This window comes from Melopsittacus undulatus, chromosome 5, assembly GCF_012275295.1.
Source record: "Melopsittacus undulatus isolate bMelUnd1 chromosome 5, bMelUnd1.mat.Z, whole genome shotgun sequence".
NCBI lineage: Eukaryota > Metazoa > Chordata > Aves > Psittaciformes > Psittaculidae > Melopsittacus > Melopsittacus undulatus.
The window spans coordinates 21,682,456-21,803,637 of NC_047531.1; the positions used below are offsets into that span (position 1 = coordinate 21,682,456).

Genomic DNA, 121,182 nt, shown 5'->3' on the forward strand with positions numbered 1-121,182 from the left:
TCCTCCTTTGCTGCCGTTACCTCCCTGGAGTACGGAAAGCTTCATTTGCTCCAGGTCAGTAAGCATGCGGAAGGCAGGGACAAGGAGGGGGATATTTCAGCTGGGACCTGCTGAACAGGACAGCTGCTCCAGCTATTCCCCATCCCCTTCCCATACAGACACAAAAGTGGGAATAAGCTGGGGAATAAGCACACTAGTTTTATCTTTTTCACCTGAATGGTCAATAGATCCATTTCAGCTTCAGATCCTTGGAGCTACTTGTGTCCTGTGTTCCACACACATCCAAGCCAAGAGCTCAGCCCCATGCTGGTCTGTGCATCAATCGGAGCTGAAAGTGATCTTTCTCCTGCAAATTCTTAAGACACCCCCCCCCAGATCATGCAATAAAATCAGTCTCAACACACTAAAGTCTAAAATTAAAGTTTATTTCAGTTTTAGAAAGAAACAGGAAAATACATACAGGAGTATCATAGTTACATAAGTGACAATGTGTTGTTTCTTTTCCACGTGTAGTTCCCACTATTGCCCAGCACTTTGAGATAACTTGATATATTTCTCAGCACCTTTTATATGTTTGACAATACACACAGAAAAACAGCTTCCAGTGGAAATCTAGGCAGTGTTAGTCACCTTCAGACATAGACTTTTAAATTTGGTTCAGTATTCAGTACAGGAAAGAGACATGAACACAACCCTGGCCAGCAGCATGCTGGTGGACAATTCACTCAGAGCAGGCAGCTGTCCTCTGGATATGTAAGCCAAGGCTGCCTGACTGAGCAGTGCTTGACAGCTCATGTGCTGTGCAGGTTATCTGCTGGTCCCATGGGCAGTATGCGACTAGAGCAACAGTTTACTTTGCAGATGCAGCTCCAAGTGCTGAAGGAACTTTGTCTGATCAAGGGAAACAGGACTGCACTTTGCTGCACACACAATCAAAAAATATGGACCACTGGTTGACAAAGCATACAAAGAGTGGAGTACTCAGCTAGTACATTATCTGTATGGAATGCAGCTTATCTAGCCAGTATGAATACTTCATTAATAGTTGGGTTTTTTTTAGGTAATGGTCATATTAATTTACCTGGCTCAGTTTGAAAGATTAAATGCTTTTTGCCATTAGTTCAACACCTTTTCCACTTAATGAGTCTGTAATTCCCATGCAGAAGGCAGCACTTTTAGCACAGGTGATTGCGCCTGACGTTCGGCCTGTGTGAGCGCTTTGCTGGGCTGGGACTAAGGCCGTCAGCTCCTTGCATGACTGAGCACTGGAGTGATGTTAAAAGAAAAGCAGCAACAACAACAGTCAACTCACCATGCCTGACTCTGGACTCTGAATTTACGTACTCACACTGAGAAGTCAGTCTCCCTGCATGTTCAGTAGGGCAGGGAAACTCATCCTTTCCTCTTTTAACCAGTAACATATGGTAACATACCAGTAACCAGGAACATAGAAACCAGTTTCTCTACTTCAGGATTACGCTCAGATGCCCCTCGGTAGAATGTATTTACTCCACCTGACATTCTTGTTCAGACAAATGCGTCAGATGGTGAAATTACCGTGTCCTAGACCTAGCTAACCAGTGTTTGTTCTCAATGCAAATACTGATAAGGAAAATAAATGCCTTCAACAGAAAGGGTGGTTAAAATATTTTATTCTTTATATCATAGAACATACTGCTGTTTACTTTAAATCACTTTGGAGTAAAGGCACACATTGTTAAAAATACTTCAGATTTACATCACATGTACAAATGCATAAAACAAATGTACATGTCACCAAACGAATACAATATGGCTTTATAGGGTTGAGGAGGGGCTGGGACAATTCAACATGTATTTAAATTTTACAGAATGCTGTTAAGACTGAAAGGACTGACTAGAACAGAAAAGAATGGACCTGAACCACTGATCATGTTACATAAAGAGTACAGAACATTGAATATACAACACTGAGCATTTGTGTATGGATTCATAGGATTGTTAGCTCTGCAAATTCATCAGGCTTTCCAGTGCCATTGAGTAAATCCTGCATGCACATGATCTGCCAGTTTGCAAATGCAGGAAGGTAAACTGCAAATTCTCCATCCACTAACAGGTTCCTTGAAGAATCTGCTGATATGCTTTGTAAAAAAAGAGTAAAACAATCGACTTAAGGTATTAACTGAAGAAAATGACTGAGTAATGAACAGACGACTTACAGGGTGATTACTTCTGGCTAAAAAGCATAAAACATTAAGTCTGCAAGAATGCTCTGCGACAATCATTCAGCATTAGTCCCACCCAAGTTTAAGGCTCATACCTAAAATTTACCTTAATTTGTTTTTGTTTGTGTAAAATTACCTGAGCACAGAAATCCAAGATCTACAGAGCTTTTAAAATACCTGCAGATACCTTAAAATGCTGTAGATAACTTAAAGCAAAACATCAATATATTGAATTTTACCAGCTAGAAAGTCTCAAAAAGAAAAGCAACCAACAAAACAATATTTTGGTATGTCTAGTCTCTTCAATTTACAATACTGAATCCAGCAGGATTCGGCTAAATAATACAGTTTAAATAAGCTAATCTAAAGGAACAGAGTGTCCTGTAAACATCTGACACAAACCACATTGCATTATGATGGTGTGGCTATACCTTCTCTATGCAGGAGAAAAACAACCCAAGTGGTGGTGGTAATGAGGGGTGCAATCTAAAGGCAACGTTCCTGTTCTTCAGTAAGGCTTGTAAAAAATTGGAGCAGTGTACGTATGACAGCCTGTACAGTTCTGAAATTGTTTGAAAGCTCTCAAGTTTAAAAAAGCCTAAATGTTTGAAGTATAAAACACACATTGAGAAGACGTCCTTCTAAGTTATGTGTAAAAGTGTCTGGCACCAGAAACGATCACTAGGTATTATTATACCCAAGGGAAAAAAAGCAAAGAATCACTCAAGACAAGTGTCCCTGAACTTAGGAGCAGATGCAGCTGATTAGGTTACTTTGTGTCATTCTGTTCCTCTGGAAAAGAAGCCATGAACACTCCTTAAGCTGTACTACATCATCAGTAATATATATTATATATACAATAGGCATATATATAATATATATATTTGCGTACATATTTCTTCAATCTGGAATCATGTGGTTTCATGCAACACACCAGGAATCAAACCTACTCATTAGATCATAGCTGGTGTAATTTTAGTATCAAATATTTTATTATACAGTGATTCAGCGTTGCCCAATCTGAGTCATCCATGACTAGGATCCTCATCTCACTCTTCTTTCAGTCCAGTTCACATCTGTTGCCTGTCACCCTTTTTCAGCCACTTTCTTCTTACAGTTCCTCCACTTGATGTTCAATGATGAGACCTTATTTCTGTCAGCTTCTGAAGACAGTTCTGTGCTGCTGGCATCGAGAGAATAAACTGCACTGTCCTTTGACCTATTCGATAGCAGCCATATCCCATCAGTCCAAAAACTGTTGCTTTTATGACAAATTTGAAAATCTTATTTGAAGCTGATGGAGGAGGCACACTGAAGCAAAAGATATAAAATAGTGTTAACATCTGTGTAGCTGGAAACAACAGGCATTTTCCAACCAAAACAAGGATCTTTTCTCCCCTTCCCCCTTATAGTGCATGAAGCTTTCAGGTAACAGACATGTCATGAACAAACAACATTCTTTCACGTTCAAGGGACACACCTTAACTAAACAACAACAAAAACAATAATAAAGCCTTTTCCACTTACATACAATGCCACTCTTCATGGCTATGGACTTTAACTTGCCTATCACCCTATCAAAGTAACTAAGAAACATAAAGACTTCTTGAAGAATACTAGAAGTTAGTATTGTTTGTCAAACTATATATTACTATACATACCATAGGCATATATTACTATGCTTATCTCCGTACAGAGATAAAAGTCAGAAGACATTTAGGACACAGCCCAAGTCCAACACCTGTACAGTCAATTCACTGTCATTCAGCACAGTAGAGGAAAACAGTTTTGATATTCTGGATAACACGTGTCAGGACTTGGTCAGGTTTGTGTAGCCAGAGGGGTAGGACTGGAGCCAGGCTGGCCCCTTCGTAATTAAGAAGGTGTTTCAGAAAGATGCACCCTGGATGCCAGGCAGGCTTCCCAGCCCAGCTGCAGGCTCCTAACATGAGCACTCTGGGGCTTTGCAGGGGATGGTATGGACAAACCAGAGAGGTTTTGAATGAAGCTGTCTCCAGTCTGGCAGGTTTAGCTGGCTTTGAGATCTTCATAGAACCACCTCTTCTCTGCAGTGGCCACATGGAACGAGGAGGGCAGAGGACAACAGACACACCAGGTCTATCCCACCCTCAAACAGTCTTACTAACTTGTGTACCAAGTGAATAGCTAATACCACTTACAAAATAAAGCTGTCTTTGCAAGCACAGCCACATACACAAGTAGCCCTGCACCTTTACTAACAAGCTCTGCGGTAGCTCCACTGGCCCTGCACCCAAAAGCATGCCTACAGTACAATTCAGATAACCCTCTCGCAGGTGACAGAGGACTCTGTGTGTCACTTTGAAACAGCCACAAGTTCTCATTTATCTAGAAAATGTTTCTAATGTACTCAGAAGCAACCAGGTACAACAGTGCAAAAGCACAGACACACTCAAATCTGGTTAGATGCACTGATACTAGAATAGAACTAGACACAGTTTAGATCTATGTGCTTGAAGTAAGGCAAAGGTGCTCCTGGTGAGATTTTCAGATTCAAGGAAATGCACAGGAAGAGTTTCAAAAAGGCACACACACACTGAACAGAAGATGGGGTAAAGAGATGCCTTTACATCTTCTTTTCTGCTTCTCTATCCTTTGTCAGTTAGAGCTCCTCAGTGCAACTAAAAATCAATTTGTAGCAACCTGAAACAAACAGCAGCCTCTGCTCAGGGTCAGGTTTAATGCACGAACCTTAAAAAGTGAAAGTCGTTGAAATGTGTGTATTTCTATACAGACAATCTCCAAGGTCACTGCAACTCATACAACCTAACTAAATACCTGTTGAAGTATGAAAAACTTCTCACTTAAGAGAGGTGACAACCACTAACACACAAAAAGCCCTGCAACTCTGCTCTGCAACTGCAGTGCAACAGCACAAGGGGTAAAAAAGTTTAATGAGAAATGAGCCTCAAGTATAGTAATCATAAGAATATAATTTGCTTCACATTATTTTAGAAAGTCAAGCTAATGCAATATTACTGTCTTATGAAAGGTATCGGTAACCCTTCCACTTAGCTATGGCACTGGCACGGTAAAGACAATCACGTCAAAGAGCTTAAACTTTGATGGAAAAGACCCTCTCTGTAACCCTGAAAACGTAGTCTGGCTTGGGGCTATTTAGAATCATACAATACTTAGGGTTGGAAAGGACCTTCAGATCATTTAGTTCCATCCCCCCTGCCATGGGCAGGGACACCTCACACTAAACCATAGCACCCAAGGCTTCATCCAACCTGGCCTTGAACACCGCCAGGGATGGAGCATTCACAACTTCTTTGAACAATCCATTCCAGTACCTCACCACCCTAACAGTAAAGAATGTCTTCCTTATATCCAGTCTAAACCTCTGCTGTTTAAGTTTTAACCCATTACCCCTTGTTCCTATCACTACAGTCCTTAATGAAGAGTCCCTCTCCAGCATCCTTGTAGGCCCCCTTCAGACACTAGAAGGCTGCTATGAGGTCTCCATGCAGCCTTCTCTTCTCCAGGCTGAACAGCCCCAACTTTCTCAGCCTGTCTTCATATGGGAGGTGCTCCAGTCCCCTGATCATCCTCATGGACCAACTCTGGACTTGTTACAACAGTTCCATGTCCTTTTTATGTTGAGGACACCAGAACTGCACACAATACTCCAAGTGAGGTCTCTGTAACGTCAGTAATGCAACCAACATTAGCCATACAACTATATGGATTTGGGCAACCTCATTTTACAGGTTATTTGCAAGGGAATATGGACATCTAGTTCATGACTCCAGGCAAGGCTGTCTTAAAAGAGACTTACAAATGGTTAGGCAGGGCTTCTGTACATTGCATTATTGGATCCAGACACCAAAAATCTGTCTAAATTGTATTTTAATGCCTAACTGCACCAGTTAGGTGGGGCACAGCCATTTCTCTTTTTCAGAGATTCTGAAGAGATGAATGAGGCACTTGCATAAACACAGTAAACCACTGTGGTTAAGATAGGGTGCCAATATTTGAAAGGCTCTATCATCCTGAACCACTGCAACCATCACTACCAGATTGTATTATAATCCTTCCTACATTTCTAAAGTCCCGATCTTAGTGGCTTTATAGGATACACAGTCTGAACATTTTGGTTCTCCAATTCCTTCTTTTTAAAAGTACATGCATCTATTTTAATAGGTACTTTGAAGCAGAGTTCACCAGATACGTCACTTAAATCAGCCTATATTCAGGTATACACATTAGAACATATTATTACTTTATACATATATATATGTATATATATATATATACACATATATATATATATATATAGTTAAAAATAGGCTATGAGCAACTGTGAGAGTAAGCTTGTCAGAGCCAGCAGTGTCCTGACACAACAAAAGCTTTGAATACTACAAATACTATATATATATGTATACACACATAATTTGTATAATACTATACAAAAGCTAGACTGGAAGCCTAGTTCTGTTTTCACCATCTGCTACAGCCCTCATCTGAATTCTTGATTTAAAAGACTGAAATGCGAATCAATGCATTTTCTTTATAGACAAGGGCATCTTCATCTCCATTTCCCCTGATAGCCAACTATTTAGTTTTTCCCCTTGGATATTTTCTTTTCCTTTCCAGTAAGTACAATCAGTGAGCTGACAGGGCAGGGGTGACAGCAGTGATGCTTCTTCAAGCTGTGCGAAAGAACTAAAAAAACCCCTAAACAAACCAATTACTGCTGTCTTTCAGCAAGAGAACCTGTTGTGTCAACACATAGGAAATGATGACTGTTACCTCATTATTTCCTGGATGTTTAAGTCAGAGTTCCAGTTCTTTTCAATTCCAGGTACATGACCCATCCCAACAACACCAACTACAACAGCTGGGATGTATTTTCTAGGTTCACCTGAGAAAGAGAGATGGAGAGAAAAGATTAATAAAAGAACTAATTCCTAGTTATAAATAAATAGGTATGTGTGAGATTACAAAACTCAATTCTTCAAGTGGTAGGGACTAGATATTAAAACTCTGTTACGTACTAGAGGTAAACGCTCATCCTACCTACTGCCTCTTAGTTTAAGTCTGAAAAAAAGAATGAGTCAGGACAGTTTCTGGATTTTCAGGACGTACCAGTTTCAGTAAATAGACCCTGCCAGGGCTCACACTCCAGCCTCAGGGCAGGACAGTCAGCACATGCAAGCCAACTTAGTTTCTTTCCTTCTCTGTGCAGGTCATGTTTCTGTATTGCCTATCAGGAACAGCCCTGGGCTTTGCTGTCTGCTGAACAGAGAGCTTTCTCCACCACTTTGGGCAGTGGCATCTGGCACATATCCAAACTGTGACAAGACCTGGGCTAACAAGGAACAATCGAACAACACTTGAGCCTACACCTGCCGCTGTTAGTAGACCAAACCCGGCCTCAGCACGTAACAGCAAACCCCATCCATTTGTGTGCAGCAGTTAGCCAGTCACTATATGACCACTGTAACACCTGCCAGCTGTCACCCTCACCTCCCATCTACCATCCAAATTCCACAACACCCAGTGGAAGTTAAAATGTTGCTCCTGACAGCTCCTGACAGCTGTGGGATTACCCCCAATGAAAAAAATCGTACTGGGTCACAATAAAAATAATTAACAGAAAACTTTCTAAATAATAGTAACCAAGCTGCTTTCCTATGAGGAAAGTTAAACATAAATATAATACATAAATATATAATGTAAGTTCCACTGTCTTGCTTTAGGTACCCACTCTTGATTTTTCCAGAATAACAAAAAATTAAAAGCAGCCCTCTCAAAATGAAACAAAACTGCACTGAGAACACCAAAACCATTACATACATTTTCAAAATAATTTATTTGGACTTGCATCTTTTCAGCCTGTTTTAGGGTTGCTCTAAATCAGAGCTGCAACTACAGAGGCAGAGCACAGTATGTCAGCTCAATGGGCTATCCAAAGCACACCACATCTATTTCAACCTCACCCATGTGTTCTTGTCTGCTTCTGGGCAGGACTCAGCAATGCTCAGCATCCTGTCCGAGATTTAGTCCTTAGAGAAACTTTCATCCCCCGCTCAGAATATGTTGTGTGGAGTAAAGACAGAATGAAAAACTAAATGTGCAAGTTACATTTCCAAGCTCTTTGGAAGAGGTCCCCCAGGCAAATAGTCAGACAAAAGCTAGAAACCAATCAGACCTAGTTTAGGAATATATGTATATATATATCTATATATACATATAAGGAATATATAAGTATATTTGAGTCCTGCAAATCGTGTCCAGGAATTTCCCCTTATTACATCCTTACAATAGTAAATGATTTGGACAATTGTGGTGACGTCATATTTCTGCTCCTTTGAATTGTGGGCATCTTAATTATATAATTTGCCTTTTTGTTTTTTCTCCCTTTTTTGCCTCTTGTAAGCATGAACACATAGAACAGATTGCATGTATATAATATAAATGCACAACTTCTAAACAAAACTGTCTGGTATTGTCTCTTGTTAACTAAGTACAATGACTATCAATCAGGTAGTCGCTCACATTGTTGACTTTTATGGTCCCATCTTGTATTTTAAGTCCTTCATAACATATACAAACCCATTCCAATTTCATAGGCATTCACTACACACATTCAGTGTTCCAGAGACAGCTTTTAAGAAGGCAGATTTAAGGGAGGAAAGGAATCAAAGAGCAATTCCTCTTGTGACTCATGACCAGCCAGGACCAACAATAAATTTTCAGCCTGTTCTTTGGACCATCTGAACACATCTGTGTCTCAGTTGTACCACCTGAGCTAAAAGGATATAGTGTATATTTAGACAAACTTTATGAAGGCAGCACTGAGATAATATTAGGCATGGGAAATGCAAGAACACAAGTGCAATCCCCTTGCTATTTTTTCAGCCGCAAGATAGTGCCAGAGGTCTGCACTGAAGCGATGACAAAGAGTATCTTCTTGAGACAGTAAATAAGAGGTTACTTGTACCTCAGTATATTTATATACAGAAAGGGCATGCAGATCACATGTGGCAGCAAAATACTTCCAAAGGTTAGATAAATGAAACATTGCATTTCTTGCTGAAACATGCAGAGTAACATGTTTTGTTATCATTGCCACATCATCAGGGTTCCTAACAGCCCAATTTATAATAGGCAAAGTATGAAGACGTCTGAAGTTAGAGTTAAGTAAGAAATGAGTTCCTGAGCAGCTAGCAATGAATTTGACAATGAATTTGGTGAGATAACAGGATGGCAGTGAGGTGGACATAAGTCTGGACTGTCCCATTTTGTGCTGTAATACCAGATGCCTGCCAGGCTAATTAGTATTTTCCAGTTTTATTTAAATAGCATAGTGAGAAAGGCATCATAATTTGGAGTCATTGCTCTAGGTGGCTGCAACAGCTGAGTAACATCCCTCTTTAATTTGTTTAAGCACTGTAATCTTACATGACATGTGGCACACATGAACAGAACATCCCAGATTACCCAAGAGCTGAAAACACTAGTACACAAAGAACGCTTTGCTGGTTATAACATGTGCTTTAAAACAATTACTTTCTGAAGCTCGAGGTAGTTCTATCTGCTTTGCTGCTTGCTTCAGCATGTAGGTCAAGTAAATATCTCGTTCTGAGACAATCGTTCGATGAAGATCAGGGAATTCTCCAATCATTTCTGCCATCATCTGCTCCAGTAAATCCTTCTGTTTGCATTTCTCCACATCATCTTTACTGAAAGAAAGGTAAGTTTTCTCAGTATCTGTTACATTTTTGGAGCCCAATAAAGACAAACCAATGAGTCAAAACAGTTGGGTATTTATACACATCATTCACCTAAACCCATTCTCCACAGTTCTCCTCTAACCAGTTCTTTTCTCCAAAAACAAAGCAGTCTTCATAAACTTGTAGAACTAGATACCTAACAATGCCTCTACAGTGAGGGAGAGAGGTCACTTGCCTCTAGGCAGTTCATCTGGATTTTCACCCTTCCCAGTTTAAAAGCTGACAACTCAACTGAGCAAAGCACCAGGGCTTCAAAGGACACTGTTATCATGATGCCTCACTTTCAGTGTATATTAGTAAGCTTAGAAGAGCCAACACAGAACTCTCTGGAGGAAGAAGATCTCATCTCTGAACACACAAAAGCTGTATTTAAGGAGCATAAAGAAGCACAGCCTAAGGCAGTCTGAGGGGATGGAAAGAGTTCTACAGGTTCCAAGTGTCAATCACAGGTCTTTAGCAAGGAAGTCAAAGTTGTAAATCAATTACCTGAACAGAAGAATAGGAAACAGGCAGAAAATAAATAAAAGCTGCAGGAACAAATGTAATGAGCTTTTGTATTTTTTATAGGTGCTGTTAACATTCTGTTTGCACCCACAGCTGTAGTACAGTCATAGTTTGTGGCAACAGAATCATCTGGTTTCGCATCTCTTGTCTACTGAAGAATGATGCTGAATGTGCTTTCTTTAGTTTCCAAGATCAAAAGAACACTACAAATGTCAACAGGGCAACAAAAAAAAAATGACACTGAATTATTACTCCAGTTTCCATACAATCTCATGTTGATGGCTGGGTGCACAATACCTACCCCCAGTAACTTCCCAATTATAACCACTTTTTCTTTTCAACCTCTACCCACGTTACTTGTAAAAATCAACGTAGCAGATCAACCAATTGTATGGCAACAACTGAGATTATGGCCAAACTTCAGTGGGAAGCTAGTGTGCATGTACTATAATTATCTTGATATTCCAGTTGAAAACCAAAATGTTCTTAGGATGGATAAAAGAATGGGAGAAGCTACAGAGAAATATATCCTTCAATGCCCCAACAAAAGTCTGCAAACAGTTTCATGCTGGTATTAAACTAATAAGAAAACTTACTTTTTGAGCATGAGCTGTAGTTATGGCCTGGAAGAGAGTCAAACTCATTTTACAGATTATTGTAAAAGCAAATATTTAAAGGAAATGACAACTAAGTACAGACAAACAGCAGGTTTGATTGATACAACTACAGCTTGAGCCCTGGACCAATTTTAAAAGCCTATAAAAAATGCCGTATTTCCTGAGTAGAGCAAAGTTGAAGTCACAGGGCACGACAGAGGCACAGAGATTCAGAGGATACACTTCTGGCAAGCCTCCCACCACTGCGAGTCTGGTAGGCGCAGACTGAATTTAGAACAGCCGTGCATATGCTCTCGCCCAGTTCAAGTAAGTTACACACACCTGCTTGTGGAAGGAAGAAGCACACTTAGTGTAGGGATGTCTCTAAAGGGCAGGGAAACCAAACTAAGAAAGAGAAGAGGTGTCTGGGAAATACTATTGTAAGGCAAATGTTCCTAACAATATGCCTTTATAAAGGCAATAATCACTACCAGTCCACATGTTGTTCATAAATGTAAACATTTTCTCTTGCTCCAAACATATGCTCAGGCAGCAGATTCAGTTCCCACGCTGCCCTGATCTACATCAATTAGCACAACAGGCCCAAACCCCTTGGAAATCTTAAGGAGGTATAAATCAACATACCAAGGCCCTACTCTCTTCTATTTACAATATTCACACACAGTAGTGGGAAGGATTATTTTCAGCATAGAAATAAATAAAAATAAATAAATTCATAAAAGCTTAAAAAAGCTTTTTCTGAAGCACATTAGGAATTCTCCAGCACTAAATCCTTCACTTTACCTGGCAGTAATGTATCAAAAAGCAATTAAAGAAAGAGCTGGAAGGGCACCAGAAAGCCAGCTTTCTTTTCAGAAAATGTGGTTTATTCCAGGGTAATTTGTATATTTATCCTTCTCATTAACTTCAAGTTTAATTGCAGCAGGCTGAGTACCAAAGACTTCCAGCTTGTACTGAAGTCAAACTGAATTCACCACAACATACATATGGGATGCTTATTCATACCTGATTGGGTCAGACAAGAAGCAAAGGCCCCAGGCAAGCTTGACTTTTTGCCAGAAAGAAAGTGCAGCAATTGCTCTCTTAAATGTAACAGGGATGGGCCGGTCTCCAAGATGGAATTTACAGAAAGGGACTTTACTGGCCTGAAAAAGAAGATACAAATTAAGAGAATGTTTGTTTTATTGTTCTATACAAGGTAACTTAAAATAAATGGCAAGTAATATCATATTTCAACATCCAAAACATGTTTTGGTTTTGCAGTGAAGTTTCTAAAATACTGCTTCATAGCTACAAGATGCAGTAGATATTACAGTAACAACATTAAGTTGGAATGCCACCCTCTTTAGGTTACTTTCACCTAAGCATAAAGCTTCTGCTTATGACCAAAGCTAAACAGAAGGGGCTCAGTATCTGTCTGAGTCTGAATAAAGTCATAAAAGCAAAATGACTACAGTTTTTGTTACCTAGGATGTCAGGATCAGTAACCTAGCAGTTTCTCATGGTAAAATATATTTAAGAAGGAGCTTATGAAACAAGAACTGATGTCAGATACCACACAACAACATGAGGTGAGACTTCACTGTAGCCCAGACTGACAAATTTTAGCACAGCATAGAATTTATAGAAAGCTCTTCCCTATATATGTTGTTTAAAAACATCAAGCAACCACTTCAGAACAGGACAGAGCTAATATAGATATATTTTTTCTTTCCCACTTAGATGTTTCACTGTGGCCTGGAATGCTCAGGAAACTAAGCCTTGAAATAGTTCTCTTTTTGTTACAGATAAACTAACCAAATAATTTCAGATTCGTTAACAGCTATGTTATCTCTACTAACATGTAGTTTAAAAAATAGCAAGATCAAGTATGCAAGGTGGATACATAGAGGGGAAATAGTGCCTCAGGATCCCGTCAAAAAACCACCAGAGTAGCTGTGATACACAGCAGAAGTCCAGCTATTTACTTCCCAGTACCAGAGCTGGCAGTACATTAAAGGGAATGTTAACAGATCAGATGTGACTAGCAGTCGAGTCACATATTTCATTTCCCTAACGATCTTTCTAGATGAATGTGTTAGATTGCATTAATGCTTTAGTGTTGGTTTTCACAACCTGAAACCCTGACACCACCAAGTAGGGTCAGGAACCATATCCAGAATTCAAAACCAGTTATTTAGTAGGAACAAGAAGCAATAAATTATTAATAAAATAGAAACAAATGCCACCAGAAATACCATCAGGAAAACCCCTTATCATATGAAGCCTTTGTGGAGTTTCTTTCATGCCACTTCAGGCTACAAACATCTGTACTTTCAAGTACACTTTGAAGCTGAAGCCAATTCTTAGACCTTCATAGGCTTCAGCACAAGTGTGGCCAGAGTGCTCCTTTCCAGTGACTAAAAACTGGTTTGATTTAGTTCAACTCTGGGGGCAAAAGGCCAGTACCTTGACCTCAGAAAAACCATTTCAAGTTCGCACCTCTTTGAAAGCCTCCCTGAATTCTCCTCCTGGGGCCATTCCCAGCTGTTCTGTGATGTGAGCAGAGACCTTCAGAAGCAGCATTTGCATCAATCCAGACATGACTCCATTCTGGCAGAAGGAGAAAAAAATATTATAAGTTAAAAAAAGAAATTAACAAGCTGTGTGGATTTCTAAGAAGAATACACTGCTCACAGTCATGAAAAATCCATACTAATTATCTTAGTGAAGAAGCAGCACTGAAGCTGTCTTTTGGAGCCAATTCACTGATCAGTACCAGCTCTTGTATCAATCTGTCAGTTGTGAAGTAGCTTTTCACTTCAGTGTGGCCAAGGTATTCACACTTTCAACAAAAATGCATGGCAGAGTTAAGAAAATAAAGGAGGACAGGCAGGCTTACTTCAGTCTATATTTACTTCACCTTCCTGAAGAAAGCATTAGCATAACTGAAAGGTGAAACAGCCCATACTGTGCATGTAACTGTTCTTGATCCATCTAGTTACAAAAAAACCCACCCCAAACACAGGAGTATATTGCACTGGCTGTAGAGTGAATGCCATGTTCTAGAGATACTGAAAGGGAAATAGCTAATAGTCTAATCATAAACACTTCCACAACCCTGGGAAAAACTAGGCTGAGGACCAGTTAGGTTAACTGATGCAGAAACAGAATATCGCATTGTGCAAGAAACAGCAGTGTATGACTTCAGCACATAACACCTTTGCAAAGGCCTCACGATCCCAAGTGTGACTCACTCCCAACAAGCAGACTGAAGGCCCCTTCTTGCAGTCTATAACTTTCTGAACAAAGATCTAAAATAAGGATTCTTCTTTCTAAAAAGAAAAAGAAACCTCAAATATACTTATGCAGAATTTCCCTTCCCTATCCTTTTACAAAGAAAAAAAAAAATCCATTCACAGCTGTTCCTTGTGTCCAGCTCTGGCTGTCCTCAACCTGTTATTTTTACAACTAAGGCTCAGTGGGTGAGTGTTACCTGTCCCAGAGTGAAACCTGTATCTTAGTTACGCATCTCCTTCAATTTAGCATCAGCCCATGCCACTAACAGTAGAAGGCATTGCCCCTTCCCTCACCAAAGGCTCATTTCGTGCTGTAGCACAAGCTTCACATAACCAAAGATGAGGTTACACAGGATAGCCTACATTAATATAACTGCTTGAAGTTATCAGAGGAAGGTCCTGGTCTCCATTCATTGTATTTAGGGTCATGCTCAAATGACCCACCTTGTGCCACATCTGATACTTGTGTGACCTCTCCAAAGGCTGTAGGCAGTTTCTACAATTAAATGGACTGAAGAGCCACAGAGGACCAGAGCTGGCAAAAGAGAGCCTGTTTTCAAAACCAGTTGATTATCTGTTTTGTCATGCTATAAACTAGAAAGAATAGCAGAAAAACAGGGAACAGGGGAGAGATGAGGAAGAAAGGGCAGTGAGATAAAGGGTTTTCAGCATCCTTGAGATACAGTTCCAAAGCCTGGAGGACAAAGGTTTCCACAAGTTCAGAAAAGATGCCCACAAAGAAAACTGGGATAATGCAGCCTTCGGTTATTTGCTGGCTGCTCTCCCCTTCAGGATTTATGTATTTGAAGTTTCATTTCTACACAGTGAGAGAAAGATTCATGCTGCTGGCTAACAGAGGAATGCATCTTTGAAGTGTGTCCCAGTTATCTGTGCTCAATCTGCATGGATCTCAGTGCCTGCCGTATTTGCTCAGCATCAAAGACATAAAAGGTGACAAGCAGCCTATGCAGAAACCAGTAACAACCGGCCAGCCAGATACAGTCCGGGGATAAAGAGCAAAATGTACAAAAACCAACAGGAGCAAAACAATAAACAAGATTTTTACTGATATCAGATTATTCCATGTCAGATAAAGGAAAGGTGGTTACAAAAGAACATTAAATCTCAGTGGCTGGCAATAATTTCACAAGCTAGATGCAACAGCCATAAACCAAAGCAATGCACAACTAAGAAAAAACTTAACTACACAGGCAGAGGGATACAGAGCTATCAGTACACAAGAGAGAGAATGTGAAATACCAGTTTTATCAGCCCAGTGTTCAATAGCAGTCAGAAGGCAAGAACAAAAGAGGGATTACCAATAAAGAAACAAAATAAAAATCTCAGTATCAATGGGCTGCTGTACAACCTTTAGTGAACAGCTGCCTTGAAAACAAGATACCTGAACTAGAAAACACACAAAGAAATACCAAACATATGAGATTAAACATATTAAATATTCATGAGGCTTGGGAAAAGATGTCTGAGGAAGACACAATCTATCAGACACCATGACTAGCACAGAGTGAAAAGGACAGGAAGAGAGAGGAATACCCAGGCGAAGTACAACTGCAGGTTCTAATGCCTTTCATCTGTTATTGGCAGCTGCCAGAAGCCTTCTGAAGCAGACTCAGCACAGAAATGCTTATACTACCTATGGGAACACAGCCAAGGAAGGAGGCCTTGGGGCTACTCTTTAACTGTATAACACGTCATAGATCCAGCACTAACTGCACAACTGTGGGCAGAAACAAACTGTCCTCTGGATTTCTTTTAAAAGCCCTAATTCCCCTGGACACAGTCCTATGCAAACACAGCCTTGCCACCTGGAGCCTGAACTGGTTTTCTACTGCTTCAAGTGCACTGGAGGTTTGACTTTAAAGTGCAAGTGAAGTAACAAGTGACAGCAACCTGCTCCTGCACACATGAATGTACCAGTCATCTACTGATTCACACCATATCCATCTTACTAAATAAGACAATTCTGCAGGTTATTTAAACAAAGAAGGCTGTATTACACTGTGCAGATTGAGACCTTTTTAACTGGCCAGAAGCATTAAAAAAGTTACATACAATATGACAAATTCCTGCACAGGTAACTTCAGCCTAAAAGAGTAGGTTAAAAAAATGAGGTTAAGCTAAGATTTTGCTGCCACCAGGCCACTTTCTCTTCTGCCCCAGAACAAAGTTTCTCAACTCCTTCTATGTCAGGACTAGCAATCACACAGCCACAGAGGGACACAATGCAGCTAAAATGCAAGCCCTGTTCAGACTAACATGGGGCTGTGGTATGGCCACTGAAGGGACAATGGAAACAGTAAGACAGGGGAGAAGATAACACAAAAACTGTCTCACCAGTTTGGTTACTCTGTATATTCAGGTAATCCACATTTGTGCCAGATAGCAGCCTGCACTGTGTTGCTTTGCATAATGGAAAGCAAACAGGTAGTTCTCTGCAAACAACTGTAAGGGTTTTGAAATTCAAGGAGGGTCTGGAGGAAGAAGGCTGTTTTAACTTGCAACATTTGCTTGGTAAGCTGTGAGTACCAGTGACCCATTGTGAGTGCATAATAGTCTCATGTTAATATTCTGCTCAGTTTCCAGCTTCAATTAAGACCGATGAAATGCAATTTTACTGCTTAAGTCACAGCTTTCCTCATTTGATACTCAAGGATGAAAGCTGCAAGTAATTTTGACTTTTGGTGTAGCTTTTGGGCCCAAATGCATATTTCAATGAGAAGACAACTGAAACATGAGTAAGCAACCTACCAGCTGGCTTGATTTTTACCAGATACTATCATTTAACATGAGACAGTTGGACTCTTTCCTGGTTCTCCGTATATAACCCATACTGCTACTGAATCAAAGCAGTACAGTTGGGTTGAGACTATAGATGGAGAAATATATTATTTAAAAGATGCAATGACCAAATTTTATTATTTGCATTATATATGGTAACAAAAGTTAATCTTAAGCTGTAACAACAGGAAGGATCTTTGTGTTATTCTCTGGCTTTGAAGCCAACACAGTCTAAAGCCTACAGTACGCACAGAAGATCACTTCAAACCCTAGCAGGAAGTGATAATTACAAAGCTGCCAACACAAATTTACGCCACAAAGTCTGCTGTTTGATTTTCATTGTCCTTTTGCTTTTAACAAAGAAGCACAGCAAAAACTGTTGCATTTAGCTTTGATATTAAAAAAAGGCTTCTGCGCCTGTTGATGAGGTCAGAAGATTCCCAGCTATGCTGCTCTGGTCATTGTGAGCATTCATTCTTTTGGCTACATGCATCGCAACAATTCATCTTACCCAAAATAAACAGATGCAGTAATTCATGCAATATGCAAGTGTTTTGCAATGTCCTTTCCTTTAACAGGACATAAAGGAAACAGGAAAGACACATTACTGCCTGTGAGTCAGAGAGCCTGCATTAAGACACTACACATAGTAGACTATCCCCCAGCCACTATAAGTGCTACTGCATGGATGCAGATGATACTCTTTATGAGGGGTGCAATCCTACAAATTCCCCAATTACATCAATAAAACAATTCCAATATATAATTACCATACAGCCGAATAACAATCTATTAATCTGTTCGTTCAGCCGGACACTTCTACCTCTCTTTACTGTCGATCACATACTGCCATTCTAATCAAATGTCCTGTCATTTTTAAGTCACCCTTGCGCTGTTTCACTGTGCCTAGCTTAAAATTACTTAAATACAAGCTAACTAAGTGAAACTGAAAAAATGCAGGACACTTGTTTTGCACACACATCCCAGATGGCACCAAACTGCCAGGGTAGCTTATAATAAGAACAGAATCCCACTTTCAGCCCAGATTTTTCAGAAGCCTCCCTCAAGGACTACTATCAATTAGAAACTACCCCCAGAAGACAAGTGGATGAGAATTAAAAAGAACAACACACTAGGATGACAAAGGAAAGCAGCTAAACAGATCACAACAGACAATACTAAAATTAAGTGATCCCTAAACAGCTGTGATACAGATGGAGAATGTAAGAATAATAATACTTAATATATTAGCAGAGCATTACAATTATGAAATTAGACTTGCATCCTGCAAACGGAGCAGCTGTTAAACCCAGGAGGATTCCTGATGGGGTCAACAACTGTCCAAACCACCCCACTGTGGCACAGAAGCCCTCAATATTCCTCCTGAAAAGAAAAATGCTAAACCTAACTTTGCCACTGTAATGGTACTCTCACCTAGGTCAGCAGTATTAGGTTTCCAGCTAATGGTAACACTGGTTTTGGTTGCAGCTTGACAAATTACTCTTAACAGAAACCATTAGCTCTCTCTTTAGGACTCATACCTGCTTTATAGCTTGTTGAAGTTTTTCCAGATTTATTTCTTTGGCTTCTTTTAGTAATGTCTTCTCATCCATCTTTAACATCGAAACTCTGTACTGGCACAGTTCCACCACAACTACATCAGGCTGCACGTCTTGTATTGTCTGAAAAAGATGAATTTATTTACACTAGTTTAGGAAGGATTAAAAGAATTGCGGCCAATATCAATACTTCCGTGAGAAAAGGGACTTAATAAAAAGCACATTCCAGTAATCATTTTCAATGAAAAGAACAGTGAAGGAGTAAATAAGAGTTCTCCAAATAACTATGTACTGAGATATATTTATGGGGGATAACAGTGAAATGCTTTATATTCTGGATGCTTTGGGACAGCCAGGGGTAAAATACATTATGCAGGGGAGGAGAGAAAAAAACCTTGATGTTAAACATTTTACATTCACGAAATTCCTTTGACCATACTCTGCAATTATTTGCGATTTGAGTTAGAATAAGCTTTGTAAGAACTAGGGTTAATGATTCCGGCCCCAGATTCCTCCCCCTCTAGCTCCTGGAAAATAAAGCCACTCTAGACTGCAGACTTTGCATGAGGTAGAGTATGAAATAGTTCCTACTTTCACTAGAGCTTCAGAACTATTTGCATCTTGAGAATGGAATCCAAATTTGTGATGGCATGGTTTTACAGCTTAGTATTACACACCCAACCAGAGAAAAGCTGTAAACTGCAGTCTGTGTGCTAGGCTTTGCATTTTCTCACAGCATGTCCCCATCACAGCAAGTATACAACAACCACAGTATGCACTGTCAAAGTGATGTGATGCTGTACTGCGACAGGCAATGTAAATTCCCTAGCTAGACTTCTACTTCTAACACTGGCACTGTAACTGCATTATTTAAGGACAAATAAAAATATTTGAGACAGGAAAGCAATGTATTGCATCAAAAAAATTAAGATAATGTGTCTGCCTCCTAGCAGCTAATAAGAGAGAACAGAGTCTGGATGTTACAGCTCAGAACCAAGTCAAAGCTGGACTGCCTTCTACCTAATGCTAAATTGACAACATTATAAACATCCTGCCAAAGGGCTCCCACCTAGTATTTACCTTCACTACATCCTTTTTGCTGCTGTCACTAAAGTGGGCTGTTCCAACCACATATACTTTAGAACCATCCTCAGCGTCAAGCTCAGTCACAGTGCTTGGTAAAGTAGGCTTTTTCTGTCTCTTCTTAATCTTCATCTCGAGGAGAATTTTAAATGCATCTGCATCAGCTATAAACGTACAGAAAAGCAGAAAAGAAAAGCACACTTGACTATAAAGTGCAAGTAAGTAAAACAGAAAAAAAATGTCACCACTAAACAGCAGAGCAGAGCTAAAAGGCCATTGATTTACCACTGTAATCTTACATTCAATTCTGAGGCTACATCATTGAGAGTGCCACCACTGGAGAGGCTGCCTCCAAGCATGGGTCTCAGTCCAGGTTTCCTACCCTGTGGACACTGGGACAGGTTGTCCACGCAGTTCAGTAAGGGAAAGAGAGAAGCTGTGTGGCAGGTGAGGTGGACAGAGAAGCAAAGAATACTTAGAAAAAGTATACACTAAATTGAAGAAAAAAAAAAAGAAAAAAGAGCATTTTTTAAATTCTAGAACAAAAGCATTCCCTTTTGGGATTTTATCTGTATAAAATAGCAATACAAGTACACTGGTGTGAATGTGCTGGTAAAGTCACCTGCACATATTGGCACGTATAGGATACCTACAGTACCAGTCTTAGCCTTTTCTGTGATTAACACACCATGGATCAGTATACAATTGAAAATTAAACCTTAAGAGGTATTCAGGTCAGGAAACCAATAATTCTTCCCTGCTTTCAACAATGAACTATTTACAACAGAATAGCACAACAGGAGTTTAGCCCATTTATGTCTAGCTTGCCATGGCAAATAGGAAGAGCTATCAGGTCCATTACAATTGCTTGTTAAATGCCAGAAAGCCTCATTAACTGAGATAGAAAAGCTTCAGTTCTACATCAGTGGGAAATACAGTAACTTTGAGTAAATCATCTTTAAGCTGTAATGAATCTTGGGGAGAAAAAAAAAAAAAAGCCATCAAGAGTTTTGTTCCAACCAACTCTCTCTCTCTGGCAAGCTGCTGCACAAGTTAGCAGAGGTCTCAAGTAGTCCAGAAGCCTGGAATAAGATCATAATCCCAGGGAAAAAAATAAAGGTTAGTGAACAGTTTGAAGGCAGGATGTCAAAGATGCACATAAATTACAGCCTCCTACCATACACTCATTTAATGCATCAGGTTTAACTGTGTGGCTCTGGCCCCAGATCTGTCCCACAAATACTCATCTCAAGATTTCATGTCAAAACCAACACAAACCCAAACAAAAACCACAAAACAGAAGCCACCCTCCAACACCCTTCTTAGTTAGCATTTTAGTAGGCTACTACTTCATCATCAATAACCAAGAACATGGTGTATTACAGTCAGTATAGTCTGACCTAAGACCATGTTCCTAAGGAAGGGTTGGGGAAAACATGGTAAAAGCAAGAAGAGGTAGAGCTTTTGCATTTGTAGCTCTCAGTCACATAATCATAAAAGTAGCCATAGCAGCTCAAACAAAATCTACCTAAGCAAATATCCTCCCCCCACAGTGGTCAAAAGTAGACACCTAAGGAAGAATGTAAGTAATGGAAGTGTGCACAACACCTTCTCCAAATACCCTCCTAGCCTAAGGCCATTTATAGCTCAGATTCTGCCAGTTGAAAGGGGTTTCTATGTATTCAGTAACCCTTAAAGGATTTAATCTCTATTAATTTTCAGGGCTTCACCTCATGCATATATTCAGAACTGGACTGAATAATGTTTCAAAACTGCTGTATCAGTGCAGTACCAGATGTTATCATTTAAGGACATAATCAAGGAAAACATTCTCAGGAGCAGCTATGGGTTTTATTAAACCAACTTCCATATCTGGAGTAAAAAGCAACATAAAAAATTAATCTGCTTCTCTAGGTCTGAATGGTTTTCCCATAGCTTTAAGTCAAGGCTCTGTTTGCTCCCATGATTGTTATTTCTGAAAGCTGCAGTCCTTAGGGATTATTGAGCAACTTCAACATTACAGCTATGTTGCTGTTACCAACTAATTCACCCGAAGGTGGTTCAGAGCTTATTATTTGCCAGAAAGCACAATCTAAATGTTCCTATTGTTTATAATGAGCACCATGTTCATTAACATAACAGTGTATCACAAAACATAAAGCAAATCTTAAGAACCTTTTGGGTTTTCTCCTCCAGAGAAAGGACTGTCATTATCTGATCCCTACCACTAAAAGGTAAGGACTGATACTCTTTCTGAGCTTCACAAGACAGTTTTGGCTGGAATAATACTTCTATTCCTGCAGGCTTGGGTTTCATATCAAAATATTATCATGCTAGCAAGGGGAAAGTATTCCACTTGGAACAAGTTATTCAACATCACAACACTAAATGCCAGAATTTTTAAGCAAATACATACTTACACATCTCTGCCTTAGAGAGCAAAAACTGAGCTTAAAACAATAGCCAAATAGATCTAAATCACAAACCATTTACTTTCTTTTGAGAGCATGGGAGCAGCAAACTGGCAATCGATATGTCACTGCTCTTTCCAAATTTGGCTTATGCAACTGGGCTTTTCCACAAATCAAGAACAGATTAAGTCAGATATGACCTCATTCACATCTCCCTTGTGTGCCAACAACCACATCCTTATTAGGGAAGGAAAAGGCATGGACGTTTAGCTTAATAAACTTCAAATGTGATACACCCTCCCCAGTCAAACCAGAAACATACTGATATTCTGCGATACACTTGCTGTTTCCTTTGGGCCATCTTCTGGTGCATCAGAGGAAGACATTGGATCTGCAGCAGCCTGTATGAAACAAATTCAAAAAGAGGCTGGGAATTATAATGAAATGCTTTAATACATCTTTCCCCTTGTGAGTTTGCTCAATTTGAACCTACATATAATATTCAAGCACGTAAATAATTTAAGCAGTGTGAACAGTTCAAAACATCTGTGGTTTTACAACTGTTTTTCTCCTAGCTGGGTAAGTGTGAGAAATAACATATTAAAAACTATTACATGGCTATTTTAGAAGATAATATTTATACCCGGCATGGCATTAAAAAACAAAATCTGATTCTAGAATAAAAAGAAGGAGTTTATCTCTAACACTGCTACAGTAGTATATTTCTGTGTTGGAAGCCAAAATGTGCACTGATTATTATAACACCATTGCCATTTATAAGATGGCATACTTGACTCAACTACCAGTAAGCATTAGTCTGCCAGGAGACTGACAAAGTTAATCAGTTCTCACAAGAATACACACATCCATTCTAGGAGAGTCTGCTCGAGTATTTTATTCTCTGGAATACCCACAATACACACACCCAACATAAAGTTAATGGGTATGTTGGCTTTACATACATCAGAAATCAAAGCCAAAACAATGCAAAGCATCTGCCTAGTTTTGCTCTCTAAAGTGCTGGAAAGTAATTGAAAAGATTCCCAAGGACTGACTTGGGATTAATATTAAATATTATCACTAGAAGTACACGAGGCAGGTCTTTGGCTAACAAAATCTTTCTTATTTTTAACTAACAGGCAGGCTTTAAAACCCATGCATAGAACTCAAACAGTCCCAGTCATTCAGCCTATGTCATCCATGTCAAAAAGGCAGAATTAATGCAGAAGAGTTAAGAATCAGGGAAAGCTCAACTCTAAACTGTCTTTAGGCAGCTATATTAATTCAAAGTTGAATTAGGATGATCATTGGGAGAATCAGGAATTCTTGAGCAACATTAAGTCAAAAAGTTAGACAGGATGTGAATCCACCATCGTTCAAGTGCTTTCCAAATGAAAGTCAGCATTAATGAGTCAGCAAGCAAGCAGCCAAGCTTTCCTGAAGTATGTCAGATTTTGAGCTAGAATGACTAGTTTATTTACTTTTTACTTAACCTGGTGAGATTTAAAACAGGACCGTACAAAGCACATCCAACTGTTAAAAGCTTTCAATAAGAGTAATTAATTTCTTCTTGCATTCCATTACACCAAACAGTAACTTTCAGATAATAAATCCTGGTGTCTTACCTTGGCCCCACTGAAGGTAAGGCAAAACTTACCACACATTTCACGGAGTTAAGACCAAAAAGCACAACAGTTTTACAGTGCAAAGTTTAAAACATTCACAGTCACATATTACCCATTCACTACAACACAGAAGTCTGTTCAGTGACAACTGCAAACTGCAATTATACTGCAAGTTGCAATTACATTCACAAATATAATTTAACACCAGCTCAGCTTTTGATCACAACATATGGCTTGACTTTACTGCTTGCATACGTAACTCTAGTCACAAAAATATTTTGGAAAAATGTATCCATCTGTAACATATGGAATTAATCCTGTCACTTATGCCGGCTTTGTCATCACAACAACATCGCAGTGGGAAAAGCACTAAGCACCACATTAAGTCTGCTGTTCCTTTCTTCATTTTTTAATTAACAGGACACAGGAACCAGCATTCTTTTGGCTCATAAGGAAACATTCCTGAGCTTTACCACAACAAGGTTTTGAAATACATGGATGTGAAAGGAGAAAAGGAAAAACCTAAATGTGGCAAAAAAAAATAGTGCTTTAGCCCCCCACCCCATTTTAAAAGGGGTCATACACGGGTGGTCTCAGCCCTCAGACTTCACAGACTCTCCCTGAGGATGAGTGGAAGAACCTGGCTGATTGAGAGTCTCAACCTTCCCTGCAATTGTATTGTAAAACAAACTTCAGCGCCAAGCCCTACCTCAGGCTGTTGCTCCTCTTGTATCCCTGCAGTGTAGGCTTATTTTCACCAATCACACAAGAACTGCAAGAAGTAAACGGAATGGAAGAGGATTACAAATTTATGTTATAACTCAGAATATTTGTTTAAGAACTGTAAGGAATGGGGAGAGAAGCAGTAGTGTTTTTACAACCTTAATAAAAGTTGAAGTAATAAAAGCAGCAAACTGAAGATGCAAAAATGCCACCTTGTCAACTCTGCTGCTGTTAACCACCCCACCCCCAAGAATAGGATATAATTAGCCCGTCTCAACCCAGTTCTTGAGTTGGCTCTAAATCAAGAGCACAGTCCTGGTGTCACACACACTGAGAGTCTCTTGACAAACAAGGGTGGATTTCATGGGAACTCAGAATTTGTGCTTTTGCTGTCTCAGATTCTACAAAAATGCCTTTTTCCTCCAGATCGCTCATAAGTAATTGAAGATACAAGATGGCTGCCAAAAAGGTTTCAGCAACAGCAAAAAACTTGCTCTACTACGTCAATAGCTCTGTCTTGTCCAAACAAACCACAGCAAGACAAGTTTTTGGCAAATTTTCGGAATCATCCACATTTACAGGATTTCACTGCTACAAGGAATAGGAGAGCAGTTGCAGTCTTTATACACAACTAGAGCCACACACATTGTTATTTGATCTGCATCATGTTATTATGTACATATTTATAAATATACCAGGGTCAGAACATCAGCAAGATTATGACTGTGTGAAAGACCCTGGGAAGTGTGATTTCAAACACTTCATGGTTTCCATCTCTCAGTTTTAAGAGACCTTCTTCCACCCATATTGTCCAGAAGTTCTCGCTGAAGGTGGCAGAGTGCTGTGATTTGACTTTGATGGTACTCCAAGGGGACTGCACAGGACACTGAACACACAACTTTGTGCTCAGTCTTCTTATTCTCACTGCTAACCCACTAAAAGTGAAGCACTCCAAGAAAGCACTGCTTCTTCACTACAGTCCTTTGGCTCACCTCCTTCTGACCCATTTCACAGCACATGTGAGGTCTGCTTGATTTTATTAGGCTGGAGATCAATCCTGACCACATTTGCTTCCTTCCTTCAAGGAGAGGAGGGACAACTCAGGCTCCTTGCATCCTTGGATGCAAGGATCCTTGGATGCAACTCAGGCGCCTTGCATCCAAGAGAGGCTGGAGGCAAGTTGTCTGGGTGCTGGCATAGTTCAGCACATGATGGCAAAAGCTCCAATTTTCCCAAATGCAACACTGCATCCTGGCTTATAGCCTTTGTTTTCAAGTGAGTTGTTTTGCTTTCTAGCTTTGCTTAAAATACACTTCTATAAAAAGAACGTTTGCATGGGAAGTGTGAAAGTATGAAGGGACTTCAGCAATTCATGCCTTGAAGTTGTCCACTACTAGTGATCAGCCAGTGAACTGGAGATCACAGCTGCAGGCTGGGCAAGAAAAACATGGAGTGGACAAAAGTGTGGCTTCTGTGGGCTCCTTGGACCAAAATCCCCCTAAAACCCAACAGAGCCCCCTGACCTGAGCAAACATCAGCTACAGACGCAGCTCCCAAGCTGCAAGGTAAATACCTTGTTAAAACAAGAACACACCGCAAACAGTCCAAGAGATTCAGCAACAAAATATTTAGTCAAAAACAGGCAACAAAAGTACTCTATGGTTTTGCTACAATGCATAATTCAAAACCAGGACCCTGTCTTCCGCTTTCTGAGGGTCAAGTCAAGGAACTTGGATGTGTGAGTAAGCTGAAATGGCAGATGAAGCTGAACTCCTCTATTCTGCTTCAGTGTTTCCAGGTTTTACATGTGGTGTGGACAGCTCTAAATAAGTACAGCAGAAGGGATCCCTTGCTCTGAGACCTGCAACCTGAATGCGACCTGGCAGCTCACTAACACCTCAGCCAGCCTGACCAGGAGCTGTCTAGTGGCACTGTGTGCTTAAGTGAACCCAGCACCTGTTTTCATTCTGTCCTGCCTCTGACAACCTGGCTTAACTATTTGTTGACTTGTGCAGTAAGCCAGCCTGCAGAGCAGATTCAGGTTAAAAAATAACCTTACCAAGGCATTACAAGCTCAGACAACCAAACTGCTGAAGGAACAACTGCAGCAGCAAAACTGAAGGGACAGGATAAAGTGGAGATGCTGATTGGCTAATGCCGGCCTCTGAGAAAATATTTGTCTGACTACAGCATCAGTCAGGGGTATGCCAGTACCCTGATGCTGAGCTCTGGGCTTGGTTCTCAAATGTTTTATGTGCAAAATACCAGTGTTTTTTCTGACAGTACATCAGCTGGCCCTAAATACAAACCAAAGTTGTAAGCTTGCTGAAGGCCTGCTGGGGTTTGAAAACATGTCTCTTATCTTTGGGAATGCTTAGCTATGGGAATGCTCTTAAAAATAGCTAACTGCAAGTTTCAGTTAAAGGATAGACTTCTACACAGACGCACCAAGTGATTTCTTTTCCACCAAGTGACATTTTAGAAAATCTCATCCCGTTCTCAGTAAATGATGTTTCTGATATTGGAGCAAGACAGTTCTTCAGTGAAGTTTACTCATGCTGACTTGTTTCTGGATTTAATCCCAACCTCTTTGAACATGCCCAGGAATTCCAGTTATTCAGTTAACATTAAGAAAATCTTACAACTGGTTGCCAACAGCAAACAAACTCAGCTGAACAACTGTCATTAAAAGCTGCATGTGTTCAACCTCTTGTTTAGTGTGAGTGATAAAAATCACAAAACACACACGTCAACAGAGTAAAGACAAGGCTGGCTGCTCAGCTGGCCAGCATCTTCATCAGCAACATATGATAAAGTATATACATCCTGGGAACTAGCCAAATATCTTGGACTCCAAGAAGATCAAGCTCATCCATGTGGAAAAGTCACCATCCTGTACATCTGTGTATTCACAGAAGAACCACATCCCATGATACACAATATAGTAATCCTGAAACTTCTGATGGAGGACTGACTGTGACTTGCTGTTATACAGATAAGGAACTGAAGCATAAGAATCTGTACGTACTTCCTCTCACTGCATCCAACAGTAAGAAAAGGTGCTGATCTAGATCAATTCCTGACAAGCATCAAGGCAACTTGAATCACGGCGTTTCCAATTATGTTAGAGCTTGTTTTTTTTCAACCTTGCATTTATTTATTTAAATAAATAAGTTCAGCTTCCTAAAGAAATGAGACAAGGTAACAAGGCAGAGCTTCTTTGCCTGTGCTTGCTGAACCTTAGGTGAATTTTAAACAAACTTGGCAGGGAGATGAGAGTCTCTGTCATTCAGAGATGAAATGCAGAGCACTGCAAAGATTATTGAAGATTACAGGGGGTGGTACACGTGCATGTGAAAAAGAGAAGGTCAGCAGAACCTGCCAGGGAACAGAAGGAAATTCAACTCCTAGTTGTAGAGCCATTGGCAAAAGAAGCTGTTCAGACAATTACTGTGTTCCATTATACATATACCGCAATATCTCATAACCTCAAGTTCTACTTAAGATGGAACTTGGCCCAAACATGCGAAACAAATCAAATCCCTCTCCTCCAGCTACATCAAAGGCATGCAAGAGGCCCTCAGGAGATAAATCACATACTGAAAATCTCAGCTATGACAGTGCATTTCTTTCAGGCAAACTGGGAGATGCAGCTTTCTAAGCCCTCATAAAGAGCAGAGATTAGAAAGTATTTCTGTTCTCTTATCTGCCAGGAGACTGTCTTGATCTGGAGTTCACTCTGCCTGCCCAGAGTGCTGCCAAGAAAATTCCTGGAGCTAGAAGAAACAAGGAGTCTGACCTGGCTCCTTATGGTCCAGCAAGAGCAGGTTCTGAACTTTCTTGAAAGGACTCCTCGATGACCGAATAGCAATTCAGTCCCCAATTCAATCATCTTTTTCCCCATCAAGTGGAATACTCGTTCTTGCTTCATCTCTGCTAAGGGAGCGTGCCATTTACTGGGTGATTAGAAACTGTTCTTTATGTATACACATATGAACAAATGAAGCCCTTTCCCCAGCTCTCAAGATACCTAGGCAACCAAACAGGAATTTTTGAGACCACCCAATGAACTGCAAGCCCGAAATTTAGCCATTATTCATCTCACTGATATTCACCTATTTCCTTTCAAGGTCTTCTTGTCCTGACAGCACATGCAAGACAACCATTCACACCAACAACAGCACTATGGAAAACGGGCTATATTTTTCTCCTACACTTCGGGATTATTCTCTTCCTCTCAACACAAGTTTAGAAAGGAACACACAGGTAAGTGTAAAACCTTCTAGCAATGCTTCCCCTACACAGTGGCTGACAAAAGCAGTGCAAGAAAAACCTCCCTGCTATGCTATTTGACATCAGTCCTCCAGCTTTTCTTATGCAAAACAGCTTCTGCAGAGCTTCCTCTTTGGGTGAAATCTTCTCACAAACTACTGGCTCACTTTTCACACTGGGTAGTCTTAGCTGACCAAAGTGTTTCAGTTCTAGCTGCATATTTAGGCACCTGAAACTCTGAGCTTGCCATCTTGAAGAGGCAAGAGGCACGCTCACAAGTCAGGGGTTCTAGCAAGGCAAGTTACAGGCACTAGAACACAAGCTACCATTAAAGAACAAATGTCCTTTCTTGTTTTATTTCAACTAGGTGGTTCAGTGAGAAAATCCAAGCACACCACAGTGGGTAGATAGGTATCCTCCTACAGCATGGCTGAACTTCTTCCTTTATTATCTTGTTTGAACTTGCCTCCTTCAGTGATTCAGTTGAATCAATAGCAAAAAAGCTCTCATGCCATACCTATCAGAGTCAGCTACTCTTTAAAAAGACTTTTATTGAATGTTTTCTTCCTTCTGAGCTATACAGAAATTTAGAAGCAGCACTTACTATCTTTAACATGTTGACACTGCAAGAGAGAAATAAAGTTCTACTAATTGCTCAGTATCTTCTACGCACTGCACACACATCAGAATAACCAGTAAGAAGCTAGTTTCACCTCTTATTGAAACAGTTAAGTCAACAGTTTCTATGCTTGACCCCTCCCTCCGATCTGAGTGTATGTATTACTGCTTTCCACAGTTACAACACTCACAAGCATTGAAGAAGGTATCAACAACTGTCAGTACTCAGAGTATTAACCATGCAGCCTCTGAGATAGGTTTGTAAATACTTCCCTCTTTCACAAATAAGGAACTGAGGCAAATGAATACTTCAATACATCTAGAAACCTGATAGATACCTGTGGTATCTAAACAAATAGAAGGCTGCTGGAGCTTTCAAAGCATTTAAATTTTGCAATGTGCACTGTCTTTTGTTTTTAATCATTGGCCCTTTGGAAGATCTTTCCATACCTCCTTCCCCAGGACAGCACTTCCTCAAAGCACATGCCAACATACCTCACCCTTGTTCCTTTAGAGTCACTGTGGGAAAGACAAGAGATAGGCTGAGGACTGAATCTGATTCAAGGGCTCCAGCTATCAAGTGGGTGTTCTCCTGTGAGAACACAGCACAGCTCACACAGGTCATGCCACAACTGAACCAGAACTGACCCGTGCTGGCTGTAAGCCAGAGACACACAAACAGCTATTTTGTGAAAACCTCCTGACCCAGCAGTCCAACACCACCATCGCTGGCCAGAATACAGCCTCGGTCTGCTCAGCATGAGATGCAGCAATAAACATTTACTTACACCTACATGCACTAAATGTGTCATGCTCCTTTAATCCTCTAAACCTGCAGTTTCTCTAGCAATGGTTATTCAGTTCAGCTGGCACAGCATCAGCACATGTCATATTAATGCCACTACCAATTAACAGGACTTACTTTATGTAAACAGAAGAGGCATATTAGTACTTCGAAAAATTAAAACACACAACTTTTCTCCCACTGAAAAATCATTGTATTCTTTACCCATTGTCTGGAATACCTAACAAAGTACCTTCCATACCTACCATTTAATCTCCAAGAAGGTAAAAATCAAATCAACAGATACTCACTTAAGTCTCAGCACTGCCCTCAGCAATGGAAGCAGAGTACTTAAGGTTGATGAGGCTTCTTCCATGCTTCTGCACAGAAACCTTACAAATGTTTACAAACAGACCACCACCAGCTCCAAATGGTGTCTCTCCTTTGCTGATAGACTGCTCATACTCTGAAGGATGCATCAGCTGAAACCTGCCAATTAATGCAGCAGCCACAAATTGAAAAACTGGAATCTATTTCAAAACCATCACCAAGGTGACCTACTCTACATATTGCACGTATCTCTTCGACACAACCCACGCCTTTCAAACTTAACTGAGCAACTGGTTCTGTGATCACAGATAGTTGTAAGATTGTGTCTGTGGTTTCTCATGACTCAGAAGTTCATAAACTCCAAAACACATATTTCTTTTTTCTTTACCCTGTGAGCATCAGCAAGATGTTCCTGAAACACAAACTGTGCTGATGTATGCAGCCTAAACCCAGGGACCTACACTCTGTAGCCAACATCCATTTGCATACTTTGGAAGTTAAAAAAGTTAAAAAAGTCACAGACAACTAAATTAATTTGGAACATAAGAATATCTGGCCTGTGACAATGACGCACTGAGAACACATTTACCTTTGTCACTGGAACACAAGAAGGCACTCTCATATATGTATGGTTTTTAGGCATTATTGCTATTACGTTGACTAGGGATACTAAAAGAAATGAGTAAGCATGAGGTGAATCAGGATGCTAACGCACAGCAGAACTGAGAACAAAAAACAGGCTAAATCCTTACTGTTTTAAGAGGCTGTAAAGAGGTTGCTAAAATTAGAAACATGGGACAGAAAGACCAAAGTGACATCACCTAAAGTCAGGCTAGCTACTCGGAAATTCACTCTGGTTTAGAACCTACATACCTACCCAAGCCACATTCCTGTTTTATTTCAACATGACTCATCTGAATTCAGAGATGATTTGGAACCAAAATACTTTTATAACTCTCCTGCAATCAGGAGTTTGGGGTAAGATATCCACTCAGCACATCTCTCTCCAGGCCATTAAAAGATATGAACCAAGTGATACTTCGGATGCTGGGTAACCCTCTGCAAAACACTCCTAAGTAGAGCAACAGCAAAAGAGCACACAGCTGCTGCATGCACAGCTTCTATGGAGTTCTGCAAGATTTGCTATTCTCTGTTCACTACCTACAAGCAGACAGCAAAAGAGATGAGTAGAGAAGTTCCACCATGGACAATTACTGGCTTGTAAAATATCTGACTGTGGTCCACAGTAATGCTGCAGAACTCCATATACATGATTATTCCATGCATAGAATCATAGAATAGTTAGGATTGGAAAGGACCTCAAGATCATCTAGTTCCAACCCCCCTGCCATGGGCAGGGACACCTCACACTAAAACATATCACTCAAGGCTTCATCCAGCCTGGTCTTGAACACTGCCAGGGATGGAGCATTCACTACCTCCCTGGGCAACCCATTCCAGTACCTCACCACCCTCACAGTAAAGAATTTCTTCCTTATATCCAGTCTAAACCTCTGCTGTTTAAGTTTCAACCTATTACCCCTTGTCCTATCACTACAGTCCCTAACGAATAGTCCCTCCCCAGCATCCCTGTAGGCCCCCTTCAGATACTGGAAGACTGCTATGAGGTCTCCACGCAGCCTTCTCTTCTCCAGGCTGAACAGCCCCAACTTTCTCAGCCTGTCTTCATACGGGAGGTGCTCCAGTCCCCTGATCATCCTTGTGGCCCTCCTCTGGACTTGTTGCAACAGTTCCATGTCCTTTTTATGTTGAGGACACCAGAACTGCACACAATACTCCAAGTGAGGTCTCACGAGAGCAGAGTAGAGGGGCAGGATCACCTCCTTTGACCTGCTGGTCACGCTCCTCTTGATGCAGCCCAGGATACGGTTGGCTTTCTGGGCTGTGAATACACACTGAAGCTGGCTCATGTTCATTTTCTCATTGACTAACACCCCCAAGTCCTTCTCCACAGGACTACCATGAATTTCCTTTTTGCCCAACCTGTAGCTGTGCCTGGGATTGCTCCCACCCAGGTGTAGGACCTTGCGATCGTAAAACATTGTTATACTACATGGGTGCACTTGCTAGCAGCAGGCAAAGACACACAGCTCTGATGTGGCAAGCACTTGAAGAAAGAGGGTCACATTTCAAGACAAAGCTAACAGAAACAAAGCTCCAGGAAAGCAAGCCAATTCCACCCTTTGGGCCCACAGGCACAGGAGCCACTGGTTAACACTGATCATTCAGTACTACAGACACACACCAACCAGGAAAGTTGTCCTGCATGCTACTGCATCCAGCTGCACCACTCATTTAATGTATAGAACACCCTGCACCTGACAAACTCAGTAGTTTTAAAAAAAATATATTCCTCTCAAAAGTTCATCCCTATTTCCATTCCTGTCGGCTGCCCTCCAAAGAAATGAGAAAACCCCTCAACAACTCCTTATCCTGGTTCCTCACACAGGCCTTCTTCATCAGTTTACCCTGTAACTACCTGTCTTACCATCCTTCCAAAGGATGGCTCCCAGTTGTGCAACACACCAGATATGTGTCCTACCCGGGCAGGACCAGGAACCAGATGTACTGCACAGGTGACTGAAGACCTTCAACTTTCACACTGCTGCTAAGCTGCGGTGCACTCTTGCTCCCTCCTGCAAACGTTCACACCCTTCCTGCACAGAGACACAGCCCTCAACACATGCACCCAATGTTGCCTGTCCTTACAGACAAGGTTATTTTGCAGACAGCCTGCAGGGATTAACCACATGAAAACATGAACCCCTGGAGCTCCAGTGTAGTCTATCCTCCAGCTTGGTACGCAGTGTCATCAGGACACTTAAATACTGTGTGTGGACATGCAAAGCCTCTGCATCCCAATCAAACTGCATAGCATATCAGCTAAAGGCAGGAGGGGGTTAGGAAGGAGGAAGGAGGCAGGAGGAGAAACAGCCCCTCTAGCTACCTTTACTACTTTTTAAAGAAAATGAGGTGGAAAGGAGGAGAGCTGGTCACTGAGTACATGCATGTGTTCATACAAATCTATCAATTGCAGTTTAATATTAAAGTTATATGCCCCAACTCATTTTGGAGGCAGGAAAAAACTTAGGAGTTTCTATGTTCAAATGCAAAACCACAGTATTAACTAACATGTTTGTAGCATCTCAAATTTGAATGGCCTTTTACAAAAACCTTCTGTAATTGAAGGCCTCACCTCAGAAATTACTCACACTGGAAACTTATTTGCGAATATTTATCTAGCAACAACTGTTACCAACAGAATATAATGCTACTAATTGTAAATCGTTTACGACAGGTAAGCGATGCTGCTAACCAGCCTGGTCACTCCCTGGCAGCACAAGGAGAGCTGTAGAATCCCTCCTTCCTCCTGACCCTGCCTAGCAACTGATACTGAAAGTATCACGGATACTGAAGTGATACAGGATCACTTCAGACAGCTGTAGTTACACACCACTCCCATTAAATCTGGAGCACACTCATCGCTGGTCTGCTTTCATTTTCTAAGACTGCTCCAAATCTCTTTCCTCATATTTTCCCAGTAGCAAATACAGAAAAAGAAGATGCTTTCTGAAAAGTACTCTTTAAAAAAAAGCAACTGGATGACTCTCCCACAAGTAAGATGCCAACACCACTGTGTTTTACTCGCAAGCTGTGGTGCCAGCAGAAGCAATGTTTCACCATATTTTGCCATATGGAAGAAAGAATGCACTGAAAAACATGCATAACTCTCCTAGCACTGAATAAGCAATATCTCAGTCTATGGTTAACACACAGGAGTGCCAGACACTGCAACGGCCGACAAATTTACCATCAGCAACTCAAGTTACTGAAACCTGAAAGTCTAACAAAAGCCACAAACAGGGCACAAACCAGAGCCACAGCTGTAACCCAGTACCTAATAAATTAAATGTACTTGTGGTTTACCTCTGCTGCACAAGATCTGTTCCCTGCTAAAATACAGCAGGGAAACCTTTGAAATCTGTTTGGTTTAGGGATTTTTTTCTTTACTCTGTTAGGTTTACAAGAAGGAATACATGCATAATTGAGCTGAGCAGTAGGTTTAGCTGATACACATCTCTACAAAATGGAGATGTGAGGCCACTCCCGGCACCTTTGATATTCCTTAGGACAACTACTGACACCACACATGTAAAACAGCATTTAACTTTTTAAAGCACATCCTCTTGCGTTTTCAGCCCAGCAGCAACCACTCAGCAGCTGCAGGTTTCTGCAAAGTCTGACCAAATAAAAACACTTTCTTCCTGAAAGCTACCAAAAACCCCCACTTTCTTTGTGTGCATACGCGCATACACGATCATCAGTATGTGTACCCCCCTCAAGAGCCCAGCACAAGTTATGGGACACGAGATCTTTTTGAGACCTGGGTTACTCAGAACTGTGTTCGAATCAAAACCCTGGTTTCACAGTTTGTTGCACGTGATGCACAACGCGGCGTCTGAAGAGTCACAAGTGTTTAGAGACCAAGAAAAGAAGTGAGGAAAAACTACTTTTCTCTCCTTCCGCTCACCATCGCAACCAACCCCCGCTCCAACCCCCCACCACCGCCAACACACAGCACTGCGCTATGCCCGCGCCCCGCTGCCGCCTCCAGCACCCCCGGAGCCAGGAACCGGCCCTAACGCAGGGAGCGGAAAGCGCGGACGCTGCTGTAACCGCACACGGGGCCGCATCCCGACGGACGCGCTTCCCAGTGCCGTGCTCTCTCGGAGCAGGCGGGCCGGCAGCGCCAGCCTCCGCGCAGGGCTCCGGCGGGGAAGGGACGGGCAGCGGCCTCCGGCCTCCCCTTCCCTGATGGTTCGAGGATTTACGCCTCAGCCTCCCCACTGCGAGACCGAGGAAGAGCTCGCCCCGGCCCGGAGAGGCCCCTCAGCCACACCGCCCGCAGGTTCACCGGCGGGGCAGCACCGGACCGGCCGCGGCCGCCCTGCCCCACGGGCGCTGTGGGGCGCCGACCGCAGCGCTCCCGGTTCGCCTGCCGCAGGCGCAAGGCCCAGGGAGCGCGTCGAGCGGCGAGAGCGGGCGGCCCCAGCCCGGGTCCCGGCCGCCTTCCGCCCGAAGGGGCGCTGCCTGGCGGCACCTCCAAACCGGATACCTGGAAGGGCGGGGGGGCTGGGGAGAGGGCATACGCCAAGGGAAGGCGGCAAGGGGGAACGTAGCGCCGCTCACAGTACACCCCTCCCGCGGGTCTCTGGGCACGGGGAGAAATGCAACAGTCCCCCTGCCACACACACTCGCCCGCACAGGGGCTTGGCCCCACCATGGCACCGCCAAGGCTCCCCGGCCCGGCAGGAAGCGGGCACCGCGGCAGGCTTTTCCCCCACCTCCCCTCGCTCACTTACCGTGCTCGGTGGCGGAGGCGCTGCGGAAGAAGGCGTCGGCAGCGCCACAGACCTCCGGCAGCCGGGCTCGCTAGCCGGACAACATGCTGCACTAGTCATTCACGGACGGGGCGGGACCGGCGCCGCTGGGCAGCCTGGGCCTTGTAGTCCCCTGCCGCCACGAGGCCCGGAAGCGGCGATGGGTAGCGGGCGCAGCGGACTACGGCTCCCAGGGCGCACGGGCAGGCGCATGGGCCGCGGGGCCCGGCAGCCGCGGAATCCTGCTTGTCTCCTCCCTGCCCTACCCCCGCTTGGCTGCCTTGCGCCGCCGAGTGCGCCGCGTTAGAGGGTGGGAGCTGTGTGTCCTGGTGTCTGTGCCTGCCTGTGGGGTCAGCCGGCTCTGTGCAGTGAAGGGGTCGGCCGGGGTTTGCTGGTCTCTCTGCGGGAGCCCCAGACGAGACAGGCTCGGCGGGGGCCGCGAGGGTGCTGGCAGCGGGTGCCGAGCCCCTTCAGCCGCTCTCCGGAGCCTCTGGCGGGGAGTCGAGCCGCATTCCCTCTGAGGCTGCCGCTCCTAGCCCGGCCGAAGCAGTCCTGCTCTGCTTACCACTGCTGTGCTGTCTGTTCTCTTTGCTCTTGAGCTGGATAATAGTTAATGTTTCACCCATGAAACCGGAGAGATAGGTGTTGCACCACCTGCTTAAACACAAGGGGCATTTGATGATACTTCCTATTACTAGGCTGACACGTATTTTATTGGTCAAGAAAACTTTCTTCAAGAAAGGTTTGTCAATAGTTTATTATAGCTACTGATCATTTTCTGAAATTGTCTCCTTCCCTTTGCCTGTTCCTCTGTTCTGTTTCTGATAGGTCACAGTTCAGTGGCAGTGTGGCTAAAGCACCCATTCAATCTGAGCTCACGTTTATTACCTAAATAGAGTTTCATTAGAACAGATTTGAGGGCATGTTTTCTGTTCTTTTCTTACTGTCTCTGGCTGTACTTCGTATTGGGATGTACTTCAGGATTGGGAAGTATGTGGTATGTAGAAATCAAGTACGGACATGTTGAGACAGTCGGGAATTTTACTTCCCATTTTGGGTAATAATAGTTTCAACTTGCTATAAAAGCACAAAGTAGGCGAAGATGTATGAACATCCAGAATACATGTAATCAAGTAAAGGTATAAGCTATGCAGACCTTCCCAGGAAAAAAGCCATCTAGTGTCTGATAGATAAGGAAGAAAATGTCAATTTTGGCATTTTAACCTAGTGCTTTACACTGATTTCAAATACGTTTTGTTTCTCCACAGCTGATGGGTGAAGGCCACTGATGAAGATGGGACACTGCACTGGACAAGAGAAAGTTGGTTATGTTTCTTGGGGGTTGCACCACACGGCTTTTCTGTCATCTGGGGACATTCCCACTCCAAATGCTGGTTTCCAGATTGTTGTGGTTTAAGCTCAGCCAGCAACCCAGAACCGTGCAGCCGCTTGCTCACTCCTCCCTTTCCTCCCCCTGCTCCTGGAGGGATGGGGAGGAGAATCGAAAGAATGTAACTCCCACGGTTGAGATAAGAACAGCCCAGTAACTAAGGTATAACACAAACCATTGCTGCTGCCACCAATAATAGTAATGGTAAGGGAAATAACAAGGGAAGAGAATACAACACCTCACCACCTGCCAACCGATACCCAGCCTGACCTGAGCAGTAATTTAGTCCTTCCAGGTAACTGCCCCCAGTTTATATAGGGGGCATGATGTGCTGTGGTATGGAATACCTCTTTGGTTAGTTTGGGTCAGGTGTCCTGTCTCTGCTTCCTTCTGGCTTCCCCTCCTCCCTGGCAGAGCATGAGACTCATAAAGTCCTTGGTCAGAGTAAACATTACTGAGCAGCAACTAAAAACATCGGTGTTATCAGCTCTGTTCCCACGGTGAAAGTAACAAACACAGCACTGCACCAGCTACTAAGAAGGAGAAAAATGACTGCTATTGCTGAACCCAGGACACAGATGCAGCTGCTCTTCACTGACCACAGCTGCTTGCTTCTGAGTCTGTTTCTAATCCCTCCTCTTCTAGACATAGGTTTTTCCTGGCAGTGGATCTGCTGTGGAGCTGTAGTGTAGCAGGTGGCAGGTATTACATTGTGTAGCAGCATGTGTTGAGGTCCTGCTGCTCAGCAACCCCGATTTTAGGTCGCAGCAGTGTCCCTTACACAGCGGTCATGTTTTATTTTTGCTTAATCAGATTTGCTCAACTATTGGTGTGTGCCAGGCTCAAGCCCTGGTTATTTGTAGTGTAACATGTTTGGTTCAAGCTGTGCATCCTGAGTGTCAGTTTAGCATTTCTGGAGCTGCAGCTCCTCCTGCTACACCATCACTGGTGTATTGTGCAAACCTTATGAGCCCTTTGATGGACTACAGACGTGTTCCCAAGCTTCCCACTGTTTCAGCTGCAAAGGTTCAATGATCTTTGGTCAGAGCTTGGAAGCACTGCCTTAGCCTGCAGGGAAGACCTCACTTGATGTGATCTGATATAATTGGCAAGCCCTCTGCTTGTGGGAATACTGTGAACTTTGCTAGCCTGTTTTCCCTTTAGCTCATGATGCTGCACTTTGATTATGTCAGCAGCTGGATTACTTCAGGCAGTGTTTCTTTTGCTGGCTCAGCGAGAGCTGCAGTGGTTGAACATGCCTTTACAAGGACCAAGGTAAGATGCACGTTTCTACTGACAAGTAACAGTATGGCTGGAGGTTCTGACTGTGCTGCTTCAGCCTGATCTGTGGTACACAATACTTAGGAAAGTGGAGAGGGAGCACTGAAATGAGAGGAAGTTAATCAAACTGCAAAGACCCTGGCATTTCCATGCCTGCTGGTCTCAGGGGTGCAGGGTCTCTCCCCCCTTCTTTTCTTCTCTCCCTCCCTCCTGCCCTCATCCTTCCACCCCTTCCTCTCTCTCCCCTCTCTCTTGACAAGTTATTTTTACATCACGTTTCTCAGGAACTGATAGCAGTGATGGTGATATTAGCTAGAGTTGCTTAATTGTCCTCAGCAATCTCTGGTTTGTAGAAAACAGAGATGCAGCATGACATTTGGGTTGGTCCCTGAATAGATTGCCAGAGAAGTCACCAGGCTGCTTCCGGGACAGGCATATGTCTGTCTTTGCCACACTATGTTCTTAAGAACTTGCAATCACAAATGATTCACCACTACCACCCAAACCCACCCTACCATTTAAACCCATGTGTTAGGAAGGCTGTTCAAGTGTCCAACCTGAACTAGTGTTTGCTCGCATCCAAGCCCAATAGCTTGTGCCTTACTCACTGCAGGTCTGGAGGACTGCCTTCTCCCTCTGCCTTTTGTAGCAGCCTTCACCTCTTTAAACACTGTCATGTCTCCCGTTGCTTTCTTTAGACTAGTGAGTGGTAAGGTTTCTCCACAAGTCCCAGCCTCTGGCCTGTGGAGGTGGGTGCTGGTCACAGGACCCTTTCCCACCACCTCTGTTTCAAGCACAGGAGGTGCAGGGTGGTGGGGTGGCCGCTGCTGTTTGCTCTGCAGGGATCTGGATAAGCGAGCTGTGTGGAACACAGGCCAGGAAGCAAACTTAGCGGCCTTTGGTGACCCTTGCTTCATGACTGTTGAGTAATCCTGCCTTCAGGAAGCAGGTGCCGTATTTGTGTTCATGGTACCTTGCTTATTTCAGAGATTTCCCTGTGAATTATAACGGACAAGATATTAAAAATGCTTATTTGATCACAGAAGGGATTCTGCCCCTCCCTCACAAACCAGAGCTGTCTCCCGAGGGCCGCAGCCTCCGGAGCGAGGGGTGCTGGGCAGGCAGCCATGGGGCTCAAGCGAGCGGCGGGCAGGGCGCTGCGCGGGGCTGCGGCGCCCTCTGGCGGCCTCCCTACGTTAGCGTCCTTCGGGGCTTCCGCGGGCGGCAGCGTGGGACCCTCCCAAACCTTCGTGTCTCTTTTGTGACGTGATTTTCGGAGGCATCATCCATATCGGACGGCCAATGAGAAGCAGAAAGAACATGAGGATTGATTAATAGCTCCGCAGAACGTATGTGACTGGCTTCCCTGGAAGAAAGGAAGGTTTATGTCATTTCAATCTCACTCACTGTATGTTTGTTATCATTCAGAAAAAACATCTGCAGGCCAGCCCTGGTGATATACTTCACTCCCTAAGGTCGAGAGCATGGAATATATGAATAACATCATCTAAACTGCATGCAAAGTGCTGAGAGGGAAATATAAGTGCAATTTTGCTGTGACCAGAGGGGATATGGCCTTCCTATTCCTCATGCAGAGGTGGCCAGGGAAGGGCAGGGATTGCAGTATCCAGGCTGCCAGCCAGCCCCAGTGCCCTGCATGGGATCCGAGTATCTGCTTTTGAAGGCTACGACCCACAACAGTGCTCCTTCAACACTGGTTTGCTGAGTGAGCTGCGGGATGTGGCTTGAACTGGCTTCAACAAAGCTGATTTGGTACATCAGAAGAACCAAACCACACACTGCTCTACCTCGACTGCCTCTGGACTTTACAATTTACCCTTAAAACTCACATGATGCTTGCGGCCTGTCTGTCACGAGTGGTTACTGTTAAGGGAAGCTCATGATTGTGAGCAAGGCTTTGGTGCTCCAGCCCCAGCTCTGGTTGCCCTGCTGGAGGCAGTAGTGTGGTTGCAGGCAGGCTGCAGCCTGCAGGGAGGATGTGGATCAGGATGCTGCTCATGGCAGAGGAGGTGGAGGGCTACAGTCCCCTTGTTCTTTCTTTGCATTGTCCTCTTCCTCTCCCCCTTTCCATTACATTCACAGCTGGCCTGCACAGCACAACTCTGTGCACTGTAGAGGTACTGTGCTCCAAGTAGCTGTGAGTGACAGCCTGGGTAGCAGGAGCTGTGTCAGCATAGGGGTGTTTTGGGGATCATTTGGGAGTCGTGCAGAGTGAACAATGTGACATTGAGATGGATGTGAGTGACACACTCTGGGTTTTCCTTGTCCAAGGAGAAGGATCACCCAGGAAGCAAGTCAGAGCTAGGCAAGACTGGAAAAGAAGGCAAACCAGAGATGTGCCCCTGTGAGGAAGCCTAGGATTGTGCAAGGTAATCTTTCTGTTCACTGGAGAAAACCAGAAGTCCTGCAAAAGAGCCTAACACCCATAGGCTTTGAAAGACAGGGAGAGACAACTGAGCTATTTATTCCTACACAACAACAATTAAACCACACAGTGCTGTCTTCAACTAATAACGGGCTGGATTAGAACTACAGAGCAGAAAAGTCTGGGCTAAACCCAGTTTGCAACCCTTAATGCACTCAGATTTGAAAGCTGTATGGTCTTATGGGAGGCTTTGGGTGTAATCCCTGTAAATAAATAAACAAATGAATTGAAGATAAAGGCTGGATTACAAAGCACTGAAAATCATTGCTGATGCCAATGTGAGATGTGGATGCAAGGAATAAAGGATAGTTCCAGAATCTTAGTTTAAGGGTGTATTGGAAACCCTGGTTTAGCAATGGGACTTTTCTGTTAAATTTCCTCCCTTCTCACGAGTCTTGGGGCATACATAAGAACTAATAGCTTGTCCTACACAAATTGAGCTGGGGATTGAAAGAGCAGAGTGCAGCCTGCTTTCCACTGACTCCCTGGGGGATCACTCAAAGCAAACAGTAAATTGATTTGGAGTAGGTGCTGCAGTGGCTTCCCCACATGGCCATATGGGAATTATTCAAAGTGTTGTGATCAGCCTGACTGCTCATCAACTCTCCCGTTTGCATGAGCTCTAAGACTCCTTATATGTGCATGTGTTCATTTAAGGACAAGTCTTGCACATCTGAAGTCCCTGGCAAAGTTCTGTCATACTTTAGTGGCTACAGGACCTAGCTCCAGGAGCTTGCTGTGAGTGGGCTAAGGCCAGAGACCATCATTAACATGGTTAATATTGTTAACATTGTATTTCCTTCAATTGTGTCATTTGATTAAAAACATCAAGCCTGACATAGGATTGCAATGTCTTTATTACTATTAGCTAGAAATACTCTGATTCACAAATCCCAGCTCTTTTTGCAGTTTTGGGGATATTTTAGATCGGAAAAGTGCTTAACTCATGAAAGGTCCCTTCATAATGCCTTTCTCCTGAAAATAAGTTGCTGATAAAATCATTAGGCCACCTTAATGCTAGCTTGGTTTGTGTATGTGTTTCAGTAATGAATAGTTGTATGATGCAGAATCAGAACCTAAAATCCAAAGTTGTACCTGTTTCAGATCAGAATATTCAATTACCTCGCATGGATTTGAGTCAGAATGTCGGTTCCTGTGCCTGTGTCCTCTGATAGACCTTGAAATGAGGAGATGCAAACTCCAAGAAATAAAACTTGATCAAATCTTCTGCAGAAAATCCTGGGGCATATACCTCAGGATAAGAGTGAGGAGAAGGAAATAGATGCAATCAAGAAAGAGAAATGCTCCTTACTGCTTTGTCGAGCTGAAGTGTGGAACAGGGGGGTCATGAGCATACATTTGATGACCTGAACACAGGAATTTCACCTTTAGCCAAATGTTTTCCGAGAAAGTGAAGAACTTAATGGGGAAACAAGGGCAACAAGTTTGAAATGGACTTTTAGGGAAAAAAAGGTGAAAACTACCCTATGACCACAACAGACAGCTTCTTTCCACCTGCACGTGGACTTGTGGTCCTGGTAGAGTGGTTTAAAGACTTTAGTGCCCCTGAGGAACTTGTAAAGGTTTATGCAAATCCATGCTATCAGGCATGACAGTGGCCTGGAAGCATTCTTATAATCTGTCCCTCCATCTCTGATGAGAATCTAGGAACTAACAGTAATGACTTCCTAAACCGCTTGCTGAAGGGATAACTTTGTTCTGCAACAAAATTCCTCTATCTGTAAATCTGAGCAGTTCCCAGCCAGGTTACTGCCTAAATTTGCTGCTCTTCTTAGGAAAACAAAACAAAACTACAACATTATAGATGTTTATGATACTTACGACTTGAGCATCATACAAAATAAATTGGTTTAAAGCAGTGTTGGCAGATGGCACACTGAAGTTATCAAACATGTTTTCTAGGTGTTGTAATAGGCATATTGACCTTTTTTGTGTAGTTAATTTTACCATCAGCAGAAGACCCTGAAATAATACTACTTAGCTGTGAAAGAAGTAGGTGAGGCACACTAAGGTCTTGGCAAGCCTACAGATGGTAAATATCAGTACTGAGAGCTTTACTTGTGATAAATGTCCCGGGGACATGTCTCAGAACTGTCATTACAAGGCAGAACCATTTGTGATACAAAATATTTATAAACAATTATAAATGTGACTTAGCCCAATTTAAGTCATAGAATCATAGAATGATCTGGGGTGGAAGGGATCTTAGAGATCGTCTAGTTCCTACCCTGTGCCATGGGCAGGGACACCTCCCATTAGATCAGGTTACTCAAAGTCCTATCCAGCCTGGCCTTGAACACTTCCAGGGATGAGGCACCCACAGCTTCTCTGGGCAACCTGTGCCAGTGTCTCTCCACCCTCACAGTAAAGAATGTCTTCTTTATACCTAATCTAAATCTCTCCTCTTTCAGTTTAAAGCCATTCCCCCTTTTCCTGACACTGCATGCCTTTTTAAAAAGTCTCTTGTAAAAAATGTCCTTGTAAAAAACCCAGGAACTTATTTTCACACATGTGGAGATCCCTTACCAAAAGTGAAGTTCTTCACAAGCAAATTTATCTTGGGGATGGTAATAATGGCCAGCATTGTGTTAGAGAGCTGTGATTTGCTAGCTAAATCTGCTTTTCCTGTAAGTACTTTAAAGAATTAAGAAGGTTAAAGGGGTGGGTTACCTGGTTGTCTGAACTCCTGACACAGCTCCATTCCATTTCCTTATATCCTACTGCTGGTCACCAGAGAAGGGAGATTAGCATCTCTCACTCCACTGCACCACTTAAGGAAGCTGTAGATTGTGATGGGGTCCTCCCCCAGCCTTCTCTTCTCTAAGCTGAACAAACCAAGTGACTCAGCTGCTCCTCTTGTCTTGCCCTCAAAACATTCCACCAGCTTGTTCTCCCTCCTCTGCCCACACTCTAATAGCCTGACATCCTTGTTGTATTGAGGAACCCAAACTGCACACAGTACTTGAGGTGGGGCAGCACGAGTGCTGTGTAGAGTGGGATGATCACCTCCCTCGACTGACCAGCTATGCTGTGCTTGATGCACCCCAGGACACGGTTGGCTCTTTTGCTGCCAGGGCACACTGTTGACTCATATTCAACTTGCTGTCAACCCAAACCCACAGATTTCTTTCTGCAGGGCTGCTTTCCAGCCTCTCATTCCCCAGTTTGTAGGTATAACCAGGATTACCCTGTGCTGGATGGAGAAATTTACACTTGATCTTGTTCTGGTTAAATTTTATACAGTTGGTGACTGCCCAGCTCTCTGGTCTATCTAGATGTCTCTGTAAGTGAATCTCTACCCTTAAGGGAGTCCACACTCCTCCTTATTTAGCGTCATCAGCAAACTTAATGTACATATGATTCCTGCATCCAAATAATTTATAAAAACATTAAAGAGTATTGGCCCTAAAACTGAGCACTAGGGAATGCCACTGGCTGCCAGCTGGATGTAACCCCATTTGCTATAACTCTTTGAGCCTAACCCATCAGCCAGTTGTTCACCCAACATATTATGGACTTGTCTAGTTGTGTGCTGGACATTCTGACAGAATGATAATGTGAGAGACAGTATCAAAAGCTTTGATATAACAAAAAACCCCTGAAATATCTACAATTAGATGGGTGACCATGTCATAAAGGGAAATTAATCCAGTTAAGCAGGACTTTCCCCTCTCAAACCCATGAAGACCAATAACCTTAAAAGTTCATGAAAATTGTCTCAAAAACCCCGCAAAACCCAAACAATCAAAAAAGGAAAGTAGTCATCAGCCCTTTCTATAAGGAATTCCAGGACAACTGTTTGTAATTCTCATGTTTACTATCATGCTTATTAATGCTAGATTGCATTCAGGCAAGCTGTACAATTTAATGAGTAGTGCAACAGGCTTTTTTTTCAAAGAAAATCATGGTAAGAATGTTTAAGGTTTCAACATCACAGGAGAGCTAAACAAGATTCTTCATATCTGAGAGTGTCAGAGAAGACAGGCAGGCTGACAAATTATTGCCCTGATTAAGGTTATGCCAGTGTGATGTGCTGCTTGCACACAGACTGTTTTCTTTAAGTAAGTCTTTCCTGACCTCTATATATACTCTCTCTCTCTATATATATATATACAACCTCTCCATATATATATTTTGTTATACTCTATAGCAGGCAGGATTGATGCTTGCTTGAGGATGGGACACTATATGAGCAATTCAAGGAAGCTGTAAAGGTCCATGGATCTGGACCCCAAGGCTCGGAAAATCTGCTGGTGCTCTAATGTTGTTGTATTATAGAAATGCCCTAACTGTTCCCCTCAGCAAGGACACAGGTTTCATTGACCCCAGGGTAACAGTCTGTGCCCCATGGTGTTCTTTAACCAGTCCACAGAGAGTGTGTGGTCACCTTGCCTTCCACCTCTGATGGCATTATCTGTCAAAACCTGGCAACACGGCAGAGATAAAGAAGATACATGTGCAGGTGTGAATTAGCTGGTGCATGTGAAATACCTCCCTCTTTATTGGACCTTAATTTTCTGTTAGATGCTTCAGCTGTGGCACCTGTCCATAGGGTTTCCCAATTCCTGACCCAGGGACCCAGAAAGCATGAAGTTTGCTTGTAACCAAATATTTCTTCTCCCCACTAACCTTGCACCACTTATAGGTATTTGTTGATACATACGTGTTACAGGCAACATATTGATCACCTCTGTGTAACAGCTGTGAACACCATCATTTTAATATAATCAGCAATGGCAGATGTTCATTCTATAAAGCTACACTTACAATATCAGTAAAAAGTCTGCTGTCCATTGATTAACATGTCAAAATAATACTAAACGGTGTACTGTGGTCTGTCGTATCCATCCACAGAGGAATGGTTTTCTCACTAAGCCCAGCATCAACATTTGTGAACCAGAAGCCTCTACTGTTGTGGTAAAATTAGACAGAGGTGGTTGTGCTGTGCTATGTTACTCTCTCATTTACCCTGATCTAGTTTCAGATTGGCTAGTCCATGATTAGTATGATGGCATTTGTTTGAGGTATGATAGGAAAAGAAGTGGTTTCAAAGAAGCAAGGTCTTTAATTTTTAAACCAGCAAAGGTGATACAAAATTACACCAACCAAGTGAAAAAGATTAGATTTTTGCTACAGCAGATCTTGGAAATCTCCCTCATACATAGAAATCCATATTGACAAGTGTAGGCAAGTGTTATATGAATGACTTGCTAAAGTACACTCAGCTGCTGTTAGTATGCAAATTACATAGATCTCAATATGTGAAATACTTAATACCCTCGGCTTTTAACACAAGTAGAAAATTAGTATTTCTAGTAATATATTCAAATATTTTAAAGATCAAGCATAAAATTTGGCAATGTTTAACCTTGTCTTGTCTTCCCATTCCTCCCTGAAATGAAAAGCCTATGAATTTATGAATTCCTCTGACATGGTATATTGGCAGTCTTTCCTGCCTATCTAGCTTTTATGCTATTTTGATATACTAGTGTTCAAACATATGTAATGTTCAGCACATAATAATTTTTCCATGGGCTAACTGGAAAGTGCATTGAGTTTTCCTTAGAGACTTGCTTGAGGCGTGGATCATATTATCCTCTGTAGCTATAGGGAAGCTACAGCTAAAAATAAATGTTGTGCTTTATTTTAAGGTTAAAAAATACATTACAAGTAAATCATTAATCCAAAGGAGCTCTGACTGTTGCTATTTATAGTAAAGTAACTGATCTATAATAGAGATTGTACACCCAAGTTCCTAAAATAAACTCAGTGTGAAAAAAATAGTACTTGTGATAATGCTGTTGTGAAGTACATTACAAGACACAGCAGGTTGAGTTCTGCCTTAGGATTGTACTTGCTGCAGGCAAAGACATCTCCTGCTCAGCTATGCAAGCTGATGGGAATTCCATCCCAATGCCACTCTGATCTGCTCAGGCTCCATCCCTCAGTCTCACTGATAGAGGTGACACAGTTTACCCAATATTTCCTCTTGGGTCAAGGGTTTGCAAAGGGACCACAAGTAGGAGGGATTCCATGATGTAAATAATTTTTCCTGAAGTGACTTGCAGCTGGAAAGTGAGCTGTGTTATGAAATGTTAAGACTTTCACATCCCAGAGTTAATGGAAAGATTAAGGGGAAATTCTCTCTTCCCCCAAGGTCATCTTCTTTTTCCATCCAGCCTGGGCTTGCACCATACCCATGTTGCAGAGCTCTGAGAGAGTGTAGAACTATGACTTCTGTTCCATTTGATTCAATTTAAAGATATCATTCAGTTTTACATAAAAATAATATGGATCAGTTGAATTTTGGTAACTTTCCTTACATTGAATAGCTGCTTTTCCTAGTAACAGTTCTATTGAATTCAATGCAATTGAATTTATGGTGTAAGAGGTCACTGAACATGACAAAGCATCACAAAACCAGACTTTAATATAAGAAAGCTTTTTGTTTTGTATTTACAAGGATCCCACCCAATAGGCATCATGCCCATGTGAGGAGCTCTTAAGAAAAACTCCAGAGAAGAAAACCCAATAATAAGTAGTTATAACATCAAAAGTACACATCAAAAGGTATAACATCAGCAGGACATTATGGTGGCATCACAGGAGTTCTGGTTTCCCCCAAAGTAAGTAAATTGAGGTACTTTGGCAGCTATAGTAGTTCTCCATGTGTCATGACATGAAAATCTCATTCAGGTGTCTAAGGAAAGCACACTTGTGAATGCTAAAGTAATGCTGCTTTTTTTGAAGCTACTCTTGCTACCCATATTTTCACAGTAAAGCTCCTAACGACCTGGTCTTGCTTTCTGTGCCGGTGTTGCCACTGGTTCTTGTAGCCAGAGCTACCTTAAATAGCTGTGAACTGGGGATCACAAAAGGACTCAGTTTCCTTGAGAAACTATGAAGAATCGATCCCTGAATTGTTTATCTCTCTGTATGGACTGATTGGAAAGAGTCACTTCAGAATTCCAAGTGTAAACTCCGGCAAAAAGTCCCACAGAAAGTGGAGCTGGAAAACTATATGGTGTATGAACATCATCATACCTCTGCCAGGGAAGAGATGTAACACCTCAGGAACACCCAAACTGAAACAGTAAGAAAGGGAAATTCATGCTTCAAGCAGACTGCTTTTCCTTTCCAAATAGTATTACAAAGCACTATCTAATTAGCTATCTTCTATCACACACATATCCTTCACAGGCCCTGTTTGGCAGGCTCTTTCCTGACTCTAAGCACTAGTTTTCTCTGAGATATATTGGTTTGCACTTCAATCTCACTGTATTTGCTGCCTATGTCTGTAAGCACTCTTTAATAATTGGTATTGCTGCTCTTACTAGTGGGTTAGGCACTTCTGAATCCTCACTTCTTATGGTGACACTTTGCTTTCTAAAAAGACATGTAAAAGAATAGCACTTTCATCAAATTGTCAATCCACATATTGCAAGCAGTATCATGAACATTTATTCACTAGTATGATTTCATGAGTGTCTGTAACAGCTTTCATACTAAGATGCAAACATATTTTATGACTCTGCCAATGTCTGAAAAATCAAGCTAGTCTATTTCCAGACACTGAAGCTGTTTCATTGTTTGTAGCTTCCTGTACACTCAAGGAGCTCAATCCTACTTTCTCTACTTACCCAAACAGTTCCAGTGGCACAGCTTATGAGAATGGGCAGAATTTGTCCCTGTAAACCTATTTCACCCTGGTTTAAAAGATCACAAATGCTGGCATCATCCGTCGTCTTCCAACACTGAATGCTTAACATGATGTTTGGAGGAAGTTCAGTACTTAACTATGAGTGAAACCAGTAGTTATTACATGCCAAATACTTCACAACAGAACCAACAGATCCTAAAGTATTTCTATGGAGATACTTTTAGATTTCTGCACCCTTAGCACCATCCTTCATCTCTGACACATGCTGGAGGAACTTGGCTGACAACAGAGCTGCCCATGTGCCCTGTATTTTGCCTACTCCTAGCAGGCGTAATTCATCTCAAGTTACCTGTACAAGCCTGTTCTAAAGCTATTTCACCTAGCTGCTTTCAGTGGCAGGAAAAGCAAGGGTAACAGAAAACACCACTTACTGGTATTCATTTTGGTGTTCTTTATTGGTGTTGAAGCTAAATGTGACTTCAAATTTGAGACAGTATCCGGAGAGTATTCAGAGGTTTGTGCTGCAAAAACGGGCAGTAGCCCCTCATAGGCACTGCCCAGTGTGGCTAGTCCAGCCCTTCTCAGCTGACTGCAATTCAAGACCCAGTTCTGATACCATTAGCTCCAAAAAACTATGAGAAAGCATACAGAGGTAAGAAACCTCTGCTGCAAAATGGCACCAGGTAGTTTTGAGGTGTGGGTAGTTACCAGTTCAAAAATTCAAAAGGAAAAAACACTGCTATGAAAGGGATAAAATCTAAGAAAACCAGCAGGTTGGAAGACGGAGCAATGATCAGCACATTCCAAGGACAGGAAGTTTAAACCTGGGCTGCGGTAGAAGTTAATTTCGAGCTTTCAGCATGCAGAATCTTTTCATCTGAGGCTGCCCAGTGCTGCGGACAGTGGGAACCGCCAGTCCACGCGCATTCACCCTTTTGCTACACCCCAGACTTCAGAAGGGAGCGCTAAGGAATGTGTGTGTGTATGCTTCTCCCTCCGGGTATCGCTGGATACACACTAGAGTAAGACGGAGGCTCGCTTAAAAGAGGACGGCACGGGGAGAGGGGAGGGGACCCCCGTCCAGGCCCGTTCCATCCCTTCTGGCCGCCCCGTCCCGCCCCGCCGGGCCCCGCACCGCGGACAAGCGGAGCCGCCGGGGCCGCGCCCCCGCGCCGGGCACTGAAAAGGGGCGGCCGGGGCGGCACAGCGGAGCCACTGGCACCGGTCGCCGGGGGGGAGGCAGCTGCCGGCTCCGCACCGAGGGAGAGTTCGAGCACCACCCGCCAAGGAGCCCTCTCCTCTATCAACCTCGGGGAACAGCGGCACAGACGGCCGCTGGACCCCCTCACCGCCCCAGGGCACCATGACCTTGCTCAAGCTGTCCCTCATGGCCTTCAGCATCGTCTTCTGGGCAGCGGGGCTGGCCATGTTTATCATCGGCCTCTGGGCCACTGTGTTTCTGGGGAGCTACCTGGAGCTCTCAGCCAACAGCAGTCCCAGTGCCCCTGCCATCCTCTTGGCCACCGGCGCTGTTGTCATCATCTGGGGCTTCCTGGGCTGCTTCGGTGCTGCCACGGAGCACCGGGGGCTCCTGCGTGCCTACATCGCCTTCCTGACCACTGTGATGGCAGCCGGGCTGGCGGCGGGGCTCTCGGCACTCCTCTACCGCCAGAACATTGCGCAGGGATTCCAGGAAGGACTGCACCAGGCCCTGCTCACCTACGGGAAGGACGAGGGGATGGCGGATGCCCTGGATGCTTTGCAGCGCTCCTTGTCCTGCTGCGGTGTGCAGAGCTACTGGGACTGGCTCACCACACCCTGGGGGCTGGAGCAGAACGGCTCCGTGCCCTTCAGCTGCTGCCAGGCCCGCCAGGGCTGCCACCGCAGCCCTCCTGACACACGCGGGCTGCACCACGACGGGTGCTTCCCCAAGGTGTTGGCCTTCGTCAGCAGCAATATGTTCTGTATTGCCACGGCTGCCCTGGGGCTGGCGCTGCTGCAGCTCCTAGGCATCGTGCTGGCTTGCCTGCTGGCTGCCCGTATCCCTGCCCGCCTGATGGGCATCGCCACCCTGCCCTGAGATCCCCTCGGTCCTGCCTCTTATCCCCTCTGGCTCCCTTCTTTCCCACTGACCTCGGTGTACCCCAATGGGAAAATCGTCTGTGTTTCCCACTTCCAACTGACCTTCCTCCTCCAGACTCCATTCCTCCTCTGGAGCCTGTGTCAAGTGCATCCATGCTATAGGCATCTCACAGTCCCTTGGAGATGGGCAGCAGGTCCCCACTGCCCCTCCCCGGAGTCTCTGGACTGCTTCTGCAGGGAGGGGTGAGAGCATGAACGGACATCACCCCCTGGAACAGCAGGAACACCTGAGTCAAAGCTGACCAGTCTTCTAGCTGATACAAAACATCCCGAGGCACTGAAGTGGGGACCAGGAAAGGAGGAAAGAGGAGGGGGTCTGGGAATACGAGAGAGGTGTCTCTCAGCATTATACCACGTGAGTGTTCTGCTGAGACTGGAAAATGTTGTAACTGGAAAATGGTGTCACTGGGAAACTGCTGGAGCACACAGGGTCTGCTCTGGGGACACCCACGTAGCCATGCCAGCAGCTGCCATTGGGGGCTGCTTGAGAGACTGCCCAGTGGCGTGCACCCCACCGCCAAAATTTGTCCTACCTCTGCTGTGTTCAAGCTGTCCGGCTGCCACGGGTGCTTTTCCTGCTGTGCTGTTTCCAATGCTGATCTCCATCTGAAGATGGAGCTGCAGCTCCAAGTGCAGCTCCCTCCTTCAGTACATGCTTGTACTCGTAGCCAGGGCATTGCCGGCTATGTCTTTGTGATGCTAAGAGCTTAAACCTGGGTCCCCAGCATACAAGAGGATGGCAAAAGTTGCATGATCAGACCTGACTAGGGGTGGCAAGAGGGGGGAAGGGTGCATTGTCCTTCAGAAGTTTCTTTGGGGCTTTTGCTGTGAACTTCAGAATGAGTGGAATGGACTTTCTGTTTTTGAAGCCATGTCTCTACAACCAGAGTGTAAACAGAGGACCTCAGGACTTGCTCTGTTGCCTGTGGTGTCTGCAGGTCAGGCAGCACTGCAAATCTACAGGATTTTGGGTTTCCCAGCAGTTCTGACTGGCATTTGGAGCTTTAGGAAAAGCGAGCCCTGCACTTTAGAGGGTCTTGAACTTTCACAGCTTCACCTCTGCTTCTTCCCACTTCTTTAATACCTGTGAAGGGGACTTGTATGTGTTTCTCTGCCTCACAGCACAAAGACATGCTGAACACTCCCCTCACCCACCAAACTGGAAAGAACAGAGAACCACAAAGGAACCCCAGGGTGTGGTGTCTTTTAGGAGCATGGCTAGCAAAGCTGTGGAGGATGCTCAAATGCCAACAACAGGAGCAGGACAGCAGATCTTCAGTGAAGAAGATGGCTGATACAGATGGTGAGCAGAGTAACTGTGGGGGAAAGGTGAAGCTCTCACGCCTGGGCAATGAATGCATGAGGTGAGGGGTGAGGAAAGCTTGGTTCATTTCCTTCCTTGCTTGCCTTTACTACCTTTCACTACATGTCTTTTTCTCTTCCTCCCACTGAAGAGCAAGTGCTTGGCTGCAAGGATGAGCTAGGCAGAGCCTTTGTCCCACTGTTCCTGCTCACTCTGGGAGATGGAGCTGGCCTTGCTGTGCCCACTCACCCTGGTGAGGCAGGCAATAGGACAGCAAATCCATTGCTGCCTCTTCATGGGGAGAGCCAGATCAAACGCAGATCTGACTCTCCTCCTGCTGTTTAAATAATCCCAGTTTCTCTACCTAAGAGAACCCTGATTTGGTATTTCTGTTCTTTCTCCCTGCTGAAAATAAGCTTCTAGAATTTTGCTTGACAATGTCTCTGGGGGTGAAACCAGGGCAAAATGTGTATTCACTTAGAAAGATTGCTATCCTTGCTGCTTTAAATGGTTTATACCATTTAAAAATAGCTGGAAATGCTACTGCTTCCCTGTCTTCTGTGATAATGAAGCCCTTTTTGGGTTTTTTATTTTCCCACCGGTCTTCTTTTTTGGGAGAGGGGTGGCTCAATCCTACAGTGAATTTGTTCCACCTGCAGGATTGTAACTATTTCTGACCTGGGGATATTGCTGCAATAACAGGGGGCTAATAACAGCCCCTGACTTGTTGGACTGCCCTCATAAAGGTACAGTGTTCCTGCAGAGCACAGCAGGCTTGTCAAGGGAACATAAAGAGAATTTCCTTAACTTACATTAACTATTGCTCAAGCTTGAGGGTACTTGGGAACGTAGAGAAAAACCAAACCAAACTAATGTGAATAGGTGTTTCCATGGAAAGAGATGTTATACTCCCCAGAGATGCAAAATGGTCTAAAGTCTAAATGAAGTTTTAGTTGAAGGCTGCTGAATTGGAATGCTATTTATAAGCAAAAATCTACAAGAATCAGTAGGGAGTATCCAGTACTCGCTTATGGAAATAATTCCCTTGGGGTCAGTGCTCTCAACCAAAGCTCACAAGATCAAAAGTGTAAAAAGGGAATCCGTGTTTTCCTTTTTGGAGAGTGATTCTAGCCCGTGCGGATGGAGCTTATGATTCTGGAAGGACAGTTATGTTGTGCTTGGCTGTTAGCTGTGGCTTTATCTTAACTGTCCCTTTTTTCAGGTATCGTGTTTTTCATGTGGCTGTGTAATTATGATAATCATGTTCCAGTTGGAGAGTGCAATGTGAATGGGCTTCTCAGTCATTTGACTGTTCATCTGCACAAGTGTTCTCTGGAAGTGTGCTGGGAATCTCTTTTTGTGGAGAAAACAGCGCTTCATTTTTTAGTGCTGATGTTTATGGTTCATTGTTTCACATCATGTAGTTTTTTATTTTTGTTAGTAAATGTCCCTGTACTTGCACCCCTTTTTTTTTTAGTTATAAACTAGCGGAATTCCTGTTACGTTCTGGAAATCAATGTCGTGGGGCAGAAAGACTATTTTGTATGGGAAATGGTACTTCATAAATAAAGCTTAGCAAGTGCTATGAGCAAACCAGGTCACTGTTTGAAATCCAATTCACTATTTGCATTTCTGCATGTCTCCACATGGTTTGACTAAGTGTAAGTGAAGTGAAGTGTATACTGAAGTGTAAAGACAATAAAGCATATTGTGTTTTTTTGTATTGAGAAGATACATTAAAGAAGTAATAAAAGAGCTATTGTGGAGTGTTTTGGGAAGGGACATGGAGTTGCACTGTTTATTATAATGGTGTTCTTTACTGGAATCAATAAACTCTGAAAAGCTATGAGAATATGGCATTGCTCTTTTTTTGCTCCACCGATTACAAAAATTATTTCCTATCCTGATGCTGATTACTTCATGTGACACATAGATGCTGTTGAAACACATTAAACCAAAAACCTTGTGTAGATACTCACTTCAGTGGATTTGTTGTGTTTTTAAGTTGCTGGGAATACCAAAATAGGAATGATAAGAGTAAGTTTTAAGTGTACCAGTGCACATTTGTATGGTGGCCAGGCTTGAATCTCAGGACACCATCTTAATGTAATGAATTATTCAAAATGTAAACCATCATGCTGCACTCTTGGCCTGCGCTCACTGAAATAGAATGAACTGTGGCAGTGACCATGTAAATGTTAAGTATACTTATATCACTGAAGTCTTCATGGACTAGCTGTTTTAATTGAATGTTTATTGCCCAGTGCCTAGAATAATCTTTAATAACATTAACTTTTGTAGATGTAGGGGAGAAATTTCATTCTTTGATAAATAATTCCCAGATTAGCAGACTCTCAGTAGCTGTTTCACTTGTCTTGAATTCTTTGTGCTTAGTGATTAAATTTTAATTTAACTTGAAATATTACCTAATTCAATGTTAATTTAGTTCTGGGTGGTCAGAATGGCTGCAACATGTAACACTGGGCAGCACCATCTACGCTTTGCTGGAATATGTGTTTGTTTTCTGTCATCATCTTCAGTATGAAGTCACTCATCAAAATGGTATGATTTCATAAAAGCTGATCCCTTCTATTACAAAAAGCTAATCTCAATTTTAATATGCTGGTTATTTAATCAATTAAAAATCATATCAAATTAAGCATAGGAGCAAGCTGTGTTGCAGTTGTAGAAACAATAGAGCTGTTGTTTGGACAAACAGATTTAGAATTACCAGGGTGGTAAGAACAGATCCTTGTTTCGTAACAAGACCCTTGTTTTATAATGTTGAACTAGAATGCCAAGAATATAACCCTTTCAAACCTCAGAAGTGTGTTGTTTTGTTCCACATCAGTTATTTACTGTACTTTTGTGTAGCTGAACTTCACATCACATAACCAGAACTAAGAAAGGCCTTTATAACGGATCATACATTTTTAGACAAGAGATGGCTTTCCTGGGGTCAGAAAACTTAAACAGTAGCAGTAAAATTACATAAATCACACAAGAAAGAATTTTGATGACTGCCTTGCTGACTTTCACTGGTAGCAGCTGATATTATATAAAGCCCTTGACAAGAAGAATACTCATCTGTTATTTCCACACATAATAGGAGTAAAGATGCCCTTTTTCACAAATCCAGCAGACTACAGGAGATTTTGATAAATAGATAATATGGGAACAGAGCTGAAATTCAGTGTTTAAAATATTTTGTGTGGCAATAAAAAAAGGCATGTCCATAAAAAGTTTTGGGCAGTCAAGTTAAGAAGCCTTATCACAGTCTTGCTCTAAAGGACCACAAAGTATTTGTCAGAAACATATAAGTACACAGCTAAGAGAGTCTGAGACATTTAATCTCAAATACCTGTAGCCCTGAAGATAGCACATGTCATCAGGAAGGTGGCACTGGTTTTCATACCATATTTGTTTGAGGTGTGCTGTTGTCAGCATGGAACAGGGGTACTCCTATCTTTAAAAGAGCTCTGTAGTTTCTGAAAGTATCTGTAAGCATCAGGGGAGAACCTGTAAAGATGTTCTGTGTCCAGTGCTTCCCCTTCATCCAGCCACGCATCTCTACCTGAGGGAGTTTATCAAAGCCACCATCATGTCCCCATAACCCCCATAACACCCCAGATTCTGTCTCAAATAGTTAAATAAAATATTTGTTTGTGGGAAGAGACATTTTTTCTTTTACTAGGAAAGCAGACACTTGTTCATTTATTTTTCAGATAGTTCACATTGCTTTATTTTGTCCCCATACTGTTTCTTGGGCTTTTTGGTCCAGTGTAGGGGCATGAAGGAAGAGCTTCAGACAGAAGTACAGCTAAAAGAATGGTGAAGGCAGAGGCTATGAAACTGCAAAGGAGGAGAAAACAGTGGTAAATTCTGCACTGCCACAAAGAAACTTTTCTGAGCAGAGTTTCAGCATTGTCGTGGTTTAAACCAAGTCCCCCAACTCCCGGAGAGTTAGGAAGGAAAATCCAAAGAATGTAGCCCCCACGGATTGAGATAAGAACGGTTTAATAGCTAAGGTATAACACAAATCACTACTGCCATTACTACTACAAATAATAATGATACAGCAAATAACAAGCGAAAAGAATACAACACCCCACCAGCCACTGACCCATAACTCACTCCACCCTGCCCGGCCGAGCACCGCGTGCTCCCTCCTCCATTTTCCTCCAGAGCTCCACCCCTCTAGCTCTCTCTCCCAGTTGCATCCTGGGCATCACGTGCTATGGTATGGAATACCTCATTGGCTAGCCTGGGTCAGGTGTCCTGTCTCTCCTTCCTCCCGGCCTCCCCTCCTCCCCGGCAGAGCACGTGCTCAGAAAAGGCCCTGAACAAAAACACCGTCAAAACATGCTCACTATCAAGCAACTGTTCCCAGCCCAGAAGTCAAAACACAGCACTGCACCAGCTACAAGAAGGAGAAAAAATGACTGCTACTGCTCAACCCATGACAAGCATGAACTGTGAAAAGGATTTAACTGTAGGTGAATGCCTTTTGCCATTAGCCTTCCGATACATGTAGTGTTTGCTTTTCAGTTCCACCATTTACTTTGTGCAACTTGAAAAGGTAACAAGTCACATCATACCCTTGAATTTTAACCTTTTCAGGATGATATTATGGGAAGACATGTGAAGCAAACCACAGCTTAGTGGTAGGATCTTCTGTGGTTCTTCTTCATTTCCTTCAGTGCCAGAGGATGACCATCTTTGTAAAGTGAGAAATTCGCATCAGTATGTTAACTGGTCATGCACCCATTACCCTTCGAAGTGGTAAAAATAAATGCTTCTTCCCAAACTGATTTGATTGAGAACCGTATACATTTCAATCTATTCAATAGACCACTGCAGTTTGCTGAGGAGGATCACAATTTAGCCTTGTTTTCTTGTGCCCTCTACTGTCCTGATGTACTTTCTGGGCCAGTAAAATTAAAATATGAAAGGATGTAGTGTCCCCTGTTGTCAAAGAGAACACAAATACACATGCATTTTTCAGTAACTCTGTATTTATTGGTCAGATATGTGGATTTGCTTGCGGATGAGCCAATGACATTAAAAAAAGGAGCTATCTAAAGAACATATTGTTCTATCCTTGACATTAGCTTTCATTTGCAATGAACACTCAGTACTGTCTATTGTAGAGAGGAAATATTTTGTTAATTATCTTAATCCATGTAATAGAATTTACTAGAGAATCTTATCTGGGCCATAGGATTAAAATGAAACATTATTTCAAATGCTCTAATTCTATAAAGATTTCTCTCTTCTGCTGGAAGTGATTTCTGTGAAGCCTCACTTCTCCTGTTCACTCATTCTGCAAATGTCTGGTGTCACCCATAGGCTGGTTCCACACTATCAGGTACTTCCTGGAGAAAGCAGAGGTAGAATTCAGGTCTCTCTTCCAGATAGGCTCCCAGAAAATGAGCTTCATGGTTTGAAAGCAGAACTGAGACATACGCCTGGTTAACACAGCTCTCCTAACAAGTAGAAATGGAGATGTGAGTGCTGTTTTGAAGCCAGCTTTCTAATATCTGGTGTATACGCCATGTGTCCAGTGTGTCAGGGATATTCTCCTTTGTTTCCATTCTGTATAATGTTCCTTATCTGCTTATGACTTCAAGTTTATTTATTGCTCCATTTTTGGCTCTAGACACTTTTCATCCTGTTCTTTTCCTTTTGCAGAAGGCTCAGCAGCAGTGTTGAAACACCATCCTGTCCCTGCAAGTTGATCCAGTAAGATTTCTCCAGTGCTTCCTACATATTTCACCCTTTCAAAAAAAAGAGAGAACAATTTTTTCACTGAATTTTTACTGTGCAATGTCTTGTTTGCTTCAAATATAATATGAAGCACAGATTAATCTTTGTGTCCACAGAGACATCTAGCATATAAAAAGCACTGCTTGCCTTTAAGCTATTTATTTTTCTGAGTTTGCTCAATGGTATCATCTAAGCATTACTAATGTAATTCCCCTGATGCTGCTTCCTCTCCAGCTTTTAATTATGACATTGTGGTACAATCAGCAGGCTGCTGGTCAGCTCCTTAGCTGTTACATTTTTGTGAACTGCATTTCTTTTGTCCTTCACCCTGGCTTTTATCATATTGATTATTTCTAGCTCCTATTGACATGTTTTCAGGACACACTGTTCTGCTTCAAATGAGATTTAAAAAGCATTTGACACCCTAAATGTCAGATCACGTATTTCATATTTAACTTGATTCATGTTTAACTTATTACAGTACTGAGTCCTGGGACTCTTTTCCAGAGCTGGTTGGCACAAAGCTGGAAGCCACTGGAAACTTTCTTAGGAGAAAATTTTTATACTGCAAAAGTAGGGTCCTTAGGCGCTTTTCATTTATAGCCCTATTGATGGAGACCTACATACATGAGCATAGAAAGTATAACTGCAACCTGTACAACAGTGTGTGCACATAATCCATGCATCATTTGCCCAAGGCCCAGCCATTAGTTGTTAAGACGGCTGGCAGAAATAGATACCACCTTCCAGAGTTTCAAACCAGCTCTGCCCTTTTTCCACAGTAGGGCAGACACTGGACACTGAATGGTTCCACCAAGGATGGTGCCAGTTCAGATTAAAACACGAGGAGCCAGCATCAGCCACTGTTGCTTTGTAGGTTTTCTGAGGGCACTCATCCTCCCATGGCCATGTGAACCAGCTCAATGCAGTGAAGGCTGTGTGGTCAGGGCAGCTGGCACTAACCCATAAAATACCAGCCCACAGACAGTTTGTGGTGTGCTCTGTTATCAGTGGTTTGTGCGTTGCTGATTGCAGAAAGGTCAGACACTGCTTAATGAAACCATGAAGCCCAAAGCCCAAGTGAACGTGTGAACTTGGGTATGGCAACAGAAGATAGCATTGCTGCTGATATGTGTGCCTACACTGTGTGCTGTGGAAATCTTTGTGAGCTCTGTGCATTCCTTGATCAGACAGCAGTATCTCTGTAGCATTTACTGCCTGGCTCCATTAAGGTGCCTGCTTCTGATCAGGATGTAGACTGTGACTGAAAGGAGATTGTAGCCAAGTGGCTATCAGTCTCTTCTCCCAGGTAACAAGTGACAAGACAAGGGAAAATGGACTCAGGTTGTGCTAGGGGAGATTTAAATTGGATATTAGCAAAGTTTTCTTCAACAAGAATTGGAACAGGCTGCCCAGGGAGGTGGTGGAGTCACCATCCCTGGAGGTATTTAAAAGACATGTAGCTGTGGCCCTTAGGGCCGTGGTTTATTGGTGGACTTGGAAGTACTGGGTTACTGGTTGGACTCAATGATCTTAAGGGTCTTTTCCAACCTAAATGATTCTATGAGGATGTAGGAAGTTGAACATGACACACGTCATTTCCTGTGATGCTGACTCTAAGCTTATGATAGCAGATGTCAACCTGATTGGCTGGTATGTCTAAAAGCAGGCAGCTGTGATATAATGTAGGGGCAGGAGAAGAAGGAAAGAAAAGGAAAAGGAGAAGCACCCTTTACTTACTGTATCACTGCAGGTGCTGGTCAAATCAAAGTGCTCTCTTTTCAGTCATTCTTCCTAATTCAGTCAGTGCAGTGCAGTGCTACTGAACTGTACATAGTGGTAACAGGGAAAGTTGTTTACATTTGTCCTGATGTGGAGCAATTGCGCTGGACAGACAGCTTCTGTGAAGAACTCATTCCCATGTGCTGGACATCAAAGAGTAAGCAGACCTCAGTGTCCATCCCACCACATCTGCCCCAAAGCAGCTGATTTATGGAAGGCTCGTGGGAGCAGTATTGTCCAGGCAATCTTACATCTTTTTGTGCTTTATTTTTATAGTCTGTATAAACAGATACTTCCATATGGAGTGAGTCAATGCACTGTTAGCTGTGCTGTGCTGGCAGTGATTGTAGCTGATGAAGAGGCGGTTTGCTGAGGTGGGTGAGCATATATTCAGAAATAAGGAGCTAATGGGAAATGGAAATGTCAGCTGAGGATATTAATGCACCCAAATGCATACACTAGGAATGAGGAAAAAACAAATCATTCTCCTTGGAGTCACTTTTGAAGTCCACTGCTCCAGAAGACTGTCCCATTTTTGGCTTTGCAGAAAAGGACTTGGCAGTCATGGAGGATTTGATGAGTAAGAGTCACCAGGGCGCTCTTGCAGCAAAGGTGGTCAGCTACTTTCCCTGCTGTATTAAAACATTAGGCAGCATGACCAGAGCAAAGATTAATTCTCTGTCCCTGGCTCTCATGAGGTTGCATCTGTCCAGTTTTGGACAAGAAACAGTCACCAGCTGGAACTCATCTGGTAGAGGGCCACCAAGCTTGTTTGGGAGCTGGAGGCCATGATATGTGAAGAGAGGGTAAGTGAGCTGGGTTTGTTCAGCCTGGGAAAGAAAAGGCCTGGCGGGGAATCAAATTGCAGTCTTCATCTGTTTCATGGCATGATCTTAGGATGTCCAATATGCCGTTCTCTGGGTATCAGAGCTGCCTACATCTGCAGACCCTGCACTCTGGTGTTTAATCACACAGAGTTCACTTGTAGGACCTGAGACACAGGACCAGAGACTTTAGGTCTGAGGTAAAACTGAGGGGCAAGAACAGCTGTTACATGAGCAAACACAGTGTGTAGGATATTGCCACTGGGCAGTCACTGCATTGCACCTCCAGATAAATCCTGGCAATCTATCTTTACTTGCAAGGAAGATGGATTCTTAATTTCAGTCCCACTATGACACAGACAAGAAACAGTGATTTTTTTTTTTCACTACCTTATCCAGCCATTTCAGGACAACTCAGTTAATATTTATGGTTGGAGATTTTGTACATCATTCATCATCTCCTATTCTTATTCTCAGGCTGGGCTGACTGATCTGAAGCTGTGTTGAGTGGAGGCACTCAGGATGAAGTGGTATGAGTTCCTATTGTGCAATTGTCCTTCCCTCACCCATTCTTGAGGAAGTTTTCCACTTAGGAAAGAAGAGTCATGGCATAGCCAAGAGCAGAGACCCAGAGGAAGCCAGGACAGACACCCCAGCTGGTGACCTATGGCTCAGCGGAGCACCATGTAACTCCCAGCCGGGGTTGTGAAGCATCCCGGCAGGTCTGTCCAGCTGGGGTAGAACACACACTAGTGTGGCTAGCCATGCTCCTAGTTGCAGTGATGGCTCCCACAGAGCTAACCAAAGCATCTCTGCAGGCCACTGTTGGCGTTTACTCACTGTGGTTACTAGCTTGGATGAGCCTGTACTCATTGTGTACACCAGTCAAACCGCTGGTTCATAGAAGGATTGAATGAAACCTCTTGAAAAATATAACCAAATGTTAAACAATACTCACTGAGTAGTAACAGATGTGATTAGGCCAGTCAAGTGCTCTTGAGGCTTTGCCTTGGCATGCAGCAGCTTCTGGACTAGGATATGGCTAAGCAGTCCTGCAGTTTTATTTTCTGTATCATGAGAATGTGTCACACAGCCTGAAGGGGTCAGGGTAAATGCCAGTTACAAATATGTTACCAATTCTAACACAATAAGGAAACTTCATCTTGAAAACATGCTAATAGGGCTTTTTTGCACATTTCTTCTACACATTGTTTACAGTAAGCTTCAGTACTGTACTTCATGGTATTGTACTTACTGAACATCATGTCTTGAGAGAATAGCTGTGTACTTTTATTCATGTGGGCACATTTTAGAAAGCAGGAGAGCACAAGTATCACCTCAGAAGGTTCCCTGGGCACCTCTGCTGAAGAACACTGCCTGCTGGGCAATGGTGTCTTTTGGAAATAGGGATATTACAGACACAGCAGGCATGTTTCCTTTCAGTGGAATCCTTTGTGCAGCAGTGGGCTGCAAACACATTGAGGGAGTAATATTATTGTTGAACACTGACCTGAAGCTTGACCCTGTGAGAGCAAGTGTTGCTCTGCAGAGCTTCATACCTTTCATGTGTACATTTGTGTACATGTACAAAATAGAAGGCAGAGATGCAGTCGCCTTTGCTCACATGTTCAGTGCTAGGCACTTCAGATAGCTGTCATGGGCACATGCCCATGTCTCATGTAGACTCCAGCTGTTGTGGACTATAAAGAAGATGCTGAGAATGCAAGAGGGAATGGTTTGGCTGTTCTGGGCCACAGATCTCCCTGTGATGAAAAGGTTGCTGAAAACCAGTTTTTCTGGTAGACTTGTTCTCATTGATGACATGTCATCTGATACAATGCTTGAAAATTTGGGATGCTCAAAAATGAAACCAGCTCAGAGTACAAGGCACCATATTCCTAATTTCTTTACTGCCTGACAGTGGCCTCCTGCATTCACTGACCATGAGTAAAGCTAAACTGTGAAATCCAGTTAGCACCTTTTAGGTAGGAAAGAAGAAGCAGGAGAAGATAAATACTTTAGCTCACTATTTAAGATTCAGAACAAACAGAGCAATTCAATAGGTTAGTGGAAGATGATTATAGAATGCTAGAGAAAACATCATTATTGTGTAACTTAAGTTTATCTTATGAATGCCCAGACTGTTTTCATAATGCCCTTATGTAATGATTTCCTGGTTTGTTGCTTGCATTTTAAGCAAACCTCTGCATTTAAAACATGCAATTACCAGCTTCAAAATACATTTTTCACATAAGTAGGGCACATACTTACGTAAAGGGCAGACAAAAAGCCAGTTGTTCACCTCACTGCCAGGCATCTGATTGGTGGGCACATGTATCTTATGTGGTTTTAAAGCTGACTATAAGAAAATGTTTGCACTTTGAGATGACAGGTATGTCACTGCTATTAATGACATTGCTGGCAATGAGAACCTTACTACAGTTTCACATTGAGCTGTTTTTTCCTTCCCCTGCAAATCTCATCTTGTACCCTGTGGTGATACTATGAATATAGCTGAAGGCTCAAAGTACCAAGCAGGTGTGATTGATAGGTTGAAGAAATCACTGCTGCTTGGCAACACTGCTTGATTAAAATCATGCATGGGCACGTTTTGATAGAGGGACATTTTCACACAATAAGAAAAAGGTCAGCACTTGACATGAATTTTTTGCTTGATGCAAACCTCGGTCATCTCCTGCAGATTTTGTATTTGAAAAGCAATTCTTGTCTCCCTTTTTGAAGACCATCAGGCTGGGTAATTTTTGGTCACCCAGTGACTGCACAACCTTTGGTAGTTATCAAATGGGCTGTTACACTTTGATGCTGTTATACTGGTTTTCTGAAAATGTATTTATTAGTACTACTAAAAAGACAGAAAGGCCTGTACAGCTGTAGGCACTCCAGCAGGTTTTCAACAATGTAATGGATATAGTGAAATTCAAAAAGTAGTGGATATCAAGTTGATTTTCAGTGGGCAGATAAAGCATCTGGATACCATACCATATCCTTTGGGTGCTCTAGGAAGCCCCTCCAAAGCTCTGTATAACAGAAGAAGACACTAACTGTCTTGTATAGACCCTTGCTCAGTGCATCACCAAATCTAGATGGTTTCAGACTCAGAGGGTAGCAGACCTGTATGGTTCTAAGATCTCACAGTGAACACTCTTGGACTCTATACGAAAGGGGAAGTACCAGAGGAGTGACTCTGTGACCACAGCTGTGGAAAGAGGTGATTCCTCACAGGCTGGTGCCTTCTCACAAAGATCTGGATGACCCAAATCCTTGCCAAGGCCTAGGCAGCAGCCAGATCCTGCAGTGCTGTTGTCCGGTGCTCCCTATAAGCTGCCCTAATCACTGATGCTATACTATATATATATATACACTATATCAGTTCCTTAAATATTTGAAGATATAGCACAGCTGTAGAATTATTTTCATTCCTTGTTTTGTATTTTGTTCTCTGATGTGAAAAAAAATCCAACAACCAACCCCAAACCACCACCACTTTTCTGTTTCATTGCACCCAAGTTAGGCTTTTCCTGCTCATGTACTTTTACTTCAGGTATTTCTTCCACCTAAAGATGAATATCCTTTTGCTGTTGCTAGAACTTTCCAGGGTGATCAATCATTGGGAAACTTGAGCTGTCCTGAGGGAATGCCAGAAAATGTTCTTTAATTTCATGGGTCACTTACACTCATGTTCAGGCAGATACGATCCAATACCCATCATTTGAGAGACTGACCTTGCCCATCAGAAAATATACAAGTAAAAATGTTCAATCCCTCTTGCAGCCAGAGACATAGAGACCTGAGGGAGAGACTGGCTCAGCAGTAACCAATGTGTTTGCTGCACGCTGTGGATGCATCCTGCACATGGGCTGAGCTGCTGGCTGTGCTCGGTTACCTTACCTGAAGCTACATATGCCAGTTGTGAAACCGCTCTCCTGGCACGTTGGTGTAAATTTGGTTTATACAAAGTCAATATTCTCCAAAAAAAAGGGTTTACTTTTGACTGATTCAACAAATTCTGCCTAGAAAAAGCTGTTTGACTTGCCTGGGAACTGCTGGGGTCCCTCACTATCTGTAAACGTACTGACTCAGATAATGTATGGACACACTGAAATGCCTGAGTAAGCACTGGCTTGGGCTGCTGTGGTCAAGTAGGGATCCCTGGAGCCACACAGAGATGGGCTCAGGCCTAAGAACACCCCAACCGCCAGCTGCAGTTACCCTGCCTCAGTGCCTTCATTGTGACTGCCCACATCTATCATTCCTGGCCCTTCCACAGAGCTGGTCTTGTCCATCTGTTCCACATCATTCACTCCCATGCCATGATGGGCATTCTCTGCTGCCTTCAGTCCTGTAAGCATTCCCTTGGGACTTAAAAAGAGGTGCCCTATTAGCCTTCAATGCCAGGTAATTTTCACTAGGTATAATTACAGCCTGACTTCTCTCCATTTCTCCTGAAAACTTGCTTTGAAATTGGCTGTCACTGCTTCTTATTAGAAAAGCCATTTCACCTCACTCGGGGTGATGGCACTTCAGAAATGAGTATAGTGATTTCTAAATGCAGCTTGAAAATGCTTTCAGCTGAAGGTTACTCTGGTTTGGGGCTTTTTTTCTCAGACAGAATGCAGTAAAATTGTTAGTTAACAAAGGAGATAGGAATTGGAGCTTTATGTGTACACACTGGAGAGGGGGCTGGCTGATGAAGGGAAAGGTAAAGTAATTCCTTCTTCTTTGAACACTGACCTTTCCTCTGGCAAGGTAAATCCAATTACAATAACTGCACTGATTTCATCGCAGTACTACCAGGAGCACTCTAAATCCATAAAACAAATTAGCATAAACACAAAGCACACACTATGGGTATATGGAAAACTGTTCCAAGTTCTTTCTGTGCAATATTAACATGTTATTTATCAAAGCTGTGAGTGATGAATGTTTTTAGCTATATGTGACTTATGACACTGAAAGAATAAACATTGCTGCTTACTGCTAGGAGCATGTCTCTTTGCACAGGGTTTAGCAAAAGAAGAATTTCTACTCCCTGTCCATCACTGAGACTAATTCAGATCCTATTACACAAGCTTTGTGGAAGCATATTTATTTTCTCTACTGTTCTCATCTGCAGCTGTGATAGTTTTGGATTTAATGTTGCAATTTAAAAAATTAAATTTCTTCCTGACAAACTAATTATAAACCTCTTGATAGACAAAATTGTACAACATGTGCAAAGACGTGTGAGCACATTGAATGATAACACATGGCTAATAACAAAAAATGGGTATATATGAAAGAAATTCAGATAAATGACTGTCTGCAATTCACTTGCAAGTCCAGTGTTGTGATTAACTCTTAATAAGAAGTTACACAAAAGATGATTTTAGCTTTAAGCTGTTAAAAATGTATTTGTGGATTCCTAAGTCTACTTTCAGGCAAGGCTTGAATTCAGTTGCTGTCGCTGGATGAATGTATAATTAATGCAATATGCAATTAAGGTATTAACTGGTTAATTGTTCTTAAAGTTCATTTAGGAAGCCTGTTATGGATGGTAGTTACCAGAATAATGGCTGAGATTGTTACAAATACTTGTATTAAATGCTAAAATCACTCATAATCAATTTAGTGGATTATAATACTCTATCACCCCTAATGATATTAGCAATGGATTCTGAGGGAATATTAACCAACAAAACTAGACGTTTATGAGTCTGTTCAAAACTGGTTAAATCATGTATGAAATGTCAGCTTTTGGATTATCAGAGGGAATCAAAAGTGGCTCCTTTCTGAATCTTCCATTTCCATCTCGGCCTATGACTGTGATCGAAGGCTATTCTGAAGTCAATGGAGACGTTTCTATGCGTGTACTGAAGGTAGTTCCTGTCGACACTATTAAAGTCTCCTGGGAAGAGGGGGAGGGTGGGAGGCACTGGCATCAGCTAGTTAGAAGCGCTTGTTATGTGCTGCATGGAAATGCTGTTACCTGTACTCACCACATGCACAGAGCTTTGGTCAGTCAGCCTCTGCTTGAGCAGACCCGTCAGGCTCCTGCCAGGCAGCAAGTGAATATTGAACAGCACCTTACAGCTCAGTACAATTCATACTGCAGATCCTCAGCCTGCTCTCTGCTGTAGAAAGGTATCAGACTTACTGGCTAGAAATCCTTCTTATTGCAAGGTTCTTAATGATCAGGGCAGTTTTGACAATAAAGCAGAACTGATGCTGAGAGAACAAACCTGCTCCACAGCACTGGACTATTGATAAGTAAATAATGCAAATAATTTAGATTATGAAAGATGTCCTGTGCCTGTTGTGTCTGAATAAAGCAGTTTATATTAAATTCCATGTGGATTTCTGTGGGCTGGGGTTAGTGGTTCCATTATGCCACCAAGGTACAGGCTTCAGCCAACCAGATTTGCGCACTCGACAGGGAGGACATTTGCTGCCTCTGATGTGCTGAAGACAAGCGATCCCATCCTGCCTGCCCAGGAGGATTCACGCCTGGCAAGATAGCAGGAACAGCCCAAGTGGCTGTAAAATAAATAGTCCAGGCTAATGTGGAGGCAAGTTAACTCCATTTAATTTGTAAAATTTTGTCTTTGAATACTCCAATTAAAAGAAAAGGATTTAATATATCAACACAAGGGCAGGTACATGGTAACATTTCAGAAGGCAATTAAAGGAGTATCAAGAGGAAGATATTTTAACAGAAACATTTGGAGGTAATGTATCATCGGAATAACAGTGCTGCTAAATATTAGCAATCATTTCCCCAGGAGTAAGGGATAATTGGACCTGCATATACACATTACCTAGTGCGCAGACAAAGTCGCTTAGCTGGTTGCCAGCCTGCTAACAGAATCAGTGTTACCTTGTTCATACATTTGCTGCTTGATTAACATTCTGGGGGAAGAAAATGGAGATGATACTATAAAGTCCTCAGTTTGCATTCAGGTATAGCAAACTCTCTGCTATAAAATCTGTATGTATCAGACATCCATGCCAAATAAGTCTTGTCAGTGCTCCTCAGGACCTGAATGCTTTGGGTCTTTATTTCAGCAGAGGAAACATCATTAAGGCCAGCTCTTTGTATAGTCATTTATTACTCTGAACCTGATAGATTGCTCAGCACAATCATAGCTTATTTAGACACATTTGGTATCACTTATCACATCAGCTTTGGCTTCCTAAGCAAAATCAACAAATGGATATTTAAAATTTCAACACTGCAATGGAGGCATTAGTGTTCCTGTCTCTAAGGAGTTGCCTAATGGAGTCAGCTCCCCAGAATACAAGAAGCTGGTGGAGAAGACTAGGACATTGATTTAGGAGGTGTTAGGTACTCTGGGGTAACAAGTCTTGTATATGTGCCCATCTGATGGTAAAGCAAAGCTTGCTCTTATTTAGAATGGGGGATTTATTTAACATTTAGCATGGGGCAAGAGTAAGTATATGCATAGTTGCCACACCGACATAGTTAATACACCATAAATCCATAGTTTAATTCTACTTCATGGTAGCTGAATGTTACCACATTCAAGGGGCAAAGTTAAACATCATGATGGCTCACGCATAATCCTTCCCTCTGGGAAGAATTCACCTTGCACATGAGCTGATAAATTCCACTGATTTTGGCTTTCCAGATCCAGCACTCAGCATTAGCACCTGCTGGCCCTCCCTATTTTCTTATTGCTGGTAGGGGAAATAGCTCCGCAGCCTCTTCTGTGCCCACTGTGCCCACTGTGGTAGTGTGCTGCACCGGGTGGGTGCTCAGGGAGGTCAAGAGATCCCTCCTATGCAGGAGCAGTACCACAGTGGTGGGCTTGGGGCTTCTTGGCTGGAGCTGCCATTGTGTTGCTGGTCTATGACAGCAGCTCCCAAGGGCTGCCCAGACGGTAGGTAGTAACATGTAATAAATGAGTGAGTTATCTCATCAGAAGTCTCCTACCTTGATTTTGCACATGAAACATGTCATCAAGTATCCTGCAATTTGCTGCTAGCCCAAACAAGAAACATTAAAAAAAACCCTAGTGATTTATGCATCTTAATTAACTACACAACTTACAAAACTCAATTGTACAACCTAAAACTTGCCAAAATTAGATAATCTTTTATGGATTTCGTTTTCCATGCTTAGGGTAAAAATCAAAAAGCAAATTCCCATTTGTAGTGAAAATGACATTCCTATTTTAATAAGTATTTGCTGAGGAAGTCAGCACAATATAAAACCATAAAGTTTTAATTAAAACTGTTTAAAGCCCAGGGCCAGAACCTCCAGAGGAGACACTTGGTCTGCTGGGAAAAAGAGCAGTGTGCTTGCAGAGGGCATTTCATAGGCCAGCCCATATATTCCCCTAATGTTTCCCAGAGATTCAGGGGAACATAAACCTGCAGTTAGATGGTAAAACAGAAAACAAGACAAAGAAATTGCTCTTTCTTCAGGTCCAAGTGTCTCTTTCCAAGACTGGTTTTGGGTCTGCCCTTGGTTCCCATCCTGTGGTTACTTTAATATGAGCCTTTGTTTAAACAAAAGAACTTACGGCAGGAGACCAGGCCTTCCCAGCACTTGAGTAGAAACTGATGATTTAGAGCAAATTAGGTAATGGCAGGCCAAGACAGCAACTCTTATAAGTAAAGACAGGCTTGCAGAGAAACACTTTGCTGCTGTGGGACATTCTGACAATTCAGTGGAAAAAAAATTACACAGGCTTCTGCAAAGACCTCATAGCAGCCTTCCAGCATCTGAAGGGGGCCTATAAGGATGCTGGGGAGGAACTCTTCATTAGAGACTGTAGTGATGGAACAAGGAGAAATGGGTTAAAACTTACACAGGGGAAGTTTAGATTGGATAGAAGGAAGAAGTTCTTTACTGTGAGGTTGGGGAGGCACTGGAATGGGTTGCCCAGGGAAGTGGTGAATGCTCCATCCCTGGCAGTGTTCAAGAACAGGTTGGACAGAGCCTTGGGTGACATGGTTTAGTGTGAGGTGTCCCTGTCCATGGCAGGGGGGTTGGAACTAGATGATCTTAAAGTCCTTTCCAACCCTAACTATTCTATGGTTCTGTGATTCTTTAAGATCCTGGAATATAGAATACATATCTGCACATATCTTTCATTGATGGCTTTTCCCAGGCTGATGGCCTGTTTCCAGAGCTGAGAGTCTCTTGGTTTCATGTGGGCTGCAAGTTTTCATAAGAGCAGCCGGGCTGCTCGGGTGCCTGGAGACAGGCATCTGCAGGATGGGACAGACCTTAGTGTGTTGGATGCTGTTCCTTTGCAACCACCGCCTCCCTAGCTGAAAGGTTATATACATTGTCCCAGCTCTCTCAGCTTTTACTTGTAAGAGAGGTGCTCAGTACCTCCATCATCTTTGTGGTCCTTCACTCAATGTCTTTTTCTTGGGCATTACAATATCCTCTGCCATTGCCTTGGAGTTATTGTCATAATACTTAGAGCTTCTCCGAGAAGCTCCTTTGACTCATCTGCTGCTCTTCTAGTCATGTGAAGTACCCCTTGGCTTCACTGGACACCTGGTTCCTAGGCTCTAAGCTTTGCTGTTTCGGACTCTTTCTTCCTTATACCTGGTCTGAATCTACCCTCTTTTAGCTTAAAATCATTACCCCTGTCCTGTCACTACAGGTCTATCTCCATTATTCTTGTAAGCCTCCTCTAACATTGATAGGCTTAAATAATAAGCTCTCCCTGGAGCCTTCTCTTCTCCAGGCTATTAATTTCTTCTATATATCTCATCACTCCTTTATACTGTTTACGCCTTTCCAATAGCACGATAAATCTGTCAATGTGAAATCACCAGGACACAGAGGACAAATAGTACAGAGTTTTCTTAGCCCCCATTGTGACACATCCTGTTTCCAAGTTTGCATAGAAGAACACATCCATCACTTTGCAAAAGAGGTTCCTGGACTGCTCTCAGAGGCTCTTCAACTCAGCAACAAAACTACCCCCTTCTGCTGTGCGCCCCAGGGCCTGGGCACAGGCTTGTTATCCCAGAGCAGTAACTGTGGTAAACTGCCGGGGCTCTATTGACATGGTACAAAAGCTCTAAGAGCAAAACTCAGCATAACCTTCAAAGCATGTAATTTCTCTTTACAGCAGGCATCTGCAGTGAAGAATATGGAGTGGTTTCTGTCTCCTTTCATGCAGGATGTCAGATTTTGCCTGTGAATCATGCATTCCTCTTCCAGGGATTTGCTGTAATCTGTGCACTCCCTGGATGCGTTTTTGGAAAGCGAGGCTGGTGAGTGCTATGAGCCCCGGGATTATAAAGCAAAATATTTCTAGTTAACCAAAAGAGTCAGTAAATTCTTTGCCCTCAAGCCTAGCAGGAGGCCCAACAACTTCTTCTTTCAGCTTAAACTGGCTCTGACTCCTGGCAAATTCATTCTGTGGAAAAACAGCAAGTCAATAAAGCCTTGGGTCAAAAGCATCAATAGCCACTGAGGACAACAGGATTGGTGGGCCAGCATTCCCTTGATTCTGACCTGCAGGGCCCCGAGACCCTCGTTGGTGTTGCTGAGTCATTCATAAATTTTTCTGTTTGTACAATGCTGCAAAATCAGCTTAGAAACACTCCGAAGCTTCTCAGAGAACAGCAAAAGCTGACAGTTTGTTGCCTGTAAATAATGTACATAGAATGTTTTCCCATTAGTTACAGTCTGTTTACTGATGGAGTGGAATATTCCTCATTAAAAGCCAGAAAATATTGGAAGGTACCTGAAAAATAATTGTCCTGTTTCAAACTCCCATTGCGCTCCATGGCATGCATTTTAGCAGAATGATTTTAATAAGAAAACCCATTGTTTCTTTAAAGCAAAACATTCCTTTGTCAGCATTCCACAATGTTTCTGGAATAATAATAATAATAATAACAACAATAATAATAATAGTCTGTTTTCAGCTAGGATCAGAATTCAAAGAGCTTTCCTGCAGCACCCAACACCATCCTCACTTGCTTATGCTGGCAGGTAGGGTAGTCCCCTACCTATGGCATGTTCTCTACATAGATAATTTAGACACAGCCCCAGTAGCTTTGGGACAAATTGTTTCCCTTCCCTGTGCTTCAGTGTCTGCAACCATAAGCTTGGGGTCACAACACTGGTGAGCTCTTCTAAGAGCTTCTTGAACCCTCTGACTGAAAGGTTAAAGCTGGGTTTTCATTACTGCTATTAGTACTCTTCTAGGACTGTGATATGAGGGGAAGAATTCTCCCCTATGCAGCACTAGGTCAAGTGTGTTTAAGGCTGTCTTCAGTTTTCACTTGTTTTGGAGCCTCCGCTCGTGTTCTCAAACTTAGTTTTTCATCAGTGCTCCCTCTGATGCAAGTCTGAAAAGGCAGTGACAAGCTTTCTTAAAGCTAGAGATGAAATACTCTCAGTGCAGCACTTCTTTCTTACAGATATAGATCCTGCGAGCACCATCCCTGCTGTACTCTTAACGGTCAGATAACCTGCTTGCTGGTAACCAGGAACAAGTGAGAGGAGCCCCAGCTCTGCTTTTCTTGCCTCAGTGTCCAACACTGGCTTTGTACCTCCAGTTTTGGATGTGCAAAAGAGCTGTCAGCTACATAAACCGCATCCCCAGCACAAATTCTGTCCTCTGTTTTTGTGCCAAGGATTCATAGGATGCACTCTACAGAAAAAGGCTCCAGTATCAGGGGTTGACTCACTGTCAATATCAAAATATAACCCACCCAGCACACCTAACTCTGCAGGGAACAGAGCATCCTCAGCAGCGTTCTGAGCACCAGAAAACCCTGGTGGAGGCAGAAAGATGCATAACATGTTGCTGGGTTGGGCCTACTGCATGACAATGGGAAATTAAAAGAAATGACTAAATATGTCTTGTTTACAAAACGAAATAGAGATTAATATTTCTATGCAACAGATATGTGCTTACATGTGATATAGATAGAATTTGTAGGTATACAGTTGGTATATATAAATCTGTGTGTGTGTGTATGTGGACATTTACTCAGTACAGCTAAAAGTTAGCAACATCAGTACTAAAAAGCATTGCCCTTAAAAAACCCTCACAGAAGCACTTCTCTAGCTGGCTGTGAGACAGAAATGGCTGATCTCCTGCTGGGTTTGGACAGCCTAAATTTAACTCAAAAGATGCTTCTGACAGGCTTGTCTCTCCTGTTTGGTTGTCAACTGTACTCTGAATAAGAGTACCCTGAAGAAAGAGGGTTCTGTGTTCTCTCAACATGTGGTCCTTTTCCCAGTGAAGCAAATGGGAAAGCAGCTTTGGAGACTATGAATCATCTAATCTGTCAAGCTGAAACCATTAGGCAGAAACAAGGCAGATGGAGATGCTAGTGCAATTCAGGCTAAAGAGACATTTAAAAATGAGGCTGTGTCTCATTCTGTCTCATCTTTGATCATTCAGTTTAGGTAAATTCCTCTCAGTGGGTAGGCCACTAACATTTCGCTTTCAGTTCGGCAAGGTGGCGTTTGCTATGTGCCTGCATCAGTTACCTACTCCAGCCAAGACTAAGCTGCAGTCACTGCTTGCATGGTGAGTGAAATACCGCGTCTGAGCCACCATCCTGCCCTTAGGAAGCAGTTAACCTGTTAACATGCAGAACTGGGTGCCTGACATCTGCAGCCTTCGCCTTGTGAAAGGGTGGTGCAATGGTCCTGTAACACAACAGGTAAAGGCGAGTTAAAGTGTGTATTCTCTGAGTTTAACTTGCCCAGGGATGAGGAAAACTACATGAGGAAAGCTTTCCTTTCTTTCTGTACATTGGTCCAGTCAAGTCTACTGATTTTGACAAAGGCACCAACAGATCCTAAATCAGTTAACCAGCCATATCACACAATGGTGCATCCAGACAGACTTGAGTCCTGCTCTTGAATGAACAGGGATGATGTGTACCATAGTGGGCAGCCCTTCCTAGGAAACAGCACCTTCATTAGTTCTGTACATATTCCTGCCTGAGAAGCCAGACCTGCTTTTTCCACATAATGAAAACCCCTCTAAAAATTGAATGCTGCTATTTTCAACGTATTACACAGTTTGGATCCTTAATTTTTAGACATAGTGTGCTGTGCCCAACATTGGTATGTATGTATATTGGTATATCATTTTAGCTCAGAACTGTGTGGTTGACATAGTGCTCAATGTGTGATACCAAGTGAACAGCAAACAGGCCACCCCAAGGATTTCCCCTTGCATTTGTAACATTGTCAGTTGAGCTGCTGCACTCGGGAAGAACTTCATCCTGCTGCCTTCTGGCAATTGAAAATACAGTGGCATAAGATCGTTACATCTCTTTAAATATGGCCTCAGGGTCCTTTTCTTTCACCCTGCTTTTACTAACAGGTTTCTGATTTTCTTAAGGTGATTTTCTGTACTTTTTCTAATTATTTATTGTTTGTTTTTTTTTTTTAACAAGTACTGAACTATTAATTTGCCCAAAAAAATAATTCTAACTACAGCATACATCTAAATGAATAGGATGCAGCAGGGCATTTGGCTCACCTCTGAAGTCGTCACAAGTCATTGCTGTCAGGTGTCTCTCGATGGATGGCAGTTTCCCAGTAGGTGAGGCAGAGACCTTGCCTGCAGTCCATCACTGGTGACCTCCACTCCCAGGCTGCCTAGCTGCAGAAAGCTTCCTCCTGTGCCTGGGGCAGAATGAGGCCCTGGCTACACAGGCACAGAGCTGTTATTTAAAGCCACCTCAGTTTGTCAGTCACGCAGGCAATGGTGCCAGACACCCTGCAGCTTGTGCTCAGGGGGGTTGGCAGGGGGGTTAGCAGAGGGGTGACCAACCTACGGCCCTGGAGCCACAGGCAGTGCATGAGCTGTTCAGATCTTTGCTCATCTCATGCTGTCTCATGCAGACAGCTCTGGTGCAGGCTGTTGGGGGACATCGATGTCCCCCGAGCAGGAAGGAGACAAGCCAGCAGGAGCGGTTCAGCCATCACTGCCCAGCTGCCGTGGACCAAGCTCCATGTCCTCCATCAGCTCCATGCCATCCTGCACCAAGACATTAGCAACCTGTTACAGCCAGGTCCTTCAGATGTCCCCGGTGCCCCACCCCAGCTGCAGTACCTGTCCTCTGGCTTGCTGCCTTTGTGGTATTTGTCTGTTCAGGCCAAAAGAGAGGGAATAAGTGAAGTAATGCAGGGGGGAATGGTGGCTTTGCCTATCCCACCTACTGCTTATAGTAAAATCCCACTTGCACATAACTAAGCTAAGAAGTAGTACACATTAAACTATTCAGAATAACAGGTATTTATTTTCAGTGCTATTTTCATTAAATATTGGTATATTATATCCATGTCTGAGGTAATAAATTAAAAATAAATTGAAGGTTTCAGTCCCTTATTTGCGCTGCATATTTTTTCTACCATTATACATAGTTTTGAAGCAAACACACATAGTCCATAATTCTGAATGCAGCTAGGAATATTATTTTAACACAGTCACTTTTTGTTTCACTATAATTTTGCTGAGAACAATTATTGCATGATGCACTTTTAATAGATGTTTTAGTTATCTTAGAGTTTTCTATTAAATCACACATACCGTAGTTATAGGAAGATGGGCATGAAGATGTGCTTTGAGCCAAGGACGGCAAATATTGAATCAGAGTAATAGCACATACTGCAGGGTTATTTTCTGCCTGCACTAGAGCCCAGATCCAGCAAAGACATTTCAGTGTGTGCTTAGCTTTAGATGGATGAGTTGTTTCACTGCCATCCATGGCCTTAAGTGTTTGCTGAATCAAGGACTAGCCAAGTCTGCAGATCTGAATTCATACACTTCTTTACCTGTGTGTTATTTGAAAACAGTCTTGCTGGTTTCATATTTTGTAAGACATTTTGTAATCACCTTTCCTTACAAAATACAGCCTTTTGTCATTGTTTTTTTGTATCAATGAAGCACCCGTGAAAGTTTCTAACCTGGTTCATAAATAGACTAAGAAAAAATAAGCAGCTACAATGATTTGCTTCTAAGTATTTTGTTAAAATCAACACCTGGTTTGAAAAGTTATTAAAGTAATTCTTCCTATGGTAAAATATATTTAAAAAAATAAACTCTTCATTTCATCATCTTCCATCAAACATATAAGCTAGGTAAAGGGCAGAGCACACCTCAGGTGTTTTCATTTATACATGCAAGAGATCGAGTCTATCAATCTGTCTGCACTTAAATGCTGGTGGTAGTAAGGCCCTTTCAGCTAGGTCTCCATCAAGCCCAACAGCAGTGAGCTAAAGAAAGAAACAAAAATTTTGTTTGCATATAACATTTCATAATCCTGAATCAAAAAGAAAATCCTCTCTGCTTAGAAAGAAACTCGTATTTAACTGCTGCCATCAAAACAGTATAACCTCACCTCCAAGTTTTAACTTTAGTCAGTGATTCTAAACACAAAGAATTTAAACACTCACTAAAATTACTGTAGTATTCCATCAGACTCTTAATGTTCATAAATTGTGCTAAACCCCATTTAAATCAGGAAGCTATATTTTAGAGCTAACGGTTATCTTGGTGTTAAAGGTCTGTTTCCACCAGATTTTCTTTATCCTATTTTGCAAATGACTGACAGTGCTCATGATGTGAACCTGGAAAACCTTCTGGTGTTATTACCAAAAGCTACAGTCTGTGTGAAAACTCTCCATGCTCATGCAGTGAATTGCATCGTTGGGGGACCATGGTCCGCACTGCAGTGGTCTTGGCCCTGGCACTGAGGGCAGAGCTGTGCAGCCCATGGTCCTCAGTACTCCACTGAGCTCACAATTGCCATTGGTTCATCAAATGTTGCCAACCTTATCTGCTTTGGGGTAGGGATGGAGAGAATTTCCCCGGTGTCAGTTGGTGAGTGAATACCATTGTCTATTATGTTTGAAACTTCCTCCTCGTGATCCTCGTACAGCGTGTTGATGTGCAGCAAAGGGTGGGCTGGGTTGCAGTTCAGTGCAGGAGTTGGCTCTGCCTTGACTTGGTTCAAAGTCATACTCGATGCAGCAGCGGTGGTGGCTATATGGTTGTGGACAAAAGCCCCAGCAGCAGGCACAGTTCTGCATGTTTCAGATGAGTATAGGATCTCTTTTGCAGGATGAGGGGTGTCTAAAAGAAAACAAAATGGACAGTTAAAAAACAGGTTATCTCTTTCACCCTTCCAGTCCATTAGAGAGGAGTGTTCTGAACCAGTAAAAGTCTTTGGCAGTTTTGCCACTGATTTCAGTGGGAGCAGGAGTGGATCCCAAAATTAATGTTTCTGGGACCCTTCGAGAAATCCAACAAGACTGAGTCAAAACAATGGGGTTGGAAACTCCGGGAAATAGGACAAACAACAAATGGGTTTTGTAAATCTCGCTCTTTTTTATGCATGCTCATGCTTCCTTATGTGAATGGTATTTTCATAAAATGAACAAAAAACAACTGAAAAGTGTTTTTATTCTCCTCTACAGTCTGGCAGGTGTTTCAGGTTATAAATGTTATGATTTAATGTTTTGATAAATGACTGTTGAAATCCACAAGATAGAATACAAAACCACTGATCTTTTCAATGGGAAAAACTAGTGGTTACACACTGTAAGCCACTTGTCTTTAGAAAGAACTTTGTAATTTGGCATTAACTGATGTCGCTTTCCAGAAATCATGAGTCTGCCTTACCTGATGGACTGCAATATGGGTCTAACTCAAAAGCAAAGCTGAAAACTTTTAATGGGAATGGGGAGTAACAGAGCCCCAAAACTGCAGTAATTATATTTTGCCCTTAGAATATTCAAGCACTAATTTAGATGAAAAGTAATTGAGTCCAGAAAACCCCAGTAGTTTTGGGGAGTTGTAATCAGAGCAGGTGACTGGATAAGGAATGCTGGAGAATAGCTCACATGCACATTGGGAACTTGGAGGGTTCTAAGGAGTGTAGGGATTTGGAAGTGACAGAAACTTTTATACCTCAAATCACTTCTTTGATGGGCAGTGGGGTGACGGTAGCTGTCAGTCTGTCGGAGCCCAGAGGGAGGTCTTAGCTTGTAATGAGATGAGAGCCATTGCTTTAAGTACATACAAATCCTTCTATAACTTCAACTGTATAATGCTTCTTTCTTATGTCAGTAGCTTGCAAAAATAAACAAGATTATCTATCTATCTATCTATCTATCTATCTATCTATCTATCTATCATCTCTATCTACCTACCTACCTACCCACCTGTCTATCAGTTTATCTACTGGTCTATCACTTTTCTTAATGCTCACATGGCTTTCCTCATCACTCAAGTGTCTAACGATTACTGATATATTGGAAACACTCCTTTATGGTAAGAAAGGGACAGGATTTTCAAGACACATGGAGGAAATTGAGGCATACAAACAGCATCTCCTGTGAGACCATATAGGAAGGCAATGGTAGAATTCCTGAATCCCTGACCAGCATTCACACTTCAGACCATCCATCCTCCGGCTCACATGAGACAAAGGACAATTTAAAACATCTCTTGTGTGAAGAACAGTAACAATGAACTGAGTTGTGATTTCCCACGTGACAATCATATGTCAACCCCTAGGAACTGGTAGTTAAAGAGATTTTTTTTCTACAGGCAGCTTAAACTGCCATTAGCACAGTTCGTCACACACTCCTAAGTGTCTATTCCTGGTCAGAGTACTGGTCATCTACCATGGCAGTTTCCACACAACTTGAAAATAAGGCATGTTTGAAACATGCCGGGTGCTGGTGGAGCAGGAATGTCATCATGGAGGCCAAACTTTCCTCCTTTCCTTGGCAAGGCATGACCACATTGTGAGAATCTGCTTACATTTGAAAAATTATCTGCTGTTTCTGGCTCTAGCCCTAATAATCTTTATCCTTCATATAGCTGTTCAAGAGAGAAAACCTCTAGCTCTAAGGCCTGCAAGCCCTAATATTATTAGCTATCCAAAAATCTAGCAAGATAGGTCAAACAGTTCAGATAAACTTTTTGTTCCTGAAGATCACTATGCAAACTATAGTCTATGGAGGTGGTACGGGCATTACAGCATACTGTACCTTTGAGAGAGGAGGTAACGTGTACTACGACATTTTCTTCCTGGTTTAAAAATCCACTCTCTTGGCTTTTGGATGTAGGCATTGAGGGGATGGCTTGAATCTCTGGCTTGGGTTTTTTGCTACTGAGTATATATGGATGAACATCCAAGGAAAAGTGCCGTGTGTGTTTTTTTTCACTGCTTGTGCTTGGCATGGCATTAGGCTCGGTTTTATGAGTGGATGATTGCTGTGAGGTTTTTGCAGCAGACTCTAACAAAGGAGCTATAAGGCTGTCTGTTGCTGTTTTTCTCCGCACAGGCTTCGGCTTTTCAGGTTTATGGTTTTCAATTTTCATAATGGCTAACTGTTCCTTGAATGGCTGAGGAAGAGGATTGGTAGTTGGGATCCATTTCATCTTCTTCCTTGGCCTCTTAATGATGAGCTGCTCATTAGCATCAATGTCTGCTGGATCAATGCTTGGGTCTATCGTTTGGATCCCTGAATCACGCATGGTTGGGGTGGCATCATGATTGGACTGGGCCAATGCTGCAAGCAGCTGGCGTACCACATTGTCATACATCAGATCACTTTCATTTGTAATAAAATCCAGACGGTTCAATGATTTTATGTGGTCCCGATTTTCATTGCAAAACATGGCCAAAATGTTGATATCACAAAACTGGGACTTCTGCCACTGTTTCTTGGTCTTTATTCCAACTTTGTTCAGTTTATCAAATATGAAGTTAGACTTGCGAAATATGAAGAGGTGAATTAAGTTGATAAGGATTATCAAGTTCATGAAGCAGAGGAGAACGATATCTACACCAGCAATAATTCGCTGGAGCTGGACAGATGGCAGTTTGCAGTTCACTCTGATGTGCAATTTGGAGCTGCTCGTTTTATCTGGAGGCTCTCCTAGTGCACATGTAAATTCATTTTGCTTCTGTGTAGCATAGTAGGTGGATAAATATGTAATTGGTATGATACTTAAGAAGATGATGAACAAATGTCTCGCAAGATAAAGCTTAGCCAAGAAGTTGCTTCGTCCTCTTCTTTCCAGGTATTTCTCAAACAAGTTCTGTTCAGGGCTTTTTTCCTTCTCTGCGTTCTCAATGATTTCCCTCTTCTCTCTCTCTGTGATCCCTGGGCCTTTGGACTGAATCTGTTTCTCTATTTTTGGTGCCCGCCCTTCAGCTGCACGGTGGTAGCAGTTATCAATCTCCTGAAGCAAAAAATTAAGCTCTGAAGTCAGTCGGGTAGAGGCCAGAAATTCCCAGCCCAGAGCTGGAATGTACATTATCCCAGCAAAAGCCAGCAGTGCATAAGGTAGGAACTTATGCTCAAACAAGGAGGGCCAGTGGCTGGCATCAACTCCTGGCAAGGCATCTTTTAATTCTGTCCAACAATATCCTCTGGCATACAAGGCTTGATCGCGGGTGAAGTTGTGTGGTGTATAACAGTATATTGGCTCCTCTGTATAACAGAGAGAAAAGTCACTGCTGTGCATTTAACCTACAAAAGGAGCTCTGGAAAATAAACATTTTGAATTACATCAATTTTATTTTACTGCATCTTTACATGACCGATAAGCCCTCCATGCCTATTAGATAGCTCAGCCTGCATGTCTTCACAAACCCCCAGGCAAAACTATTTACCTGGTAATTTTAGGATGAACCCGAGCTATAAATGTCAGCAAGAAATACATATTCTGGTTTAATTACATCTCTGAGAACAATATCCTAAGCAACCATGACTCAAACTATGTGAAGCTGAAGAACAGATATCCACTACAGAGTAGCTGAGGATATTATGTGCAAATGCTGAAAGACTCATCCAGGTGAAATTTAAGGTTCATCCCAGCTAAATATTCTTCTAAATAGAAAAAAGTTAGATGTAGCTGAAGGCAATGTTCTTAATCCTCACTAACAAAGTCTACTCATTGCATATGGTAGAAAAAAATGAAACTTAAAGACATGCAAGCATTTAGTCAACTGTAGCCTTCCCAGCTACCACTCTTGAATTCGAGTGTGACTGACCAGGACAGAATCTGAAATGTTAACTGTATTTATCACTATGAAAATTTGTTTCTGCATTTGAAACTGTAACATTGTTTTTTACAGAGTGTGCACTTAAATGGTGGAACTTGATATCATACAGTATTATGGAAGAAACAAATACTGTGGATCAAGAAAGCAACCAGACAAGTAGAATAGAAAGTACAGCAAGGATTATTAAATACACAGATAGTGATGCAATATTTCTCTCAGGACATGTTGAAGCCTAGAGCTGCTGGAGGGTGGAAGGGTTTATCAAAGGAAGTAACACCATATGCATGTCTATTTTAACACTCCTTCCTAATCATTTGCTTTTTGCTATCATCAGAACCAGGATATTGGTCTAAAAGGGCTTTTGTCTTGACTGAGTAGATAAATTATGTTCTAATACAATTACATTTTTCTAGCAATATAAGAAATTAACATAGAAAAACTTATGAAAGCTAGAACAGTATTAATTGCCCAAAGAACAACGACCATTATCAAATCACCCTCTTCAAAGAGAAGGACAGTATTTTCATGTTCTGGCATGTAGAACAAAGGGATTATATTTTACAGCGTTGTGATATACCTTAAAAAAACTTCCTAAAATGAGACCCTAGGAAGAAGGCATGCTCTCTTGAATTGAGAGCTAGTCAAGAATGCTAAGTTTGCTCCAGTTCTACAGTTTGGACCAAGATCAAGAACAGCTCAAAATAGATCAAGAACAGAACTGTGGTACTGTTTCCTTAATAACACAAACCATGAAGAGAAGTAATAAAAAATTATGTTGTTTGATAACAATAAATAATTAAAAAACTAATAGGCACGCAAAACTGCCCAGTCCTTTGGCTTAACAGAGGACTCCTTACTTGATCAACTACTTCTCTAATGCAAGGAAATCAAAAGCATTTCCTAGTTCTTTGGCAAACTGTTGAAGTGTAAACCTCTTCTGGGACCTGCAGAGATCTACATGCTGAGGACTGCACTTTTTTCTTTTTATTGAAAGTGATTCAGTGAGGATTCTTTTCTAAAAATACAACCAATTTAAGCAGAGTCGGTAGAACAGATGATACTACCCAAGACAGCATGTGCAGTGAGTCAGCCCTGCAATTTCTTTAAAATCACTTTTCATGACTACTTTGAAATGATCTAACTCCAATCTCAGAGGAGAGCTTAAAGCACTCTAGTGTTAAAGTTTAGGTTATTTCTGTGTGTTTACAGCCATGTGTTACAAGATAAATGCTCACTGACTCTTGGGTTTGCTAATTCCATGCACTCCTGACCAGATCCATGAAAGGATACATACAAAAAATTAAACTTCTACTATCAAAAAGCTACTGTATGATTCCCCAGGAGACAAAGTAGATTCCTATATGAAAATGGTCCCATGGGGGAGGGTGGGGGGAAAAGGCAGAGTGGCATGTTTCTCATAAGCAGAAATATTTTGAACCAGGTGCCCCTAAGTTCAGTAGAACCTGCAAATATGAAACCTAGTTTCCTGTGACATACACGTGTTCCTTTCTCCTAGTTCACAACACCATGAATGCTTGGGAAGACAGCAACAAGTATTCATACAATTAATCCATAAGGATTATTTCTGGATTCAGGTATCAGTTGCTACTATTGAATGAAGTGTAAATAGTTCTCTTCAGTTCTTTTCACTGCGACCTGAAAGCTGACTTCTGACAAAATTGCACATATATAACAACAATCAAATATATATTTATTTTTATAAATTACAAAAGGAAGGAAACCAAAATGTCTTAAGATTTACATTTACGTTAGACAGATCACTTGGAGACTAACTCTACACTCTTATCCATTGCCACTGCTTCAGTGAAAAAAGACTGAAGAGCTTTGCAGCTTGAGTTTAGACTGAATAGCTTCATTAGAGACTACTTCAAAAATGAGACTGCCCAGCAAAGTAGAGAAAGCAGCTGAAATTTTGCATGGATTTGTTTGCTTTTCCTCTCTTAAATGTTTTTATCTATTCCCATTGTTTGGTAAGTTGTGAGAGATCTCTAATTTATTGGGATGGATGAACATAGTGTCCCATTCTTATTCAATGTTATGTTCTTGGTGCTAGTCTAGTATTTTCTTTGCATATTTATTAAATTGACATGATTTTCATGATATGCGATGTAAATCTCAAGACCCTTCAGATGAAACTCAATCCTCTGAAGTCAGTGGGACTTCTGATAACTGATTGAAGTGTGGGCATGGAGTTACAACGCAGTTTTATTCAAATGGTATTTCTAACATGTTTGAGCCATACTCATGGTCAGTGTATGCCACTAATGTTGGTAAAGTTATTCCTACAGGAGATTTAGCTTAAGCTTCTCAGCATACGACTTCACTCACAAAGCATAGCATCAGCTTTAGGAAGCTCATGCATCTAGGAAATGGTCCAAGACCATGGAGAAGACAGGAAATGTTCTTTTTGCCTAATTTTTAATAGACTAAGTACCCCATGCTAATGCTGTGAAGAAATAATTACTACATTGGAAAAAGTCTTTGATGTTAATATATTATAAAGTTATATATAATGTTATAAAGTATATTATACTTTATCTTATACTGACTTGAGTATAAAGACGCATACTAAGAAGCTTAGCTTCCCCTTTTTCAATACTATTAGATGATCACAGGAGCACTGCATTAGAAGTTTTCAACAGCTGTACATAAATACATTTTATCCTGCTCATCTATGCATATTAGTAGCTTTTAGAAGTCCACAAAACTATTCTCATAGGTAAGGTATGAGAGAGATCTCATTGAATTTTTTGGACATGCAAAGAAGATTAAGTAATCAATACAGAATTACTTAGTTGAATCACCATATAATTGATTGTGTTATGCCACTTGAAAAATTAAAATCCCTTGTCAGCTAAGTTTTTTCACATGCTCCATTCTGTACCATCTCATCCCATCAGTTTAAGCACTACTTAAATGGAGAAAAAGTACTTGCAGGAGGTACTGTGGTATAAAAGGCATACTTTAGGGGAATTAAAGAGTGCATGGTTGTGAGATGATAGCCAAGGTAGAGAGATAGAGAAAGGAAGGGGTTGTGCTGAAAAAACTCTTCAGAAAGAATCCAGATGGTATGGAATGAAGGAATGAAGGCAAAGCATGGAAGCTAGAAGCTGCAGTCTGCTGCCTTTTAGCAAAGGCTCCAAGAAATGCTTGTGGGCTTTCTCCAGGCACAGGCTCCCATTTCTACTGTTCCCAGTCCAAGGTCAGCCACCTCCTTTCAGTGGTTCCACAGTCTCTATATACTTCAGTATCCATTCACCTTGCACTCTTCAAGAGGCCCTGAACTGAAAATGATTTCTCAGGATGCAAGTGCTAGGCATGAAAATACATTAGGTAAAAAAAAATCTCTTGCTTAACTTAACATGAGGTACAGCACTGCTAAGTTCTGAAATTCCTCAAGCAAGGGGCTGGAGAGCTGCGGCTTGAGGTTGGAACCCCTGTGAACTTTCCCACTACAAAAGTGAATCTCAGATGTGGAAATGGAGTTACCAATGGAAAAACATGGTAACTGCTGTTCTAGGCCATTCCCTGAAATTATCTCCAATACAGACTCAGGGAAACACTGGAAGGAACCTCAGAAGTTACTGATTCACACATCAGAGCTCAAAGCAGGGCCACGATTATGTTCAGACCAGCTTATTAGGGCTTTGTCAGTCTGCAAACCTCCAAATATGGGGATTATACAAGCTGTGCAACATTCTCCAATGCTTGATTGTCCTCAAGGCGAACTTTTCTTTAGGTCATGTCTAGCGAGCATGGCTGATTCATACAAGTGTGATTTTTTACACTATTGAGAAACAGACATCTCCAAAACCAAACGCAATGGCTGGTTGCACTCCGAACATGTTAGGTAAAGTATGGCTAGAAGGCTATCATCGAAGCACAAGTGGCTAGAGCTCAGGCCTCAGTATTTCATCTCAGTCGAAGGAAGAGGTATCATCAGCACAGTTCACCAAGGAGGTGTGTGTTTTGCCTATCTATACATATAAAAAAGCTTTGAAAAAGAAAAAGGGAGCTGATGTTCAGTACACAGAAATGAGACCCTTAAGAATACACTGTGAAGCTGTAGATATGTATCACTCCATTATCTCTGCGAAGTAAAGTTTTAACAAGTCTTCCTGGGAAAATGAGTGAATTGCCCCTCCAAAAATAAAGGTAAAAATGCCAATCTCTTAGTATTCAACACTGCAAAAATTAGACCTGCTCCTAAAAGGACTTAAGTGACTTCATGCATTGGGCAGTTTCTTTAAAGGCAATGCGATTTCTTACACTGCATAAAATTTGGCATGTGCATCTCTCTTTGAAGAACTGATGCTGTAGGGGGAGCAAGCTTGTAAAATTTTATTATGAGCAAAATTATTTAAATAAATATGAACAACACTTTTACAATGCTGTTGGCAGACATTAACAAGTAAGAAAGGAAAATATTTGTAATAAACAGTATATATCCCTATATAAAAGGGCAAGTGACTTTTCACACCTACCATATTCCCAGTGAAATAAAGTATATTCACCCAAAGCAAAATATAAACCATGATAATAAACTATGTCTCTTGTGACACCCAGCATTTAGAATTTACTCTGGAAAAAGAAATCACACCTTATTAATCTTCCAACTGAATTGCATGATTTCAGCATTCTAGTGCAGTAATTCAGTAATGCAGAAGGAACAGAACAATTTTATAACAGCTGACAGAAAAAAAAGAAAAAAAGGGATCCAAAAAAGAAAAAAAAGAATTCTTGTGCTTGCTACACCAGACAAAGGTAAGTATGCCTCTTGTGCCAAAAATTCTGCAAGCATCTAGAAGTAAGCATTCAGCTTGACCACCATAACCCTGCATTGGGTACAGGCAGGAGAAGTGGTGCTTAGAAGCTGCTGAGCAGGCTGGATATCCCAGCTCCTGGGCAAGTGCCTAAACCCTCATGCTGGAGATCTGAATTAAGTATCAGGTAAGTACACTGAGAAGTATACTCACTGAGTTAAACACACTACAGAACCACCATGGGCCTAGTGCCTCCTACCAGTCGGCTTTCAGTCCTCTTGAAGAGGGCTGCTAAATCATCCTCATGCTGGTGCTCAACCTGCCTCAGAAGAAAAGATGGAATTCCAGCCAAGTTCTCTGAAGCACTCCCTGTACAGTCTCTCCACTTGACTCTCAGAAGAAATTCAGTGCTTAGGTAGAATCTCTGAATCTCCCTGGCCATCAGATGCCAGAACACAAGTTTCTATCAGCTAAGATAAATGACAAACACCCTGAATTCAGCAATAAATGCCAGTACTTGACAAGGGTAGTCCTTATAATACTGCTCTCTTTACATTGTGTCACATATGTGTAAGCAATCAGACATGCCTCATTCATCATGGCTACTAAAAGGATTGCATAAGAAAGCAAGTATCAAACTGTTTATTTTGAGAATCAGAAATAATTTATTTAGTCGTTTTTCAGCATTTTTTAAATGGAAAAGAATAAATGTCCTGGATCCTCTTCTCTCTGGAAAAAAAAAAAAAGAACAAAAACCATCCACGTTACTGAAGTTGAATATGTAATCTAAGGAATTATAATATTACCTGAACAGTATAAAGGTTTTCCATCTCAGACACAGTCTACAAGGAATACATAACACTCTGCTTTGAATGTGATTTTAACAAATGCTGGCTAATACTCAAATTAATTCACAGCTAAAGGAAAACTTCTCATAATTTAACTAGTTTACTTCAACTACTTCATTTAAAGAGCATTTAAAGGTTAGAAATTAGTACAGCATGAGGATGGACTCCTGAAATTACTTTTGTGTATCAACTGTAGTCATACAATCCTATTTAACTCACCAAGTTTACTCATATGAATAAGAAAACATTCATCAAACTAAACCTTAACTTAGCAAGCTAACTATTACTTTAGCAAAACAAAAAGACAATACCTTTACCTTCTTTCTTAGGGAATATTCTTTCCAAATCTGAATATAGGTTCCACGCCCATGAAGTCTTTCTAAGGTACAAATTTCTCCATGATCAACAAGGTAAGGTACAGCCTTTTTTGCCCATTCTCTGAAATCACTTGTCCTGTTTAAGAAAAATATCTTGAAAAGAAAGTCCCTGAAGAAATGAGTCAGGAAACCACTGTTGCTAGCAAGTTTTACTGGCCTGTCCTCTACAAGAATTAGTAAAAATGGGCGAGATGTAGATAAGCAGTTTTAAAGACTGACAGGTAATGGGTTACTCACAGGGGTAACTGCAGTGTAAGGGCAACAGCAGGTGTCCCAGTATGTACAATTTGGGACATTTTCTTTGCAGGTCCACTGTGTTAACTACATATTTTGGATCTGCAGAATCAATAAATTAATAACACACTTTCTTAGTGTATATCTATATTTACAGAACCATATTCCCTGTATGTAATAAACATTTGCTCTTCTAAAATTGGCTGGTATGTTGAGGTTCACTTACCAGCAATCTGAGGCTTAAAGACTTGTAACACCTGGCCAGGTTATTCAGGAGAGAAAGATACCTACTCCTACATGGCTGATATTTTGAAGCCTGTTGGAGAAGTTATTCCAGAAATGGCAACTGGTATGCAGAAGGCGCAGAAATACCTAAATGAAACCCCTTAGGGTGCTTCTCCTGTAGAGGAATGGTTCCTCAATAATGAGTTACCATCCAATGCTGATGGCTGTGCAGAATGGTGATAACGTCACTGGAAAAAGAGCTTATTTTATAGTGACTGTACTGCCTAACATTATTAGAAGCATTTCTTCCTGTGCTCACAAGAGCTCTGTGAGAACACAGAAAACACCTGAAAAGATATGGCAATGCTTGTATTTGTACATAGAGGTGTGTTCCTATATTGTAATGTTGCTTTGTATTATGTTAAGATTTGAGGGAAGGTTAGAGGTGAATTTAAACGAATGTATTCATCAAAATACAATTTATAAAATTCATCCATGCAGACAGTTCTACAAAAGAGATCTGAGTATAATACTTCTAAATTTAGCACTTACATGAGGAGGTGAGTGGAATTTTAGTGATCTACAGATCTTCTGCATAGGAGAAATAATGTGTGAAAGTAAGAGTTTTAACGCTTTCCAAACATTAAAACAACATTTTGGGGTAATTAAAAAATTCCCCTGTAGAGATGGAACCCCAGAGCAACTGCACAAGAACGCAGACACGATGATAATGTAGATTACATAACACCTAAAGTAAACTGTAAGAACATGTAGGTGCCAAAATGAAATGAATTGTGAAAATCCAACAAAACTGATGATACACAGACAAGGGTGGCTTCTTAAGTCAAGAGTCAGGCACAAAATACAAACACAGAAGCAACAGGAACCAGCAGGTTTGTCCTATTGCATCATTGTTACTTAATGACTAGAAATGAAAAAGATGGCTTGTATTTTGGCATAAACACAGCATCCAGAAAAAAAGAATAAAACCACCAACAGTTAGCTCATTAGGTAACAATATTATGCTAACAATATAGTATTGAGGAAACAGAGATGGCTAGTCCACTGCCTCCCTGAACAGGTCCTGGATCTCACAAAAGGTAAGATACATCAACTTCAAAATGATGAAACAACTACTTCAGCATGTAACTAAAATTCTCCAGACACAGTCACTGAGCTCTAAGCTGTAAAAAACACCCTATGCATCCCAGGACCTGGCTGTGTCACTGCTCTGGTAACTTCGAATCTGCACAACAGGCATGGTGCTAGTAAAGGAAAGCAAACAAACCCCCAAACCTTCCTATCACAGTGAACTGCTGTATTTCCCAGTTCAAATGCAAGAGTATAATACATGCCTAGGTCAAAATCCCCAATAACGTAAATATCTGCACTGACTTCAGTGTTGTTTTTTTTTAGAATAAATCCTCTATCATGTGAAACAAAGGGAACCTCTGTAAGAACCATGCCAGTTTACTGCAGGATTACTAGTCTTTTGCAATTAAATGTGTATACGTACTGGAGGTGCCCACTGCAGTCATTTTTGATACTGGCAGAACCCAAGGAACTCTGTGATGGTGCAGATTCTTCTTGAAGAATTTTACAGCTCTAAGAAACAATACTAGCTGTGATTTCTTCTAGATCATGGATGCATAATTTCTAGCTAGTTTAGGGACAACAAAAAAAGCCTCAAATACTTCAGGGTAGCTTTGAAAAACAGTCTCAGACCTACTTATATTTATTTATTCACAAGGTTTGCTCTTGACAAATGCGAATGAATCAACAAAAATGTTTTTTACCATCTGTTCAAATTGTTGAAGTTATCTGAAAGCATGTGATAACCTAAACCTCATCCACATTTTGGACCTTTTCACATATATGACACTTGAAGATGAAGGGGTTAACAGTGCCTACAGGGTCATCAATGTTCCACATGAAAAAAAGATGATGCATATGTGTCAGTGAAGCTTGAGAAATAGATTTCATGCAGAAAAGCATCTGTAGCAGCTAGGACCTGCAGTGGAATTGATTATATATGTGAAATGCATAAATTGATTACAAATGCTCATGCATTACCTCAAGAATACCTTTTTATTTAACATTCAGATGTGTAACTGCAGATCTCTAAATGAGCAAAACTCAGAGTTTTCTGAGTTATGTGAGAACCAGTTTGCACATCTTGTGCACACCTCATGTTTGCGTGTGAACTGCCCTTCCCCTTTTGGGAAAATCTTCATTGGCAGTGCGAAGAGCCAGCAGCTGAACTGAAGCCAGCCTTTGGTTGCCTGTACTATTTCATTCCTTTTAAAAACATATGATTTGAAAGCACTTAAACACAAGTGGTACCGAGACACTCCTTACATTCTTTTTTTGCTGCTGTTTATGCACTGGTGTTGTAATGCACATAAAACAACCTGTCCCTGTACTCTTAACACCAACAATAATCACTTGGAAAAATATAATCTTCACTTTCTTACTGTATGTGGCTTTAAATACAGTTGAAGAGAAAAACTGGAAAGTTAGATCAAATGCCATCTATCAGATAAGTCACCTAAGTAAACATATGTAAATATCCTGCTCACAACTTGAAACAAAAATATAAATTATGAAAGTGGACCAGCAATACAAAATAAAACTCCACCTCATAATACAGAAATCTTCAATATACACTATTTTAAACATACTGTTTGCTGAAATGCATAAAAAGACATTGAACTCAAGCATATACTGTATTACACAGTAAAGTAAACATGACTTATGCAAATAATTACAAATCAGAAAATAAACCACCAAAACTTGAACTGACCCTTCAGTCACTTAACTTACTGTTTCCTTCCATTAATTCCTCATGAGAATTTTCTAGCAGAAGGGTGGTAGAGGCTGAGCTACGTAACTGCTAAGAGACATAGAAATACAGTATTTATGAACAATTTTGGGGGGATTTTGTAGGCATTATTTTATAAACCTAGAAAAAAATTGATGCCAAAGCTTAGCTTTTGACTAAAATAGAAAAATCAACTGGATAATCGTTTTGCTTTATTTCAATAAAGTATTGGTATTTAACAGCTTCTGAGAGAAAAGCAAACATGATTGCAATATGGAAAGAATAATTTGCTGTGAATACAAAGCGTGAGGCACTAAACAAGAGGGATATGACTTAGCAATCCCTGTAATTGACCACATCAGTCCTAAAGCTTTTGAAAGTTTGGAAATCAAATTATTTCAATAAGTTGAAGATAACACAAAACAGAAACAGCAATGTATTTTCCTTTGGGGACCACCACTCTCTGGTCCCTTACACAAAGACCCTCCAACAGATATTGCTTCTGAACAAAATACAACACTGAACTGGAATATTTAAACCATTTACTTAATAAAAACATTAAATGATACAAACTAAGCAGCACTTCATGAAAACCAAGTATCTCTTCATCTACTCTATTGTAGAACAGTGTCTTAGAAGTTCAGCACATGCCACCAGATGCTTTGCTACAAAAGGTTGCCACTCACTGCCAGCAGCATCACTGCCAGTTGCAGAGGCCAGAATACAGCACTTGCTGACCCAGCAGCATCGTACTTGTGGATGTGGTTTCTGTGTACTATTTCCATTGTTAAAACAAGGAGAACAGAGGAAAAAATTAAAACCACATGGAACATCAAACAGACACACTTCAAACTGGTAATTAATACTGTAGTCTAATGCTCCCCATTCTGTACATTTTAATAAGGAAGTGAAAATGAAAAGGTGGTATATTAAACGACTAATCCCTTTTTATCCAGATCCATATCACCCCAGACTAACTATGCCTTGACAGATGATACTGAAACATCATAACTAAAACCAACTGCTGAACACACCTAGCTGGACTAGAACTACATATCTTGGAGCCTTACCTACTAACATTTAATTAAAGTTTGGTGGTTTACCATTTTTTCACTAAATATTAGTCTAAGGCTAGTCTGCTTCAACAAGGAAACATTTAAAATACTTTCTTTAAAAATAAATAAGTAAAAAACCCACAATCAAACCTTTATCATAGAAAAGGAAACAACCCATCAGGCTCCAATGCAGGTAAAATGGAAGTATAGAAATCACAACCTATACCTCCAGGCTTGCAGTTTGCTTCTCCACCAGCCAGTACCTCATTTAGTAATTTATTCCTGCACTGGGACAGTGCTGTACTACCAAATCTAAACTCTACATTCATACCGGTTGCATTTTACTTCCATTTTGCACAGGAATAACTAAGTGTTCAAGCTGCTAGGGAAAAGACAGGCTTATGGATCTTCAGGTATGGGAAATCAAACCTATAACGAGTCAAATACAAGCATGGACCTTTGCAAAGCACTGCATATACATGTGCATGAGTGTTCTAGAAAATGTCAAAGAATATACTGGGTGTGATGGGGGTTGTCACTATTCTGACAGAAATTCAAATACACTGGTATTCATATTTAAATAAATGATTTAAAAATGCTATATTTAAAGTAGCCATTTCCAAACAAAATCAAAGCAAACTGAAGTAAGTTCCCTTGGGACTACCAACTGCACACATTCTTATTCCTAACGAGGACACTGACATAAGAGAGGTTTCCTGTAGCCTATGTTGCTTTCTGTAGGCATCTTCACAAGTGCTGAGAGCCCTATGACTCCAGAAAACCAATTAAACACAGAAAACCAATTAAACACAGATCCACTCACTGGGTCAGAGGCACATGTCTCCAAAACTTTCCTTATTATCCTTAAGGTCAACATACACTGGCCCCTAACTACGGGATGTCTGGGTTTTATATGAAGTCTGTCCATGGGGAGTTTTAGAACGGGAAACAGTATTCATTTTTCTTTTGTGAGTGCTCATGTAGGCTTTCTTTGGTGGCCTGGCTGACTATTGCTCCTAAATGACTTCATTATAATCTTATGCCCAGTATAAATACAGCACATGGATTTTTTTTAATTAGCTTTCTAGCGGTGCTCTTTCTGGCATCACTGGTTTGCTTGAAAAACATTTGACAATTTGGAGACTCGGTAATCATAATCTAAGAGGTTAGTTGAGTGACTTTCTTTTCTCTGATGAGAGAAAGCTTAGGAAATGCAAAGAAAGGCTGTATTTCTTTGCAGAAGGGCCAGGGCAAGAACTGCATCTCACTTTGGCTGTAACAGTGAAGTCCTGTTCCTACTGAAATCAGTAACAAAACTCTTACAGACTCCTTTGCAGCCTGAATTTAACTCTCAGGAACACATACTAGCCATGTGTGTGCCCTATGCCTTCCCTCAATTTCACCCCAAATGCACTGCCATCTATTAGTGAAGTCTGGGAACAAAACTTTATCTTCCAGTAAATTTTGGTTATGTTAAAAATTAATTTATAGGGCAAAAGCTAGCCAAGGATGACAGCCTATTTTTTTGCATCAAGTCAGACTGTAAGGATACTAAGCATCCAGGCTGCATAACAAGGAGCATGGCCAGCGGGCTGAGAGGCCCTCTCTGCTCTTGTGAGACCCCTAGTCTCACAAGTACTGCATCAGCTGAAGTACTGCATCAGCTCTGGAGATCTCAGTACAACTTCCTGCTTAAGTGAGTCCAGAGGAGGCCGCAAAGATGGTCAGAGGGAGGGAGCACCTCTCCTGTGAAGGCAGGCTGATAAAGGTGGAGCTATTCAGCTCTGTGAGACCTTACAGCAGACTTTCAGTCTTTAAAGGGGGCTTTTAAGAAAGAGAGACACTTTTCATCAGGGCCTATAGGGACAAGACAAAGGGCAAAATCTTTTAAACTGAAAACGGATAGATTTAGATTAGATATTAGGAAGAAGTTATTCCATGTGAGGATGGTGAGGCACTGGCACAGGTTGCTCAGAGCAGGTGTGGATGCCACATCCCTGGAAGTGTTCAAGCCAGGCTGGATGGGGCTTGGAGCAACCTTTATTCTACCACAAGGTGTCCCTGCCCATGGCAGGAGGCTGGAACTAGATGAGCTTTAAGGTCCCTCCCAACCCAAACCAGTCTACAATTCTATGATCCATGTAATATGTAATAGAAGAAAAGCATAATACCTAATTCAAAGCCTTTTGTAAGACATTAAGTGATTTATCCAGAAAATCGGCATAGTACCTGCTAAAAAATTAAGTCTTGCCCTGTATGCTACTAAACAGTAATTTGTCATTTAATTTTTCAAAACTAAAGTGAAGATCACTCCAGTAGGAGGACAAACAAATCACATGAATAGTTAAATGCATTAACCCAAACAACAACTTTGCCCTTGGCGCTAAATCAACATAATTAACTTTATCTTCACCTGCAGGCAAACCACAGGATACAATATGTTATGCTACACACATAATAATATTTAAGGATTATTTATAAGATGTAAATTGACAATTAACACGCTTTGTGTTGTGTTGTGGGGTTGAACTCTGCCTCCATACATGCTTCATCACAACCTATGGCTCCAGAAGGCTTAGTGTTATGCTTTAAGCTACACTTGATCCCACACACTTAAACTCAAAGGTAGATCAGAGAGATAAGATGCTCTTATCTCCTCCATGCACACATCATGCAGATTCTTCCAATTCTCAGCAAAAGGTCTGTGAGAAACCACTGCTTTTTTGATAACTACACTTTTATGTCTGCAGTGCACACACCACTGTTCCATGACCTTTACCAGCAGTGATTAAATAAGATGGTACAGACCCTGGAAAAGGGGGTGGTTCTCAGTTTAGTTACATGATGACAGCTTTTTGCACTGCATGTCATTAACAGAATGAGGAATAATGGAAAGATTCAGCACACAAAGGCCCAAAGCAAAGTTTGGGAAGCTACTATGATATTCACTACCAAGGGGCAGTGGGATCCTTACTCAATTTTGTCACAAAAGTTAGTACTTTCATACCTATTATTTAAATTGCACACAGGGACAGTATCCAAAGCAAGCAAATTATGTTATTTATTTTTTTTTCAAGTGGCAGTGCATGGATGAAATATAACACAAACAGCAGAATCAGTAGTAAGCATGTGTCCACCTGGACAAGCGTCAATGTCTATGGACAAGCTTGACTTCACAAAGAAGTCTGAGCAAGTACTGTTTTGCTAACAGAGTAACATCTGATTCAGGACACATGAAAATAATGGAAGTTTTGCTCTTGAACACTGTGGAAACATAACTGAATCCACTAACCCTGAATTCTTTAACTCCACACCCTAAAAAAGAATTTATTTCTTTTCTTCAGACTCTTAACGGTGTTTCTATTACATTGTTCTGTATTGTTATTTTTTTCTCATTTTACTTTTCTAACTGCATCTGAACAAACTACCCATCTGAACAAACACATAACATCATATGAAAGAAAAGTGTTATCCTGTATTTTTCCAAAGACGTATGGTGTTTTCTGTGTTGTCTTGTAAGCTTTGCTCGGGCAGGACACAACAGGTTACTGCTCTAGACCTTACTGGATTCAATCTGCATCCATGGTCCCTAGGTAGACGCAAATGATTCTCCTGTCATCTTAGAGAAGAGTGTTCCACAGCACAGAATAAATTAAATTGCAGAAGTATAGGCAGATGCAAGCAAATTCAGTAGACCCCCCTCTCTTCCATGTGCATGTGTGGACCTTGTATAAATCTGAATCTCTTAGACTTGAGGCATCCTCCGCAATCTACAGTTCCAGAGGACTTGTTCATATGGAGCAAGTTACTGCTATCTGCATAGGCAGTGAGTCATCAAAGGGCTTCTGCTAGGAAACGTGCACTACTTAAGGAACACACAGGAAGGGGCATTACCTTTTCTGCACCAAAGGTCATCTTTAGGCCTACTGAAGTTAAAACCAGTACGTCTCACACAGTATGGAAGCACATATGTAAGTATGTGCTCTTGCGATCTTCTGTAGAATTGCTTTTGCATTAAGTTTACTTCTCTACAAACCAAACCAAGGAAGGCATCCCAAACCTTTTGTATTCTACAGAGGAATTCCTCAGTGGTGACCTTGAATCCTGCCTTTCAGTCACTATGAAGATAGAGCTTTCGGATGTTCAGCAAGGTTAGCATGCCCTGAAAATATGGTCTCTCTGAGATAGCTCCAGATGACCACCCCAAAAATGTTCATCTGGATGGCCATTAACTGTAGTGAAGATCTTGAGCGATATAACTATATAAAATCTATATAACAGTATATAGCATGTATAAAAACTACATAACAGTTTAAAAACTGAGGTAGACTGAAAAAGCTTTAACTATAATTAAGGAAAATCTTAAGACTCCATTTGTAAGCAGTTATTCTTCTAAGTGATTTAACCTTATCTCATAATGAAAACAAATATTAAGGACATTAAGCGTTGGAAGTCAATTCCAAAGCAGTGTGCAAAGCAAGAACCTGATTCTGGTATGTTTATACTGATTGAATAAAGCCAGTTTTTACTAACCTTACAAGCTACAGAATGCCAGTGTGTATGAAAGTGCAAATAATTTAATGTCAATCTTCAGTATGGAGCTTCAGAGGCCCTTAAAAGCAGTCATGCTGGCAGCTGCACTCATCAAGCTTAAATTTCACAACATTAAACAATGTTTACATACGCGCTAATGGCCCAAAAGGTGTCATAACAGTTCACTGGGTCAGTAATCTTCAAGGCTCACCAAAACTTGACCTTCCTAGACTGGAAGGAATCCACACCAATGGTGATGGGCAATCAAACCTGGCTGTATGTGCTTAACAAGAACAGACATCAGTGATTTCCACTACCACAACATGGCAAAGCAGTGTGCATGTGTCTCCACACATCGTACCACTCTCCATGAAATCATTCCTTCTCTTTCCCTAGAAGGCCAGTTGATGTAGACATGATGTACACACCAGAATTAACGTCAGGACAAGTGCTTGAAGTCAGCCAGGGTCCAGCTCAGGCCTGGTCCTGGATCCAACTCAAGTAGTGGAACACCGCACCTGTGCCCCCTGCCAGCAGCGGGCACCCCCTTGCGCGCTGTTGCCTGCAGGCCACTGACCAGGGCCTACAGGCCGAGCGGGGCAGAGGGGTCCCCTCCCCACCGGCGGGGAGAGGCACTCACCCCCCCGTCAAGGTGAGGGGTCAGGCCGCCGCCCCTGCACGGGTGACCGTTAGGGAGTGGCTGCCCGCCTCGACGCTGCTGCCCCTGCCTGCCAGGGCGAGGGGTGGCAGCCATGCTCCGAGCACCAGCGCTCCCGCTCTGCGGCCGTGAGACACGGCCCTGCCCGCCCCGCCTGCGGACGCTGTCCCGCCACCCTTACCGGCGAAGTTCTTGGTGAAGACGAGCGTGACGAGGAGGATGGGGATGAGGACGGTGCCGATGGTGACCACGCGGTCGAAGGGCAGCTCCAGCTTCAGCTGGATGAGCAAAGCCGCCAGCGCGCCCGCCTTGTCATCCTGCTGCCCCGGCAGGATGAGCTCCTTCAGCTTCTCGCCTGCCAGCAGCGCGGTGGCCATGTCGGGGTGGTTATCGATGATGTGTTGCATAAGCAGTAGCGGCGGGCGGCCTCACGCCGCCGGGCCTCCCCGGGGACGGGCGGCGCGCTGCGGAGGGCTGGTTGCGGGCGGCGCCCACCGGCCTACGGAGACAGCACCGAGAGCGGTGATAGCGGTAACGGTGGGGGCGCGGCTGGACCCTCTGCCGCAGCGGCACCGTGGCCGGACCGGCAGCCCCGCGGGCCACCCCCGAAAACCCCTCGCCCAGGGAGAAGGGTGCAAACGGGCCGGCACAGCGATGCAGCCGGGCACCCGCAATGCCAGCAGCCGGGCAGGGCAAGGCAGCCTCCCTCTCCCCAGAGCTGCGCTGAGAAATGTCACGAGAGGCGGGCAACAAGAGCTGCACGGTGACAGCTCTGCCATTAAACGCTGCCTCCGCTCTGCAGTTCATGCAGTACAAAGGCGGCGGAGCAGCCATGCAACAAGGCAGACTGGAGCTGCCTCTCCTGAAGTGCTGCAGACAAGGAAGAGAGCATTTACCTGTCAACTTCGGCTCGCGCGGTTCCCAGGGGATGGTGAGCAAACCCGATGGCTTGTAAATAACAGCGGAAGCCGCGAATAAACTTACACTGGACCTTCCTGCCGCAAAAAGGGTCCCTGCACCTCCGCGAGTAACAAAACCGCTCCGAATTCGGAACGGGAGGCGAGTGATGTGTTGATGCTTGGTATTGCCGCGGGCGGGTGGCGCTTGCATGGAAGTGCCGCCCGCACCGAGCGGCTGTAACGTGCAGAGCAATTCAAGAAGGGGCTTGCAGCAGTCTTGGGCAGGAGGAGGAGCACCGGAATGAACTGCGGGAACGGAGAGGTCCTGTGAGGTGTTAAAGCGAACGGCTGTAGCCCCCTGAGGCGGGAGTAGCCGCAGCAGGCGGCAACGGTACGGGCGCACACACACACGAGCCTACCCCGTGCGGCCGCTGCCCCGGGCGGCGGCGGCGCCCGCTTCCCGCAGGAGGCAGCGAGCATGCGCCAGCTCGGCTCGCGGGGAGCCGCGGCCGTTGGTGCTCGTTTGAGGGGCGCTGGGGCGGGCGTGGGGACAAGGGGTCCGCGGGCACGGAGGAGCCCGGCAGGAGCAGGCCCCAGCTCCCTTCTCTCCCCTCTCTCTCTCCTCTCCCTCCCCTCTCCCCCTTCTCCCGCAGCACGCACGTGGAGCTCCGGCCCGGGTCCGGCGGCGCCTCCCGCAGCGCAGTGGGTTGTGAGGGGACCGTAGACCCTCACCCCGGCGTGCTGTGCCCTGAAGGTCTGGAACACGAGGACACCTCAGGATGTAGGTGCTGCCATGAGAAGCCCTTGCAGATGCTTGCTCGTTAATGCTCATGTGGGGTTAGTCACACCTGATAAAACAGCCAAAGGAGTTTTATGCCAGAAGTGCAGAAGACAGCTTTCAGCTTGCCTCAGCCTAATGGGGTTCAGGCCTGTATCTTCACAGGGATGACCAGACCTTGCTGTCCATCTCTGGAGCAAGCTGGGAATGGAGCACTGTTCAGGCAAAAGCTGGACCACACAGCACCAAAGGAGGACAGTGCTGCATCACAGTTAGCAGTTATGGCATTCAGACAAAAGCTCTGGGTCACAGTTCCTCCTTCTCAAGTTGTTTATGGACTTTATATTTAGCAGTACTTAGATGAAAACCAGAGATATGCTTAAACAATGTTGCTGACATTTCTCTCAAGGATTTGCAGTTGTCATCTGCAATGCTGCATGAGTAAGGCAGAGATTTTCGTTTTTGCCTTGAAGTTTCTCCAGTTGCTGTGAACAATGTGGTGGTGCTAGTTGTTAATCAGATTTAAATGTTGGGTGCAAGCTTTAAATAATATCTCTTGGCAGGGGTCCTTCCATCCAGGCAGGGGTGTAATGAGCAAGGCAAGAGGGATGGGCAACAACCCTTATGGAGGATCCCTGGCAGCAAATGCAAGCTGTCAGTGCCACATGCTCCTGAAGAGCACTGAGAATGAGAAGGCAGGAGAGATGAAACCTTAAGCTGTCACCGTCACTCGTTTAATTTTCCTTTGCTCCTCACCCTCTGTAGGGTCTGTCTTTCCATTCCAACAACAGACAACTGAAACTCCATGTGCACCAGTTACTGCTGTTACCCAAGGGGTGATGCTGAGCAAGATGGACTACAGTAATGGTCCATTGCTAGTAGACTAGCAGTACAACTGATTGTACAGCTTTTGCCCAGACTTACATCATCATAATCATTTCACCATGCTTTTCTCTGCTGTCGATGATCTTGTCCTGTGCATTGAGAATGTTGCTGAAAGACCAGTTCACTAATTCTCACTTTGTCTTCTCCTTTCTGAATACTGTCTTTTGCCCATCCAGTTACTTAATTCAAAACAAGCTGCTTACTTTTTTGTTTTTGCAGGCTTCCCATGGTATTTCTCCTACCTTCCCCTGCCTAAGCCCTTGCCATGTCTGTTATCTAGGTGCTTACTCTGGATGCTACCTCATGTTTTCATGAGGCAACCTCTGTTGATGCCTTTTCCCTAACACTGTCCCAGCTTCCAAATATGTTTGGGGAATTTCCTGAGCTTGTGACTGTGTAATAAGCCCCAAAAGGTTTCCTCTCAGAGTATTTTTTCTGGTCTCCTGTTGGGACTGTGCAAATTTCTGGCCTCGACAGCCAGTTTTGTTAAGGAATTCCACAGGCTTGCAATCTGCTGTATAAAAACCACCATGCATTGTTTGTTTCAAACAGAATTTAATTTTATGTGCCTTAGTTATGGGAAGGTATTTGGATCAATCCCTGTCCATGTTTTCCATGATGCATACGCTTTTGTAGACATCTGTTGCATCTTCCCCTAAATTATATCTAGTTCCACATTTAGTGTGCATGAAGTCCTACTGGCATAAAGAAATAATAAATCAGACACTCTATTTTTAAATTAAATTATATCCACGACTAATTTATATTTCTCTTTTGAAGCTTACTTCAGTATAATGCCATTATTTGATTTAATCATATCGATTTTGTAATCTCGCTTGGCACTGTTATGTCTGTAGCAAGCCAAAGAGACAGTCAAGATGGAGTAGTGCTGTCAGACCAAAACGTGAGTAAATAGAAACCTGTAGTAGGGCAGAGAGTGGGACATGGAAAATTACTGTCATAATTTACGGACAAACACTGTAGCCAAGTTTCTCAGTAATAACATGCTGGCATGTATGCTGCTGGGTAATCTAGACAGTGATCAGGCTGTGATAAAAATCCTGTGCTAATAAATATTTCACAAGCTGCTGGTAGGGTCAGAAATTGATTTACAGATCAAAGTGGAAAGTCATGTGTATGTATTCTAATGAATTCTAACAAAAGATCAAAAAAGGAGTATTATTTTTAGACAGTTTGGTGTTATCATACCAAATATATTGATTCCTGAAGGGAAAGTGTGTGTGGCTTTTTAAAACCTTGTTTTCTGAAGTTCTGCAAGTTCAGAAATTTAAAAGCAAATGAGTAGAAGTGAGAGATTAATTGCAAATTCTGACCTGTAGCATTCAGAATTTGCTTCTAAGCATCTAGATGTAGGGTGAGATTTATCTCTTTGAACATGAGAGCATCTGAGCTAAACACTGCAGAGCACTATTCCTGAATCATGTAGGAGGAGGAATAACTAAATGTAATGGTGCAATTCATGTGACTAAATGCAGAGGTCCCCTTCAAAATGTGATGAATCATTTCCACATTGTAGGTGTCCAGAGCTTACACACGAATCCCACTTACTGTCTATTACAGCTTGTTCTAGCTTTGGCATTTCCTCAAGGGTGACTGAGAGCTCTCCTTGTCCTTGTCAGTTCATAATCACTTGGGAATTGCTGCCTTTTAATCTGGTGGTTTTAGTGTCAGTTACACTGCTATGAATCTGTCATGCAGTCCTCCAGATTGTCTTTATGGAAAAGATGCAGTTTCCCTGATAACACTGCTGAGGAGCAGAAGACCGAAAGTGTGGGGCATTTCACAGAATCACAGAATCCCGAGGGTTGGAAGGGACCTCAAAAGATCATCTAGTCCAACCCCCCTGCAAGAGCAGGGTAATCTAGAGTACATCACACAGGAACTTGTCCAGGCAGGCCTTGAATATCTCCAACATAGGAGACTCCACAACCTCCCTGGGCAACCTGTTCCAGTGCTCTGTCACTCTTACAGTAAAGAAGTTCCTTCTGTTGTTCACATTGAACTTCCTATGCTCCAGTTTGCTTTTCTGCTGAATTAGAAATAAACTCCAAACTGAAATTAACTGATTGTTTTTAACTTAAATTCCATTTTGCCTTCTTTAAAAGTTGCTTCTCACCCTAATAAAGATTTTAGAGAATTTGGCATGAATAAAAATTTGTACTTTAAGGGTTTCAGAAAGAATGCCTTGGGTTGTTTGGTTTTGGGTTTTTTTGGGGATTGGTTTTTCTTTTTTGGTGTTTTTTTTTTCTCTTTTCCTTGGCGGCCAGTAGCTCCCATATCTGTAAAAAATTCTTTTCTTTCAGATTTAACACTGAATTAAGTTGCTCCTCTATCCACTAAAATTTATCTTTATTTCCTCTAGTCCCTAGTTCTAATTTAACCAGTGGATCTGCTACGGTAGATTCCCCAGGTCCCTGTCAGTCTGGTTCCAATTCAGTCACTGGAGCGACATCATGGCACTACCTCCCTCAGTTTCAAAGCAACCACGGCTATAGCACAACCCAGCTTTTTCTTTTCTACCTGTTCCCGATTCCTATACCCTCTCCTTGCTTCTTCCTTCACTCCTGTCCACATTTATTCAACAACCCCTCAGTCCCGTCCGTGCACATGTCTGTTCCCACTTGTTTGCCTGCCCCAGCACCCATCCCACGCTCAAACACAGGAGCTCCGAGAGCTCCCCTCCTTTCCCCCTTGGTTTTCCTTTTTTTTTCTTCTCACAGTTGCTCACCCTGCTCTGCAGGGGCTGCAGATGCCTCTGCAACAGCACTGCTGGTTTAACCCTTAACTTGGAATGTGCATCTGCCGCTTTTTGCCAGTGACAGCAATCTCTTGCTCTTTATCAATATCAGGTAGGACAGATGCAGAGGGTGCTCTTCTCGGAGGTACCTGTGATATATAATTTCCAACCTATCTTACTGTTTTTTAACTTTAAACATCTTTCCCCGATATCACAGACTGAACAACATCTCTTCATCTTAACTTTCAGTTTTTCCCTGTCTTTTTCCAAAGCCAAAATTAAGGGATCTGGCAGGGCTATATTAATTTTGCATTGTGTCTGTTACTCCATGTGGTTTCTTAAAGTGAAAAACATATCTGCATACATTACTTCATGCCATTCTCTTTGCGGCCTCAAAACAACATTAATTGCAACAATGTATTATAGTTCAGAATTCCATTTTTAGGCCATTTTTCCTGATCTTCCAAAGTATACGAAGGTCACCATTGGTTACTGCCGCAGAATGGACTCAGTCAGAGATCAATATGATCAGACAAAAAGCCATTTATTGCAAAGCATTAACTCCTTATATACTATTGCTTACACACACCTACAGCAATTTGGCATATCATGATTGGATACTTGTCTTGAAGACCCTTAGTGACTAACACATAATTGGTTAAGCACAGGTGTGAGAACTTGACCTCGAACACTTGCCAACAGTCCACAGTTCTCATAACTCAGTGAATCCCAGCTTCTTCTTATCTTGCTTGCTTAGGCTTCCTCGGGCCTCTCACGGCCTTGCTGTATCTTTCAGAGTTATTCAGAACTCATGTCCCAAATATCCATTCTCCTGTGAGAACACTGTCTCCACAGGTTACAATATTTTTTCAATGTTTTCTTATTTACCGAGCCCCCAGGAGACCCTCTGAGTTCTTGCCTTCAGCCAAGGCTATGACTGTCATCCATGCAGCCTCTACCCCATCAGCCCTCCTTGGGAATGGCATCCTTCACTGAGCGGTGGTGTGGCAGCAGTGTGGTCTTCACACAGACCAGTTACTTCCATGGTTGCCCAGCTGCTCTTACTTGGTTAGGTCTGCAGTTAGTGCTGCCACAACTCTGCAAGTACTGCTGTCTGCCTGCATGAGCAGCACCCTTCCTTTGGTGAGAGCAGTCATGCCTTTCAGATGCACCCAGTGAGGCGAGACTGTGTAGGGTTGGCAAAGGGAACTGGCAGATGGCAGCGAGCTGTGACAATGGGTCTTGGCACTGAGGTTAGAGTTTTGGCAGTAAAGTGAAGTCAGATGCCAGAGGATAGTGAAAAGTGGCAACTGGCAATCACTGCTGGCATGGTGATAAGGCTTTGGCAGTAAAGAGGAGGTTCTATGCTCCCTTGTTAAGAAAAAATGACTCTTAACAGTAAGATGTGATACTGTTGCTGACATTGGTGAACTATTTTTTTTTTGCAACGCATGTCTCCTTGCAAATAGATCTCTTCTGGGGTTACTTAGAATAGAATAGACTATTTAACTTTGAATGATCATCTAGTCCAACTGCCTGGCTCCTTCAGGGCTGACCAAAAGTTAAAAACATGTTACTAAAGGCATTGCTTTTTAAACACTGATGGGTGTGAGGCATCGGCTACCTCTCTAGGAAGCCTGTTCTGGTGTTTGACCACTCTCTTGGTAAAGAAATGCTTTATAAAGCCCAGTCTGAACTTCCCCTGGTGTGGTTCTGAGCCATTCCCACGTCCTATCACTGGATACCAGGAAGAAGAGATCAGCACCTCCCTTCTCACTTCCCCTCCTCAGGAAGCTGCTGAGAGCAACAAGGTCTGAGCCTCCTTTTTTCTGAACTGGACAAGCCCACAGTCTTCAGTCCCTCCACAGGACATTCCGTTCAGCCCATTCACCAGCTTTGTTGCCCTGACCAGCACTGCACACAGCACTCAAAGTGAGGCTGCCTCAACAATGAATACAATGGGATAATTGCCTCTTTTGGTCTGCTGGTTATTTTGTGTTTGATGCACCCCAGGATGTGGTTTGCCCTCTTGGTTCCCAGGGCACACTGCTGACTCCTACTGAGACTGCTGCTGACCAGCACTCCAGATCCCTTTCTGCAGGGCTGATCCCTGGCTACTCCTCTCCCAGTTTACACTTGTGCACAGTATTACTGCATCCTAGGTGCAGAATCCAGCATTTCAACTTGTCAAATTTCATCCTGTTAAACACGCTCCAATGCTTCAGTCTATCTAGATGCCTCTTCAAGGCCTCCTGTCCCTCAAGAGAGTCAACAGCACCTCCCAGTCTGGTATAACCAGCAAACTGGCTAGTGATGCACTCAACTCCTGTATCCAGATCATTGAGAAGCACTTTGAAAAGAACTGGCCCTAGAATTGAACCCTGAGGAACATGGCTGATGACTGGCCTCCTGCTTGAAGTAGCCCCATTCACTACAATCTACTGAGCCCTGCCTTTCAGCCATTTTCCATTCCACACATTGTAAACCTGCTTGTCCCACAGCTAGATGGATGTTGTAAGGGACAATATCAAAGACCTTGAAAAAATCCAGAAAAGCTACATCCGCTGCCTTACCTTTGTTGGGGAGGTGGGTAACCTTGACATAAAAGGATATCAAATTAGTTATACAGGATTTCTGTGAACCCGCATTGACTGTGCCTGGTGGTTGCACTATTCTTTAAATGCTTTTCAGTCGTACCCTGGATAATCTACTCTGAGGTAGGACTAACAAGTCTGTAGTTCCCTAAAGGCTTTCCTCACACCCTTTTGTAGATTGGAATAACACCAGCTAGCTTCCAGACAGCAGGGAGCTCCCCAGGCACCCAAGACCTTCAATAGATGATAGAAAGGTGTCCTGTCACAACTCTGGGGGGGAATCCCATCAGGCAGGTGAACATTCAGCTCATACAGATGGTCCCTTACCATTTCAGTGTCCATAAATGGAAAGTCACAGTTCCACTCATGTTCTAACTCTGGGCTTGTGCTCTAATGCTAAGTGGTGAAGACATTTGTTCATCAGGCAGTTGAGGTATTATCAGTCTTAGAGGTATGTTGATTAATCAGTAAACATAACTGTTAATCAGTTACATCTTAGGCCTCCAATCTAGAGGAGAAGTCAGACACATAATAAACTATGATAATTATTTTAAAAGCTATTTTATATGCAAAAAGCTAAAACTATTTCCCAAAGACTTCCAAAAGAGTTATCTACAACAACCAAGAAAATTAAACAGGGAGTACTGTATCCTGTCAGGTGGGACTTTTCCAGCATTGACCTAGTGCTTTTCTTCTAACGTCGTTACGGCATTGACTGCGGAGTCAAGAGAGCTTACAGTGGTGCAAGCCAAAAGGTTGTATGGAGCCTAATGTGGATATTTTGTGGGGTCTCAGTACTGCAGCTGAAGACAGTGAGGCACTTTTCGGAAATGCTTCAGCAGCAGAGACTGCAGCTGCAAACAGATTGCTCATGCCAGGAAATGCACAGAATAGGAAGGCTGGGCATGTCAGTGCATGGGGCCTGGAGGTGAACTTACCAGTGTGAGACTGAAGAGACATTCAGACAGAGCCCACTGAAGGACAGAAACTAACACCAAAGGGAAAAATGAAGAAAATAACATCTTAGAAATGAATTTGAATTTAATTTTGAAAGTTTGTATTGATTTCAGGGGAGACTAAAGATGAGGATGTGTTGTGTACAGGGTAGAGTTAATTTTTCTTCATAGTAGCTGGGGTAGAGTTAGCTTTTTCTGGGGTAGAGTTAATTTTCTTCATAGTAGCCACCACGGTAGAGTTAATTTACTTCATAGTAGCCGCTATGGCTGTGTTTTGGATTTGCTGTGGAAACAGCGCTGATAACATAGGGATGTTTTCGTTGCTTACACAGAGCCAAGGCCTTTTCTGCTCCTCACACCACTGCACCAGCAAGCAGGCTGGGGGTGCACAAGGAGCTGGGAGGGGACACAGCCATGACAGCTGACCCCAACTGACCCAAGGGATATTCCACCCCATATGGTGTCATGCTCAGCATAAAAGCTGGGGGAAGGAGGAAGAGGAGGACATTAGGAGTGATGGCTTTCTTCTTCCCAAGTAACCATTATGTGTGATGGAGCCCTGCTGTCCTGGAGATGGCTGAAAACCTGCCTGAACATGGAAGTATTGAGTGAATTCCTTGTCTTGCTTTGCTTTTGCTCTACCTATTCAAGTGTCTTTATCTCAACACACAAGTTTTCTCCCTTTTACTCTTCTCACTGTCTCACTTTTACTCTCAGTTGCTGGCTGGGGTTAAACCATGACAGCATTGAGTTGATGATAACTTTATATTTGTATCTTTCTGTTGCCAGAAGACAGCTTGTTTCTTGTTTTAGTCTCTTGCTTCAAAATTCCAAACTCTGACAAAAGAAAGCATGGCACATGCTTAACTGCTTTGCTGGGTACAGATTGCAATCAGCAACATTCTTTTAAACTCCACTCTGAAGCTTGCAAAGTAAAGGCTTCATCCTGCCAAGCAGCAGTATTAAATATCACATGGGGGCCATCATAATTCAGTTCAGAGTAGCAAGCAGCATTTAAAGTTGAAGTAAACTTGTGATGCAAATGCACAAGTACAGATGAGATAGTGATGTCTTTTTTGTCATTAAACCCCAAGTGAAGGGGTGAGAGCCCTGACTTCTGCTGCTAGTCCTGCTTGTTTGAGCATCACAAGCTAAAATATATAAATATCATTTGGAACACGGAACAGAACTTTCTAGGACTCATAAATTGCTGGGAACCCTTATCTTACTGTGCTACACAAGGGTCTCTGGTTGCTTGTCCCTTCTCCCTGGTCCCATTAATCTTGCACTCTCTGCTGCACATTGACACTACTTCAGCAGGACGGATGGAGAATACTGCTGCTATAGACTATTTTGTAGCATGAGTTGGCATTTTCTGAGAAGTACAATTCAAATTCTTCTCTGAAGAGAGCCTAAAGCTCAGATTTCTCATGTCCTGGGGAAGTGCTGTAACCACGGGTGTATCACTTTGTCTCGTCCACTGCAGGATGTCAGAATTTTCTTTAATGAAAAATGAAGGAAAAAGGTCATGTTGTAATTTTACAGTTGCTCAGCGCATTCAGTTATGCTTAGTCTTGTTATTTCTGTGTATCAGCCTTCAACTAAATGGTATGTTAAGAGGGAAATTTTAACCCTACATCTTGACATACAGAAGAGGGTTTTCTTCTCTCGCATATTTGTTAAGGAATTCTAGCTGGGTTCTGCACTGAGCTCCAGGTCTGCAAGGTAAGCTATGCTGCCAGCAGTACTGCTGTTATCCTGGAGGGAGTTCAGGAAGAGAGACTGCTGCAGAGGCAAAAGAGAGGCCGTGTTCCAGGAGGTAGAAAATGCAGGAGGAACAGAGCAGAGAACTCGGCACAGGTTTGTGGCATAAGGAGAGTTGGGGTGAGGGACAACAGTGCTGGTTCACAATCACCCAGCAACTTCCAGCATGTTTGCTTGTGAGTCTTTGATTCTGTACAGGGTTATGAGTACACAGCTCCCCAGTCCCTGCAGCATTGGTCAGACCTGTGTCTGGTTCTGGAGAGATGCACGTGCCCTTTCCTGCAAAGATTCCTTTGTAAATGCTCAACAGGGAGTGAATGTGGTCTTTCCATTTCTGCTGCCACAGAGTGAAGATGATTCAGGGAGATGGACAGCTCAAGCAAATGAAGGGGAGAAACAGTCCTCATCCAGATGGTCTCTAGCCAGCTCTGCATCACATGTGCAAGTAAAGGTGTGAAAGGGAAAAGAAGCAGGAAGGCAAGGAGGTAAGTGAAACTCCTGCATTTTTCATGAGTTTCTGTTCATGCAGTTTGCAGTCTTTCTGATGGTGACTGTTAACTGTTACAATCAGTCAGCTGTTCTCACTACACAACTATTCTAACCCTGTTGCATACACTTGCAAAAATAATACAGGTCATTGTTTTTAACACTGACATTGTCCATTTAATTGTAAGGAAATGAGAAGGAGCAGCTGTGCCAACATATTATTATTAATGTATTTGAAACCAGTGGGTAATCTACACAGTTCAATTATAGGGATTCCCATGTCCCCAAGCCAGCAATCTCAGAGATTTACATTTTAATTGATATTTTATTCTGTAAAGGAAAATAAAAGCCCTCAGCTACCTAAGTCCTTACAATTAATTAGGCACAAAATACTCCATAAAGATTAACAGTGCCCTTATCCCAGGAGTGCTCAAAAAAAAAAAGGCACTTTAAAATCTGTAAGATATCAGTACAACATGTCTAACAACAGCTCACAATCCACAAAACAACACATGCATTTGCACAGTAAATAATTACTCATTTGAACTATCGGGTGTGGCACATATTTATGCACATATGGCATTCCTAATTTCTGGTGCCTGCTTGAAGTGCATAGTTCTTATGAGGGCACACTGTCTGATTAAGGGATCTATCAGTACGTAGGCTCTGCTCCATAAAACAATATTCACGTCTAGTTTTCCAGTTACAGACTGACAGGAGCAAGTCATGGCTGTATGTACATGCTTTTGCAATCTTGACATCCAGGTGATTTTCAAGCCAGTGCCATTTTGCTTTTGTGTTCTGCATGCATGAGCCAGGCCTACCCTAAATCTTCTAAATGTACTGAACTGCAAAGTAAAATTGCTGAGAGCTTGCTTCAGTACCTGAATGGATTTCTTCAGTCATGTATCATGGCCCTGGAAGCCTGGAGTACCTCCCTTAGAGCCATGAGATCCTCCAGACATTGTGGAGCCATCAGTGGTCATCCCATGTCAGCAAGGCAGTATAGTCCCACCTACCATGCTGTGTCTTGTTCTGCTGCTCCTTAAGTGCTGATGGATGAGAATGCAACATTCATCTTGTTTGTCAGATTTATCATATGCTCTGTGTTCAGTCTCTATACTCAATGACTTTACATAATTATGAGCTGTCTCTGTGATCTAGTGTCCCAAACCACAACTTCCAGCAAACACAGAACCAAACAGTGTGCAGGCCCTGCAAAGCCATATGTGTTGGCAGATTAACACAGCTTCTGCCCTTGAGCCTGCTAAGAAAAAGCAAAGTGTCACAATGCACTACAGGGGAGCGCCCTCCTGGAAGGAGCTCTGCATTCCCATGGAGAGGGTGGATTTGCCCCTACCAGTTGTCATAAGACTGTTTGCACAGGATGAGCTCCAATAACAGTTGATTTGAGCCTGTTAGGCATAGGAGCAAAGGGCGTTGATTGTCTCAACATGGCATCCGCATGTGCAGATGTGTGCATACTTTCTAATATGTACCTGCCTCATACGGGTAGTTATTTTTGTACATTGCGTTGGGGGGGGCGTGGGGGGTCAGGCAGCCTCTGGCACAGCCTTTAGCAGACGCTGCTGTGTGCATTTGGGCATCTGCCTACCCCTTAAGATGTTCCAGTGTAAACTGGACTACACTGGAGGGACTGAGTGTCTAGATTTCACTTGGTGACACGCTTCATTGTTAGAAGGAAATACCACAGAAAATGTAATGAAAAATCAGAATACCATCTTCAGTGGTACCTCCTGTCTAATGTTTGCAAATGGCCGCGTAAAAATGGGGATTTCCTGCACTTATTTCCAGGCGTGGGCATATCTTCTCAAGGATGCCAAAACATGTATTTCTGGATGAGCACAATTGGATGAAAACTCCTAATAGAACCAGTGCTTTGCCTAGTTAATAAAAAAGCTGGTTTTAATAATAACATAGCAACAATGAGTATGAATTAAATTAGAAAATCATCTGGGTTTACTATTCAAGAACTCACACATAATCATCTTTTCCCCTTTGAATGACTTTGACTATAGTCTATACATGAATACTTTGGCTTAATTTCAGCTCAGAGATTTAGAAGTGACTGAAGAGCTGAGAAGAGAAAAATTCTTGCAGCATTTCTCAAAAAAACCCAAACCAAACCCCAAATACATGTGAGAAGTAGAGCCAGTTCTCAAGAGGAACAATCAGTATTGGTGTCACAGATATTATCTTATGCAGCACAGTAAAACTTGGTTTTGCCCATGTCCAGAACCAGCCCAAGTCCAGCAAAAGTAGGCAGCATCTGCACTGCACCCTGCATTATGACTGCCACATTCCTGTGAGCTCCCTAACAGAAGTGCTTGAAACCTGGCTCAGATGAGACTCCTCACAACTTCACAACATGCACACTTTGCCTACCACCTGCCCAGTCCTGCATGTCCTGAGTCAGTCAGGTTTGCTGGCTGCTGTAGCAGTGTTTGCAAACTCATAGTGTCCCCAGTCAGATCTGATCTGGACGTGTCCAGTAGTCTTTTCCTCAGGATATCCAGTGACTGGGTCTGAACCATCACTGCAACCAAACTGCCCAATGCTTAGAAATAAGCAATAAACTGAAAGTGAAGCCCTTTGAACCCACTCAGTAGCCCTGTCCCAGCCCCCCACAGTGCTTGGTAGCTCAGGTCTAGTGTGGAACAAAGGCAAGAAACCTGTCTGAGCTGAGGAGGAAGCAGAACTCATTCCCCAGGAACACAAAGTGCTGGCCAATGCCATGCAGGATTGTTAGTGTGACTGTCATTTTTGCTGTCTACATCTGTGTTATCTAGATTTTAGGGCTATCCACCTTGAGTAATAAAACCAATTACAGTAATGGTCAAGCACTAGAAGAAGTTGCCCAGGGAAGTTGCGGACTCTCTGACCTCAAAGCTATCAAAAACCCAACTGTACATGGCCCTGAGCAAGCTGACCCTGCTGGAGGGGCTCAGAGCAAGGGTTTGACTAGATGATCTCCAGAGGCCCCTTCCAAGCTCTACCTATTCTATAGCCTTATGTTACACTGGCAGCATTTCACATCTCCGGTACATCTGGAAAGATGCCCAAATCTGCAAAGAAAATACACCCTTGGGAACTACTATGGTGCCAGTGCTGTATTAGTGCTGCAAAACATGTCCCTCCAGCCCTGGCTGCAAACATTTTGCTCTGTAAGCCATGTCACCCCTAAGAGCTATTAAGGTAGAATTACATGCAACACAGCTACAGAAAAGCTGGATTCCCATCTATAAACACAACAGGCTTTTCTTGTAATTGTACAGATGCAACTGATTTGGCCTTGGGGAAAACATTTTTAATTCCTGTGCTGTTAGTTCTGCAAACCTTCATATTCTGCTGGTTTCTGGCCCTGGTTCTGTAAGACCTGATACTCTTATTTTATTGTCCTATACAGTCAGCTATGTTAAAAAAGTGGAAATACATCAGTAAGGTTGAGCCACTGCACACGTGTCTGCAATGTTTGGCATCTCTCTGTCGTTTCATACAAAGGGGCTCCAGTCCAGCCAAGCTCTCACTGGGTGCTGCTGTAGTGTAGGAGTCATTGTGTGGAGGTCTCCAATACTGACTAGGCTGTACTAAGCCACTTACCTCAGAACAGAGAATATCAGTGATTGAGTGGTTGAGTGATTTCCCACAATGCAGAATTTGCATTATGAAATAATACTGATTTTGACATAAGCCTCTGCTGCTAAACTTCAAGTATGCCTAAAGCTGTAATCTAAAGTTAATGGTCAAACCCCTTTGTCTGCAGGATAAAGACAAGTGGTGAAGTTCATGATATAAACTTGGAAGAGATGAAACCCCTACAGCCAAACAGATCAGATAGTGGACAAGGAAGGTAAAGAAAGCTGTCAGTCACGATGCACAAAATGGAGTTACACTAAATTAGCATTTTCCTTGGAAAGTATCAGGAAGATAAAATTAGTATAGTGCAATAAGGGGGAGATAATTCTACTAGAACTTGTTAAAAAATAACTAGTCATGTGAAAAAACCACCCACTGAGGGAGCCAGTAAATCTGCAGACAATTTAAGGAGCTAATTAAAAAATAATCTGAATAATTTTGAATTTAAACAACTGCTTGAACCCTGAAGAAGTTCTATTTAGTCTGAAAAATCCCTATCAATTAAAATGGGTGAGTGACATGACATGGGGAACTACAGGCTCTGTAGTCTGCTCTGAGGGGGAACTACAGGCTCTGTAGTCTGCTCTGAGGAGGAACTGCAGAGAAGATGTGGTGTATGGTACCATACCTAGTGCCCATCAACAGGATCAGGGCAGATGCTGCCCCAGTTGGAGGGTTGTGGGATGGATGTGTCTTCTTCCTAACCCTGTTGAATGCGTATGTCAGGTCACTTAGCATTTCCTTCTGGTAGGAACTGAAGGCTTTCCAGCTCTGCACAGTGCTGAAAAGTCTCTAGCTTCTTACAACTGATACATTTTGCTGAGAAGCCAAAGAGAAGACCAGGCGTTACATCAGGAACCCCAGAATCTACATCTGAAACAAATTATATCAAATACATTTGGACAAAATTACAGATTAGGTTGATAAACTGAAATAATTTTTTGATGCGACAGACTTTTGGAAGGCATTTATAAGATACTAAATATGTATTCATTATCTTTGATACAGAAAATTACAGCACATGAGTACCTTTCATGCTGATTCACAAGCTGCTCCATACATGACACTAACAACAGCACAGATATTTAGTGGGAAAAGATTATAAGCTTAGGTTATTCAGTAAAGCTTTTACTGAAGCAGAATTAAATTAGTATATAATGACATTTTCACATTAGAAGAAAAAGTCAGGTAAAAGCCAGCCAGGTCAAGCAAGACAGGTAATACCTGCAAAAATGCAATGCTGCCCTTCAGATACTCAGTTTAGTATCTGTGGGCTGTACTTGTTCATCAGGATCCTAAAGCCACAAAGGAAAATCTAGTCTGCAAGAGAATCATAGAATAGTTTGGATTAGAAGGGACCTTCAAATGTAACCTAGTCCAACCCCCCTGCAATGAGCAGGAACACCTTCACCTAGGTCAGGTTGCCCAGAACCACAACCAGCCTGGCCTTGAACATCTCCAAGGACAGTGTATCCACAACCTCTCTGGGCAACTACTCCAGTGCTTCACCACCCTCATTGTAAAGATCTTTTCCTTCACATCCAGCCTGAACTTCCCCTCTTTATCTTAAAACCATTATCCCATGCCCTATTGCAACTATTATATTATGTTTTCTTATCTAGATGTAAGGTAAATACACAGACATATTTGATTAGTAAAAGAAATGCAACTGGAAAAAGCTATTAAAGGAATGTCACAGTGGCAACACCAGTTATCATGATTAAACCTGCAAAACCCTAGCTGTTATCTGAAGAAAGAAAGAAGGTGCCTGTGTAAACCTTGCTCTGCATTGCACAATAGGAAACAGGAATAACTCCGCCGAAGTCTAAAATACAGGGCATGAGTTAAAACAGGCTACACGGTTTCTTTAAAGGCAGTAGATGTGACCAGTTTGAGGCACTGCAGAGGGCAGGGTGTAATTTCTTCCTTTGTGAGGGAGAGGGAGGTGTGTGCCTCCATGGCACTGACAGTGAAGGCCGTGTCAGTGAGGTGGAAGAATTGCTGAGGTTCCCATCTCATCCCATCAGTGCTAATGGAATCACTCAGGTGTTAATGGATTATTGCACCACACATACCTGACACAGTGTATGCAGGCAGCTGTTCAGAAATTCACAGTAAATCTGTAATATTCTGTTAAAAGGGGAGAAAGAGATTTGATAAGCACCTGATGATAGTAATTTAAAGGTTGTCAGCACTAATGCATGCAAATACACACCAATGTAAAGACTATGCACTTGCTGATTACTGTTTCTTTTTTATTGTATTACCTCCTGAGCTTGTACCAGGATTCCTTCCTTTGCAGTCCATGGGGATTGGATATGTCCTTACACAGAGCCTGTCTCTGCACTGTAAAAAACTGCTCAGTAAGGTCTTGGCTTTCCAGAGGCAAACAGTACACTGGTATTTCTAAAAAGTTAGTGTTTGGGATAACCTTTAATTGGGATGCTTTAATTTCTCATGTTCTTAACCAGTTCTTGCAGTTCCCAATCTTTAAAATAAATAACCCAACAGCCCCACAGGTCTGACTGCACCGAAGCTGAGGGCTTGTTCATGCTTTTAATGTATACTGGTTGTCTGCATCTACATTCTGACAGGACACTGAGTCAGCATCTTCCTCAAATATGGCCAGGCTTTCTGCATACATCCCTAACCTGCTGCACAGAAAACAGATGTGGAAACAAAAAGTTGAAACTCTTGAAATAAATAGGCCTGCAGTTTCCCTTTGCTTCTCAAAGCACATTCAAATAGTCTGTGAGGGTCCTGAGATTACTCAAGAGCTTAAATTACATCATCTTCCAGCACAGAGTGCTCAGCGCTGTCTAGGAAAATGCCCAGATTTCAATGGCATTGCTAACGTGAGTGAATTGACTGGTTTGTGTTCAGGCCCTATCTTCAGCTGACCTCAGGAAATCCCTCAAGGAGTTGTTCCGTCATGCAGTGAAAGGCTTGCTGACATCAATTTTAATTGGAATTCTGTCTGAATCTGCTACCTCAGGCTTATGGATTACAAGGTTTACTACAGGTTTCCAGCCACAAGTCCAATGGAAAAACTTTCAGTGTAAAAACCTAGGAAAAGTGAATTCCTTTCCCAGTAGAAGCACAAGGAATTACAAAAATAGACAATTTTGAAGCACAGTGGGTCCCAGGATCAAAAATGTAACCTTACTTTGTAGGGCATAACAATGAGCTTGATTCACTGGGGACTAACAAAGAGAGGAGAATGTACTTTTCATTGTCTTCAAGAGGTTTTTTAATTGGATGTACTGTGTGAGGTAGGAGTTGACTTCCAGTCGGTTCCTTTGAGTAATTTACTTAAAATGTTTGAAACATCATTTACAAAAGGAAAATGTCTGAGAGCACATTAACGTGCAGTTCAAATGTGAACTGTCACCAGGCTGTTCCCTACCATATTTCCAGGCATGGTGGACACAAGGCCGATTCCTTCATTACATGTTAGTCCTCCCAAAGTGTGCTATGACTAAGGCAGTGCTGGTCTTGCCTGGATATACACAGAGTGATGTGAACACTACACCCAAGAATGACAGAGAGAAAGCTATCTTGAACTGTTAACACTTCTTCTCAGGCTGTGGAAGCAATACTGACTTTTATTCCATGGTATTGCTCCCAGCAGGCAGCAGGACAATAAAGACTGGCTTTGAGCCCAGATCAGATCTTGTTAACTTTAGCCCCAGGCAGACCTGCAGTGCAATCTGGATCAAGAGTACACAGCAACTTACAAACAACAGCATTAATGTGCCTGGAATGGATTTATTTTTATTTCTACTATTAACCAATGATGTCAAAATGGATCCTGCTTTTCTGTAGTCCTTCTTCCCATGTGCAGTGAGCTGCTGCTGAAAAACATCTGTACTTTACCTTTTCCCTTGCTAGATTTTTCTGTGGTGGTAGCAATGACTCCACCCACAAATGAGGTTCATGTACAGGGCACTACCATAAAGGCCACATATGCTTATGAACAATCATTTTGAAGACTTAGTTTCAGGGTGTGTTGGAGTATAAAGGGGTGATACTGCAGTTACACTCATCTTCAGCACAAACAAGATAGTAACATCGACCGGGAATGTATTTGGGATGACTTATTACCTAGTTAGCAGTACATAGCACAACACATTTGAAATAAAAGCTTGATAGCATTACACTGGATGAAGAAATCTGCCCGAAGACTGGCAAACAAGTTGCTTTTAAAAACAGGTAGTGACTTTAGCAAAATGGGTGAACAGCCCAAGCAAGTGAATTGCACACTATTCACTAGTATATTAAGAGTGATTCCTTGGGTCTGAAGTTAAACATGGCCACATACATCTGACAAAGGTCAAGTCTTAAGGCAGGTGACTCCAGCACAGCCCCAAGACTGCAGAAATCTGGAGGGGTCAGACAAATTGTGCTGCACTGGCTGTGCCCACACCAGCACCTGCCCTTCCAGCATGGGCTGCTGGGGTGCCTCTTAGGGCCAGCTACTGCAAGGATAGGAATACACACCTGGAGTGTGACAGGGCTGAGTTACTGTCACTGTCCTTGTCTGACCAGCCTGCAGAGTGCTCTCCTGAAAAAATACAGGTGAAAATGCCTTTTGGACACTATGCTGTTCCACACAAAGAATGTCTTCATTTGAGGCATTCTACAAGGAATGTTTATACTGGATTTCTTCTTCTGCCTCACTTGTCCCATCTGTGTTGTTTGTTCATTAAGAGAAGCCAAAAGGGAAATTTTCACTAACCTTCTGTCCTCGCTGTTTTGTCCCCTTCACTGCCCCGGGGCACGGCTGTTAGCAGCAGAATGGAACATCATGAGACCCTTGACTTCCCACAGAGCATTTTCAGCAAATGGCCAAGAGCTGACAATAAGCATATTTCTGTGCTTCTCCCCTCCACCCACCCTGCTGCAGGGGTCTACACGGTGCTGTTCTGCCCAGCCCTGGTGCACCCACTCTTGCTGTGCACAGGCAGCACTTATCTGCCCCTCACTCAGGCAACGCTGCCCTGTGGGGCCATCCTGTGGGCTGCAGCCTGGCCACCCTCCCTCACTCCAGGACCAAGTGAAGTAACAAAGGCTGCAGCATTTGGGCTTTCATTTGAAACACAGCTTTGTCTTACGGTCAACACAGTCCATCTGATTGCTTACAAAGCCCTGCTATTAGGGACAACTCAGCTTCCTGTTTGCCCCCGACACTAGCAGAACTGCTCTTCTGGTTGCTGTGAGCCCTATAAATGCACTCAGATACTGTGATGGTGACCACCTGTCTGGGATCATCTGTTCTGTTGCTCTTCAGACATATTATTAGGAATACACATATCTCTTACAGAAGCAGGCACTTCTGTTAAGCATCATTGTGCTAGAAGCACATTAAGGAAGAGCATCCCCTTCACAAAAAAGGTAACCAAATACTCCAGCTTTTACTGAAGCAAAGTGTATTTTGGGACCCCAACTTTACTGCAGGGCATTAAAGAACGGCCCAAGCATGTTAAAACCTGACACACAGGCCACGTTTCATGGACTGCTCTCTGCATCATCACCTACATTGCTGTATAAAAGAACCGAGAAGGCACAAAACATGACATGTGCAGCTCTGCTCCCTCAGCCACCAGTCAGAACATTACCAGTTGTACCTCCAGATACCCACGTCCAGATTCAACCTTGCTGCTGGATATCATTCCTTAAAGAGTCCAGTCATGGAAGTATTTCTTAATTATTCACCTCTTCTGTCCTTCCTATGCTGAATTTCCAGTACTTCTCACCTTCCCTTGCTTTTGCTATTGTTTGGACACACTTCATTCCCATCTGAAAGAATCACAACCAGCAAACCATGAACCACTGTTTACATACTTTTACATTGTGCACTCTCTTCTGGCTCCTTTTTCTTCCCTGACATTAGTATTCCTTAAAGAAACCATTAGTTCTAGACTAGAACTATTCATTTGTGCATTTTGGACAATTTCCAAGCCTTTCCAAATGTAACATTTCAACAGTACTTTGTCCTCTCCTTACCTACAGTTCCTCATTCCAGGGTCTGCAGTTTGCCTTCTGTCCTACAGCATGTCACCCCTCACTGTACTTCTGTGAGATATTGCACTGGAAGCATTTCCTTTGGCTCTTGCAGAGCAATTATCAAGAAGCCAGTACTGAAACATCTTTAAAGAGCTACTGAGACCTAACACTTAATGCTGGAAGGAAATTGAAGCAGGTTAAAAAGATTACTTTACCCTCCCACTCTTCAGCATGTGCTGGAAGAACACCCTTCCCCACAGCTTGGAGACATACTGCTTTTGCCTTACCATTACTGCTTAAAACAAAAGCAGCCAATTGTTTAAATAATCAGAGTACATAGATTTTAATGAGCCTGGTAAAACAGAGACAAATGACTTGTTCCTGCATTTGTGAATGAATGCTGATGTTGTCTTTTGTTAGTGGCAGTACAACAATGTTAATTTCTAAAAGGGTCTGGTTTTTATTACAATTTAGAATATTCATTATTCTGGTTCCTGAGCTCCTAAATGTGCAGCACAATGTTCCTTGACACCTTCAAGCTATTTTATTTAAAGGAGAAAAGTCTATTTAACTTTGAGGTTGCAGAAGACAGTAAATAGTGGGTGCAGGTTGGCCACATGTTCTGGATTCTGTTTCTTGCCCCATTGATTTAAGGTCCTCACTGGGATAATGGCCCCTATGGAAACCCCACTGTTGTGGTTTAAGCCCAGCTGGTAATTCATTACCACGCAGCCATTCACTCACTCACCCCGTCTCCTCCCTCCACTCCTGGAAGGATGGGGAGGAGAATCGAAAGAATGTAGCTCCCACAAGTTGAGATAAGAACAGTTTAATAACTAAGGTATAGCACAAACCACTGCTGCTGCCACCAATAATGATAAAGGAAATAACAAGGGAAGAGAATACAACCACTCACCACCCGCTGACCGATACCCAGTCCAACCCGAGCAGTAATTTAGCGCTTCCAGGTAACTGCCCCCAGTTTATATAGTGGGCATGATGTGCTGTGGTATGGAATACCTGTTTGGTTAGTTTGGGTCAGGTGTCCTGTCTCTGCTTCCTCCCAGCTTCCCCTCCTCCCTGGCAGAGCATGAGACTCACAAAGTCCTTGGTCAGAGTAAACATTACTGAGCAACAACTAAACCCATCGGTGTTATCAGCATTGGTCCCAGGCTGAAAGTCAAAACCACAGCACTGCACCAGCTACTAAGGAGAAAAATGACTGCTACTGCTGAACCCAGGACACCCATGATCACACAAGCTGTTGAATACAGTTTGTAACTACAGCCTCAGGGTTTTTCTTCTGTTCAGGTGTAGACTGCCCATTTTTCAGGAGAGAGGACAGAAAGGGTTAACAGAAGTCCCACCCCACCTTAGGTGGTAAATTACACACAGCCTATCCCTGCAGCCTCATGGCAGCAGCATCCAGCCATGCACTGGACTTGGCACTACTGAGCTGGTACAACCTGAATGATAAGGCTTGTGTCAGAGGCTCACAAGGTGTTCTTCAAGGTATTGCTATGTAGTTGGTTGAGGTGCAAATTTCATTGGGTACCATGCAGTTAAACAGCTGTTATGAAAAACCATGGAACTAGCATAAATAACACATGAAACATAAAATTACTTACCCAGCAACTCCTGCATCTATCAGGGATTTACTGTGACCTTACCCACACTGCACCAGCCTGGACAGATGAACAACAGCAATGTAATGGGAAATTAAACACATGAGAAATAGTCAGTAAAGACTATAATAAGCAATATGAGGGATCACCACTCTAACAAAGCCTTCCTATTCTAAATTACTATTAGAAGTATGTACTTTTTCTTTCATTTGTGATCTAAGTGCAGGCACCTACAAGTTAAGGGCCTTCTTTCAAAAGGCAAAGTCCATCCATTGAGGGAACTCCTGTTGTCACAGCACAGAATTCAGGGGTTGGGACCACCACAATGCAGGAACCACTTCACAGAACTTTGTTACTGTTTGAAAGATACTGAGGAAACACCAAGCACCTGTTCAGTGTGCAGTATAGCACTGTGTGTTTTGATTCTGCAAGGAAACCTCCAGGGGTTTCTGAGGGTTTGACTTGTTCTCTCAAAAGTAGTTTAAACTCTTAACTACTTATGTTTTCTCCCCTCTTCTTCACTCCAGCTCATCAGGCCACATGACTGCAGTAAAGACACAACTAGAATATTGAAGCTAACACCTCTGGAACCAGTGCTGCAGGCACATCAAGCTGCCAGAAGTAACTGTTGTAAAGTTGCAAACACTGTTAATGCTGTACAGTTCCCATGGGAAGGTCTTACTTCAAACAAGGTTTCCAGCTGGGTAGAGACAGAAAGAGTTGAGAAACACTGCAAGAAAAGGAGGAAGACAAAGTTGCTGTATATCACACATTGCAGCTCCTCAGTCATTAGTAAGCAGGGTGAGGCAAATGAGTTAGGAAAAAAAAATAACCAAAAAACCAAAACAACAGTAGTTTTAAATATGCAACAATGGAAGCAGGAACAGAAATCCCCCTTCTCCCATCTCTGAACATAAAGGGAGTGCAAGCTTGGCTTGCTTTGTGCAGCCTTCTCAATGAGGCATAAGCACTGCTCTGGAAGCACTTTTTAAAGACTGTCAGAGGCTAGCCTTAGTAACTCAGGGAAAAGGTTTCCATGTTTTAGTTGTGGACAGCATGAATTACAGTAAGAACAGTTATATGCTCTTGTCCTGGGTTCAGCAGTAGCAGTCATATTTTTTTCTCCTTGGTAGCTGGTGCAGTGCTGTGTTTTGACTTTCGGCCTGGGAACGGTGCTGATAGTACCTATGTTTGTAGTTACTGCTCAAATATTTACTCTGGCCAAGGACTTTGTGAGTCTCATGCTCTGCCGGGGAGGAGGGAAGTCGGGAGCAAGCAGACAGGACACCTGACCCAGGCTAGCCAAAGAGATATTCCATACCACAGCACATCATTGCCCAGGATGTAACTGGGAGTTACCCAGAAGGGCTAGTGCTCTGGGAAGGGTTGGAGGAGGTATCGGTCAGTGCTTGCTCAGGTGGGGTGGGGCGAGTTACCAGTCGGCGGGTGGCGAGGCGTTCTATTCTCTTCCCTTGTTATTTCCTTTGCCATTATTATTGTTGGTGGTAGCAGGAGTGATTTGTGTTATACCTTAGTTATTAAACTGCTCTTATCTCAACCAGTGGGAGCTACATTCTTTGGATTTTCTACCCCAGCTCTCTGGGAGTTGGGGAAGGGGGGGAGTGAGTGAACGAGCTGCATGGCTGGGTTTAAACCACGACAGCTCTTTTCACTGATGAGTTTCTCCACTGGTAAAAAGCAGTTGCTGGATGAAAGATTTTTTGCTTCCCTCATAAATGTGCACTTGCCCTTTAAACTAAGAACTCTTCTAGAAAAATAAACCTGATGTATGATAAAAGGCATTTATGATGTGACTTCTGCTGAGGTAATGAAAGCACAACCTTCAAAAATAAACAGGTTTTTATCTTTGTATAAACTGATATCGGCATACAAACTATTACAATTCAAACATTATTAATTTGTAACTACATATATTAAGTATCACAATATAATCACTCCTCTGCTACTTGGCTGTGGAAATGATAATCAGAAGTTCTGTATATGTCTTGCAATAAAGTAAGCATCATCAGTCTCCATTATGATCTCTTCACTGTTCTCTCAGGAGAGAAAAGCATTGTTCTGACACACCACAGCAGATAGCTGGAATGCAGAGAAAACCCAAGAAAATCCTGTGTGATCTCAGCTGTATGTATAAAGGCCGTAAAAACTGAAAGTATGTTTTTTTTTTTTTAAAGCAAGCTTGGCTTAAAACACTCAATATTCGTCAAGTGGAGATATTTATGCATTATTCCAGCTCATATCATGCATATATTACTGTAACACTCCCATAACAAAATTACAAGACACACGTAAATACTTGGGATTGTCCAGTTTTAGGAGGCACTACAGAATTCTCAGAAGATCAAGAAGCTGAGAAGATTACAGAACAGGAAAAAGCTAACTTAAGCGATTTATCAACATTTTTGTTCTGAAGCTTGGGAGGATTCAGGCATACTCTTCTATGCATACTGTTACAGATTCAAACATAACTCTTCTATGCAGAGGCATAAAGTCACATACATTCCAAACAGAAAAGCAAGTAAGCTGCCACTACTATTTTATACTGTTAAATCTCAACT

At 42.5% G+C, this 121,182-nt stretch overlaps 3 protein-coding genes across 3 annotated transcripts; 1 reads left to right on the forward strand and 2 right to left on the reverse strand.

Moving 5' to 3' along the window:
- Positions 1-404: 404 nt before the first annotated feature.
- On the reverse strand, positions 405-36,086 carry TRABD (TraB domain containing). Its single transcript, XM_034063004.1, has 10 exons — positions 35,973-36,086; positions 24,571-24,633; positions 22,559-22,637; positions 19,823-19,989; positions 18,725-18,865; positions 13,588-13,698; positions 12,112-12,251; positions 9,762-9,934; positions 6,999-7,110; positions 405-3,515 (listed from the first exon to the last, which is right to left on the reverse strand). Exons 3-10 carry the CDS (start codon positions 22,620-22,622, stop codon positions 3,338-3,340), a joined length of 1,086 nt encoding a protein of 361 aa, XP_033918895.1. The 5' UTR covers positions 22,623-22,637; positions 24,571-24,633; positions 35,973-36,086; the 3' UTR covers positions 405-3,337.
- A 14,065-nt stretch (positions 36,087-50,151) lies between these two features.
- Positions 50,152-50,868, forward strand: LOC101872892 (tetraspanin-7-like). Its single transcript, XM_005146120.1, has one exon. The coding sequence runs from the start codon at positions 50,152-50,154 to the stop codon at positions 50,866-50,868; it is 717 nt and encodes a 238-aa protein (XP_005146177.1).
- Positions 50,869-76,355: 25,487 nt separating this feature from the next.
- PANX2 (pannexin 2) lies at positions 76,356-96,602 on the reverse strand. The gene is made up of 3 exons (XM_005146121.2): positions 96,377-96,602; positions 78,634-80,085; positions 76,356-76,708 (listed from the first exon to the last, which is right to left on the reverse strand). The coding sequence occupies exons 1-3, from the start codon at positions 96,600-96,602 to the stop codon at positions 76,356-76,358; spliced, it is 2,031 nt and encodes a 676-aa protein (XP_005146178.2).
- Between the last annotated feature and the right edge of the window lie 24,580 nt (positions 96,603-121,182).

What these genes read in the sequence shown, in the direction of transcription:
- TRABD (XM_034063004.1), bottom strand. Translation starts at nt 22,622, where the DNA reads ATGTCTTCCTCTGATGCACCAGAAGATGGCCCAAAGGAAACAGCAAGT. An exon ending in TTCAACAAGCTATAAAGCAG is followed by an intron (nt 13,699 to 18,724) that starts GTATGAGTCCTA and finishes TCCTTCTGCCAG; the next exon opens with AATGGAGTCATGTCTGGATT. An exon ending in TCAGGGAGGCTTTCAAAGAG is followed by an intron (nt 12,252 to 13,587) that starts GTGCGAACTTGA and finishes CTTCTTTTTCAG; the next exon opens with GCCAGTAAAGTCCCTTTCTG.
- LOC101872892 (XM_005146120.1), top strand. Translation starts at nt 50,152, where the DNA reads ATGACCTTGCTCAAGCTGTCCCTCATGGCCTTCAGCATCGTCTTCTGG.
- PANX2 (XM_005146121.2), bottom strand. Translation starts at nt 96,602, where the DNA reads ATGCAACACATCATCGATAACCACCCCGACATGGCCACCGCGCTGCTG. An exon ending in CTTCACCAAGAACTTCGCCG is followed by an intron (nt 80,086 to 96,376) that starts GTAAGGGTGGCG and finishes TCTGTTATACAG; the next exon opens with AGGAGCCAATATACTGTTAT. An exon ending in CGTTACCTCCTCTCTCAAAG is followed by an intron (nt 76,709 to 78,633) that starts GTACAGTATGCT and finishes GTTTTCTTTTAG; the next exon opens with ACACCCCTCATCCTGCAAAA.